This window comes from Canis lupus, chromosome 21 (assembly GCF_011100685.1).
Source record: "Canis lupus familiaris isolate Mischka breed German Shepherd chromosome 21, alternate assembly UU_Cfam_GSD_1.0, whole genome shotgun sequence".
Classification (NCBI taxonomy): domain Eukaryota; kingdom Metazoa; phylum Chordata; class Mammalia; order Carnivora; family Canidae; genus Canis; species Canis lupus.
The window spans coordinates 23,066,293-23,174,029 of record NC_049242.1 but is presented as its reverse complement, the minus strand read 5'-3'; the positions used below and the strand labels follow the sequence as shown (position 1 = coordinate 23,174,029).

At 48.6% G+C, this 107,737-nt stretch overlaps 2 protein-coding genes across 17 annotated transcripts; one reads left to right on the top strand and one right to left on the bottom strand.

Annotated features, from left to right (window-relative positions):
* Window positions 1-16,936: 16,936 nt before the first annotated feature.
* SERPINH1 (serpin family H member 1) lies at window positions 16,937-25,801 on the top strand. Its single transcript, NM_001165888.1, is given in 5 exon segments — window positions 16,937-17,053; window positions 20,760-21,424; window positions 22,046-22,144; window positions 22,250-22,482; window positions 24,806-25,801. Coding segments are annotated over 4 exon segments (1,257 nt in total). The 5' UTR covers window positions 16,937-17,053; window positions 20,760-20,802; the 3' UTR covers window positions 25,109-25,801.
* Window positions 25,802-37,533: 11,732 nt separating this feature from the next.
* Window positions 37,534-106,050, bottom strand: MAP6 (microtubule associated protein 6). Of its 16 annotated transcripts, none has more exons than XM_038568589.1 (6): window positions 83,986-84,050; window positions 82,905-82,957; window positions 82,087-82,202; window positions 58,421-58,634; window positions 56,313-56,509; window positions 37,534-38,670 (listed from the first exon to the last, which is right to left on the bottom strand). In XM_038568589.1, the coding sequence occupies exons 3-6, from the start codon at window positions 82,182-82,184 to the stop codon at window positions 37,677-37,679; spliced, it is 1,503 nt and encodes a 500-aa protein (XP_038424517.1). In that variant the 5' UTR covers window positions 82,185-82,202; window positions 82,905-82,957; window positions 83,986-84,050; the 3' UTR covers window positions 37,534-37,676. The 16 variants fall into 16 exon arrangements, with proteins under 16 accessions (XP_038424517.1, XP_038424514.1, XP_038424523.1 ...); XM_038568586.1 differs by having other exon boundaries at window positions 82,087-82,198; XM_038568595.1 differs by lacking the exon at window positions 83,986-84,050 and adding an exon at window positions 81,896-81,945 and having other exon boundaries at window positions 82,087-82,198; window positions 82,905-82,935.
* Between the last annotated feature and the right edge of the window lie 1,687 nt (window positions 106,051-107,737).

Here is a 107,737-nt window from a genome sequence, read left to right as displayed (position 1 = left end):
AGGCCCTGTGCTAGCTGGGGAGCCAGAGCCATAACCTTTCTCAGCCTGGGGAGCAGGAGCTCACATTTGCTGGCCTCTTCTGATGTATGTCAGGCACTGTACTGGGTACACGTGGTCAGCACTTCTGCTAGTTCCCCAGTGTCTACGCCCTTCTTCTTCCACAATAATAGCATTCATTCCTGATTTTTACCTGGGCTGTGGCCCCTTGGAATAAAAAGTACATTTCATAGGGATGCCTGGGTGGCTCAGCGGTTGAGTATCTGCCTTTGGCTCAGGGTGTGATCCTGGAGTCCTGGGATCAAGTCCCACATCGGGCTTCCTGCAGGGAGCCTGCTTCTCCCTCCACCTGTGTCTCTGCCTCTCTGTGTGTGTGTCTCTCATGAATAAATAGTCTTTAAAAAAAGGTACATTTTACAGATACTCTTGCTGTGGCCCTAGGACTAAAGATACAACCAATGGAATGTAAGCAGAATTGCTGCGTACAACTTCTGGGAAGGCCCCTTGAGGGGAGTGACGTGCATTTTGGTCCTTCTCTCATCTGCTGCCTGGAACATGGATGTGATGGCTGGGGCTCTAGCTGCCATCTTGGTCTTTGAAGACAAGGGTCATGCTCTAGGGTTGGAGGAGCCATGAGCTAGAAGGAGCCTGAATTTTCAAGGACTTAATGAAGCGGAGCCTCCCCACCCCGAACCATTTATTTCCAGACTTGTAGCTGAGAGAAAAACAAACTCCTGTTTAAGCTGAAACAATTCTGGGGCTCTGTTACCCACAGTTGAATCTAATCATGCAGTGATGCCTATTTTTTGCTGAGTTACCTCATTTTCTTTTTGTTTATTTATTTGACAGAGAGAGAGAGCAAAGAACAAACAAGCACAAGCGGGGGAGTGGCAGAGGGAGAGGGAGAAGCAGGCTCCCCACTGAACAGGGAGCCCAATGTGGGGCTGATCCCAGGACCTTGAGATCATGACCTGAGCCGAAGGCAGATGCTTAACTGACGAGCCACACGGGGCCCCCGAGTGACTTCATTTTCATCCTCACAAGCACCCATTCAAGTGAATGTTACCCACTTCATCATAGAGAAGAGGGAGGCTCAGGGATTTTATTTAGGCGAATGGCCTGAGGCCACCCGGCCAGTGTAAGGCTGAAGCAGATGCAAGCCCCAGCTGCTCTGATTCCCAGCTCTGCTCTCTCCACCAGCCCTTGGGCCACAGCCAGGCTGACCTACCTGTGTGCATTAACACTGCCTGGTCTTCCCAACAGCTTTCATCCAGGGCCCAGAACCATCTAATGTTGCAGGGTGACAACTGCCTCCTAGGAAGTTTTAGTACTGGAAGCCCCACATCTCTCAGTCATGGGCAAACCCGGACGGGTGCTCACACAGAACTGCAGCCTGGCCAGCACCCATCGCTGCCCTGTGGGCACCCAGACTCTGAGCCATTACAACCTGCCCATTTCCAGGGATGTGTTTTCTCCCTCCTGGGAACCCTGGAAGCTTCCTGAGCTGGTGCCTTGGCTGTCAGCCCCTTGAGATCAGTTTAAGGGCTGGAGCAGGGCATAAGGGATTAAGGAAATGAGGCTCTGCTGGAAGAAAGTGACAGCCCAAATTACATCTTGACTTGACCTTGCATTGGCCTCAGAAGTCAGCAACTCCCATACCTGCCTTGACCCTTCTGTTTCCCCTGACTCCCTGCATATCCTGTGACCTCCAAGAAAGCAGAGAGTCCTAGCTTGTGGGGTCTGAGACAACCCGGCTGACCCGAGGGTGCCCACCCATCCCTGCCCCCATCCAGGTGTGGCTGAGCCCCAACTCATAGCACAAGGGGCTCTGCACTCAGGGGGACTTGTGTCAAATCCTGGCTCCCCTGCCTTCAAGCCATGTGATCTTGGCCAGTGATTTTACCTTCTGAGCCTCAGTTTCCTCATCTGTAAAAGAGGGACAATAATACCTACCACATAAGACTCTAACAGGATTAATGTGTTAGTGCACCATGAAGCTTGGCACAGGGCCTGGCCCACAGTTAACACTCAATGAAGGTTGTCATCACGGGATGCCTGGGTGGCTCAGCGGTTGAGCATCTGCCTTTGGCCCAGGTTGTGATCCTGAAGCCCCAGGATCGAGTCCTGCATCGGGCTCCCTGCATGGAGCCTGCTTCTCCTCTGCCTGTGTCTCTGCCTCTCTCTCTCTCTCTCTCTGTATCTCTCATGAATAAATAAATTTAAAAAAAAATTTCAAAAGGAAGAAAGAAAGAAAAAGAAAGAAAGAAAGAAAGAAAGAAAGAAAGAAAGAAAGAAAGAAAGAAAGAAAGAAAGAAAAAAAGAAGATGGAAAAGAAAATGCAAGCTCCCGTTCCAAAAATTATTAAGAATTTCAAGATGGTGGCACCAGAGCATTAAACCAAGAGAAGAGTTCTTTGCTTAAGACTGACAAATTTAGGGATCCCTGGGTGGCTCAGCGGTTTAGGTTTAGGGTTTAGCGCCTGCTTTTGGCCTGGGGCATGATCCTGGAGTCCTGGAATCGAGTCCTGCGTCAGGCTCCCAGCATGGAGCCTGCTTCTCCCTCTGTGTCTCAGCCTCTCTCTTTCTGTGTGTCTTTCATGAATAAATAAATAAATAAAAATTTTTAAAAAAGACTGACAGACTTAGGAAGGGGGAAAAGGAAACCCAGTTAAAGGTGAATTTCAGATAAACAACAAATAATGTTTTAGTATCAATGTGTCTGGTGCAATAGTTGCAATGAAAATCTTTCATTGTTTATCTGAAATTCAGCTTTTACTGGGAGTCCTGTGTTTTAGCCAGTATCCCTACCAGTTGGGTCCTGCAGTCTCCTCCATTACCTGGCGCTCCTGGGAGACAGGTTGTCAAACTAGCTTGCATCAGAATCCCCTGGAGGGCTTATTAAACAGATTTCTGGGCCCCGCCCTCCGAGATTCTGATCCATAGGTCTTGGGTGGAGTCCAAGAATTGGCATTTCTTTCTTTCTTTCCTTTTTTTTTGTTTTTGTTTTTGTTTTTTTAAAGTAAGCTTTATGCCCAACGTGGGGCTTGAACTCAAGACCCTGAGATCAAGAGTCGCACACTTCACTGACTGAGCCAGCCAGGCGCCCCAGAATTTTCATTTTTAACAACTTCCAAGGTGATGCTGACGCTGTGCTCCTGGGGCCACGTTCTGAAAACCACTGTTCTAGGAGCCAGTCCATTACCATAGTGCAGCTGTGAACAGGACACCGAAAAGTGCACTGACTCAAAATGGCCACGAGAGGGCAGAAGTGCCCACTAGTCAGGCCTCAGGCCTCCCCCTGTCTCCGGGCTGAGCTTGTGACTTTGCTGAGCATTTGCTCTGTGCCTGACCATGCCCAGGGCCCTTGCTACAACAAAAACATGAGTCTGACCACTGCCTGCCTTTGAGGAGCTCAGGGTCTGGAGGAGACAGAATTGAGGTGGTAAGAAGCATGGAGTGGAGTGGGGAGGCTATGGGAGCCCTGAGGAGGCTTGGGGGAGTCAGGCAGGCCTCCTGGAGGAGCTTGTCTCTTGAACCATGAGTAGAAGTCCGGGGCGGGGGGACAGAGGAAGGACATTCTGGACTTAGGAACCCACAAATGCAAAGACACACAGGCTGGGAGGTATTTGGTGTGCTCAAGGGGTAGTGCAGGAGCAGGGGAGAGAATTGGTGGGTGAATGCCTAGTGAGATTTGCAGTAGCTTGGCTGGATCCTAAGGGTTTCAGTGAACTTCTGGACCCTTTTAACCAGATGGTATGTTAGCATCATACCCTGAAACGCTGTGGAGGAGAGGCCAGAGGCAGGGAAACTAGTGAGGAAACTGGTCTAGGGAAGAGGTGATTAGATGACAACAGTCTCTTCATTCATTCACTTATTCATTGCATACATTTATGGAACAACTTCTCTGAGCCAAGGCCTGAGCTGGGTCCTGGGCCTTGGTATGCTCAAGACAGACAGCTTTTGGCCTTCTCAGAGCTTAAATTCTAACAGGAAAGACCACCATTCGATGGCCAATGGCACAGTGAGGCAGCTGTGGTCCCTGTGGGACAGTATAAGGGATGCTAAGGAAGCCAAATGCACAAGCAGAGGTGGGGAGGTGGGAGGTCTATCCCAGGAGAGCCCCTGACCTAGAGATCACAGATGCCTCATTCAGCCAGACCCTGGCACCCTCCCCATCACAGTCCAGAGCCTGACAATATGACCATTGAAGGCTGCTGCCACGGCTGGAGTCTAGCCTTTCCTGCTCCCATCCTCCCTTAGCCACACAACCCTAGCCTTTAGGAGGAAGAAAGAGCAGGATTATGTGCAGGTACCAGGGGCTGGGCCCACTCCTTGACCAGAGTGAGTCTGGCTCCAGCTGTAGGCAACTGCCCAGGCAGGCACCTTCTTCAAACATCCAGGGCTCTCATTCTAAGCATGTGAACTGTTGGCCAGCTAGAAGATGGAGAGATGGAGATGACCTTAAGTGCCAAGGGGATGCTCTGCAGGGGCTGTCCTGGATGCTCAGGGCTCCTGGAGCACACCACATTCACCTACAGAGGTGGGATTGACCCCATGGATAGTGTTGATTAGAATCAAGCTAACTGGAACTTTACTTTCTAGAAGGGTGGCATTCTTGTTCTTCTGAGAACATGCCTGGCCTTGGGGACTTTGGATGTGTAGTTCCCTCTGTTTGGGGGGCTTGCTGTCCTCCACTCTAAGACCTTCACAGGACTGGCTTCTGTGGTAGGCAGAATGACAGCCCCCAAAAATGTCTGTGTCCTAATTGTGGATATGTTCCCTTACATGGTAGCAGTGATTAAATTATGGATTAAGATAGGTAGATTACCTTGGTGGCCCAACCGAGTCATAAGGGTCCTTGTAAGAGGGAGGTGGAGAGAGGGGTTCAGAGTCGGAGAAAGAGCTGAGATAACATGACAGGGGGCAGACGGAGGGGGAGATATGCTGCTGCTGCCCTGCAGCCTTTGCAGATGGAGGGAGGGGCCACAGGTCAAGCAATGCAGGCAGCCTCCAGGAGCTCGAAAGGGCAGGAAACAGATTTGCCCCTAGAGGCCCCAGAAGGTACACAGCCCTGCCAAGGCATTTTAGTCTTCTGATGTCTAGAAGTGCAAGGTAATAAACTGATATTGTGGTAAGCCACGAAGCTCATGGTAGCTTGTTACAGCAGCCACAGGAAACAAATGAAGCTTATCCTCCAGGTCAAGGCTGGCCCATGTAAAGCAGCTGCCCACCCCCCCCACAAGGCCCCGCCACCTGTTTCCAGTTCTTCAAAGCTCTTATCATTCATTATCTGAAGTCATCACACTTGGTTCTTGGTCTATAGCCTGACCTCCATCCCCCGGCCCCCAGCCTGCATTATGAGGCTCCCTGAGAGCAAGGGCCTTGTTTTGTTCACCTAGAACAGTACCTGGTGCATACTGGGTTCTCAATAAATATTTGTTCTATAAAAGAGAGAAGGAAGGAATAAATGAAAGCCTTAACAGGGTCTCTGACTGTGCACACTGAGGGCAAGGGAAGGGAGAGGCTTTGGTAGGTGGGGCGGTGGGGGGCGGGCAGCCTCCAGGCTGAGAGAAAACAGAATGGAGGGACAGAGGGACAGAGGGAGGAGGAGGCATGGGGGGTAGGGGAGATGGTCGTGCACATGCCTGTGGGAGCAGAGTGCACCCAGCACAGAACTTGGGCACGCCCTTTCCCATTTCCAGGGCTTTCCAGTTTCAAACTCAGCAACATTTCCCCCCCCCCTTTTGTCCCTCAGAACAACCTGGGAGACAGGCTGTTGAAAGGAACCCTTGTTCTCACTTCAGAGATAGGGCACTGCGGTTCTGGACAGTGACTGGAAGGCGGGGAGACAGCTAGGTGCCTCTCTTACAAGGACTCTGTGGGACTTGGGAGGTACCTGAAGGCTCACCTGTGCCCCTAGCTTTGCCAAAACCTCCTCAAAGGCTAGTTCTCCTAGCGATGAAGCTGGCTTCCAGGCACTGCCCTACCATTCCCCTGCCCAGACTGCCCTTCCTCTCCTTCTCCCAGGGCTGGGAGCAGCGGGAGGTGAGGCACACTCACCTGGGTGTAGATTAAAAGGGGCATCAAAAACCTTAAGAGAAATAACATTTGCAATATTTTTATTTTATTTTAAGATTTTATTTGTTTATTCATGAGAGACACAGAAAGAGTCAGAGACACAGGCAGAGGGAGAAGCAGGCTCCCTGTGGGGGAGCCCGATGCAGGACTCAGTCCCAGGACCCTGGGATCACAACCTGAGCCAAAGGCAGATGCTCAACCACTGAGCCACCCAGGCATCCCATTTGCAATATTTTTAATAACAGTTTTTTAAAAATCAAAGTTAATGCAAAAAAAGGAATCCACGATGAACAAAATACCAAAGTCTTTTTTTTTAAGATTTTATTCACGTATTCATGAGAGACACAGAAGCGGAGAAGCAGGCACCATGCAAGGAGCCCAATGTGGGACCCGATCCCGGGACTTCAGGATCACGCCCCAGGCCAAAGGCAGGCACCAAACCACTGAGCCACCCAGGGATCCCCCAAAATACCAAAGTCTTAAACATTTCTTTTCCCTTTTGGCTCAGGCTCCAATAGGGCTTGACACGGTACTGTTTTACTGATCCTGCTCAAGACTGGCTACGTGATGTGTGGGGCCCCTTCCTTCAAAATTATTCAGAATTTCAAGAAGACAACAGCAGAACACTTAACCAAGTGTGGGACCCTGGGAGACCGCACAGGTTGTACATCCATGAAGTTGGCCTGGTTCCTGACTTTATTTGAAATTGTGATATTATGTTCATCATGGGTTATTTTTCTTTTGTGTGGCTTTGATTTTTGGAAATGTTACTTATCTTGGTTACTGTGAGTTTTGGTGTGGCCCTTAATTGTGCACCTGAGGACAGCACCCCGCTTCTTTATCCTCCCCAAGGCTTCTCAGCTTGCTGTGGGTTCCTTCTCAACGCCAGGCTGTCTCCTCCAGGAAGTCTTCCCTGCCCCTCATCTCCTCATGGGGTCAGGTACTTTCGGGTTCTAATGCCCTCTCTGTGCTCCCCTTGGTCATACCTCTGAGCATCCCATGTGAGGCCCATTGCCTAGGGACAGAGACTGTCCAAGATTCGGGCAACTCTCAGTCTGGCCATCAGTGATGTCAGTGTCAGCCTCCTGATGCCCTCAGGTATGGCCTGGTCGCTGCAGCGGACAGAACCGGACTCCAAGCAGGAAAATCTGGCTTCAGATCCAGGCTCTATCATCCCTGGCTTTTTTGAGGCTCAGCTTCCCCATTTGCAAAGTGGGAATTAAAAAAATGCCGGGCAGCCTGGGTGGCTCAGTGGTTTAGCGTCGCCTTCAGCCCAGGGCATGATCCTGGGGACCCGGGATCAAGTCCCACATCAGGCTCCCTGCTTGGAGCCTGCTTCTCCCTCTGCCTGTGTCTCTGTGTTTCTTGTGAATGAATAAATAAAATCTTAAAAAAAAAATGCCTACCTCACAGCAGGGTTATGGGACTTCACGGAGAATGCACACCAGTGGGCATCATAAACGCCACTGCCCTTTCCTCTGTGCCTGGTTCGGGGGCTCAGATTGCTCAGCTGTGCCCCTGGTGACCCCCTTCTCGCTCCAGCCCCCAATCTCTGAGTTCTTTTCCGCAATTCTCTGTGCCAGCTAAAGAGACGGGGCAACAGGCTCCGGAGGGCTGAGGGATTTGCCCGAAGTCATGCACAGAGTCAGCGGCTGAGCACAGACGGCCCCCGGGGCCTGATGCCCAGCGCGGCGGTGCCCAGCCGCTCCGCCCTCCCCTCCCCTCCCCTCCCCTCCCCCGCTTCCCGTCCCGCCGCAGGAATGCAGCGGGGGGGGGGGGGGGGGCAGCTGAGCGTGCGCACCCCGGCGCCCCTCCCCCACCTCGCGCGCACACACCCACACCCACACGCACACGCACACGCACACGCACGGCGCTGAGGGCTCTAGGTGCTTCCATGAAAGGCGTGCTTCCCTCTGAGTCGGAGCAGACCCAGCCCGGGCAGCCTCGGGCCGCCTGGCCGGCTGCGGTCCCCGAGCCCCGCCCCCCCGCCCCCCCCCCCGCGGGACCCTCTGGGCCGCGGCCCGCACAGCTGCATCCTCGGCCGGGCCGGGCGGGCGGCGACCATAGGCCCACGTTGCGCCCGCGCGGCCCCTCTGCGCCGGCTCCCCGCCCGCCAGCCAATGGGGCCCGGCCGAGTGTACAGATCCCGGCCCGGACCCTCCCCTCAGGGATGGGGCGACCGAGGCCCCGTCCTCCACCGCGTCCTCCACCGCGTCGCCTGGCGTCTTCCCTCCAGCCCCGGCCTCATCCGGCCCCGCCGGCTCCACCCTGATTCTCCCCATCTGTCCGCCTGGAGTGGGCCTGTCCCTCCCGGGCTCAGTTCTTCTCATGCTCTGTATCTGCTGTCCCCACAGCCTCCATCCCACGGTGTCCCCCACTCCCCTGTGGTGTGACTCCCAAATCGTCCCCTGCAGCCTGGCCTGTCTTGAGCGCCAGACTCATGGATGCTACAGCCTCCCAAATGCCTCCGAGCTGCAGACAACAGTGCCCACCTTTCCTCCCACTGCCCATCTCAGGAAGGCCACTGTGTGCCCCCCTTCACCCAGGCTGGACACCCCAGAGTCCTCCTTCCTCCTGCTCCTGGCCCCTCCATGCTCGTCTACCACCAGGACCCCTCTAGTCCTACGGTTCCTGCCCAGGTCCAGGCATGATCATCTCGCTCTGGATTGTTGGGACATTCTCCCCTCTGGCCTCTATCACTCTCCACTCAGCAGGCAGAGAACTCCTTTAAAAATACCTCTCTCTTGCTCTCTCAAATAAATAAGTAAATAAAATCTTAAAAGGGGAAGGGGGTGCCTGGGTGGCTCAGTGGGTTAAGCATCTGACTTTTGGTTTCTGCTCAGGTCATGATCTCAGTGTCCTGGGATAGGGCTCAAGCTCAGCATGGAGTCTGTTTGTTCCTCTGCTCCTTCCCACTCCCGCTCTCTAAAATAAATTAATATAATCTTTAGAATCACCAATGTGACCCTGTCTGTTCCCTGCTAAATTGTCCTCAGGAGGAAGCGCCCAAGTTCCCTAGTCTTCAAGCTTTTAGGAGACCCCTGGTTGGCCATCTTCCTCAACTTTACCCACATATAGTCCTGCCCCCTCACAGAATGACCTTTGTTGGGACCTTCCCTGTCCGCTCTGGCAGCTTTCCATGAAATACTGTCAGGATCTAGCTCATTTTAGCCTGAGGTCTAAAGCCAGCAGGCTTGCAGTGGTAGAAAATACCAGGCCTGGCCAGAAGACCTCCAGCCCCAGCCTCCCAGCCTTCCCAGAGTTGCAGTGAGGGGCTCTGAGCCCCAGGCCCCACTGGCCTGAACTTCCCCACCCCCTACTCAGAGGTGGCCTTCAGGCTTAGCTTGACCTCACACTGGGTCTTGTCTTGTCTTTTCTTTTCTTTCTCTTTTCTTTTCTTTTTTTCTTTCTTTCTTCTTTCTTTCTTTCTTTCTTTCTCTTTCTTTCTTTCTTTCTTTCTTTCTTTCTTTCTTTCTTTCTTTCTTTCTTTCTTCTTTCTTCTTTCAGACTATTTATTCATGAGAGACACAGAGAGAGAGGCAGAGACAGAGGCAAAGGGAGAAGCAAACTCCCACTGGGAGCCTGATGTGGGACTGGATCCCAGGACTCTGGGATCACACCCTGAGCCGAAGGCAAATGGTCAATCGCTGAGCCACCTAGGCATCCCTGGATGTTTCTTTCCTATTCACTTTATTGATTTTTAAAAACTGACTATAGAAGTAATATATGCTATTGAAAAATTTCAGAGAAGTAGAGAGAAGATAATAGAAATAATGTATATTTCCATCTCCAAAGATAAACAGTATTACCATTTAAGAGTATTTCCTTCTGGTCTTTTTCTATGAATAATATACACATTTCTCTATATTTTTTATTAATACACATTCATTGAAAAAAGATAAAGCAACTTTAGGGGCACCTGGCTGGCTCAATCAGGAGAGCAAGCATGCAATTCTTGATCTCGGGGTTCTAAGTTCAAGCCCCATGTTTGGGCATAGACATTACTTTAAAAAATAAAACATTTAAAAAATTTAAAAAAGCAAATAAAACAACTTCAACACCAGAAATGTTTTAAAAATTAAGTGGAAATCATCTAATACCAAGAGTGGACTTCTTGGTGAGATGTCCACTTGTTTCCACACATCTGGTGCCTCTGCACAGAGAGTTCTCATAAACATGCTGTTTTATAAGCTGCTCTATTTTTTGTCCACCAAATCCATTGAGCTGTCCTTCTCTGCTTGAGGATTAAAACCTCCCCCTTTATGATGGATTGAGGATTAAAACCTCCCCCTTTATGATGGTTGCCAAGAGTCCATCCCATACCGACCTTGTCTCTGATTTTCGGCCCTTACAAATGAGGCTGTAATAAGCATCCTTGTTCATGTACCTAGGCTCATATTTTCAAAAATATTTTCCTTAGGCTAAATTCCAAAAAAATGATTTTTTTTCCAAAAAGAACACAAATAATTTAAAAAATTTTAAATGCATAAATAGATAATACATTCATATTCAGTTGGCCTTTGAACAACACAAGGTTTAGGGTTGCTGACCCCCTACACAGTAAAAAAAAATCCACATATAACTTTTGACTCCCTCAGAACTTAACTACTAATAGCCTACTATTGATCAGAAGCCTTACTGATACCATAGAATCAGTTAACACATATTTTGTATTTTATATGTATTATGTACTGTATTCTTACAATAAAGTAAGCTAGAGGAAAGAAAATGTTTTTAAGAAAATCATAAGGAAGAAAAATACATTTATATATTATACAGGATTTATCTAAAAATCCTGCATATAAGCAGACCCACAGTTGAAACCCAAACTGTTCTGGGTCAGCTGTAGTCTAAAAATAAGTCTCACCCCTCTCTTTCTCCCTCCCTTCCAGTCCTTTCCCAGCAGGGAGGAAGGTTACAAGCTTCTCACCCACCTGCAGGGATGCTCTGTGCGGATCTGAATAGAAGCAGTTACCCTACACATTCTCCTTCACTTCACCCTTCCATATCAGTATCAGGACATAAAGAACTTCCTACTTTTTCTTTTTTTCCCAGCTTCTCGGTTCCCATCTCCTATCAATAGAGGAGTTGTTTTCAGTTTTTGCTATTACAAATAGTGTTGCAGGGAATTATTCAGTAACTCATCTTTAAAGCTCCCAGTGCAAACTGCCTTCTGGAAAGGGGTGCCAATTTCTTCTCCTACCAGAACCCTTCTTCCTGTTTAAAATGAAATCCCTCAGATCCTTCTAGATCCTGCTCATTTCCCTATGTGACAGATGAGGAAACTGAGGCAGAGGGAGGTGCAGTGACTTTCCAAGGTCACCCAATGAGTAGGGGCACCCAGACTTCCCGACTCCCAGGCTGGGTTCTTTCCCCTTCTCCAGGCTGCCATCCTCTGCCTGTGCCTCCCCAGGGAAGTCACATGACACTCACAGCCCTTTGGGATCCTCATGTGTATATGCAAAGCCAGGTGTGAGTGGAACCGACAGGACAGCTCAGAGGACAGAGCAGGAGTGGCCAGGTAGGACTGGACCAGGTGATGAAGAAGCAAGCGGAGCATAACCTCATTTGGAGTTCTCAAAGTGCTCTCCAATTCCTTGTTTCATCTGTGCTTCTTGTTATCTTTGAGATTATAATTCCTAGTTTACAGAGGAGTGCCCTAGATCATGGGCACAAGGCTAAAATATAGCAGACCTCCAAGCCAGGGCTTCTTGTACTTGAAACACCGGGGAAGGCTGCACTGGGCGAAGCAGATTAGGGCTGGGGGTGGTGGGATGGTCAGGAGTCAGGGGTCCCTTCTCTGAGTGTCAGAGATGGTAAGACAGGGAGGGAAGCCCTGTGGCTGAGCTGGGCATCACTATTATTAGAGCTGTGAGCGTCACCTAGGGGAGAGGAAAAGAGCTGGGCGCTGGGCAAGGGGATGGGAGAGGCAGCAGGGGAACGGCCAGACGGTGTTTAACAAGCATCTACCATCCTACCAGCCCTCTTGGCCTGGTCTTGCAGGCAGCTGGAGCTTCCATGGGGCTGCCTGGAAGCCCTGGGAGGAGGAGGCTGGGAGGAGGAGGAAGCTACCAATCCACCCAAAATACAATGTGCTCCCCTACTCCCTAAAGCTGAGCTTTCTTTTCTTTTTTTAAAAGATTTTATTTATTCATTCATGAAAGACACACAGAGAGAGGCAGAGACACAGGCAGAAGGAGAAGCAGGCTCCATGCAGGGAGCCTGACACGGGACTTGATCCCAGGACCCCAGAATCATTCCCTGGGCAGAAGGCAGATGCTCAACCGCTGAGCCACCCAGGCGGCCCAAAGCTAGCTTTCTTAAGAGCATCCTCCCTTGCTCTCACCCTAAGAAGGCAGGACACTTCTGCCCAGGGGCACCAAGGACCTTCATCTGCAAACTGGCAAGCCAGACGTAAGGTGATGAGGGCAGCAGAAGCACTTGGACTTTCTCCTAGGACCACTGGGAGCCACAGAAGAGCTAGGACGATGAAGGGGGCTGTGGGCTGGGCTCAGCTGTCCTGACCCTGTGTTCTGCACCGGGCTCATTCCATTTTCCAATTGGACTTACATCCTAGCCTCGTAGGGTTTGGGGCACCTACACATGGTAGATGCTCAAGAAAGGTCTGCAGGGTTGTTTTTGTTTTGTTTTGGTGAGATTTTTATTTATTTGAGAGAAAATGAGCAAGAGAGAGAAGGAGAGGTGGGGTTGGGGAGGAGAGGGAAAAGCAGGCTCCTGCGCTGAGCAGGGATCCTGATGAGGGGCTCCATCGCCAGGACCCTATCATGCCTGAACTGAGGGCTGAGGGCTGAGGGCCAGCAGAAGGCGGATGCTTAACCACTTAACAGACTGAGCCACCCAGGCGCCCCAGGCCTGCAGGACGTGAGGTGAAGGCAGGGAGTGGGGCACAAGGAGGAGTCACACCTTCTCATTTTACAAATGGAAACTGAGAGAGGGAAGTGACTTCCCCAGTGCTTCACAGCTAATAAGGGGTGAAGAGAGGAGAGTGGAATCCCATAGACTTCCTGGCTATGCCCCTTTCCCTGTCCCCTGTCCCCTTGAGTCTGTGCCTGTACACGGGTTCCTATGAGGCAAGTGTGCTGCATGCGGCGCATTTGTGTTGCTAGAGAACACGCAGACGCGTGTGTGCGTGGATTGCACGGGCTGCAGCGGATGCATCCGCAGTGTCATGTGGCAGTGGGCGTGTGTCTCCTGGTGTTGTGTCAGGCGTGCGAGTGAAGGCACTGGATTTCCCTTGTGACCTCCCTCATCGCCCGGACTGCGGAGGGGTGGCCGTGGGGGTGGGGCGGCCGGCTCCGGGAGGAGGAGGGGAGAGATCATGCGCCCGCCCACCCCCAGCCCCACTTGGGCCTCCCATCCTCCGACGTGGCAGCTTGCAGGGCTGCCCTTTCAGTCAGAAGGCCCCACTCCACAGAGAAATCAGAGAGTGCAGAAATTGCGTTTCCCTGACTCATGCTTTGGGCTGTGAGCATATTCTTGGCTTCTGGACAGCATCTCAAAGAACTGCCTGTGGTAGCCCTGGCTCCCCGGGGAAGAGGGGCCAGCAGGGACTGGTTATCGGCACCTCTCTTGGCCTGTTTTATCCCGTGTGAAAAGGAGAAGAGGGTTCCGCTTCCTTCCAATTAGCATCCTATAATTAAGAGTGAGATACTGTTTAGGTGCCCAGCAAGGCCAGCCATTGTAAAGTGACCCGTAAATGCCATTTCTCTGTCCTCTTTCCCTGCCTTTCCTTGGACAAACCGACCTAGTTCAAAGCCCAGCACCGAAAGCAGCTCACTGTAGGCCCTTAAATACTCCACTGAGCCTCCCTGAGCTTCAGTTTCCTCAGGGTTAAAATGATGACATTCTAGGGTGCCTGGGTGGCTTCGTGGGTTAAGTGTCCAACTCTTGATCTCAGCTCAGGTCTTGGTCTCAGGATCTTGAGTTCAAACCCTGTGTTGGGCTCCATGCTGGGTGTGGAGCCCACTTAAAATAAAATGGTAACATTCTTACTTACTCTGAAAATATTCAATATGAGCATGCTGAGCACTTAAGTCACAGGTTAGTTTTTGTCCAAGGATCCTATAGGGCAAGGATTGCAAGAATCCAGCCACTGGTGCCAGGGCAAGCTCCCGAAACTGGGTCTGCCTATCTGGCTGGGTCTATGAGAAGATGGTTTGGGGCAAAGGTGGCTCCAGCTCTACTTCAGACTTGTTGTGGGACTTTGGGCAACGTTACACACCTCTCTGGACTGGGATGAGGGTGGAGGGTGGGCACAGCTCCTGCAGGGAGCCAAGGCGCTGGAGGATTCCAGCCCCGAAATGCTGTACAGTCTCTCTGCAATTTTGTCTTTCCTCCCTCTTTGAAAAGAGTGCTTTTTCCAGAATGTGCAGCCTGGGAGGGTGGGGGAAGGGCCACAGGCCGGCCTGGGCTGGGCTCAGAGCTAAGAATAATGTGGCAAAGGCTCTTGACATTTTTTTGCTGATCTCGGAAATTTAAAGGAGCCGTTGTCTCTCGTCAGGGAGGCGGAGCCCCACAGCCTCAGGCAGCCACTTCCCACCACTCACTCGCTGACCACTTACCAAGTTCCTCTTCTGGGCATGCGCTGTGCTGGGTACCAGAGAGTACTAGTGAGAAGGCCTGGGTCTCCAGTGACACTCAGTGACAATATAGGATGATGACAAGACATAATGTTACAGGGGAGGCTTCCAAAGCAGTTTGAACTACAGTAGCCATCTGGAGAGGCTGGCAGAGGGTCTTCAGACCTCGCCTTCACCTTAGGCCTCAGTTTCTCTCTCTGCAAATGAAGGGCATCAATTCTTTCTACTCTGACCTTCTAGGATTCCAGGTTTATCTGGCAGCAGGAGCCGTGGTTTACCCTTCTCACTCAGCGCAGGCAGGGAGAGTCAGCACTCAGCCTACCCCTAAAGTGTTTGTGAGGCCTCAGAGAGCTAAGAGATGAACAGCTTGGAAGAAAGGAAATCTCTGTGGGATTTTGACATCTGGACTGACTGGAAACCAAGACCTTTCTTTTATTCCACAAATTTTGATGGATTAGTTCAGGGGATGATTACCATGTGAGGACCGAGCTGGGAGTGGGGATGGGGAGTGGGTGGAGTGTGGCCTGTGACCCAGGTGGTTTCCTTGCATAGCAAGGACTTCTCTTTAACAGCAATACACAGTTGAGGCAGGAGGAAGCACATGAAAACCAGGACAGCCACTCCAAAGAGATGGACACCACTCTGAGGAGGATTTCGTTAATGATCAGACCTGTCCTAAGAGAGAATCCTGGGCTGCCTCTGTGGGATTTGAACCCACAGCATCTAAGAGATGCTGTGCACTTGCCGTTGGGATACTGCAGAGAGGGGCCTGTACACAGAAAGCCGTGCCCTCTGAGATGCCTGCTTCTTTTCTTCTACGAGTCTCTGATTCTGAGATTTAACACCCTGAGATTCTCTAGATGGATTCAAAGATGCCATAGGGATTCAAGTAAGAAATCACCTTCTCTGATGGTTGCTTTCAGATTCAAGTCCTCTCAGACTCTTCGACCCTGATTCAAAGAGCCTGAAGCTCTTGGAATCTAAGATTTCCCACAGTCCTTGTAATCAAACTCTGAAGCAGACAAACCCAGACTTCAGGGTTAGTCACCACCAGAAAGGGCCCTCCCCCAACCCCTGCTTCAAGGGACCCAGATGATTCATCCACTGGGTTCTGGGATGCATTTGCTTCCCAAGATTCAAGGATGCATCCCGAAGAAGGAAGCCACTCAGCACAGCCTATTAGTGATCCACTGAAGGAGTGAATAAAGTGTCTCTCTACCCTGTCCCTTCCTCTTCATACTGTGCCCATCTGTTATCCATCATTTCACTATTAGAAGACTTGTGGGAGGTGGGGGAAGGTTCTAAATAATCTGCCTTTTTGAGTTCCCTACTAACACGCACATTTCCTCCTTATACGGTATATCCTGAGGGCAAGGACTTTGTCCTGTTCTCAGCCCTGTCTTTAGCACTTAGAAGAGACCTGAATGTCCAGTTTAGCTCAGAGCTCAAGGGACTATCAGTCATGGGTGGGTGGGTGAGAGGGGTTGATAGTGAGCCCTGGAACCCTGGGAGGGGGCCCAGACAGGGAGGGGGCGGGGATAACCAAAGAGAGGGAGAGGGACCCATGGAAAAGAAGCAAGGAATGACAGCACCACATTCACACCCAAAGAAGGAACCGTGGCCCAGCAAAGGAAAAGTGACTTGCTTAGGATCATACAGCGTATTGCTTAGTGGACCCCCAGGGCTCTCCTTCCCGTGCACCCTTCCAGACGCAGCCGGACCACGGGGATCCCAGGACTCTCCAGAGTTAGGGGCTGGTATCGGGCTCGGTAGGATCCCTTCTCCCCTTAGGGCAGTCACTGAGGTCGAGGTGCGGATGGAGAAGCAGGCCGCCTCTCTATTTCTCACCCCCTCCCCAAGACACAGGAGACGGGCCCTGATTGAGGAGGGGGCGTGCCGGGGAACCAGTTAAGTTTCCGCCCTAACACCGGAGAGTGGATCTCCTCGGGGCAGAGCCCCCGCGGGGGCAGTGCTGCTGGCAGGCTGTGCCGTCCGGGGCCCGCAGGCTTGGGGGGGGCGCTCCTCTCCGGGGCCGCTTCCAGCGCCGCCGCCCCCCGCCCCCATCTCCAGGCCCTCGAAGGTCGGGAGCCCCGCAGTGCCAGCCGAGCCGAAGGGCCCGCGCCCCGCCCGGTGTGGGGGGCAGTAGGACCCAGGGGCCGGGTGAGGGCCCGCAGAGGGAGGGGCGGGAGCCGGGGCGGTCTGGGGGAGGTCTTTGGCTTTTTTTGGCGGAGCTGGGGCGCCCTCCGGAAGCTTTTCCAACTTTCCAGAAGTTTCTCGGGACGGGCGGGAGGAGGGGACCGCCATATATAGAGCCGGGGAGCCGCGAGCGGCGGAGAGGGGATCCGTCCGCGGTTCGCGAGGGGCTCTCGTCCGGCCCAGGTGAGGGCGGGGCGGGCCGCGGGCGGAGGGCGGAGGGCGCTCGGGGCGCCCGGGAGCGGAGCGGGGTCGGCGATGCCCGAGGGGCAGGCCGGGGCGGGCGGCCGGGGTCGGGCCCTGGAGGCCCCGCAGCAGCCGGGGCCGGGCGGTGACGGCCGGGAGGAGCCCGCGGGCTGGGAGCCCCGGGGAGGAGGTGGGCGGGGGCGGGGGCCGGGGCGGGGGCCGGGGCCGGCGGGGCTTGGGGGGAGGGCGCCCGAGCCTCCCGAGGCGGCTGGAGGGAAGGAGGTGGAGTGGCCGTGGCTTTCCCGGGGCGGGGGCGCCGCAGTTGGGACCGACCCCGGCCGTGGCCCCTCCGGCAGCGGCCTGCACGTGCCGAGGCTGGCGGCCGGGAGGAGCGCGGCCCGCGCCGTGTCCCCCGCTCCCTTCGGAAAGGCGGTGAGCGCCTCGCAGGGTCCGGCCCCCGCCGGGAGGGGAGGCGGCGCCGAGGAGGCCGCGAGTCATCCGCTCCCTACGGCCCCGGCCGCCCGCGGCCCCGAGGCGACGACTCCGCAGCCGGGCTTCCCTGCCCCCAGCGGGGACACTCCTGGGGCGGCCGCAGTGGAGGAGGAAGGAAAGCACTTCCAGCGGGGCGGCTCCTCCTCTTCCCGGTTTCCGGCAGGACCCTCCGGGCTGGAGGGCCCGGATGGAGGCTGGAGGAAAGCTAGAGGCCTTGGTTCCCTGGAAGTCTCTGGCTGGTACCACACCCTCCTGTCCTCAGATGGTTCGTCGGCCCATCCCCCCCTTCCTGAGCCCTCCGGATCCACTCCTTTTGTCTCTAGTCACCAGGATTCCCAGAAGGTGGTTTTTCTGTTTTTTTCTTAAACTCACTGTGTGATGGGCTACCACATCCAGGCTTCCTCAGGGGCTCTGTGGGTGCTCCTGGGAGGAAGGAGCCCTGCACTAGGATGCTTGACCCCTGCTGATTCTGTGGGATGTGGCACTGGCTCCCTGCCCCTCTCTGGCCTCAGTTGCTCTGACCCCACCATGAGATGAACAACTTCCAAGGCCTCTGTGGATCTGGGACTGATTATGCCTTACTTTGTGCCAGGGACAGTGTAGCTGGGGTCCCATTTGGGGATTGGGGCTTCCAGGCCCCACCTCACCAGCACCCCAGCTCTGCCCAATCCCACCCTCCTCATTCTTCTGTTTTCTTTCAGAATGAAAAAGGCAGGCATTGACCTCCCTCTGAGGCAGTTTCAAGGTACTTTAGACACCCTCAAGTGTTTGAGATCCTCTCCGGTGGCCCTCCTAGATTTGCTTCCCTTCCCTCTTACTTCCAGAAACCCAGAATCCAGTCTAAACTCAGTCTGGCTCGCTGTGGACACAGCCCTCAGTTCCCTGCGCATATATTTATTGTGTCCTTTGTGGGACTGTAAATTATCAAACCGTGGCCTCAGGGCTGGGATTTCTCTGTGGCAATGTGGGCTGGGCTGGGCTGGGCTGTGGGAGGCTGGCTTGCTTGCCGTGACTTGTCTTCCTCTGTGACTGCTGCTGGGTTAGCAGGGCAGCCCTTCTCCACAGCCACACAGCTGCCTGCACCTCCTTGCAGAGACACATGTGCAGACTCAAAGCCAAGGCCAGGGAGGCTCTAGGGCACCCTCTGGGACCTGAACCCAGGCCTTCTGCTTCCCAGGCTGGAAGCCCCCCTCTGCCGGGCGGATGGAGATAATTCAGTTTCCAGCCTGCCACGTCACCTAGAGCTGGAGTGGGAGCAGGAGCAGGAGCGCAGCTGTGTGGCTGCCTGAGGAATCCCAAACTAGTCATTTGGAGCTTGCTTGGAATGCCCCTCCCAGTCCTTTGAGGTTCTGGTTGGCTGTGGGTGGGGGCTGTCAAGATGGTGTCTGCCACGTGGCAGGGCCGTGAGCTGGGCTCCTTGACTGTCTCCTAATGGGATGCAAGTGGCCTCTGCCCGGGGTCTGTTCTCTGACATCAGCCGTATGAACTAGAGGTGGCCTTTGAATAGAGTAGCCGTATGCTTGTTATCTTGGCATAACAATTAGCAGTGCCCCTGTTTCATGTCCTCAGGTGTCCTTGGTTGTACAATAATTCTATGGTCATTCTGCCTTTGAGACTCCGGGCCTGGTGGGGAAGGAGCTAGGGCTGGGAGGAAGGCAGCCCGGGCCCTGGGATAGATCACCTCCCTGGTCTCTACTCTAGGTAGGGTACAGGTCTCTCTTGTGCCCTGCGTCCTCCCCTCACCCCTTTCCCCATGCATCCTTTGCTTCTCCTTTACACTGCACCTTCAAAGAGATGGCACCCCAGGCAGGGGGCCCTGCCCAGCTTCACAGGATGTCTGTAGCAGTGGAGTCTTCCCAGAAACCCAGTGCTCCTGCAGGCAGGCCCAAAGTCCTGAGGGTCCTGCACCAGGATTCTGAATTTTCAGTCTGTCTTGAGGACCATGAGATGGGATCCGCCAGAGCAGTAGGATCCCAGCCTCCACCAGAGTTCCTTCCATCCCTTCCCTTTGCCCTGTCACCTCCTCTTCCATTCTGCCTGAAAGTAGGGAGGAAGCACCCCATGCAGAGACACTGTCCTGACTGTCCTGACTGGCAGTGAGGGGAGTGAGTGGAGGGAGGCTTGTTTTAGGGGCCACTGCTACCCTGGTTTGGGAAGGGTCTTGAGGGCAACCCTGAAGCCATAGAGCAGAGAGCCTGGGTGGCAGCGACTGTCAGATGGGAGGGCAGAATGGACCCTGAGATGGACCCAGCTTCCTGTGAACATCCGGCCAGCCTCTGGTGAAGGGGAGAGGGTGTCATTGCTCCTTTGAGCTGCCACTTACCCTCCTGCAGTATCCTTCCTCTCAGGAAACCTACCCCCTGCTCAGCTTTTGTCCTGGGGATTTCCCCTTCACTCCAGGGACCAGGGACTGCTGGGCAGGCATGTCCCTGCTAGGACACAGGCCTTGGGCTTGGAGACCTAGGCCGAGACAGCTGGGAAAATGGGGACCGGCCCTGAGAGAGGAGTGGACACACACTCAAGGTCACCTGTGGGGCAGCAGAGTAGAGCATCTGGGCTCCCCCACTTAATGAGTGAGCTAACCAGTGACTCATTAACATTCCAGGCCAGAAGGAAAGGCGTGGGGGGAGGAGCAGGCCTTCAGCCTGTCCCAACAGGACATCCTTTGCCTAGACACCTGTGCTTCATGCAGACCCTCAGTCCCTCTGCCACTTTTTTCCCACTGGAAACCACCCCGGGGGCGGGGCGGGGGGGGAGGTATGAGATCAGAGCTAATCTTTATACAAACCAAGGACTCTTATGTCTGGCCAGGTGGCCCTGGTTTCTGTTCATTCAGGAACACCTGAGGCCTATTGTGTGCTTAGCCCTGGAGATACAGAGGGAAACCAGGCTGGCTAGATTTCCTGTCCTCTTGGAGGTCATGGACTAGTTAGGGATGGAGAGAAACGCATAATGAATGCATAAGACTAAATGTCTATTCAGTTTAAGAAATCAGTAGAGTGGAGGTGGTGACTTTCTAGAAATCCTGCTTTGGATAACGGGGTCAGGGTAGGCCTCAGAGAGAGTGAGCAGAGTGAGTCCTCTGACCTGGGCAACCTTGAGTTAGGGCCAGAACTCTCTGGCTCCGATCTGCAGGGGACTTGGTGGCTGCTAGAAGGCTAGGGATGGTCATCGGGGAGGAACACCCAGGGCTTCAGGGCCACCCTCTCTGCAGCCCTCACAGGTCCTCCGTGGTGCCTCCAATCCGTCTCCCAGCCATGCGCTTCCTCCTGCTTCTCAACACCTGCTGCCTCCTGGCCGTGGCCCTGGCGGCCGAGGTGAAGAAGCCCGCGGCTGCAGCGGCCCCCGGCTCTGCCGAGAAGCTGAGCCCCAAAGCGGCCACGCTGGCCGAGCGCAGCGCCGGCTTGGCCTTCAGCCTGTACCAGGCCATGGCCAAGGACCAGGCGGTGGAGAACATCCTGCTGTCACCCGTGGTAGTGGCCTCGTCCCTGGGGCTCGTGTCGCTGGGGGGCAAGGCCACCACGGCATCCCAGGCCAAGGCGGTGCTGAGCGCGGAGCAGCTGCGCGACGAGGAGGTGCACGCGGGCCTGGGCGAGCTGCTGCGATCGCTCAGCAACAGCACCGCGCGCAACGTGACGTGGAAGCTGGGCAGCCGCCTGTACGGGCCCAGCTCCGTCAGCTTCGCCGAGGACTTCGTGCGCAGCAGCAAGCAGCACTACAACTGCGAGCACTCCAAGATCAACTTCCGCGACAAGCGCAGCGCCCTGCAGTCCATCAATGAGTGGGCGGCGCAGACCACCGACGGCAAGCTGCCCGAGGTCACCAAGGACGTGGAGCGCACGGATGGCGCGCTGCTGGTCAATGCCATGTTCTTCAAACGTGAGTCCGGAGGCGAGGGGTGGCAGGGCACAGAGCCCTCAGCAGCCGGGGTGGGGGATGCAGCTCAGTGGGCGTTGCCCGAATGCCTGATGGGTGCCAGGGCAGAGGGCAGCCGTGGTGGTGGCTGAGCTGAGGGTCCTCCTTTTTTGTTGTTGTTGTTTTAAGATTTTATTTATTTACTAGAGAGAACGAGTGGTGGGGTGGGGCAGAGGGAGAGAAGCAACCTCCCTGCTGAGCGGAAAGTCTGATGTGGGGCTCCATCCCAGGACCTGGAGATTATGACTTGAGCTGAAGGCAGCCACTTAACTGCCTGAGCCACCCAGGTGCCCCCAAAGGGTCCTCCTTCTGAAGGCATTCCTCTGTTGTGTGGAACCAGCCAGGCCCTGAGCATAGAGAGCCGCAGCTTCAGGCAGCATGTCCGGGGGTGAGCACCCCTGCCCCCCAAAGCGGGGGAGTATGTACTCTGTGGGCTGGATGCTCAGAGGGGTGGTGGGCTGCAGCTGAGTCCCAAAGACTGGAACAAAGGCTTGTGGCAGAGAGAAATCCAGGGGGGGTACAGTTGGAGGTCTGTGTCCCAAGTGTCCCCCCTGTTTCTGACCTGGTGTTCTGCTTCCACTACAGCACACTGGGACGAGAAGTTCCACCACAAGATGGTGGATAACCGAGGCTTCATGGTAACCCGTTCCTATACCGTGGGTGTCACGATGATGCACCGCACAGGTGGGCACCCTGGGAGCTGTGGGCCGAGGTGGGGGTATGCGGGTGCTTGCAGCCTGGCCTGCCCCTAGAGCAGCATGCCCAGTGCCCTCTCTGCTGCCCTCCTAGGCCTCTACAACTACTACGATGATGAGAAAGAGAAGCTGCAGATTGTGGAGATGCCCCTGGCCCACAAGCTCTCCAGCCTCATCATCCTCATGCCGCACCACGTGGAGCCCCTTGAGCGCCTTGAGAAGCTGCTGACCAAGGAGCAGCTGAAGATCTGGATGGGGAAGATGCAGAAAAAGGCTGTTGCCATCTCCCTGCCCAAGGGTGTGGTGGAGGTGACCCACGACCTACAGGTGAGGGGTGGCCCACCTTGGAGTCTGCAGGGCCTAGAGGAGATGGATGTTTGGGGCACCCATTCGTCAGCTCAGCAGGTCTGCCCTGGGCCTCTGTGGGTGTCCAGGCAGTACTGGGCACTGCTGGGGGAGGAGGGATGGGACCTGCCCTTTGGGAACATGAGGATGACCTCAGTAGCTAAATACACCTGGATGCCTGCCATATGCCAGACCCTCTTCTGAGCACTTCATATATATTCAACTTTTAATCCTCAAATTAGCTTCGTTAGGTAGGACCATCAAGCTTCTTAGAGATGAGGAAACTGAGTCTTAGGAAGGCTGAAGAGCTTATCCAGAGTCACACACAGATGGTAGCTCTGGTGTCTGGCACCAGGCCACGTCCTGAATCTGTGCCATGTTGCCTCTGAGAATCTGAGGTGGCCCCAGTGACACACTGGTCGAGCTGGACGGTTGTCCCCCACACGTCAGGAAGACTAACAGTGGCTGTCAGCAATGGGGCACTAGGGATGGCTGGAGACTGACTCCATGCACTCAACAGTGTTTTCCCCTCCTGACCATCCTGGGGCCGGGGGGTGGCCTGTGACTTGGAGAGAAGTTATGACTTGCCAAGGTACCCTTGGTTAGTAAGCAGTGGAGCTGTAGTGAGTCCTCAGGGTGAAAACTCAGGGTGGCCTTTTTGTCAGCCAGGAGAGACTTTTACCTGCTCAAAAGAGGAGGCTTTTATCTCATTCCTGCTTTCGGTGCCAGAAATGGTTCCTTGGCAAGCCTCTCCCTCACAGAATTAAGACCCGCTGCTGACACTGTGGACAGAAAGCTTGAGATGAAATGGGGCATAGGCTGCACACCACAGGCTAATGGCACTTGCGCAGTCTGTACTGTGGATCGTGCTGAGCTTTCCAGACAGGGGCCATGGCCATGTCCTTCCTGGGCTCGCCCCAGGCCCTCCCCAGCTCCTCCTGCTGTGATGAGACTCCATTGCCCGCCCCCCCCCTTTTTTTTTCCTTGCATCTTCCTGTAATCCTGGATGGACACACCAGTCACAGGGATACATTTAAGTTGAGAGACGTGAAGTGTGTGACTTGTAGAGGGTCATTGGAACTGGAATAGCCAGCTGGGCCTGGAACACAGGTCTCCGGACCCCCTGACCCTCAGGCCCACAGGTCAAGTGTGTGTTTGGCCCTGCCAGGGAGGTGGGCTGTTCTGCAGAAGCCAGACTGCAGCTGCTGGTGACTCAGGCTGCAGTCCTGCACTGCTGTGTTTTCCTCACCGAGAGTCAGGGAGGAGGTGGGACCTGGGCCCTGCCCTGGGAGAGCTCTGAGCCAGGGGCAAGAGACAGACAGGCCTAGACATTGAAACAGAGAGAGGCTGGGGTGCTGAGCCCCAGGGAGGCAAGGCTTCCTGGAAGGTGGGGTGGTGAAAGCATCCTATAGGGATGCAGGTAGGCCATCGACACACCGTTGCACTTGCCAGTTGTTCAATAGACTCTTGGATAGAGAGCCAGGGGGCATGCTAAGGGGTGAGGCCATGGTGCAAGCACAGTTCACGTGTGAAAGAGCTGGCTCCTGGGGGCTCTGCAGGGCCATGAAAAATGTGTGTTGCGGGGAATGCGTGTTTGCGGGGGTAGGTTTTAATTTTTCACTATGGAAATACATAAAAGTATATTTAAAATAGGTCAGCATAGTGAGCCCTCCCCCATGTATCCATCCCCAGCTGCAACCATCAGTAACTCATGACCAATAAGGCTTCATCTATACACACCCGTTGCTCCCCCATCAGATTATTTTGAAGCAAATCCCAGGCATCTGCCACTCTGAACAGGTTTAAGCCCCAGGGTTATATAGTCATAGCTATCCTTAGATTAGTCTTTCTTAAATTTGAGTGTGCCAAGAATTACCCAGAGATTTTGTTAAGGAAGGTTCTTGGGGCCACCCTCCGAAATTGTGATTTAGTGGCTCTGGGAGGTGTGGGTCAAGAAATGTGTTTCCTGGAAGCTCCCAGGTGGTGCCCCTACTAGCTGCCCACGATCCATACTCTGAGAAGGACTGATCAGGATTACTCGGCAGGACCAGAGATGAATGCTGCCTTTCCTGCAAGCCTCAGTTTTCTCATTTGTGAAGTGGCTTTTAGAAGCTCTTGCAGTGTTGTCATGAGACCTACGAAGCAGTGGTTCGAAGTGCCCACATCATGTCTAGCACACAGAAGGTGACTGGGAGGGGGACAGACAGAGTAGGAGATGATGGGTGGTGTGGGTAGAGGGTGAGGGTCTAGAAGCCTTGCCCATCGTGGCCTCACCTGGCACCTCTCCCACCTCCCGGTCCTGCAGAAACACCTGGCTGGGCTGGGTCTGACGGAGGCCATTGACAAGAACAAGGCAGACCTGTCACGCATGTCAGGCAAGAAGGACCTGTACCTGGCCAGTGTGTTCCACGCCACCGCCTTCGAGTGGGACACGGAGGGCAACCCCTTCGACCAGGATATCTACGGGCGCGAGGAGCTGCGCAGCCCCAAGCTCTTCTATGCTGACCACCCCTTCATCTTCCTGGTTCGAGACACCCAGAGTGGCTCCCTGCTATTCATTGGGCGCCTGGTCCGGCCCAAGGGTGACAAGATGCGAGATGAGCTGTAGGGCCCCAGGGTCACGGGATGGCAGGAAGCAGCCGAAGGCTCCTGAGACACATGGGTGCTATGGGGGGGGCGGGGGGGGGGGGGGAGCTGAGGTACTGGCCTTGGATGTTCCATGGGGTGGGGTGGGGAAACAGAGCAGGCTTCCTGTGTGTCTGAGCAGACCTTCCCAGCCAGAATTCACTCTGCTTGGACATGGGCTCCCAGATACCACGATGCTGAGCCCAGACACCCCGCATTCTGTGGGACCTGCTAAATAGTCCTGTCCTGCCCTCAGAGTCCTGGGATTAAGCCTGCCTCAGTGTTCATATTTATAGCCAAATGCTTTCTCACCTGTGAGATGGAATCAAACTAGGGGGGGTTCAGCCCAGCCCTGTGGAATGGGGGCCCTCTCTCCCTGACTCTACCATCACCTCAGCCCTCTCTCCAGCTCTATTCCAATCCTCTCCCAACTCCCCTCAACTATAAAATGAGGTGCTGCAGCCCCTGGGACAGGCACCCCCATGATGGCCCTGGCCCCAGTGAGAGGGATCAGGAAATAGCTTGTGGGCAGACTCTGGTCAGGCATCATGGGGCTGAACTTTTGTTTTTCCTTTTGTAGATTTTCAAAGGTGGGGAGGGCAGGGGAAAAATGAGCCTTTGTTGCTGTCAAACCAAGAACTTATTTGTACAATTTTTTTTTCAATAAAACTTTTCCAGTGAAGTTTTGTTGGAGCATGGAGGGTGATTGGCTCAGAGATTCCCATGTCATTCTTCCCAGGGGACAAGGGCTCCTTCTGTTGAGCTGGGGCCCATGTCAGGCCCTGAAATGCTGGCAAATAACTGCACGCCCAGTTATCCCAGCCAACTTGAATTGTTTTGGCCCTGGCTGCTCTGGAAAGACAGTGGCTGCAGGGCTGGAATGACCATGCTGGACCTGGAGCCCAGGGCATTCCAGACTTGAGCTTTGGCCGTCTAGTCTTCAGCCTCCTAGCTTTTTGCTTGAAGCTGACCTCGTCCATACCCAGGGCCAGGTGTGCCTGACTGGGCAGGGCTTTGGCAGGGAGGAGCTTATGGGATCCTGGTTCTATTGGGGCTAGTAGCAGGAGAGGAGGAGGGACCTGACAGTCCTCATACTGGTTCCCTCTCATGGTCCTTGGGGCTCCTGATACCATAGCTAGGGAGGGTGAGGGTGAGTGGTATGCACAGGACAGAGACCTGTGGCAGAGGAGCAGAGGAGACTGGATTAAGCCCCATCTGCTGCTCGTTGGCTACGTGGTCTTGGGCAGGTCCCTCTCTCTGGCTTCTAACAACTTTGCTCTGGGATTGTTGGTCCAGGGAAGGAGCCCCTACCTGGCTGGGCAACACAGAGAGGTAGCTGTGAAGGGCCAGCTGACTCACTCCTATTAGTACCACAACAGAATTTTAACACAGCTGTCAGAACTCCAGGTCTGTCCCGAGCTGTGGGCCCAATAAATTAGCTCTGCTCTCAAGGGGCTTATTTGGAGGTGGAGACTTACAGTGACAAGTGTGCTCATCATCCACTGTTCTGGTCCCCTGGGTCATTCTGTTCCAGACTTATCACACTTATTCTCCTGCCTCAGGGCCTTCGCACTTGCTCTTTCTGTTTGGCAAGCGGTTCTTTGTCAAGGGTGCCTTTTCTGTCATCCAGAACTCAGCCCGGATGTCATTTGCTCAACAAGGCCTTCCCTGATAACCCAATAGAAGCAGCTCCTCCACTGCTGCAATTTCTGTACTGTTTTCTTATTATTCTGACTCCTTGATGCTGTGAAATTTTCCACGTTTGGACTCATCACTGTCTCCCCTATTAGAATGGAAGCCTCACAAGAGTAGGGACCACGTCTTGTTCACCACTGTGTGTCCTGCACCTGGACTCGGTATCATACACACATAAGAAACTAAAAACATATTCGCTGGGTAAGTGAAGCAGCTTAGAAGGGTACGGAGGCTGTGGGAGTACAGAGGAGGGAACCATGACTGCCTTGGGGAGATAAGGAAGGCTCCCAGGAGGAGGTGAGATGGGTTGCCTTGAAGAGTGAGTTGGTATTTTCTTTTTTTTTTTTTTAAATCAGAATAATGATTTAAATATCAGCTGGTACTACCTTTGCATTTTGCTTCTAACACCATGTTTGTGCCAAACACCGTGTCAGTCACTTGATATATATAATTTTATTCCAGTCTTTTAGCAGCTTGCCTAGGTAGGGATTATCCCTGTGTTAGTGGTGGGATGCCCGAGGCCCCAGAGCGCAGCCAGGGTGCTAAGCGGGTATTGCTTCTAGGAAGGGCAGGAGAGGAACTGGCCGGATTCTAATAAGGTGTGTAGCCTACTTAGAGTCTACCTATGTGTGCTGTCCCGCTGTCCCACTTATTCCCCACAGTAACCCAATTAGGTGGGAAGTCATCCTGATCACACAAGCATGGCTCCGAGGCAGAGGAACACTAGACAAGCACCCGGGACTCCGGGGCCAGGAGTTCAGCCTGTGACAGCTCCCTCAGCAGGAGGGAGTGCCCTGCCAGTTGGGAGCTCAGAGCAAAATACACCAGGCCTGGGTGTGGGGGCCACCCAGATGACACAGAAGGGCCCTGAGGTCATCTGGGCACATGCAGGGGTGGTGGTGAGAGGTCTGTGCTCCCACTTCACAGTGAAGGGTGGAGTTGCTGGTATAGGAGGTGGCAGGGCAGGTGGCAGAGGCAGATGGGTCAAGGTTGGACCGGAGCTGGACACCAGGCCAAGTGCCTCCAGTGGCCCATCCAGATCCCGTGTGGAGCTTCCCAATGGGGCTGTTGGAAGGAGGTCCTGTTATTCCCACCATGCTGCTCGTTAAAGTTGCAGAGATAGGACTGCTGAATCGTGAGGGTCCTGGATGTGGCTCAAATATGGGGACATGGGGTTTAACTTTCTACTGAGGGTTGATCATGTGCCTGGCCCTTGCTGTGTATGATCTCATTTAATCTGCAGAGCTTCCCTAAGGGGTAGCTACTACTGTCCCATGTTACAGATGAGAAAGAGGCTCAGAGAAGTGAAGTAGCCGGCCCAAGGCCACCCAGCAGGTCAATGGCAGGACCTGGCCTATATGGAAACCCAAGTCTCCTGGCTGTGGAGGAGAGAAGTCGTGGACAGGGATGAGTGCCACATTCCACAGTCACCGATGGGATTCTATGTAACCTTAACCCCAGTCCCTGCAGCATGGAGCTCATTATCCTGCACCTATGGGAGAGGAAACGGAGCCCAGCTGAGACCTCCTTGAGAGCAGGCCCTGGTCTGCCCATGTCCTGCTGCAGCCTATACCTAGCACAATACCTGGTACAGAGGAGGTGCCTAATAGATGCTCACTCCAAGGAAGTGGTCCAGTGGGTGCTCCAGTGCTTAGCTGCAGAGGCACTGGAGCCTGACAGCCCTGGCCTATGGTCCAGAATTCTCAGGATTCTGAGAGGATGAGGCAGGAGCTAAGGCCCTGGGGCCTGGGCTCTGCAACTTGCATCGTCACCTCCACACTCTGTCGGTCACAGTCGTGAGGGACACCCAGATCCTAGGGGTGAGGAATAGACTCTACTTCTCAATGGCAGGAGCAGCAAAATAGCATGGACATGTTTTCAATTTACCAGTCAGGGGCAGGCAGTTCTCAGGTCCCACTCCCATTGTCTCCAGTCCCAGAACTGGAGTTTAATGGGTGCCTGCCAGAGGGGACTAGTTCCAGAGTCAAATCTGGAAGGAGGAAGCATACACATCAAAAGAACCACAAGACTTTGCTAATTTACATCAGCACAAAATCTGGAAAACATAGGTAGGAACATTTTCTATGGGTGCTAGTCTATGGAGGGAGAAACGATTTCATTGGCTTGAATTTGTTTATAATACAGGATACATTTACCTGAGATCTAGATTCAGCGTGCTCATCAGTGTGAGCAGCAAAGGGTGCTTTTCATTGTTGGCTTAGCAGTTGATTGAACTCTAGATTCAATCAGGAGCTGTGCTTTATTGCTGTTGAAATCCCAGGAATTTCTTGCTTTAAAATAGAGGAAGAGGGGCACCTGGGTGGCTCAGTGGTTGAGCATCTGCCATTAGCTCAGGTCGTGATCCCGGGGTCTTGGGACTGAGTCCCGTATCAGGCTCCCCATTGGGAACCAGCTTCTCCCTCTGCCTGTGTCTCTGCCTCTCTGTGTCTCTCATGAATAAATAAATAAATAATCTTAAAAAAAATAAAATAGAGGAAGGAGCCCAAAGCCTAAGAGAGGGAGGAATGTTAAGGTGGGTTTACCCTGTGTGATCCGCTCCCATACCCCCTAGCCAAGTTCCACACTCCTGGCTTTCTCTTACAGAGCCTGTAGCAAACTCCCTTTACCAAGACATAGGGACCTCCATTAGTGAGGGCAGTGTCTTTGAAACGTGATGCACTACTTGCTCCCTGCAGGCTAGGGATGCTGGCGGAAGATGCTGCCATAGAAATGGGCTCCATAATTTCAGTGGAAATGCTGGGGTCCCGGGGGAGTGGAGCACATAGAGCAGCACTTGGCCTTCTGGAATATCAGACATCAGGCGGTACTCAGAATGGTCTAACTTACAGATATCTTCAGCAGAGGCTAATTGCTCAAAGGTCAGATAGAACCAAAGGAACCAAACAGGCAGCCTCTAAGTCCTCCTTCATCTGTATAACAGAAGCAACAGAACAATAAACAGACCCTTCCAGGTTGGGCTGTAGAAGCCCAGCTTGAGCCACTATGAAAGAGAGCCTCAGTTCTCTCCCCCAAAGCCCCTTGAATGGAAGAGGGGCCGGTACACTTCAGAGCAAACCCTTCAATGGCACCCAGACACGTACTGTAAATCTTTCCTGGGCCCTTTGCCCAAGAACTGTGCTCTGTCAAGGGAAAATACACAGATTTTTCAGGGATTAGCAGACCTTGAGTCTATTTAATGCTCATTTCTGAAGACACAGAGAACCACTGTGTAGGGGCTCAAATGGGTCAGGTGGTAATTGGAGTTCAGACCCAAGTCCAGGCATGCTGCACCCAGTGAGACTCTGGACTTGTCCTGAAATAATTTTCTTAGTTTCAGGATGTAAAATTGAAATTTACAGGTGGAATTCACACATGACTCTCCAGGCCTATGGAATAAGGGGCATTATAGTAGAAAGGGGCAAGTAGAAGCCCCTGGAACTTCCCCTTCTTACCAATCAATACACTGAAATAATGATTCAACTCCAGGAAAATCATAGAAACTCATGCCATCATCAAAGTCTTGAAAGTGGCAGGGGTGGTGTCTGTCATGTGCTCCTTAACTCACTGGTTTGGCCTCTGCAGAAGGCACAGGTTTCAGAATGACAGGGAGCTATCGCAGGCTTACTCAGATGATGATTCCAGTTGCAGTTGCTATTCTAGGGGTAGGTTTTGTTTTTTAAAAGATTTTTTTTATTTATTTGAGAGAGAGCACAAGCAGGGGGAGCAGCAGAGGGAGAGGGAGAAGCAGTCTTCCAGCTGAGCAGGGAGCCCAATACAGAGCTTGATCCCAGGCCCCCAGGATCATGACCTGAGCCGAAGGCAGATGCTTAACAGACAGACACCCAGGTACCCCTAGATGTGTGAGTGTGTGTGTTTTTCTGGGACTAAATGTACATATTTTTTGTCACTTGATGTGAAACTTATCTGAAAATTTTTCTCTCTTCCTCTATATAGAACACCAGAAGCAGTTTTCTTTCTCTTGGCAGAGACCGCAGTATAGCTTTCTCATCTTGTCTCGAAACTTGTCAAGTTGCTGGTTCTCTGCTATGATTTAATCTTCGGGAATTTTGATTATCCTCCCAAATTGTAGGACATCTTATTTGTCTACTGTATTGATTACAGCATGTTCCAGGATTTGGGGAATGGAAAGTAGCAGGTACTTTAGATGCATTGATAAGGTACAAATGTACTGAGAATGGGGGATAAATCCCATTAGAACACAGAGGCCTGTCACCAGACTGAAGTTTCTGGGTGCTCAGTGGTTTGGATTCTCCATAGAAACAGAATCAACAGAAGATATAGACATACATGATATGGATATAGATATAAATGTATGTAGATACATATGGATATAAAGAGATTTATTATAAGGAGTTGGCTCACACAATTATGGAGGCTGAGAAACCTCAAGTCTGTAGTTGGCAAGCCAGAGATCCAGGAGAGTTAATGATACAATTCCAGTCCAAGTTTGAAGGCCTAAGAAGCAAGTGAGATGATGGCGTAAGTTCTAGTCTGAAGGCAAGAGAAGACTAATGTCCTAGCTTGAAGATAGGCAGAGAGCAAATTCTCCCTTGCTCAGCCTTTTGTTTAATTCAGATCTTCAACAGATTAGACAAGGCCCACCCACACTGGGAAGGCCGTCTGCTTTGCTCAGTCCATGGATTCAGTTGTTAATCTTATCCCTCACAGACACACCCAGAATAATGTGTGACCAAGTGTCCTGGCATCGTGCTTTCATCCCTAGGAGTATTAAGAAAGTACACGTGGGCTTCTGTATGTGTGGGAGGCAATCTGTATGACATTTTGGTGTGCTGCCCTGATGCATTTACTGAGTAGCCTGTAAGCTGCCTCTTAGAGAGGAGCCCAGAGCAGGAGAAGGCTTCTGGGTGGTCTAGGCTGAAGGGCAGGCAGCTCTTCCAATAGCTCCGATGACCCCGAAGGGATTCAGGTGTCTGCAGTGGATGAGGGTGCTGTTCAAGCCCACAGCCAACCTTGTTGGAAGCAGCACAGTGGAGCCTCTTAGATTTAGGAGCAAATACTCCTTGGTGAGCAATTTTCTTCCTTTTGAGGAAGAGTGCTTGGCTTATTGCTGGGCCTCGCTGAGCATGGTCCCTGTGTGGGAGGCACCAGCAACTATAAAGTAATTAATGACTGTCACCCACAATCCTCTTTTTTTCTCAGAATACTTGAGGTGTATGTGCTCAGTGATTACTGACTGGGGTGTCAGGGAGTCATGCATCACGTGTGAAAACGCACTCTGTTTCTCTCCTTTTTCCTCCCTCATGTCCCAGAATCGGGTTCCTGTCTCCTCCAGTCCAAAGATTCTGCAATTGTCAGGTTCACCAGGGATCTCTTTATTGCTAGTGCTATGGGGACTTTAAAAAATTATGTTGGAGGGGCACCTGGGTGGCTCAGTGGTTGAGCATCCGCCTTTGGCTCAAATTGTGATCCCGGGTCCTGGGATCCACTCCCTGTGGGGAGCCTGTTTCTCCCCCGGCCTATGTCTCTTCCTCTCTCTCTGTGTCTCATGAATAAAGAAATAAAATCTTCAAAAAAATATGTTGGAAATATGAAAAATTTCAAGCATATGTGAAAGTTGAGAAAATAGTATAATGAACTTCCATCACAAAACTCCAACATGTATTGACACTTTACCCATTTTGTTCAGTGGACGCTTCTTAATCCATATGGTAGGGAAGCCCTGGTGGTCTGTGATTCGGTCGGCCCCTTCCTCCTTGACGCTCCCAAGGCAACATTCTTTTCTAGTTCTCCTCCGACCTCTCTGCTGCTCCATGGCAGGCTCCTCTCAGGGTCTCCTTCCTCTCCTGTCCCTTAAATGCTGCTGTTTGGAAACCTCCACCTCGCACTTCCCACACTCTGCCTGGGTAAACACACCCTCTCTTGTGGCCTCACATACCTTCCCAGGGCTGGTGAGACCCAAATTCCAATGAGGTCCCCATCTCTGGTTTCATTCCAGACCCCTGTCCAAGGCTGAGACCACTATATCCAGAAGTCTCCTAGACACCCCTCCCTGACTGTCCCATAGGGTGTCTCCCACTCAACAGGTACCAAATGGAGTCCATCCTCCTGCCCCAACCTGCTGTTCCCTGGATTCCTATACATCCACTCAATATATAGTCATTACATATCTATTGGGGGTGTAAGAAAAAAATGGAAGATTTGGAATAAACAAAGAAATCAGTGCTATAATTTTGAAAAATGGAAATAGCAAGTATTGACAAGAATGTGTGGAGAAACTGGAACCCTCATAAATTGCTGGTGGGAATGTGAGATGCCCCCCAAGAACCAGGCCTAAGCCCATTGAGGACGTGACTTGTGGAATAGGGTGGGTGTATGCAGAAAGGACAGGGAACGGGGAGCTAGACTGGGGCCTCTGAGGATGTGCTACAAGGGTGCCTGGAGAAATGGCATGAACATCACTCAATCCGGGCAGGCTTGGGGAGCTCCCAGCCAAGCATGGTGTAGGGGCCCGGGGCCACCAGCACCCGCCTGGCTTGGGCTGGGGGCAGCTATAGTGGCAACCTGTGTGTCTTCTTCTCAGGATGGCCTGAGCCTCCTGGGACTGTGACTAGCTTCAGTCACAGGGGGAGGGTCCTGGTCAATGATTAATATTAAGAGTTCCTGCCAACCCTGGCAATGAGAGGAGGAGATTCCAACAAGACTTAATTTATCAGAATAAAGAAATGCACATTTCTCATGCCCTGAGTGCCATGATGTGATTCACACATAGAATTGCAAATTGTGGTATATGTGAGGTAAAGAGGGGATGGCTGTAGAGAAAGAGTGCAGATTCCCTATATATTTAGCAGGTAGAGTGGACATGTCTTAGTGATAGATTGGAAGTGGAAATTGGTGCCCCCCAAAAAGAAAAGCCAAAGATTTCCATGTTTTTGACTGAGAACTGGGTAACCCAGAGTCTGTTCCCCATCCCTTTCCTCTGGATGACCTGTTCTGGCCAGGACAAAGACTACGCGAGGTGCCGCCCAGTGCAACCTGGCCCCTGTCGCCTACTGTGGTTTCGTATGCACCGTGTTCTGGTCCCCACCATGTCCTGGTCCCCATTGTGGCGGTGCTGACGCGGGGCAGGTGTTAAGGGATGGGATCACTTGGTGGCAGAAGTAAAATCTCGGCTCGTCCTGGGATCAGCCACTAGGCACTCCGAGGAGGCCCCGGCTCACGCTCCTAGAGGGTCTCCAAGGCCCAGGATGGGGTCTACGCCTGTGGGTCCCAGGTTTCCTTCTCCCACCTGCGCCCCAGCATGTCCTGCCTGATGGCCTGAGGGCCCCACGGCTCGGTGCAGGGGACATGTAGGGGACGGCCATGGGCTCAGGCCATGGGCTTAGCTATTCCAGCCAGTTTCGGGGGCCCTTGGGTGTCTACAGACCGGAGTCCCGGATCTGGGCTCAGACGCAGGCAGACCTAGGTTTGGTCCTGGGCTGGAACTGGAGCCACCCCTTGCAGAGAGCTCCCCAACCTGCCCCACCCCTCCTGACCTCCTCAGCGGGTGCCCCAGGCCCTATCGAGGGAACAGTGTGGGTGTCGGCAGAGTGGCGGTGTGGCAGGCAGTGGGGCCCTTCTTCTGGATTCTCCAGAAGGAGAAGGAAAAGGGATGCCTGGGTGGCTCAGCGGGTTTAGTGCCAGCCTTCAGAAGGAGAAGGAAAGATGGAGGGGCTGGGTGCTGGTTGCCGCTGGGGAGGACCAGGCCGGGAATGAAGTTTGCTTCTGAGCAGGGCCAGAGTCCAGTTCGTTTCCTGCCTTTCCCGGCCCCGGCCCTGGACTGGAGGCCTGGGCCCTCCCCTGCCTCACGGGGCCCCTTCCCTGCAGTGGAGAGCAGGCCGTGCGGCTGGCGGGGCTGGCGGGGCCCTGGCTGGCGGCTCAGCCCTGGGCTGGAGGCTTGTCACCTCACCGTCTCTAGTCCTCGGGAGGCCTTTACAAGTGGGGACGTTGAGGTGGTTGGCTGCTCCCCAGCCGAAGCTGCCCAACCCAGCAGCCACGGCCAGTCCTCATCTGCCCTCTCTCAGCCTTTGACCCTGGCACCACAGGCCTGGCCACAAAGTCCCTGGTGTCTTCTTACGGCTTTGCGTCAGCCTCCTCAGCTTCCTTTGTGCGTTTCTCATCGTACCTTTTAAAGGCCTCCGGAGCATCAAACTGGGCCCACTTCTCTTTTCATTGTGACGCTGTCACTGGGAGAGCGTAACCTCCCCCATGTGGAGCTGAGCCCCAAGCAGCGCCTCCTTCAGGGGAGGAGCCCTGCTGGCCAGTGGCCTCTTGGACCTCGGCCGCGGTGTTCTGCGTCTCAGAGATGGCACCGTCATTGGCCTGGCCCCTGGGGTGTGTGGGGCAGAGGGAAAACTGAAAAAGGAAGCTTTCCACACACAATACTCCCTAACCTCAGTGTGGCCTTTCTCATCGGCAGGGCCCTGACTCTCAGAACTTGTATGGCTGCAAGCTCTGTGTTGTGTGCCAGGAAGAAGCCTCGCAGTGTATGTGTGTGTGTGTGTGTGTGTGTGTGTGTGTGTGAGAGAGAGAGAGAGAGAGAGAGAGAGAATAAAGGCTTCTGGGAGCAGAAAGCCCTGGTGCCATCAGGAGTGGGCTGAGGAGGCAGGCTTGGCGCCAGTTGCTCAAAAAACTATTTGGAAGTCATCAGTACTTCCTGTCATGGTTTCTCTGTAACAACCCAGCTGAGCTATTTTAAAATGAGCCCTATATAAAAAAAGAGACCTTTAAAAGGGGTTAGTGTCCATAATGGGTCTTACAGGCCCTAAAGGGGTAGGAGTGCTCCTTGGGAACCAGCTTTAGTTGGAAGCCCCAAGTGGAGTTCCCCCAACACCCTAGGCCCCTGAGGGCTCTGAGATTATGGTGGCCCACAGCATGGTGTCTTCCCAGGACTCATCTCTGACCAAGGTGGAGCTCTGGCCCTGCTGGCAGTCCTCCAGTGTTCTTCCCCAACCCACCTCCCTCCCTCAGGTCCCCATATCAGAGAACTTGTCACCTTTGCCTGGTCCCAGTTTTTTGCCACAGCAACCTGCCACACCCCTCGGCCAAGCTCTCATGCAAATCTGGTTCCTTTCACTCAAGGACTTCCAGAAAGGGCTTACCTCGGCTCTTGTACCCACCACCCATGAGACCCCTTCATAGCCCCTGCCTGGCTGTCTGTACTCCACAGCCACTTTGTCTGAGAAGACTTCCTGGCTGCCCCCATCAAGTATTCGCTCTTCACTGTCCTCTCGGTTGTCTTAGGGCCTCATCCCACCCACCTTTGATTCTCATGAGATGGAGACTTCTTTACTGCTCTAACTCAATGCCCAACACTTACCAAGACAAAGTGGGTGGTAAGGAAAAGCCTATTGCATGTGTAAATGAATGAGGGACCTTGGGGATTGATTTAGAGGCCTTGGTGGGCTGTTTCGGATATTGAATGGGCATTAGCAGCGTCTCAGTGTCCTGGGACTCTTCTGATCAGAAGCCTGGTTTTCTCAAGAAGCATAACCTCTGGATGAGCTTTAGGACTGAGCCCTTGGCTAACAACTGTCACCCAGAATTACCCTGGAGCAACTGGATTCCTGTTCCTCTTACCTCTTTGGGTTTCAATTCTGACTAATCCAGGGCCCAGCCTGCTGTGATTTGGTTCTTGTTCCTAGGCTTTCATGGGACCTGACCTGTGAAATGATAGAAAATATAAGTATTTCTCTCTGTCCCTGGTTCCGGGCACAGAGTTCCTTAAACTCTCGGAATTTCCTAGGTGATAGGATTGTCTTGTTTCAGTGAGGCAACTGTTGGTAGTCTCTGGGATAGCTTCAGAATGGGTGCTGGACACCAGAAAGACCAAGCCATGATTAGAAGCTTGGAACTTTCAGCCCTACCCCTATCTTCTGGGAAGGGGAGAGGGGCTGGACATTGAGTTAATAATGGATCATGCCTACACGATAAAGCCTCCATAAACCCCCCCAAAGTACAGGGTTTGAAAAGCTGCTGGGTCACTCAAGGTACTGAGAGGGTGGCATGCCTGGTGATGGTGTGGAAGTTTCCTGCCCCTTCCCCCATACTTTACCCCACACATCTCTTCCATCTGGATGTTCATCAATATCCTTTATCCTTTTATGATAAACCAGGAAACCTAAGTGTTACCCTGAGTTCTATGAGACATTCTAGCAAATTACTGAACCCAGATACGGGATTGTGGAAATCCCAAATTATAGGCCACAGTCAGAAGTATAAATAACAACCTGGGACTAGCAATTAGCAACTGAAATGTGGGCTTGGGGGCAGTGTTGTGGGACTGAGCCCTAAAAACCTATGGGCCCAGTGCTATCTCTGGGTAGATAGTGTCAGAAGTGAGTCAAATTGCAGGACACCCAGGTGGTGTCAGATAATTGTTTTATGTGGAGTGTCAGACGTGAAGTGCTGTGGAGTGTGAGAGTGAAGGAGAAACACAGGTTGGTCCTGCCTCACAGTGTTGTGATGGGGTCCCATCCTCAATCTCCTAGCATCTCCCACCCCCTCCCATCTTATGCTGTCTACTCGTAGGAGCCAGGGATTTCGACTTGTCTGGCCCAGACGGAAGAATGCAGGGTCCTGCTTGCCCAATTTTAAGCGTGCCTGGTGTACACAAGTGCATATGCGCACGCACATGCGTGCGTGCACACACACACGTACACACACACACTCAGTAGAGCCAGAGAGAAACACCGCTGAGCCAGAGGGACCAGTTTTATTAGATTCCAGCAAGACTATACAGTACGTGTTTCATGCAGATTAAATATGTGTCTTTTCCGCCCCTGGGAGGGAGCACTGCCACTTGCCAGCTCCTTACTTGGCATGTCAAGGGGTGAGTGTCAGGGGGAACTCTCAATATATTCCGCATGGGGGACAGTTGGGATCATGACAGGGGGTGGAGGTGAGACAGTGGGCAGCTGAGGGCCCTTGGGACCTTGAGTCTTCAGAGGTTCGGGAACCACAGGACCTTGGTCCTTTGCTGGTGGTGACACCAGAAGGTCTTGATCTTTCAGAGGCACTGGAGTTATAGGAACTTGATTCTTCACAGGCTCAGGGACCACGGAATCTTGATTCTTTGGAGGCTCTGGGACTACAGGTCCTTGATCCTTGGCTAGTACTGGGACCACAGGACCTTGATTCTTTACATGCGCCACAGCCACCGACTCGTGATCCTTCAGAATCTCTGGGACCGCTCCACCTTGATCCTTGACTGGCTCCGGAATCACTAAATCTTGATTCTTTACAGGCTCAGAGAGCACAAGACCTTCATTTTTTACAGCTGCGGTGACTGCAGCATTTTGATCCTTCAGATGCTCTGAAACCATAGGACCTTGATCCTTGACAGGTGCTGAGATCATGGGACCTTGATCCTTGACAGGCGCTGAGACCATGGGACCTTGATCCTTGACAGGTGCTGAGACCATGGGACCTTGATCTTTTGAAGGCTCTGGTACCATGGGACCTTTATCCTTAACTGCTGCTGGAACCATAGGACTTTGGTTTCTTGGAGGCACTGGGACCAAGGAAGCTTGGTCCTTTACTGGGCCTGAGGCCACAGAACCTTCATTTTTTAAAGGCTCTGGGGCCCCGTGATCTTGATCCTTAACTGGTGTGGGGACCATGGGACCTAGATCCTTTGGAGGCCCCGAGACCACAGGAGCTTGACCCTTCAGAGGCTCTGGAGCCATGGGGCCTTGATCTTTTGGACGCTCTTGGATCACAGGACCTTGATCTTTCAGAGGCCCTGGGCCCACGGGACTTTGATCCTTGTCTGGCTCTGTGGCTATAGGACCACGATTCTTACTTGATTCACTGGTGGGCTCAATCTGGCTCCTGCAGAGGAGAGAGAGGTAGTCACTGTGAGGGCCAGAGGGCGGGCCAAGGATTGGGCAGAGCACAGATTGCCTGAGAAGTCTTGGCCTAGTGGAGCCTGGGCAGGGTAGCTCTTGCCGGAGAGCCAAGAGGAGAATCTACTTTGCATGTTCTTAGTACAGAACGTGGGGTGGGGTGAGGGGCAGGTTCTGGAATCAGTCATTCGATGTGCTTGCCAATTGATTATAACCTGCGCGTGGCACAGCGGGTGGCACCCAGGTGACGAGGGCAGTATTGTAGCAGGACTCAGAGTCCTCCTGTGGCCGTCCCAGCAGCCCGTCCACCCCATACTCCACCGAATCTGCTCTCCTTCCTCCGTGATAACTGGGCCCTCCTGCAAGCCCATCTTAGCTATCCACTCAGACGGCCCTACAGGCCGGGGCACTTGCCTCCTTCTCAGGGCCTCCTGAGGCTCCTACCCCTCCCCACATCCCTTGTAAGGGCCGGCTGTGGAGAGGGACGAGAGAAGGCAGGGGAATGTCCCTCTGACCCCTGTCCCTGCAAAGGGAAAAGTATTTTAACATTAACACTGTTTAGAATAGCCTACACAAGGTGATAATAAAAAGCAGACTGGCTTTTCATTGGTTTTATTACTGCATTTAAATTCTCTGTCTACAACGCACCACACTGTTGCCTGCGCCGCTGCCATTGGCCTCACCTTTGGCAGGTGATGGCTGGGACTCCGCCATTCAGGCAGCGAAGAGGCCCTGCTCCCCTCGCTCTGTCCCCACTTCTAGCTCCCTCTACTGTCCCTGGGCTGTTGCCTTCACTTACTCCAAGGCTCTGGGGCTCATTTCCCTGTGGCCGAGCCCAAGCCTGTCACCAGGATTCACTGCAGATGCTTGCCTCAGCCCTTGGCCGCTCTGCTTGGTGGAGAGCAGGGGACATCATTGACACCAAGGGTAAACCTTGCCACGCTCAGGGCCCCCAGTCTAGTTTAGAATGCACACTCCTTCCTTGCAGGCCAGGCTGAAATTTGCTACTCAAGAGCAGCCACTCAGCCAGTGTCACAGACCCTTACGCAGCTCTAGCACATTCCACTTTCCAAATCACTTCTTTTACTGGTTCATTTCAGCACCCCAGCAACCCCATGAAGCATGCGAGAGGATTTGATTACCCTTACTAGTCAGATAAAAAAACTGAGGTCCTGAGAGAGCAAGTGATATGGAAAGGGAGGGACCTGAACAGATTCTAGAGTTTGGGTCTTTCCACTCCCGGAGCTTGCGCTCTGTCCCGTGTCATGCCTGGCACACAGTAGCTGCTCAGTACAGGGGAGCTATTATTACACTTTTACACTTTGTGGCCAGTTGAGTCTCTAAGCTGAAAACCACTTCAGCATTTTAACAGTTCCTATTAGCTTTTAGGACTGTGTCTTACCTGCTTATCAAAGCTGGTCAGTAAGACCCCTACTTGCTAAGACTTTCATAGTTCATTATGGCTTCCTCTGTCTTGGCCTCAAGTTTGTCATCTATCTCATTGGATGATATTTACTCAGAAATTTATGTAAGAGGGCAGTGGTTTAGCACCTGCCTTCGGTCCGGGGTGTGATCCTGGAGACCTGGGATCGAGTCCCACGTCGGGCTCCCTGCATGGAGCCTGCTTCTCCCTCTGCCTATGTCTCTGCCTCTCTCTCTGTGTGTCTCTCATTAATAAATAAATAAATAAAATATTTTTTTAAAGAAATTTATGTAAGAGATCATGTACGTAAGCACCTGGTACTATGACATTCCTATACAATATTACAATTATTTTTCTATTGACTTAGAAGTAAAGTTACACATATTTGGACTATTTTTATTCTGACATGTCATCTCGATCCAGAAGCTTTTTACTGTGTTTGGCATCTTGAGCGATCTCGGGAGCCTACATCTCTCAGCAGAGTACACAGTGGCATGGGCAGGCTTTGCCAATCCCTCTGGGTGTCTCTGAGCCTCACAGTGGACACACAGGGACCAAGGTGGCTCCCTGGCTCACATGACACAGAGCACAGTTGCTCTGGCCAGATGCACACAGCTGGCTGCCATCAGTGGGACCTTATTGTTTGCAGAGAGAGCCAGGCAACGCCGTGAGACGTATGCAGAATCCAAGGATGGCATCGTCATACACCTAATACTGGGAGGCGGGCCAGAGAGGAAACACAAAACACCCAATTCAGAATAGAATCAGGTAGAAAATTGATTAGATGAATCCCATCAGGTAGTGAACCTGGGGGTGACAGAGCTGAGATAGGAGGCACAAAAGGTGGCAGAGCTTAACTTGATCTTGGGGCCTTGCCCTGCAAAACCTACCTCACTGGCAGGACACGGACTCAGCGTCCTGGCTGGCATGGGGATGGGACAGGGTGCTGGCCCCATAGCGTGGGCAAAATGCATTTCCCTGGGTATTTGAGCGTTGGCTCCCAGCCATTCCTCACGTTCTGCCAAATGAGCCTCTCGGCCCCCTGTGAGTTAACCCTAAATTTGCTCAAATACAGGATCCTAGATTACTTTGGCTAGTGAACCTGTTTCGTTAGTCAGTGTCCTTACTCATGGGGAGGTTTAGAATGAAGATTAGAAAGGATAAATAAAATCAAAGCTACCATATGGCCCTTTTTTGGTATTAAGAAAAAATATATGTAGATTTATTTTGAAAATATTTGTGATGTTAAAAAAGTATCTGATCAGGGCAGCCCTGGTGGCTCAGTGGATTAGCACTGCCTTTAGCCCAGGGCCTGATCCCAGAGACCTGGGATCTAGTCCCACGTCAGGCTTCCTGCATGGAGCCTGCTTCTCCCTCTGCCTGTGTCTCTGCCTCTCTCTCTTTCTCTCATGAATAAATAAATAAAATATTTTTTAAAAAAAGTATCTGATTGATTCCAGTATAAAATATGTAATGGAATAATTAATTTAGATTTGTGGTTTTAAGTTGAAAGATACAGGACAATTTTATAAATTTTGAAAACAACAATGGAACTTTTATGATAACCCAATAGTTCTATTTTGAAGCTTAGTTTATTTTAAATTATTTGCAATTTAATTTAAATTATTTAGTGGAGCTGAATTAATTAGGTTACGCAATCCCCCTCAAAAGAGATTGTTGAATTTTACTAGGTTTTTAAAGTGTTACTTTTATAAATTAAGCATTAATTTTTAAAACCAAAGTGGCCTTGGGGAACCTGGCTGGCTCAGTCAGTGGAGTGTGCAACTCTTGATCTTGGGCTTGTGAGTTCGACACCCCACATTGGGTGTAGAGATTACCCAAAAATAAAAATCTTAAAAAATAATAATAATTAAAAATAAAACCAAAGCGGCCTCAGCTGATTTTCCTACGAACAGAACCACCCTCAAGGGTGACATAAAACTCACACTGACACCGATTGGTCATCACTTGGTTCCACAGTGTCCTGCAAGTCTCCCCATCTGTAAAAACGCCCCACCATTCCCAGTTAAGACTGGCGGAAGCCACACACACTGTGCCTTGTGAGGTGAAGCTGAGCCCTCCGGGTGGAAGCCAGTTGTTGAGTCGAGATGGGCTGCATTCAGCCCTGCTCAGCCCATGTGCCAGCTGTCCTAGGGCATGGCCTAACCCCCACAACCCAATCTGGAGCCCTGAGCCAGCTGCAGACCTTCTCAGGACAGCACATGCCACGGGCCCCCTCTTCCCCACAGCCTGCATACCCTCTCATCAACTAGAACAGCCTGTTGGGTTTATCTTGGCCTCTGTGCTGCTCATTACCTGCAAGATCTTGGGTAATTACTCAACTACTATAGACCTCAGTTTCCCCACCTGTAAAATGGGGAGAACGATACAAACATCAGGAACCACTATGACAGAGGATCAGTTGATCCCGTTGGGCAGGGCTATGAAATCACAACTCTTGACATTTGTAGAGTGCTTTGGTGCATCACATGGTTAAGTCCATTCCCATCAAGTGCAGTAACAACAGCTTCCTAGATGCTCACGTACTCCTTACTGTAGCTCACCCAACTCTCACAGCAGCCGTGGATGAAGGCAGGGAGTAGGGGGCCCAGCCCTGCACACTCACCCCCCTTGCACTGCCCTCTGGCCAGTCCATGCTGTTTTACACACTCCCAGTGCTTTGTTGGTTTGTCTCTGCCTCCTGGACTGCCCCCTGTCACCATTTTGCCTATCTGTCCTGGCAGCTAGGCTCAGACCCTCCTCGCAAGGTCCTGGTGGCATCTCCCCAATGGAGACTTCCCTCATGTACCACCTTACAGTCTCTCCCAGGTTCACACATTCCCCCCCTCCCATCAACGTCAGTCCTCCCTGCAGTTGACTGTGAGCTCATCCCCCACCAGCCACAGCCCCAGTGCCCAGCATAACACCGGCAACAAAGAAAATCAAATGCAAGGATTTACAAATTAGTGCTGAGACCTGCTTCATCATCTCTCCCACGGCCTGAGCCAGAACCCCAGAGTCATCTTTGATGTCTCCCTTTTTCTTAAAACCATCACCCAATCTACCAGGAGCCATCTGTTCCAGCTCTTAACATTTACCTCTCAATAATCCTCCTTTCCCTCCTTCCCTTCCTCCCCCACCCCGCCGTGCAAGCTGTGCCGTCATCTCCGTGGACTGCTGTCACAGCTCCCTAGCTGGTAGCTTCTCTTGCTCCTCCAGTCCATTCTTCATGCAGAATGGCCTTTCCAAAAAGCAACCCCCTTCCCTGCTTACAATGCTTCATGGCTCTCCTTGCACTCAGAATAAAGAGTGAAACCTGTTACACGGCCCCACCTCGCTGACCAACCTGCTCCCACTGTCTTCCTGGCTCTGTGTGCCCTGCTCCTTTCCATTCTGGCTTTGCATGTGCTGCTGTCTCCTCCCAGAACATTCTCTTGCTCCCCCTTGCCCTGGTTAATGTGTACTCATCTTCCATCTCTCAGCTCACTGGAGCACTTTGCCAGGAAAGCCTTCCCTGACCCCACCGATGTGACCAGGTCACCTGCTATAGGCTCGCGTAGTCCCCAGTACTCCCCTACCCCTTAACACAGCTCATAACTTGCATTCTTCTGGATTAATGTTTTCCCTGCTGGATTGAAGCATTCAGAGGGCAGGACCATGCTGACTTTGCATATCACTGTATTGTTGGTACCTAAAACCACAGGGAAGGCCCCAACTGAATACTTGTCGAATGAATGAATAAATGAGAGCCTTTCTGTGCCAGGCTCCGTCTTCTTTGCAAAATTTAATGTTCCAAGGTTACATGAGACATTCTAAGTCTTGGGAACTTAATTTTCTGCCCTTTCTCCTGTTACCATGGAGACAGGCAATGCCTCCTGGATACACACACACACTGGCCTTTATCAGAGTCTGGAAACAGGATTATCGAGCCCTGCTGGAGATTATCTGGAAAAAGGGCTTCTTTCCCTCCTGCTGGTTCCGCCCTTGCACATAATTCTAATTCCATCATCCACCCATGTGGCTCTTTTCTCTTTTTCCCCTCACTAGACTGTCTCCTGATGCACCATCAAAGCAGTCCAGAGCTAGGACAGTGCTCCTATAGGAGGACCCTGTTCAGAAATCAGGGACCTGTGGACCCTGTCCATGAATCCTCTGCCTCCACAGCTTGGGAAAACCCTGGGGAAGAAAGAAACTCCTGTTTCCTGAGCAGTAACCAGTGCCAGGTGCTTTCACATAGATCATGTCTTCTAATGTAAAGAGCAGCCTGATGGAGGAGAAAGTGTCGTAGCTGGGCTGGAGCCAGAACTGGGTTTGAATGCTGATCCAACACATTCCTAGCCCAAGGGATGTCATGGGCCTGCCAGTCTCTATACCTCAGCACCCATAAATCTATAAAATGGGGATTACAATGTTCATCCTTTTAGGAGGATTAGTATATGTGAATACTCATGACGTGATCTCTGGAATATGGGTGATGTTTAGTAGATGTTAACTCCAAAGAGGGACTGAGTTAGTCTAGTTGTGTTACCCTGCAGATGGGGAACTGGCTCAGAGTGGGCAAGTGCCTCTCCTCAAGCCACACAGCCAATGCATAGCAGATCCAAGACTAAAACACAAGCCTCTCAACATCTTAGTGGATGGGTAGAGGGGATGGAGCCAACTCACTTGAAGTAAAGTGGGGAGGAGGGGCTGAGGCACGGCCCAGGCCGACTGCACCTCAGGGGCTCTGGCGAAGGCTGGGGAGACAGTGGACAAGGCAATCTGATGGCTTTGCTCTCCTCTGTCTGCCCCCATGGGTCTCATGCAGGAGCCCACATTTCCCAGACATAAACAAAGCTTCCAAGACGGTATACGAAATGCAGCTACCAGAGGGGAGGTGCCTAGGAAACCTTCTCTAAAGAATCTGCAGGAGACAAGGCATTCTCAAGACAAGAACTCCCACTCCTGCCTCTCTCCCCCACAGATTCCACGGTGGCCTCTGTTTTAGCAATTACTATGGTGTTTGGTAATGACCTGCCTCTTCTGCTGGTGCGCTCCATGCGCTGCTTTGTTCATCTTTTATCGCCAGTATCTGGGGTCTGGCTTATAGTGGCACCCACAGATTTGTGTGAGGAACAAACCGCTGGTGTGTAGCTTTTCCTCCTCATTCTGTTTTATTTTGTTCTCTTTTATCCATTCATTGGACAAAGTTGGCTAGGCCCTGTGTGGGGGCACAGGAGTGAATGACAGTGGGGCCCTTAAGGAGCCCCCTGTGAGCAGCACGGGACAGACCTGTACGCACACATCACACCCACTGTAGAGCTACCAGTGTGTTGGCACCCTCATCAGCCCTAGCCCAAAGCCTTCATCAGTATGTCTCTTCAACCAGAGAGGCCCAAGGTCCCTTCTGGGACAGAGATGTCACTTTGCTAGAGAAGTCCTCTCTCTCCGCCCTATGAAAGCACAACACCTACGGAGCCAGATGAAAGGCGTCCAGAGCTGGAAGGACAGACCAGATCATCAGGTCCCCTGAACTTCTGCTCCTATGTCCCTGCCATGCAGCCCCATCACCTGGTGATGCAGCCCACTATTTGGTTTGGTGGCCTAGTGTTTAGACCCGGAGCAGAAACCTGCTTCTGTGCTCTGCCCCGGGCCCGGTCCTGTACTCTGGTGCCACCCTTTCGGAGGATGCCACACTGCCTATCCCCGGACAGCCTCACGGATATCTGAAGGGAGAAGCAGTTGTGTCCTTCTTCCTGGGTTTTCTGGGCAGCACACTCCTTACAACAGTTCAGATATTTGCTTTCCAGAGTCCTCCCCATTTGCACTGCTCTCCTTATGACATGTCTAGGTGGGCTCCCTCTCCCTTGGGAAGTGTGACCCCTAAAATCGGAAGGGACGTTGCAGGTGTGGTCTCTAAGCAAGACACACGGCCTGGGCCCTGGAGTCTGTAACTCCATCCACTTAGCTCTTGGCTGCTTTGTTTCTCTCAGCCACATCAGGGCTGCTGCCCGCACCATGCCTGCCACCACCCCCCCAAGCTGCCTGCAACCCCCTCTCCTCTCCAGCGGGTAGGGATTCAGATACAGAGCCACTTCCGCAGTGAAACCCTCCACCACCAAGGGGTCAGTCCTCCTTCTCCGTGTTCCCACGGAGCCCTCCCCACTCGCCGCAGCCCCAGCAGATATGTTGCCCCACTGTTCTTAGCTGCCCCTCCAGATTGGGGTGAGACCATGGTGATCGTCACCTCTTTCCTTCCCTCTCCTCCCCTTCTCCCCTCCCCGTCTTCCTTCTCACCTTCCTTCCATCAACATTTAATAAATGCCCACTATGCACCAAGCCACCCAATAGAGTGGAGAAGTAGAGCTCAGGCAAGGGGCAGGCACCTGGTAGGAGTGAGACATTGTAAAGGTAACTCACGCAAGATCAAATTCTAACAGCCACGTTTCCCTGACACAAATCATGTCCTATTTTTAACCACGTTCACACCTTTCTGTCTTTCCAAACGGTAACTTTTCTTTATGGTTTTCGAGCAGGGCTTGCCATACAAGGTGGCACATTGTATTCTCACAGCAGCCCTGTGGGCCAGGCAGGTGGGAGGTGTGTGTGTGGGTGGCCCCGGCATCCCTCATTTTCCAGCTGTGGGTGGAAACAAGGTTCAGAAAGGGGAAGGGGTTGCCTAAGGTCACAGAGTGAGTCTGTGGCGACGTTGAGACTTTTACCCAGGAGGACAGACTTGAATCAAGCTCTTTCCTCTCTACAACAATATCCCTGAGGGATGGGACACCAACTAGAGAGATTCCACACTCCTCCACAGAGGTCTGAACAGGCCTGGTGCAGGAGGCTGGAGCCACTGACCTCTGCAGGTCCCCAGGCCTAAGCTCCCAACTGCACCTCCTGAGAGAGTTGCTTCTCTGGGGGCTAGGCCCCCAGGCCCCCTTCACCTCAAGCCCCTCCAGCATCCACTAACAAGGACTCCCCCAGGCTTACCACCTGGTATTCAGCAGACCCTGTAAAGAAGATAGTCCCAGGGGATACCTGGGTGCCTCAGCGGTTGACCTTCTGCCTTTGGTTCAGGTCATGATCCTGGAGTCTCAGGATCCAGTCCCATATTAGGCTCCTGCAGGGAGCCTATTTCTTCTCCCTCTGCCTGTGTCTCTGCCTCTCTTTCTGTGTCTCTCATGAATAAATAAATAAAATCTTAAGAAAAAAAAAAAGGAGGAGATAGTCCCAGAAAGCAGCAGCACCTTGGCCTAAGAGTACCCATCTACATCCATACCTGTAGGCCCTACCTGTACGGCTGTCAATCCGCCTACCAGCTTAGAGCCCCACAGAGTCCACCCAGATGTGGCACATCAGCACAGAGGGAACAGCTAGGACCACAGGTAGGAATAATGCTGCCACCACAAGGCTTAATTAGGGATGGGGATGGGGGCTTACCATGCAGAGAGTGGGTAGGGGTAGTGACTGTGCTGATCAAACAGCATCTGTGACCTTCCTTCATCTGACTCATTTTCTATGGATGATGAGAGCACCCAGAGTCCTTGAAGGATTTGGAGCAGGGACAGGACAGGACAAAGAAGCCGATGACACACATCTTCACAACTGAAATCCTAGAGATAGTCCCAAGAGCTGGACAAAGAGTGGGTTTTAGTAACCCAAACTTGGCTTCCAATCCTGGCCCACCACTTACAAGTTGTGTGACTCTGTCATTTAATCACTAAGTCTTGATTTCTTTATCTGTAAAGACTTCCAAACTCTCTAGCCTTTATGTGAGGGTTCAGTGAGGGCAAGGGTGTGAAGGCCAAATAAATGTTCTTTTCCTTCCTGGAGGCTGTGCCAACTCTGCATCTTACCAGCGTGGAACCGCGACCCCGCAGATTCCTAGCTCAGAGTTCTCGCCATCACTCTAGGTTCCCTGCAGGCAGATGCGATGTTGTGAAGCCCAGGGAGATGGTCGCATGGGGCATGCTAGATGACTAGGTTTTCTGCCCTGTGTTGTTGCGCTGTTAAACCATCTTTTCTAAATATAACCTAAGAAAAACTAAACAGATTCCCAGTTGTATAATAAGAATTTCAAAACGTATCCTCAGTTGGTTTAACGCCAAGAAGGCAAAGTCAAAGGCAGAGCTGCCTGTCTCAATGGGCTGCCAAGAATCTGATAATCCTGCTAATGACCCTTTTCAAAATGTAAAGTGCTGAACTAAGGCAACCAGGCAGTAGAGGCTCAGTTCTTCTAGCTCTGTGCTCCCAGGAACTTGCAAATCAATTTTTGTCCTTTCTTCCCACTCCATCTAATGCAAAGGATGAGATCTTGAGCAATTAATCAAAATTGGTTTCATGTGTCCAGAGGGGCTCAATTAAAATGAATGTGTAATTGCAGAAATGGAATCTGAACCGGGTGATTACAGGGTGTGCACGGAGAGGGCAGGCCGGGAAAGGGCTGGGGGTAGGAGGGTAGCAAGGACCAACCCCTAGGTGGGCTCTATCTCAGGCTGTTGTGTGACAGGGTTAGTGGATTTACCACATGTAAATCCACATGCCACCATGCTGTTGGGACCCGGAGTCAGCAAAACCATCCAGGAAAGGATATTCCACTTTGTAGTTGACAGTGGGCTTTTGCCCTCACTGGGCCCTCATAACAGACAGTCCTGCGGATCAGCTAGCTGTTAGAACTCTTCCTACCTGCTAAAGTCTGGAATCAAAAGCTTCAAATAATACTATGTCCCTTGCTGACCTAACTCCTACTTTTTGGGTTTGGGAACCAAACGGATTTGGACAGTGATAGATACTTGTATTACTGCTATCTCTTTGGAGCTCAAAGAGATTAAGAGACTCAGCCAAGGTCACACAGCTAGTAAATAGTAGAGCTTGGATTTAAAACCAGGCCTGTTGGCTCAAATTCCCAGGCCTCCTTTCTAAGAGACCTCCCCAGGGAGATGCCTCTCTGCCATCATGAAGTTAGGAGATCTACACTGGGCAGGGGGTGGGATTAACCAACCTTTTAAGATTACCTTGTAACCAAGAGTCTTTGCTTTTTTTGAAGTCAGGACTGGTTAGAAAAAGTGGCTGCATAAAGAACAGAGGCAGGCTGGCCATTGTAAAACCAGACATTGACTGCTCTGTGATCTGTGCCGTGACCTCTCTTGAAGTGTGAAGCAGAGGCAGTTATTAGGTAGAACAAAGCCGTGTGGAGGCGCCGTGATGAATATGGAGGCAGATGGTGCATCTCATCATTCACTCACTCACTCATTATTCATTCAACAAACAATTTAGAAGACATTCTCTGAGGTAGGCATCGGGCCAGCAGCTAGGGCTACAAAGGTGAGCAGAAGGAGCTGGTCCTGGCCCTGGGGGAGCACAGTCTAGTTGGAGGGAGGGTGGGGAACACACATACACACATACACACACACGAGCAGGTGGAAGTTTATGTGGTGAGTTCTGTGATGAAGACACACACAGGGAGCATCTTACCCAGCCTGGGAGGTGCGGGAAAGGCTTCCTGGAGCGGTCTCCTGAGCGGAGTCTCGAAGGATGAGTTAGCCAGGTGGAGAAGCAGGAGGAGGGCAATCGGAGCAGGCGGGGCGGCGTGGGGGAAGGCATGGAGGTGAGAAGCAGCATGGTGCACTGAGGGGACAGTAAACTTCTGCGGGCCGCAAGGAGCCCATGGGTGGTTGAAGGCAGAGTGTGACATGGTCAGATTTGCATGTTCTAAAGATCCCTCTGGCAGCTTAAACCAGCAGCAGCGGCAGGAATTTATTTACCCCAGCATCTGAAGCTCCCTTGGCCCCGGATAAGATGTCTGAGTTGAGATTGTCATAGACCATGTCAAGTCAACAAGCAATTGAGGACCATTTGTATGAGGACAAAGGACAAAGAGTTAAGCTCGGTTCTGCTGTTTGAAGGAAGCAGCACAGAATGGTGGTCTCTGATCCAATGCCTCAGGAAATGGATGTCAGTTTTCTCTCGGTATCTCCAGTACCAAATAGATTTCTTATGAATGAAAAATTTGTTAGATCATTCTGTGTCCAGTAACCATGTGTTCTAGTTACCTGACCAGTTAATTTAGTAGCCAAAGGAGAAAACCTATATATCTGGCTGAGACAGTTGGTCGGCTCAGGCAGGATGTTTGAGTCAGTTGTGTGTAGAGACCTGATGGAATTCTTAACTCTCCCCACTTGCATCGGGGTCCCAAGATTTAAAGAAGATCTTAGGTAAGCCTACTGGAGGGCTTGCAGTGTCCTGACTAGACCAAGGCCCTGTGGGGTGTGGGTGCAGCTTTAGTTAAGAATCCAACTTGTCTGAAGGCTGATGATTCTGATGTCTGAAGGCTGGGACTTCAGGCCAGCCCCAGCCTCCCTCAGGTGAGGGAGGGAAGCAGTGCAGGCCTAGGAGCAGAAGACTCAGGCTCCACGCAGATGCCCCTCCTCTCTGAGCTTCCCCTCCTTGTCCACACTAGGAGGGGTTACTAGAATGGCACAGAGAGAAATGCTTTGTGGGCAGTCAATAAATAAATGTAAATTGTTAAGATGTAATTGATAGGTCCATGGACACAAGGTGATTCAGTAGCTAGAATTCTTTGAAAGCCTTCTTCTCCAGTGGAGTGTTTGCCTCAGTCAGCCTCCGGGATTATCTGAGATTACCTAAAGCTAACTCTCCGTCAGAGACAGTGAACTCGGACCTGTTGAGGACTGTAAAAAGAAGGAAGAGGGCCTGAAATGATCTTCATCTAGTGTCCGTCGTGGGTTCCCTATAGACATCATGTCTTTCTACCCGCAGTCCTCACCTCTGAGGTGGGGGTCAGTGTCCCCATTTTCAGAGGAGAACACCAGGGCTGACAGTACTTAGGGAAGGACACAGGGTTACACAGCTGGCAATGATGCCATCCGAGAACCTTGTTAATGCCTAAATGCACTGCCCATGTGAACCTGTTCACATAATAAGGTGTGTAATGATGCTGGTTCTACTATTATAGGTATTCTGGGATGGTCTAGGTGTTCTGAGGATCTGGGCATCAAATGGCAGTGGGATGGAGGAGGTTTGGGCTATGTGCCTGCCTCTGTAAAAGTGGAGCCTAAGAAAGGTTCCATCCCTTTGAGACAGTGGTCTCTCCTCTGGGGCCTCAGGTGGAGCTGGGGTAGGGTCCTGCTGTAACCGTGGATAGTCCACAGGCTATAAGCTGAAAGAAACTTGTATCTGTGGTCCTGAAAATGCCAACTGCTTTGAGACATTTTAGCAGGAAAAGGATCTTGAAACCACGTTGACACTTTAAGGGAGTTGCTAACCTTTGTGAAGTGGGCCTTGATGCTCCCCAGATCTAGGAGAAGCAGGTTATAAAGTTTTAAACCCTAGTGCAAAAAACCAAACCAAAACAAACAAAAACTGAGGGAAGGATTTCCTAAGAACACACAAACTGTAAGGAAGAATTACGATATACTTATAACTAACTTAGTAATAATGACCTATTTTAAAACTAGAGGGCTGGTTTTAATTTGGTTAGCTGTTTGGAGAGGTGACACCAGTAATGGGTTATAGATTTGCCTCCCGGGCTTGGGGCAGCTCGGAGAGGCTGAGGCTCTGGGTGAGGCCTTGATCCCGGGGCACACAGATGAAGCCTCTCCAGCTTCCTGCCTCCTCTGCTGCTGGGTCCATGCCCCCTCCCTGATTCTGAGTACATCTCACCTTCTCTCAGCTTATTATCAGTGTCCTCAGATGTGTGTCTTTCTGTGGGTCTTTCCCCCTCTCTGTCTCTATTTCTACCCGTTGTTTTTCTCCTGTCTTTCTACCTCTCTCGATCCCTGGTTTTGACCAAAGCAACTCTTAACTGATCACAAAAGAGCTGAATAATGTACCTTTATGTATGTTTTATTTATTAAATACAATTTTGTGTTCTCTGCCTTGTACAGAAGCAGGTGGGTGGAATGCTTCCTGTTCATCTGGAAAACAAATATATTGTGGGTTTTCAAATATACGACCCTTGATTGATTCCCACCATGGCTTCTCCCCAAAACCCAGAAATTGGGGGCCGGTAATAGAATAAAAGTCCCAGCCCAGAGCTCCTAGCCTAAAGCAAGAGAGGACCCGTGGTTGTTGTCCGCTCTGTGGGTAAGGGCAGGAAGCATGATGGCGGAGAGCATGCAAAGGTGGGGGGGTGCGGTCTGCATGTATGGAATGGAGATCCCCGTTAGTAAACGCCCATTCACGTGCCACTCTCCCTGACGGTCTCTGCACTTTACGGCCCTTGCCTCGACCCTCCCTGAGTGAGCTGCTCCCCCAGCACCTGAGCTCACCTGGTGTTGGGCCCCTCCACACATTTGCTCTTGCAGCTCCTTTTGTCTGGCACGCCTTGGCCACCCCAGACTCTGTTCACCTGGTCACCACCTGCTCATCCACTGAAGTTGTCCCTGATCCATGGAACCAGCTAGAACAGGCTCCTCCTTCATGCCCCACAGTGACCAGAGGTGGGGTCTCAATCATCCTGGTTCCCTGGTGCCCCAGCACACATTAGGTATTCAATCAACATATGTTAGTAAGAGGAAGAGGGGTCCCATACCGCAAGTATATAACCTGTTGTCTCCCACTTTAGTAGAAGGATATCCAAGCGGTCAAACCTGGCCCTAGCTCTGAGGCCCCCTCCCACATCTGTAGGGCTGCCCCATGTGCCCTGCACACCCACAAACCACCCATCCTCCAAGGTTCCCTCCCCAGTGAAGCCTTCTGATTCCCCATGCCTGGTAGGAAGAAACCTGTCCCTCCTGTGAGCAACCAGCTACCTGGTCTGCTGTTACCTACTTGAACTTTCCTTCTGGCTATTTCCACTCCCCGGTGTTAGCCACACACAAGACGGTTGCCCCCATAACCCACACAGTGAGCCAGTCCCTAGAGGGTGGAAACTTCACAGTTATCAGAGGAAACCCGCAGGTTGACGGGGAAGGGGGTGGAGAATGAGGGCCCGGCCTCCCAGCGTGGCGACGCAGTGCTGGGTGCAGGCAGTCACTCATCCCCAGCAACATGGGATCAAAACGTTACACTACCTTGTTGGCCAGTGGGTCTCTCGGTCCATCTTCGCCTTTCCCAACACTTAGCTCTGACTGCTTGCAATTAGTATCTGAGAGGCAATCTAAAAGAGTCAAGCTGCATTATGGAGAACCCCAGAAAAACTGTAGGGTACAGCTCATCTCGTGGAGAGTGGCTCAAATGGCAAAGGTTGATTCCTTCACCTACTCAGCTCTCAGCTGGGCCTTACCAAGGAAATAAGATCAAGAAAGTGGTGTTCGTCTTTAGCATTTATTTGTAATTGGAAAAAAAAAACTGTTTGTTTGTTTGTTTGTTTGTTTGTTTCTGAGCAAGCACAGACCACAAGCACGTCACAATCAATTGGCTATACATGAATATTTGTCGTCATTTTCTTACTAACAGCAGGAATGAATTAGCACCAAGAGAGGTGTGCGCTACACATTACATAGACAATCTGTGGTATGCAACAAAATCCAGGCCACAAAATCGTAATTAGACACTTCCTGTCTGCCTTGGAGAGGCAAAGGTAGAACGGACCTGTTGGAAGCACCAGCAGATAACGAAACACTTGGGGGAGCCAACACACAGCCTTAGGGATTATTTTTGCAGGCAAGCGAAGCAGACAATAGGAAAGCTTCAGGCCTCGCTCTCTTGCCAGGGGAGCTCAGGAATCGGTAGGGAGATTACGGAAAGGGAGAGACAGGCATTGGAAGCTTGGTCATCTTCAGAAAGGCAAAACCGAAACACTGTTTTGTGAAACCAGAATCAGTTTCGATCAGTATGTTTGGGATACAGAATGAGACTGGCTGAGTTTTATTTGTAAACAGTAGAAATCAAAGAAGTTTCTAGCCATGAAGTGACACATTCAAGAGTCAAAGTGGACTACAAATCAGAGTTTTCTCAGTTGTGGGAGTTAAAAAGACGGGGAGCCTGAAGGGTTGGAAAGACATTAGGTCACATCTGAAGCTGCAAGGGGACCGGGGTTGGAAATTCAGTGCCTGGGGCTGCAAGGAGGGTGGGAAGCTACAATTTGGGCAAACAAACTTGACTCAGACACAGAGATCAAGTCCTAAGTATTCTTCTGGTTGTGCTGCTGTGGGGACGGATTTATGTATGGTACCCAGCACGTCTAGCATGGCGTCTGGCACACAGGCAATCAGTACTCAAAGGTGGAACCACTATTCCTCTGGGCATCGGAAGTTTTGATTTACTTGATCTGCAAAGCATATATGACTGTTCTATGGAGAAATCCAGATTGTGGCTAACATGAACATGCCTGACTAATGCCACACCTTGAGGGAATGAACATACATTGGCAAATTATCTGGGTAAAGTTAAGATCATGTTGACAGAGCTCTCTGGTTAATGTTAAGGTTAGCTAGCAAATAGCTAGGATCAGTACTCAGATCTGCTCTGGTCATTTCCAGACAGGCTTCAAAATTCATGATGCACAAACACTGAAACTCCCTAATATTTTCCAACTGCTGTGAAGCTTCATCTCAGTTCCACACCCTGAGATAGAAAGGAAGATGACAGTGGGCCTGGCTGAGCACCTCATTTCCAGGAGTCTTGTTCTCTTAACAGATGTGGCCCACAAAGCACACACTCAATGAATCTGCAAAAGACTTCTCAATCAGCCCCAAGGTGACCAACAGAATGGTGTAAACAGAGACTTTGCTGCTTGAATGGTCAGAACAGGAGAGGCCTGGTGGAGGCCCTGCGTCCTCCACACCACGAGGACTGAAAGGGATTGCGGCGGTGAGGAGCTCCGGGACCCTGCTCACCACCAATGTCCTTCCACAGCAGAGGCGTGGCACCAGACGACAGCCCAGCCACGTCACGGTGTTGGCAACGGTAAGGACTTAAAGCACAGGAGTAACAAAGCATACCGAGCAATGGACATGTCACAAGGTTTGCAAATGCAATTTTTCTGGTAGGTATTTTGGGTTCCCTTGTGAGCACTAGGGGTCTTTTTACAACTCTCTGACTAATGCCTACAACACAACGCTAGCACAACTAAGGTGCCACTTGCCACCCCAGGGGGCGCTGGCCACACAGACACGCGAAACACGATACAGCGAGAGCTGCTTCATATTCATCAGTGAGGTCAAAAATTCTTGCTAATCACTTAGTAGGGAACTCTCCTAATCTTTAGCTAAGCCACAGACTCCTCCACTAACCTGAAGCCCAGAATCCTCTGTCCTCTCCAAGGAACAGAGCAAACACAGCTCAGGGAGGGAGAGTGAACATCGCCACACTTGTTACTACATCCTACTTCCCACCTTGTGTTTCTCAGAAGCAAGGAAGCCACATTCTAAATACACTACCCCTACCCCCTGAACTTTCTCTGCCTCAGTCATTTGTAACCAGTTGCTCTGCAAAATTGGTAGCACTGGATGGGCTGAGGGTAAACAGAGAACAATCTCCTCGTTGTTTTCATCTTCCCATTATATCTAAAATGCACTTCAAACACCTAACCTTCTCACCCTGGCCTGCCTTTAGTCACCAGGGGCATATCTAGGACTTAGAGTACAACGCAAAGCCCACTGATAGGAAACTAAACGCAGTCCCACGTTTCTAACAGAAAAGCCTAGAAAAAAAAATCACTTAAACTTAACAGACACAATTCACTTTATGGACATTAAGGCCAAGGTTTTTTGCTTTCTTGATATTTCCAGAAATGTTGTCAATCACCGAAGCCCCGAAGGCGAGCTTCTCTAGCTCGTGATAACCGTTTGAATTTTGGAAAAGAACGCATTTACCTAAGGTTCAGAATGGATCACTGACACAGACCTGGGGTGGGGGGAGAAGAGGAGGGCACCCTACGGGCATGCCCAGGTGCCACTGGGACTCTTCCGGCCGTGAGGAAGCGCCTCTGCACTAAGGCCCACCTGCCTCCCTCACCAGCCAGCGAGCAGTCCCACCTGCTGTGGGAGGCACAACCAGTGAACAACGCTTCCCGGGGTTCCTGGTGTTCCGGGGGGCCCCCGCGGCATGGACGCCCGAGCCGCACTTAGCCCGGCCAGTCTAGATTTGGAGGACGAGGCATGCGCTCCGTCTATGAAACCAAACCCAAGAGCTCCTGGAACACTCAGGACCAAGGCAGAGGAGAAGCCTCTAAGCAATTTTGTGGCCTTTTTTGTTGGTTGGTTGGTTTAAAAAAAAAGGGGGGGGGGAGAAGAATAAAAGGAAAGTGCAGTGAAATTTACTCTTTAGCCTCAGCCAGTTTATTGTTCATCTCTTTACTTTGCTCCTTGTCGTCGGGTTGGGTGGCGCTGGGGCCCTCTGCGCTCTTTTTCTTGGAGGCCCGGCCCGACACCACCTGCTTGTCTTTGGCCTTCCTCGGGGGCTTATGGGTCGCTGAGGTCTTTTTTGGTTTGGAACTCTGAACGCTAGGTTTTTCCACCTGCTCGGAGAGACGGACAGACAGACCGCAAGTACGGAAACACAAAAAGAGGGAGGGAATGGGAGAGAGAAGTTAGAGAGAAGACACGATTAGCTAAATGGGAACTGTAACGATGCCACTTGACATTGAGGGAGCGCTGCGTGGAAAGTACGTTCAGGGACACGGCTCATCTGGCCGCTCCCGCCTGGACCGGCTGCTGAGTTATTTTGGCCACACGCTCCCGGCCACGTTGGCTCCCCGGCCTGGGGCTGTCACCACTGTGGCGGATGAGGTTACTCTTTTGCTCTAGCTGCTGCCCCTCCCTGTGGGAAGAGTATATACCGCATCAGTCTGTTCCACTCGGGCAGGCCTGGGATTTGCTTTAGTCAATGAAATGTGAGCAGAAGGGATAGGGGTCACCTCCAGTGGAAACTGTTCTGCTCTCCTCAGCCATGAGAGGCCCAGACCGCAGAGGCGGTGAGGCGTGGGGCTGTGGCCACCCATGACGGACAGGTATTAATAAGAAATACACCTGTGTGGATAGAAGATGCTAAGATTTGAAGGGGGAAGCCGTCACCACCATATAAGCTGGTCTTTCCTCCTTTTCTGTCTCCCGGAAGGTGAGCTCGTGTGGAGAAATGGGCCAGGCCGACTCATCTCAGCGAGGCCTTCCGCACTGCCCGCCACTCCCAGGAGATGGCCTGGCCCTCTCTTTCCCGAGAACTCTGGGGCCACTGGGTATGGTCCCCTCCACATACCCTCTATCTCTGGGTTCACTTTCTCCAAACTTCCCTCCTTCCTCCCCTTCGGTCTTCATTTGTGTGAAGACTATGTCCTGGGCCCCATCTTATTTGTGGAGGATGGACAGAGATGATGTTGGCCCTCACAGGCTAGGCACTCACTCAGTGAGATCCAGGGCTTTTCGGTCACCTCTGACCTGTATGTAACATGACCAGTCATCCTGGTTTGCCCCGGGGACCAAGGGCTTCCATGGAACAGAGCTACAAGTGGAAGAGTCCAGGCAAATTGGGTTGGTGACCTATTTTACCTGTGAATCAGTCCTGGGACAAATAGCAAACTACTCCAGTGCAAGACTTTCCAACAAGAGCAGAGGAAAGGATCTCACACTTCCCCTGCTCTTATAGATAAAAAGTAGCTATTTGCACAATTCCATGTGGCTGGGCTTCACAGAAGCAGCTGTGGCATTTATGATTCCTGCTTCCAGCTGAGTCTCCAACTGGATTCTCCCCCTCAGGAGTGTGGACTGGGATGTGAATAAGGCAAAGTAGTGTTATTATGTGGAAATCCCTGAATCCCTTGGAAGTTACTTAGAAATGTAAATCACTTACAAACTGTTTATTATCGTAACAAATTACCCGGAAGGCATCTTGCAGCTGATGTGACAGGTGTGCTGCTACAGACTGGGAACCGATGGTGCACAGTATTTATGGAGGAAAAGGAAGAAAAGGGAGCAAGGATGCATCCATGGATTGGAGCTGAGAATGTGGCAGGGGCAGGGTGGGAAGGAAGCCAGCGAGATGCCTCCAGGGCCAGCCCTATAGGGGCAAAAGCAATTACTTTAAGAAGAGGAACTGAGAGCTCAGGCGAGGTTCTCTGCCACTTGTTGGGGCGGGGCGGGGGGTGGGGGGTGTTCTCAAAACCAGAAGCTAGTTCTCTGAACACCTGCCAGTCTTGGAGCTGTTTTATTTTAGGCACTGTTCCTTTTTAACATTCCCTGTGAATTTAGCAAAGGTTCCTGCTAAGAAGCCCCTTGGTCATCTTGCACTTCCAAGAAGAGGAGGGATTTTCTGGGGAGCCATGGGGGGCTGGCCAGGCAGGCCGGACGGACCCCTGAGTGGCCCTCACACTTTGCTGCAGTTAACCCCTTGGTTCTAGGTTGGGCTGAAAGGTTCTTCACAAGATCTGTCTCACCTTTGGGGGTTCCTTGAAAGGTTCGCTGTAGAGGCTGCGTATTCTTCTGCGATCGATGACCTTATTGTCGGCTGGTGTCGGCTTATTGGCTTCCCCTTTGAACTGGGCACTGTAGCTGGTCTCATGAGCCATCTTATCATCTGGGGGCTTGTACTGGGGCCTGGCTTTTATCGGTTTCACAGGCTTGATGTCCGTCCATGCTCTGAATTCATTCCTGTGAATCAAAGAAAGCATAAGTGACGTGAAACATTACGTGCAAGGATGCAGTGCTCCTGGTCCAGGGCTGCAAACAGAGCAAGCTCTCAGTTAGTGCTTGTGGTGCTGACGCAAGGGTGGCCAAACTGTGAACTTCATGTCTCCTCACCAGGAAGCACATGGTTTCCCTCCTGCCAGGTGGATGCAGGTTGTGGCAATAGCCCTTGTAGGGAGGAGGAGCTCAGGCTGCCAGCTACCACCGTGTGATCATGGGTAGACAATTCTAATCTTTGGGCCTCGTTTTTGTGATATCTAAAATGAGGCTGAAAACACTCAGTCCATTCCGTCATGCATGAGTTCAACCTCTGTGATTGAATGCCTGCTGGGTGTGGGGTGGCGAGTGTGAAAATGAGATGTGTTAGACTGTGTGCCTGGTCTGCCGTGGCCAACCATAAATGCCAGTCCGCTTCCCTGCCTTGTTATGATGGAGACCCTTTGTTAGCCAGAATCCTTAAGGATAATTCCTCCTCTTGATAGCAGATGGCTTACTTCTTACAGTGCCAGAGATTTAACAATCTTAATCACTGTCAGTGAAAATACTCATGAGATGTCTAAATGCTTGCAGGTCACCAATAAGCAAAATGTACCGGAACGTGATGTGGATGTCACTGGCAGGACTCGTGTTGTGTGTGTGTGTGTGTGTGTGTGTGTGTGTGTGCAGGAGAGTCTTCGCCCACTCTGGTGTGAATGGTTATTGGTCCTGACCCTATAATCACACCATCACACCATTTGCTGCTTTTTCCTGAGTCGGTGTGTCCATGTTCTTATTTTTCCTGTTAGGATCTCATAGATTCTAATCAGCTGCTCCTGATCTGTTCTAGGGCTGGAGACTAGATGGGGACAAAGTACAAAACAGGGTAAAAACATGTGGCTGCTGATGGGGGCCATAGGGCCCGTCCTGTTTGCTGAGTGCATGACATTCAATGGATCTGTTCTCATTTGGGTCCATGAGAGGCTGTGTTGTAGGAAAGGAAGAGTTAGGCTGTGCATAGTTGTGCTTAGGTTCTTTCAGGGCCTTCTTCACCCTCATTGATAACGCCCTCCTGGGGGGGTCAGAGATGAGTGGCACCAACAGGAGGCCACAGGGGAGGGCAGAAGGAGTTGAAGCTGTGAGAGTCACGAGGATCCTAGCACTGCCTCTAACAAGCTGTCGAGCTGACCTCTCCTCTCTCTGAGCCTTAGTTTCCACACCTATCAAAAAAAAAAAAAAAAAAAAAAGACTCAGACCAGACCATGTCCTTATCATGTCCTTCTAGCTCGGAGGCTCTCTGGGTTGATGAAGCTGGTTTGGTAACACTGAGCCGCTTGCTGGTCATTTGACCTCCTGAGGGGAACTGGCTCATTCGTGAGCAGAGAGCCTAGAGTTTCTTAAGAGACCCTACCCAAGCTTCAGGCTTGCCTTTCCAGTGCAGCTTGAACCCCCATCTAGGGGCTTTACCAACTCAAACTCAACATCCCTAGAACCAGAGCATCATGTCTCCCCTGCCAAATTGTCTTCATTCCTTCATCATTCAATTTCTTTCTCTCATTCATTCATTCATTCATTCACAGCAATAAGAAGGGGGGGTGGGGAACACAGCCGAGGCCAGCCCAGGAGGGAGTCCAGAATATGGGTTCTGGAGTGGAGTCAGAGATAGGACAGAGAGCCAGCCAGGGTTCTAGGTGGAATGAAGGGTATGCCAAGAGGCTGCCAATACATGGCCTTCCGCAGGCAATTAGGGTGGTTGAGTTGAAGCTTGTGAGGAAGGGCACAGAGGCCGGACAGATCATGAGGTCCTGCCAGCCATGCTGAGGGGATGGTCTGGACTATAACAAGGAGTTGCCAAATGGTTCCAAGCCAAAGGTGAATGTGGCCAGATTAGTTTGGGGAGAGAGAACTTTGGCAGCAGGTGAATGGTGGACAGACGGGGAGATGCGAGTCGGGAGACTGGACAGGAGACTGAGCAGTGAGTTGGGAGGAAAACAGAAATATGAACCAGGACAGTGGCAGTGCGGACAGAGTGGCTTGGAGTCAAGAGGGAAGCAGGCAGGACTTGAAAGCGGCTGAGCTGTGGGAGGCCAGGGTCAAGGGGAATCTGGAGAGACTCCAGGATTTTGGTTTATAAGTGGCTGTGCTACCCACTGAGACGAGAACCTGAGGGGAGAAGGGATCTTGGAGGGCTGAGGCCCTCCTGATTCTGTTAATGGCACCCATCTCTTCTGGTATCAAGGCCACATTATATCCTTTCCTGTCCTTTCCTCCACCCTTTTACACTTCCATGGGTTCCACCAGTTACTGTGACCTGACTTCTGAGCCATTCTGGCTCTCCACACAGACCTAGGGCTGGCCTGGGTCACACTGGGGGCTGTGGCTACCACAGTCTGCTGAGGGCTCCAGGCCCTCCCACCTCCCTCCTACCCTTCAGGACTAGAGTACTGCTGAAGCCCCTTATAAGTGGCTTACTAGTTAACAGTCTGGTTCCTGAATATATAATGGCAGAGCCCTGAGTTCTTTGCTCCTACCCCTGCCTGCTTTCAGAATTAGGATTGACATAGGTCTACACTGGCCCTAGGAACTTTTTCTGGATTGTCCCTCCCAGGCTAGCTTCTACAGCTTTCTGCATCTGTGCCCTGGCTGCCGTGGGCTGGCAGGTGTTTCACTGTGAGCATCAGTGTGAGCAGCATCCATGGGATGTGTCCTTGTGGGAGCAGTTTGGTAGCCCCTGCTCTTAAACAACTGCTCTTCATGTGAGGCCATGTTAGTGAGTCCCATGATAAGTTCACTGTAATTCTGACAGATATTAAGTTGAAAAAACCAAATTCTGCTACTTAGAACTTTCTTTGAACTCTCCACAAAACCTTCCCCAGCCACAAACAATAAGTAATCATATTCCACAAAAAAAGAATTAGTTACCACTCAACAGACACCTTTTATAAGCTTGCCAGTTTTTTTTTTTTTTTTAGTATATTCTCTATAATCCTTACAACAACTTTGAAAGGAGGTAGTATTATACCTCCTTTACGAGGGAAGATAACCAAGAGAAGGTAACCAAGGCTCAGAGAGGTTAGGTGGCTTGCATAAGGCCAAACAGCTGGCAAAGAAGCAGAGTTGAAATGTGAGCTCCTCCCAGAGCAATATGGACCCCACTTTCAGGTCAATCATGTCCAGAGCCTCTTGCCATGAGTTCATGGTCCCCTGCCACCATGGATTCCCCTGTCCATGCAGCCAGATTTCAGCTTGGCCATTCATTCATTTATTCATTTGGCATTTACCAAACACCAGCCATGGGTGTAGCATGTGTCCCACAGGGGAGGGTAAGCCATGACTGAGGCAGCTATGGTTTAGTAGGTCAGGATCTGTTCATGTGTGACCCCAAGTAAATAGGACAAAGGGACAGAGGGAAAAAGGATTCTGAAGGGCGCACTAAAGGATAGAGACAGAGAAGTGGACAAAGGGAATTCAGGCAGCCCTCTAAGTCTGGGGCAGGTTCAGAGAGCAGGTGAGCTGCTCAGGGTGTGGAGGGTGGTCATTAGCAGAAACAAAGAAACATAGGCCCTCAGGAGAAAATGATATACAGGGCTCAGGGAGGTGCAGACAGAGGTTAATAAGGTGTGGAGAAGCATAGAGCCTGGGACAGGACAAAGAAGGTGCTTCACTGGCAAGAGCGCAGGCTTTGGAGTGAGATAAACCCGGGCTCAATCCCAGATCTAACCCTTAGGCCAGGACCTCACCTGCTCTGACCTGCAGGGAGCTCATTTGGAAAGGACTGACACAAGCCCTACCTCACAGGGTTGATGAGACTGTATTGATTGAGGAGGACCTGCCCAATTGTGTCAGTACTACAAAGCCCATGGTGGATAACTGTAACAAATGTATTTAGTTTTCATTAGAGAGTCGTTTGTTCAAGAAAAATTATTGAATATCTTCTACATTCCAGGCCCAGAGCTGGCAATACAGCATGAACAGGCAGATGCAACGACAGGCTCCACTGACCTGGTAGTCAGGTGGGGAGATATAAACAACCACATAATCAAATGTCTGTCCCCATTGTTGCATTTCTGACCACTGCAGTCAACATGCCAATGCTAGGAGAGGGCAAAATTTGGGCAGCAGCTTCTAATGCCAGGTTTATTTCTGAATGCATTTCACATCAGACTTGAACAAAGTAGTATTCAGTGAATGCCTGAGTAATTGAATCTCCAATACTGAATGTCCGCCATGCACAGATGTTCGCTTCTTAAGGACTTGTCCCACTTACACACATTTTCTTGCGGTGATTCAAGGGGAGATACTGAAAGAGCAATTATAGCGGGGGGTACTGAAGACAGGCAGGGAGCTGGGTGATTGATGAAGCCAGGTCCCAGGAGACGGAGGAGGGCAGGCGTCAGCAGAATGGTGAGAGGGTTTGGCCTTGGAAAGAAAGTGTTGCCAAAGAAGAGAATAGGGGCAGTCCTTTCATTTCTAACTTGAAAAAGCCTTGCATTTACCAGAAATGATGAAATGGAATTATACAGGGAATAATTCTACTGCTGGGAAGAACATCTACATGTGTTAATTGGTACAATTCACTTCTTGACAAAAGTAGAGACTCAGAATAATGGATTACTGCCAACTATGCTCAAATATAAATTTCATATCTCTGCCCATAAGGCCCAGATTTATTATGTATCTAAGTTCTTGGGAAATAAAATTCTTTCCCCATCCTCTTGACAACAAATTTTTTAACAACAGTCTTCAACTGCTTTATGAAGGAAGAAAAACGTGCTTTTAAGTCCTAATGGTCTAAAATCTTCCTACAGATTCTCATAGGTAATTTACATTGTCATGGAAACATATCAAGTCTATGTTCAAAAATTGGCCTACACTTTTTATATTAAAATGTTTTTGCAGAAGGGAAGCAGTCTCTTCCATGAAATCTGATGGAGACAGTTCATGAACACTGTCAGTTGCCAAGCTATTGTCAGGAGCTGGTTCAAGGAAGTAGGATCTGGAGATTAAAAAAAAAAAAAAAAAGAACACCTGACCCTAGAGGCTTGCAGGAGGGTTAGAGCGGCTTCTTTCTCTTTTTAGAGGGGAATAGAAGGCTGTTTCATCCTGGCAGAAATGACTGGGTCAAGGGAGGAGCTTTATGACCTATGCCTGTGTATATGCTTGCATGTGTCTTTTAGCTTCTTTTGTGTGAAAGGGAGAGAAAGGGGTCTTACAGAGAATGCTGATGTTGTAATTATTTAAGAAACACTTCTTATCCATTAATATACAGTAAACATGTGCACACCATAATAATAGTTTTCTAAAATGAGGAAGGCATGCACTTAAGCAAATAAATGTCTGTATGTAAAGAAAAGTTTGAAGCTAATCTAATGTGAACAGAGAATGAGTGGAAAAGAATCCGTCCTTTCCCTTATATGGAAAAACCCAACATGGGTAGCAGTTAGCTATGACATGTGTTAGGGCTTGGGTTTCCTCATTAGGTAAATGGAGATTCTGCAGGTGACTGCTAAGTGCTGTCTCAGGCTGCATGCAGCTCACAAGCCCCAGTGCACCTGGGAAATAGTGTTTCACACAAAGAAAGCACATGTACACAACATGTACAAAATTATGAGGACAGATAGTTAAAAATAAAACTGCTCAATTAGGAGTAAAAGTGATTTTACACAAATTAATTTAGGTTGCCGTATTTACCAGGCACTATGCTAGGAACTGTATGGAAGTAGAAGGGAGCAAAATAAGAAAACTATAGTTGGCAGGTGGAGGATAAGAGTGAGGGAGTGTAATAGTTAAAACATGTACACATACAAATACACCTCCGGTAGAAAAAAGAAGAGCTAGATGAAAACTTATAGGAAAATCACCATGACTGCCTCCTCACTCTGCCCTGCTCCCCACTTTCCCATTATCAGCTGGGCTTTTTGATCATAGGAGTTCTAGCGTGGTTTTTGCCCCTAGACCACATAGTTATCTGGCTGAGGTTAAAAAGGGAAGGCTGCACTCTTCTGATTAGTTGGGTCCCCAAAGATCTGTGTCCATTAATTGCAGAAAGATGGTTCTTTAAGCAGGAAATGGAAACCATGAGAGAATGCCCTGAAAGGTGGGAGACAGTGCTACCTCCCTCTGTGGGGTAGACCTAGAATTCTGGGAGTACACTCCTATGAGATAAGCTCCACATAATGCCAAGGATGTTGCATGATACATCTAGTGTAGTGTTCAATAAACTTACGTTTCCTCATTCTTTGTTGGTGCCTATGAAGTGCTTAGTAAATATCTTTTTCGCATATCTAGCTGGTGCTGAAGAAAACATTTCATGACTTTTTGAAACTCATGCTAATTTATTCTTTAAAATGTAACTCAATTATATGGTAATACTAGGAACAACTTCAATGTCAATAAATTTGACAACATAGATGAAACAAATTTTTAGAAAGATGAAAATTACAAAACTGACTAAAAAAGAAATAGAAAAACTGAATAAATACATATCAAGTAAAGAAATTGAATTAGTAATTTAAATTCTTTCCACAAGAAAATCCAGCCCCAGGTGGTTTCACTGGTGAATTACATCAAACCTTAAGGAAATAATAAATACCAATCCTATCAAACTCTTTTAGAAAAGAGAACATTTCCCAACTCATTTTAAGATGGGTAATATCAAGTGTTTTCCTGATACCAAGCCAGTCAAAGACATTACAAGAAAATGAAAGGCCAATATTCCTCATGAATATAAATATTAAAACCCTTAACAAAAACCCATTAAATCAAATCCAGCAATATGCGCAAAGGTTTAAATGCCATGAACCAGTGAGATTCATCCCAGGATTCAAGGTTGGTTTAACACTCCAAAATCAGTTAATATAGTATATCATTTTCATTGAATAAAGGACAGAAACCACAGATCATATTAATAATATAGAAAAACATTTGCAAAAGTCTAACACCTTCTAACATCATACTCAATGAATGAATATTCATTCAGTGAAAGACTGAATGATTTCTTCCAAGATAGGAACAAGGCAAGGATGTCCACTCTGATCACTTCTTCTTTTTTTTTTTTTTTAAAAATTTTATTTATTTATTCATGATAGACAGAGAGACAGAGAGAGAGAGAGACAGAGGCAAAGACACAGGCAGAGGGAGAAGCTGGCTCCATGCCAGGAGCCCGATGCGGGACTTGATCCCTGGACTCCAGGATCGCGCCCTGGACCAAAGGCAGGCGCCAAACCGCTGAGCCACCAAGGGATCCCCCACTCTGATCACTTCTGTTCAACATTGCCCCGTAGGTCATAGCCAGTATAATAAAGCAAGAAAAAGAAATTAAAGGCAACAGATTAGAAAAGAAGAAGTAAGACAGTCATTATTTATATATAATATGATCTTGCATTTAGAAAATCTTCAGGAATCTACAGAAAGTACTAGAACAAATGAATGAGTTTAGCAAGGTTGCTGGATAATCAATATACAAAAAAAAAAAAAGAATTTGCTTCTTTTTTAATATTTATTTATTTATTTATTTACGAGAGACAGAGATAGAGAGGCAGAGACAAAGGCAGAGGGAGAAGCAGGCTCCATGCAGGGAGCCTGATGTGGGGCTCGATCCCAGGTCTCCAGGAGCACGCCGTGGGCTGAAGGCGGCGCTAAACTGCTGAGTCACCCAGGCCACCCTGAATTTTCTTTCTATAGACTAGTAACAGATACTGGCAAAAGAAAAAAAAATTAAAATCTATTCATGATAGCATCAGAAAGAATAAGATACTTAACAACAAGTTCAACAAAAGAAGTGCAATGCCTATAACTGAAACCTACACAGCATCACTAAGAGATGCTTAAATTGGAAGAGTCGATATTGTTAAGATAGCAATTCTAGAAATTGATCTATAAATTCAAAGCAATCCTAATCAAAATTCCAGGAGGACTTTTGTAGATAACGACAAGCTGATCTTAAAACTTATATGGAAATTTAAAAGATCTAGAATTGCCAACACAATTTTGAGAAAAAGAAACAAAGTCTAAGGATTTATACTACCTGATTTCAAAAGTTATTATAAAGCTACAGTAATCAAATATGTTACTGCATAAAGATAGACACATAGATCTAAGAACAAAACAGATAATTCAGAAATAGATTTCTACATACAGTGGTGTGCTGAAGCTGGCTTATACTGGTGCACAAAGCTGATTAAATTTGTTAAATTTTCAGTAATTTGGTGAGCTGAATGTTCAACTACTGGTAGCTTGAAATCAGCTATGTGAAAATATCAGGAGATTGGCCAAAACTACAAATCAGGCCCCTCCTTTTTTCCAGAGAGCTAGTTAGTTAAACATTTACCATCATACCACTGCTCACAAATGTGGTTTATTTATTTTTGAAAAATGTTCTAAGGTAATTCAATGGAGAAAATGATAGTGTTTCCAACAAATGTGCTAGAAAAAGTGGATATCTATGTGAAAAGAAAATGAATCTCAACCATTATCTTACACAATACACAAAAAATTTATTAGAAATGGACTATAGACCTAAGTGTAAACCCTAACACCATGCAACTTTTTTTTAAAGATTATTTTATTTATTTATTCAGAGAGAGAGAGGCAGAGACACAGGCAGAGGGAGAAGTAGGCTCCATGCAGTGAGCCTGACGTGGGACTCGATCCCCGGTCTCCAGGCGCTAAACCGCTGTGCCACTGGGGCTGCCCACACCATGCAACTTCTAAGAAAGACATAGAGGAAAATCTTTGTGACCTTGGAGTAGGCAAAGACTTCTTAGATATGACACAAAACCCCAAAACAATAAAAGAAAAGAAAAAGTTCATCAAAATTAAACTGCTTACTCTTCAAAAGATATCATTAAGACAAGGTAAAGACAACCATAGTCTGAAAGAAAATATTTGCAAGGATTTGTATTCAGAATATATAAAGATCTCTTAAAACTCAATGAGAAGATATTCCAATTTAAAAATGAGAAAAATAAAAAAATGGGAAAAATATTAATAGACACTTTACGAAAGAAGATATATAATGGCAAATGAGCACATGAAAAGATTGTAAACACCACTAGTCATTAGGGAAATACAAATTAAAACTACAGTAAGATACTACCACATACTCACAAAAATGGTTAAAATAAAGCACACTGACAATGCTAAATGTTGTCAAAAATGTGGAGCAATCGAACTCACCTACATTGCTGATGGGAATGTAAAACAGTACAGCTCCTTTGGGAAAAAAATTATTTTTAAGTTAACCGTACACTACAATTTGATCCAGCAATTCTACTCCTAAGTATCAAAGAGAAATGAAAATATGCATCTACAAACAACTTATACATGAATGTTAGTAACAGCATTATTCATGGGAGCCCAAAAGCTGGAAATAACCCAAATGTTCACGAACTAATGGAATAAACAAAATGGATAATGATTCTATTTTCCATAGAATGGATAATACTCAGCAGTAAAAGGGAATGAACCAATATGGATGAATCTCAAAAACGTCAGGCTAAATCAAAGAAACCAGACAGAGAACACTACATATTATATGATTCCATTTACAAAAGATTTCTAGAAAAGGGAAACTGCAGAAACAGCAAGAACAGTGGCTGCTTAGGCCTACAGCAAGAGGATGGATTGATTGTAAATGAACACGAGGAAATGGCAGCCCTCTAAAACTGTTGGTCAGAGATGGTCGTACCACTGTATTCATTGATCAAATCTCACCAAACTGTGCGCCTAAAAGGAGTGAATTTTATCTTATGTAAATTATATCTCAACAAAGCTGTTAAAATCTAGCTGGAACATCTTCTTCCCTGACATCTCTGCTCTTGCAGGGAGGTGATCCCTGCCTGCTCCGATGCCCTGAGACTTCATTGTACCAGCCTCTTTGCCTGATCCTCGAATTGTGTTCCTGGATATTTTGTTTCCAAGCCCATCTGTGAGGCCTGGGAAGGCAGAGGTGGCTTTGAAGCCATCTCTATGCTCCTGGCGCCTGGTTTGGAGGCTGGAACAGCTTAGCATGCACTCAATCAGTGTTGCTGAACAAGCAGACACTGCTGAGTTTGCTTTTTAATTGTAAAAGTAACGCATAGCCATTGCAGTTGGTTTTTGTACCCCCCCCCCCCACTAATTTGTAAGAGTTCTCTAGAACTCATAGATAAAAAGATAGTAATTCTTTGCAACTATGTTTTCCAGTTTGTTTTATTTCACATATATATGGGTATATAAGGCTATGGAATCATATATGTACATATATATCAGAGAGAGAGAGAGAGAGAGAGATGGAGATATATGTCCACAGAGATATCCATATCTATGTGTATAGGAATCCATGTATAAGCTTTACCTTTGCACATGGCCTATTCTATCAATCTTTTCCTTTACCCTGTTTACTCCTGGGGTTAAGCTTTAAAAGTTTAAAAGCCCCGATGGCCCAGCGGTTTAGCACTGTCTTAAGCCCGGGGTATGATCCTGGAGATCTGGGACGGAGTCCCATGTCGGGCTCCCTACACGGAACCTGCTTCTCCATTGGCCTGTCTCTCTCTCTCTCCGTCATGAATAAATAAATAATAAACATCTTTAAAAAATAAAATAAAAGTTTCTTTATGATACAGTTCTATGAATAATTATCTGTAATTCTATTCCACATGTTTATTTCTTACATTTAAATCTTAAGCCAGTGGGAATACACTACCATTTTCCTGTAGGCTGCTCACAGGGGAAAGGCGAAACTGTAGCCACTGCTGGCAAGGATGTGGGAAAGGTATAGCCTGACTCAACCCAGCAGGACACACTGTGCCTCCAGGGCCCTGCAGAGTATCTGGTACATCACAAGTCCTTGGAGCCTATTTATTGAATATGAGAAGTAAGGAGTGAAGCTTTTAAACCTGCTATCCTTTGATCTAGCAATTCCATTTCTAGAAACTTGTCATAGGAAATAACTGGAAAAGAAAATATTTTTCCTTATATTACAAACTCTTGGTAATTATCATGGGGTGAAGGCTGCAAATTATTCCTTTGTTTTGAAATATGAATGCATTCTGAGCCTGACAGTGCTGGGGCATAACAAAATCTCAGAAATTACTAAGTGATGGTGAGCATGAAACTATGAAGCCGGTGATCCCCTTGATGCCATTTTTGGTGCAGTTAATGTCATGTCTGTTTCTTGTTGCTGATGATTCATGGGAAGTGATACCATTAAATTCTGCTTTTGGCTGCCTATGCTTCATCTCTCCTGGGGTAACGGGAGCTCTGGGGGTGTAGCAGGGGGAGTGCAGCCAGGCAGTGACAGGGTGGACAGTCTGGTGAGTGGAATTACAGACTTCATTTACCCAGACACAACTAAACTCTCTTGGCTCCAGTGCCTCTTTTTGCAAAGCAATCTTCTTTCCAGCAAGTCCTTCAGCAACCTGTGAGCTCTAAAGAAGTGATGGACATACCCAGAGGCACCAGAGTTGGAGAAAATGGAAGATTTTTTTTTCAGGCCATGAAGTCTGGAGGGGTTTTGTCAAAAATGGGACCTAGAATTTCTTCATGAAGGTTCAGTGTGTAACTCAGTCCTGTTACTCACTTGCCTGGGCCAGCAACCAGGGCAACAGTGATCTCTCATGTGGCCCCAGGGCGACAGGAAGGCCGGGGCTGCAGGATGTCCTCTGCTCTCTACGCCAGGGGTGGGAGGCACTCGCACACATCTGCTCTCTAACCTTGGGGCGGCCCCGTTAAACTGCAATCTCCTGAGTCCCAGATTGGTGCAAGAGCTTACTTGGGTGTGTCTCAGTCAAGGCCAGATTTGAACCTGGGTCTGTTCAACTGCACATTTTGACCCCCATAAGCTGCCCTGTGAAAGCTTGAAACACTGTCATTCGTCTGCCTTTGCCTGGGCCAGTCCTTACTTCGAATTTGATGTTTCCCCTTTCTACTGGGGAATCTGTGCTTCAAATTGCAACACAAATATGGGCAAGGCGGTAGAGAAAAAAGGTTAAAGACACAAACTAGCAGAATTAACAGGGCTGTCAGGAGAAGGTGTGCGTTGGTGAGAAAGGTGAGTGTCACACGGTACATCGGGTACCTGAGCCTCCTGGCTTGTGCCCACTGGCCAGCAAACATGCTGAACACAGCACCTTTTACGCAGCAGGTGCTCAACCAGGATTTTAAACATGGTCTCATCTCTCTGAGTCTCTGCCAGGTATTCTGTTGCATAAGCATTTTGGAAGGGACCCCAATCTCATTGCCTTTAAGGAACTTCCAGGTGAGTGCTGAGAGGTGCTCTGGGAGTTCAAGCTTCCCGTGAGAATCTGAGGGGGTTTTAAAAGATACATAGGAGTTTTCAAAGAAGGGGAGGCACTGAAATTCCTGCGAGTTTCCTGGCTCTGAGCTTTCCAGGGCTATGCCTGGGAAGAGGATCACACCCACAAACTCATGAACGCAGCCTCTGCCCTTGGACTTGTTATTGTGGACTTCCTTTCCCGGACAGCCTGGAATGGTGGGGAGGTCACGGGCTTTCAGCTGGGGGAACAAAGCCCTTCAAAACACCTAGTCTTTGGTGGAAGCAGTTAATATTTCATAGGAACACTCTTTCGCATCAGTGCCTCGGCATGCTTTGTCACTGTGCAGGTCATTGGACTGGCATCCGGGTGCCCAGAAACCCAGTGACTAGAGAGGAGAGAAGAGAAGGGATGTGTCACAACTCCAGTGTGCCAAATGCCCCACAAAAACATGCTCTCATCTTCAATCCGCATAGCAGTGCTGTAAAGTGGGCACCTTTCCCCCATTTTCACAGATGAGAAAACCAAGACCCAGAGAGGCAAGTGATTTACTCAAGGGCACACAGCTAGAAAATGGAAGGGCCAGAAATCAAATTCAAGAGTGAATGACTAACTACAGATCTGACATTTTCCTAGTGTCCTATATTAATCCGTTTTTGAATACAAAACAAAACAAAAAGTTAAAAAAAGGACTTTTTTCTCTTGTGTAAATATTAGAATAAAACGTGGAGCCCAATATAATGTGCAGATTAGGCAACCAAAGGGAGGCACACTTTTGGCTATGGTTGAGGAGTGATTAAAAGACCTCTGCTGCTTCTGCATCTGAAGGGTTAAGACCAGACTCCGCAACTAGACATCGGCTCTGGCCCCCCCACGGCCCACCTCTTCAGGCCTGCTGCCTCCCACTCTCGTCTCCCCAGTGGCTCATCCACACACCTGCAGTAGTCTGCACTAGTCTGTGCTTATACTCTTCCCCCTTTCCAGAATGCTCTCCTACGCTCTTTTCTTGACCCCCCACCCCCGCCCTCAAATGCCACCTCTGTGAAGCCATTGCTGCGGACTTCTGCCTCAGCTCCCACAGTGCATCCTTCCCATCTCAACCACTCTAGAAGATGCTTATATTCTCCTCCCGGCTGGAGGCCCCAAGGGCATGACCTGTATCCCAGGGCCCCGCCCAGGGACCAGCACAAAGCAGGCACTCAGAAAAGGTGATTGAGTGAAAAGGATTGTGTGAGAATCACAGAGCAGCAAAACTGGACTGGCACCCCAAGCTGTTCTCATTTTACTTTATGGTCAAGGATTATGTAAAGGGCAGTGGAGGCAAGTCAGGTGGACGGGTGGGATGGGGTCACGTACGGGAATTCCGACTTGACTCTGAAGGCAGCGGGAGCCACTCAAGATCTCAGAGTGGTGGAGTGATGAGATGATGTGGCCTGGGAGGCACTTTGGTTGGGTGATTCAGGCCCCCTGGGGACAATGAGAGCCTGGGGATACGGAAAGATTGGAGGCTGCAGATTCACGTATGTTTTATTTAATGATGACAAATTAGAACTTACTGTCAACTCTGCTAAGAAATTATTTAATTCATTTGCTGAGTGTCTGCAGCAGTTATAAGATGATTACCTCTTACTGAGGGCCTACAGCATGCAAGGTGCTTTGCCCTGCTGATTTGATTTAATCCTCAGCACTGCCCTTTGAGATAGGCACTGCTATTTTGCTGTTTATGGGTGAGGAAACTGAGCTCAGAAAGGTAAAGTCACTACCTGAGGCCTCAGAGAAACTGTGAGCAGCGTTCTGTTTTAGCACCTGGGATAAAGAAGAAGGAGCTCACATTCTAGTGAGGAACAGAAGAGAAAAAGAAACAGACTTGACTTTGTATGGTATGAGCAGTGCTATAGCCGAGAGAAGGGCCCTAGCCCCTCTTAGGGGCGACGGATGGGGTGTTATTGTGACAGGTGACAGAAAAAATGGCACAGTTGGAAATAGGCCCACTGTCCTATTATTTATCTTTTCTCTTTTTGAAGCTACACCAGACTGTGCAAAACCTGGGAATAAATGATTGAAAGCAGAAGGATGAATATGCAGAGCATGACTCCATGAAAATAAAAAATCATCCTCATGCTTGTAAGTCATCGAACACAGAGGCTTCTGCATATGATTTCCCAACAATGGGCATCAGCCCTGTCCTTCTGCCTCAGGAAACTCTGGGGCCATTAGAGAGTCCCAGGGATCCTGAGAGAGATAGGGATGACAATCCAGCAGCAGATGGCTCCCACACAGGCCCACCACTTAATTAGGTTGCTGTGAGGGACAGTATAAAGAGATAAATGAATTTGGGGGGGTAAGGAAGGGGGAAATAGGGCACCAAGGGTGCTGGTTGTAGGAGAGCCAGCATCAAAGGGGGTTAGGGACTGAGACACCTCCAAAGAGCCACTACTCTGTCCGGGCAGCTGTGCCTGTGTGCGTGTCCCATGTGTGCATGCACACGCTCTGGCCAGGCAATAAGGGGGCAAGGGTGGCTAACAAAAGGACACGTAATTCTGCTTTATAATTAACCATGATAATGGTGATGGCAGTGAAGACAGCTGACATTACGGAGAACCTTGCCAGTGCCAGGAACTGAAGGAAGTAGCATAGGCACTATCTCAGGTAATCCCCACAGAGGCCTGGCGAGGCGTGCGGTCATTACTATGCTCACTTTACAGATGAGGAAATCGGAGCTGAGGGTAGTTAAGTGTTGTGACCTTGGACAGCAGTGAGTGGAGATGCTGAGGTTAGACAAGAATAGTACGGTTAGCAGCCGCATCCCAGGACCCAGGTGGGGAGCTCAGCTGAGGCAGGAGACAATACCGCATGCCAAACTAAGGCACTGCTGTCACTGGGCAGAGTCACCAGCTCAGAGGCTGAGAGCAGAGCAGGGACAGGACACTGGTGAGAACTCTGTGCCCTGAGGGGCCGCTTTCCCTCCAGCTGAAGTCAGGAGAGAGACTCAAGGACATCTGGACCTTGGGGCATGCAGGGGTGACCCTCTTGAGAAATCTGAAGGTCAGAGATGGCTGGTCAGTCTGTCTAGGAGCAGAGGGAGGGATGGAGGGCTGCGGTGAGGGTGCCTTGAGCTGTGTGCGGGTTAGGGAAAGACACACCATGCGGTTTCCTGGGGCCAGATGGGCTCCAGAGGGGTATCTTAAGGGGCAAACGTGTCTCAGCGGAAAGAAGCTGGAGGGATTGGGGGATGCCCAGGGTGGAGGAAGGAGTGTGGGGCCAGCCAGAGGAACTCTCTTTTATCTCTTTTATCTTCTCCTGTCAGGAGATGTTCACGGTGATGAGTAGGGGCCTTTAGAGAAGCCAGCAAAGCACCCACAAGAGACGGTCCATCTGGAAACCTGCTTGTCCAGACAGCACCAATCACCATGATCATACCAGTCCCAGAAGAACCCTCTGTCTCCTTTGCTTCCTGCTTTTGACACCTGAACCCTAACACTGAACAGGTTGAACGGGGGGTGGGGGGGGGGCAAGGGATAGGACAAATGAAGTGGAAGCCCCACCGTGGGTTATTCCTCCAGAGCAGGCCAGAGCTGCAGGAGGAGAAACAGTACTAACTTAAACAGACTGACATCTGGACTAGAATATGGGATGGACATTTTAATGACAGAGGACTTTTATTTCCTGCAATTTGCTATACAAGTTATAGAACTCGCCCAAATTTTCAAGCAAGGGTAGCAGAAGAACTTGTTCCATAGAATAAATTTAAAAGGAGAGTGGGAATCAGAAATAAAGTCACCTTATAATTATGTCGTAAGAGTTGTATTTGTTTAAGATTAAAAAGTTACATTTTAATGAATACAAACTTACTGTATACCAAAAGCGTTAATAATTGATTTATATACTTGATCTAATTTAATCCTAAACCAACCTACCCCTTAAGATAGAAGTTATTATTCCTGTTTTAGATATTAGAACATGGAGGCCCAGAGAGGTAGTGACCTGCCTAAAGTCATAGAGCTGGCAAGTGGCAGTGCAGGATCCAAACTCACAAGGACTCCAAGTCTGGATCTTTCCACTGTGTCTTTGCTTGGGACTCTAGCTGGTCAGCCTGTGCTGAAGAAAATGGTTCCCTGAACGGGACTTTTTCTGGCATCTTCAAATCACAAGTACATCTCTTCTGAATCAATTCTGTTCTCAGGCATGCAGTAAAGATTCCACTACAAAAAATAAAAAGCTTTGCTCTAAATACTGACACAATTTTTTTTTTTTGAGACCAAAGAGATTAGAAAGGAGTTTATTTCATAGTTGCTATAACATGACTACCAAAGGATTAACAGAAACCGCAGTGGTCATAATTAAATACAACAATGAAAGGGGCTAGATCTAGATGTGAATTCAAGTGTGTAAAACACAGTGAGAGATACAGTGGCAGGGACAATGGTGGTGGTGTATAGAGACAGGACAGTGGGACAATAGTGGGAGGGAAGTTCAGGTGGAGAGCAGAAGGATGAGGAAAGGAGAAAATCAGCCAGTGAGAGTAAATCTTGTTGACACCAGAGCAAAAGTCCCAATTCTTGTTCCTAAGATCTATACTTGTTTTATCATCTGTTAATACATTTTGTTTTATTAAGTAGGCTCCCCACCCAGCAAGCAGCCCAACCCAGAGCTTGAACTCACGACCCTGAGATCAAGATTGAGCTGAGATCAAGAGCAGGACAAAACCAACTGAGCTGCCCAGGTACCCTATTAATACATTTTAAATAGCCACAGCAATGAGATATCTAGAGCAAGGAAAAGACCAAGACCTACCCTAGAGAAGAATGTTTGACAAAAGCACAGTTGGATTTTATTTATTTATTTATTTATTTATTTATTTATTTATTTATTTATTTACTTACTTACTTATTTACTTATTTATTCATTCATGAGAGACACACACAGAGAGAGAGAGAGAGAGAGAGGCAGAGACACAGGCAGAGGGAGAAGCAGGCTCCATGCACCAGGAGCCCGACGTGGGACTCAGTCCTGGGTCTCCAGGATCAGGCCTTGGGCTAAAGGTGGTGCTAAGCTGCTGGGCCACCCAGGCTGCCTGCATAGTTGGATTTTAAACTTGTCTGTGTGTGTGCATGTGCTGTGTAATTATAGCCACCACCACCATCGCCGTTATCACTGTTTTCATTGTGCTGTGTCTCAGCCCTCTCTCTGAAATCCACCTGCCGGAGTCAAAGAACTGGCAGGTGACAAAGGCTTAAACACAGCCTACCTTTGCTGGTGATCACATCTCATGTCTTTGGTTTTGGGATCACGAAAATACTGGCCTTCCATAATGAACTGTGAATTACTCTCTCCTCTCCTATCTTTTGGAAAAGTTTGTGACGGCTTGGTATTAATTCTTCTTTGAATGTTTGGTGGAATTCACCAGCTTATTTGTATTTGTCATGCATTGTACCTAGTGCACAGTCACACTAGGATGTTGAGTTGGAATGAATCTGTTTCCATAGTTTTGTATCTTGCCTATTTTATTATGAACATTTTACTTAAATATTTCAAAGAAGCTACTTGATATATATAGTAGAGCATTACAAAAGCCCAGCCTAGAGGCCAAATTTCAGACTATATATATATCAGGACTTTAATTTTATAGTTGTGACCTACTAGTCAGTCCTAAAAATAAGTTCTTTCAAATTCCTCTGGGTACCAAGTAAAATTCACTCAAATGAGTTCCAGCTTTCTACTCGTATCCTTCTTAAATTCATTGTTCAGTAAGAGTCCATAACTATACTTCAAATACAAAATGCTTAACTTAGAAAGCCTTCAAAAAAGGCAGTGAGTGATTTTAAGTGATTCATTAATGACAAGAATCTATTACTTTTTAAGAACAACTGTTCTCAAACAGAGCATTTCTCCCGCCCCTGAAGCGAAGCCCCGGGATGGGTATTTGAACAGGCTCCCAGGGTTGATTCTAATATGGTTGGTCAAAGGCACACACTCGGAGAAACACCACCTGGAAGTTCTGGCTGAAAGGTAAGAAAGGAGCTGGAGTCTGCAAAGGGCCTGGGACAGCACCTGGCTCGGGGCAGTGGGCCCCTGGCTTGGGAATGACGAGTAGAATCTGAAGTACCTTGAAGAGGGCAATGCCTGGTGTGACTGTCATTGTCGACAGGGCTGTAGGTGATCCCTAGCTACTTCTGGTCACTCTTCCACAACCTCCACTACTCCCAGCATTAACAAAGCAGGGCCTATCATCAAGAACGTGGATTTGGAGTCCCAAATATGCCGGTTACCAGCTGTGTGACCCTAAGGAAGTCCTCTGCCCTTTCTAAGCCTCCGCTTCCTCATCTGTAAACCAGGGATGACATCCCCTATCTTGGTAGGGTACTGTGAGCATTTAATGAAATATGGTAGAAGAGTTTTTCTTTTTTAAAAGATTTTTTTTTTACTTGAGGTAGGTGACACAGCAGGCTACCTCATTTCAGATGCACAACACAGTGACTCAACTTCTTTATACGTGATGCTGTGCACACCACAGGGGTAGCTACCATCTGCCACCATACGACACTCTCACAAGACCGTTCGCTGTACTTCCTGTCCTGTGCCTTTCATTCCTCTGACTTCTTCTTTTTCTTTTTTTAAGATTTTATTTATTTATTCATGAGGGACACAGAGAGACAGCAGAGGAGAACCTGATGTGGATTCAATCCCAAGACACCGGGATCGCGACTTGAGCCAAAGGCAGGCGCTCAGCCACTGAGCCACCCAGGTGCCCCCATTCTCGGGACTTCTTCATCCCCTAACTGGAAGTCTGTACCTCCCACCTCCTTCATCCCTGTTGCCCATTCCCCTTCCCTAGAAGTATTTTTTAAAAGATATTTTATTTATTTATTCATGAGAGACACACACACACAGAGAGAGGCAGAGACACAGACAGAAGGAGAAGCAGGCTCCATGCCAGGAGCCCGACACGGGACTCGATCCTGGGTCTCCAGGACCACACCCTGGGCTGAAACCAGTGCTAAACCGCTGAGCCACCCGGGCTGCCCAGAAGTATTTTTCTTAATTGACTTCTGCTCTTTGCCTAACCCTCTGCCTACGTCCCTCCTTTGCATGGGCTCATTTAACACAGGGCCAGCAGGACACAGCACAGCACACATGGCTTTCACAGCTATGGTGATGGATGGCTGCTGGGTGCTCTGAGCTAACAAAACGCAAACATGAAAAGGGAAGAAAGGGCACACTCAAAGGCTGGTGGCTAGAAGATTCTGTGGATTGGAAGATCAGATCCAGATCCAGCCTCTGTCATTGCTTTCTTTGGAGCACAGACATCAACATGAGATCAGTAAAATTCAGTTGAAGGGGAACATGCTCATATCCTCAGGTGCTTTGATATATTTAGAGGGAGCCACGAAGGAATCTCAAGGTCAGATCTAAAAGGAGATCAATGAAAAGTGATCATTCCTGCTGTCGCAGGAGATAGGCTTTAGGTATCTGGTTGCGCTACTCAGCTGGCATAGTAGAATTCCATCTCACAGATACCACGAGCAAAGGCATTTCTCGTATACTTTGCTGCAATGGACACCAAAGTACGTGGGTGAGCAAATCTCTCGCAATGGTGAAATTACCTATGTGGGCACCATGACATTTCTTACTTCAGGTCCACTAGTTAGATTAACAGTCCAAAATCATGAGACAGTCTCCATTGATTCTTTTTATACCTATTTCCTACTAGGGCTCTGGGGTTCAAATGATTAGTTCTGTCACCCTGGGAGCAAGTTACTTTACCTCACTGAGCTAATTCTCACAACAACCCCATTCTATCTCCAGAAAAATGAGGTATAGGAGGTGCCTTACCCAAGGTCACCTGGCTTGTGAGTGGTAGACCTGAACCCAGGTAGGCTTTCTCTGTGTTCTCATCCATTCCAACTCTGGGGACTTGTCCAAAGACACCAAGTTAAGTGGGCAAGATCTCTCATTCACATGTTCTTCTGGGTCTTTCCTTGACCAAGCATCTGTGATTATAAACTGCTAGAGGTAGGATTCAATGTGTAATAGCCTGTAGTTCTTGTGCAAATGTGTATAAAGAAATGCCTCTCAAAAACAGTCACAAGTGAAACAAGCTCATAAATTTTATAAGATCCCCTGATTCTTGGATGTAAGTCAACATATCTATCCCTCTTCTTCCTTCCTATTTACAGAATAAATAAATATCCTCCTGTTACCATTATTTCTGTTTCTTGTGACTTTATAGTCTGCTGTTTTCTGTCTACTACTCATAGGAGATATAAAGACCTTAGGGGTGTACCTAAAAAATTTTCAGAGAAAAAGTAGGGCTCCTCTGAGCTAGGAAAGAGTGGGAAGAGAGTGGGAAGAAGAACCTAGAGCCAACCAAAATTGTTGAGACTGGGGCAATGTCATGGAAGTGAGAGTCTCCAGTCCATTGCTTCAGCCAGCCAGCCAACCAACAATCCCTAGGGCCTAGAATTTTAGAGCTGGTAGACATTTCAGAAATAATGTAATCCAGTATGTTAATTTTATAGACTGGAAGATAAAGTGGAGAGAAGGCAAATAACTCCATTATATCACCTAGCAAATTAGTGCCAGAGCTGGAACCAGCACTCTCAGGCCTCTCATTTCCTAGTCCCATTTTTATTTTGTTTTGTTTTGTTTTGCAGCAGGATAGTCTGATTATTTTTAAGCTGCTAATATATATTGTCATTAAAAACAACAATAGATAATATCTGCACAAAATCTGGTAGGTTGGAATATACCTTTACATAAGCATTTCATTTGAGTTACCATTTACATGGCATTAGAAATTATTCCATTGTGTTCTTCGGGTTTCTTGATGCATGCTCATAAATCCCAATCCCATGGGATGCATGAAGGCAAACGATCTTTCCAACAAGTCCATCTGTCTATTTGCTCTTTATGTTAATCCTCATAAAACGTGAAATTAAACTTTCCTGCTTTGGCACGTACTCTGAGCATATTTACGATTTTCCTTCAATAAGTATTTATTGGGGGCTCACTGGATGATGCTCAGTAACTCACTGCTTCATTTATTCAACATATGTTAACCTCGATGTCATCGATAGGGGATTGGGATACAATGGAGGACAGAAAAGACAAAAATCTCTGCTGTCTTGGATAGCAGTGACTTACACTCCAGTGAAGGGGGATGGACAAAAAACCGGTAAGTAGCTCTATAATATGCCAGGTGGCAGGAAGACAGAGAATCATATGTGCTTGTAAGTATTTATATGTGTGCTGTTACTGGGGTCAAGGGCAGCCTCTCTGATGAAATGACTTTTGAGCAGGGAGCTGAAGGGAAGTGAGCCTTGTGGATAGATGGGGAAGGAGTACTCCAAGCAGAATGCTAAGACTGAGTAAGAGGTGTGTGTGTGAAGACAAAGTGGGGAGGAGGAGTGGGAGATACTTATGATCAGGGAAGCAAAGGTGGGTGGGGCAGGGCACCTCAGGGAAGCAAAGGTGGGTGGGGCAGGGCACCGCACATCAGAGTGGAGATTTCATTTCATTTTATGTGAGATGTGGAGCCCCTGGAGGATTTGGGCACTCATCTAGTGCTGAGGGGCATGGTTTGCCTTTGTTTAAGGAGGTTAAGAACAAGGAGGAAGCAGGGAGGCCAGCCAGGGGGCTACCTGAATGATCCAGATGAAGAACGACAGTGGAACGGGCTACAGTAGCTGTGTCCCTGTCACCAGGCCAGGCAGAAGAGACTCAGAATAAAGATACTTGCTGAATGCTCCAACAGTACCATACAGGAAGTATGTACAAAGTGCTAAGGGCAAATAAATGAGAAGATTTATTCTACCGATGGAGAAAGGGCAGGAATGTAGAAGAGGACATGGGTTGAGTCTTGATGATTAAGAATTCACCAAAGATGACATCCATAGCTTTTCATGGCCAAATGGGTGAAAGTGAATTCCACAAAGACCCCAAGGGGTAGTTGTGGTCAGAGTGCTGGAGGGTAGGAAATGTGGGGGTATACAGTGGCCAATGAAGCCAGACGGTGGGTGGCCAGACTCGCTACACTGAGGCACTCTGGACTTACCTCCAGAGTCAGGTCAGGCCAGAGTCAGGCCAGGTTGGCCCAAGCAGGACAAAGGCTCTGCCCCCAAGAGCTTCTGAGCTGATTGCAGTAGAAGGGACTGTGAGGTGCTGGTGCTGGGGACCAATGACCAGGATATTAATCCTTTTGTCAGGACACGTGTCTTCTTGTTTTTATGACCCTCCCCTGCCCCCGTTTCTATCCTCTCCCCTGGTCAGGGTAGTAGTGGGGCATGCAAGGCTGGTGGTCATGGTCATTACTACTGTTCTTTTTTTAATAAATATTTCTAAGATTTTATTTATTTATTCATGAGAGACCCAGAGAGAGAGGCAGAGACACAGGCAGAGGGAGAAGCAGGCCCCCGCGGGAGCCCAATGCGGGACTCGATCCTGGGACTCCAGGACCATGCCCTGGGCCGAAGGCAGACGCCCAACCACTGAGCCACCCAGGCATCCCATCTACTGTTCTTCTTTTCTAGAACTTTCAGAGTTCCTTCACTCACTTAGGAATGGGCTTGCAGACCACGGGGAAATTTGGGCTCTTTAGAGGAACACAGATTGATTAAGAGATATGCTGACACTTTCCAAAATGTTGTGCAGGAAAAGTTCTCTCTTTTCTTTTAATGAGGGTTTAAGGGCTATTAAAACCGCATTTGTCATTTGTAATCTTGTAGCTGTAAAGAGATGCCCTTTTATTATTCTTTCACTGAGCTTGCTCCCATCAAATTACTAATGGGGTAATTACCCACATCATAATTACTGCGTAATTACCAGGGGAGTGGGAAGGAAAATGTGGAGCAAAATAAGCAGCCGTGATTTGGGTTGTTGTGTCAGAGATCTGATAAGAATGATCTCTGTGAAAGTCAGTACAGTGGAAGTTTTTTAGTTCATAAAATGAGAGATACATCACCAGGGTTTTATGAAAGTAATTAGTGAGAAGCATGCCTTTCAGCCCCACCCTGGGGATCCAGCATCTTCTTGGAGGCCGTCTGTGTCTGTGGGGGAAGCAAGGGGACTCTGTAATCAAGCGGAGCCCGCTGAAAGCCCGTCCACACCCTCCTTCCCGTGAAGCCCTGGGCAAGTGCCTGAACATGCCTGAGCCTCACGTTATGAAAGTGAGACGGGGAAAGAGATACCTGTCAGGTCTTCTGTGAGGGCTGAAAACGTCACCCTCAAGGTCCAACAGGCGGTGCTCCCTCAGTGGCACTCCTCTCTGACCACTTGCCACCACCATCAGCTTGTACGCATCTATCTGCCAAAAACCCAATTAGGCGAGGCTGGAGGGCTTAGCAATTATTCAATAATTCTTACCCATATATTTTCCCTTGAAAGTGCCAAAATCACTTTTGGTTAGTCTGTCGGTTCGTATTTTTAGAAATGTGAGGTAAAAATAGAGACCCATGTGGATAAACATGGAATTTGAAATCGCACAGCTGCATCGGAGGCCAAGCTGTGAGCGGAGCCTGCTCGCAGCCTGAGGACTGGTTGCGCGGCTGCGCTCACTCTGAGGCCTGCGGGAACGTCTGTAACCTTAGCCTCCCGCGCAGGCCTCAGACATCTGGAGCGGCGGGAGGCAGGGCTTTGGGTGCTATCTCCTTGTCTGCGCCGCGGACACCTAGCTCAGCAGATGCTCTGTGAGGCAGGCAACCCAAACACCGTTTTTGACTAAGGAGTTGACCTGGATGAGAGATCAAGTGAGTGAAAGCTATAGCTGTAGTAAGTACATAGAAACCTTGGGATGCCCGAGTGGCTCAGTGGTTGCGCGGCTGCCTTTGGCCCAGGGTGTGATCCCGGGATCTGGGATCGAGTCCCACAGCAGGCTCCTTACAGGGAGCCTGCTTCTCTCTCTCTATCATGAATAAACAAATAAAATCTTAAAAAAAAAAAAAAGAAAGAAAGAAAGAAACCTCTTTACATGTGTAGAGTACTTTCTCCTCTAGATTCTAGAATGTACCTTGCATTGTGTTCTCTAGGCTGGTCTCCAGCTTCAGTGTTCCTAAGAATCACCTAGGGTTGGAGCAAAGGGCCTGTTAAGATGCAGCCTCTGGGCCTCACTTCACAGCCTGATTCTGGGTCCCAGGAAACTGCGTTTTCCATGCACAGTCCGTGGACTGTGCACAGTGAGAGAAACACAGAGGCATTTACTTGCCTAACAACTTTGGGATATAAACAGAATAGACATTATTCAGAGGGTTTAAGTAATTGGCCCAAGGTGGGCAACTTGCCAGTGAGTGGTAGGAGCTTGAACCACCCCCTCTCTACCCTGTCCTGATGAAAAGCCATTTCTTTCATTAAGCCCTTGTCAGGATAAGTATTCTTGAAATAATCTCTTCCTCTTAACACCCAAAGTGTGCTTCTTCTTGTTACTTACAGCCTTCCACCTAACACAATGCTACAATTAAGCACCTGCCTTTCTCTATATTAAGCATTCTTTTTATTCTGGTGTTTTGTATCTGGGGAAGCAGCTCCCCACCCCCACCCCAGGGTTAGCCTTTCATATGCAAACCCAACCCATCCGTAGCCCAGACCCCAAACATTGCCTTTATTGGGCTGTCACATTTGGGCCACTTTTGTCCTGCCCTAATCATCCCAGGGCTAGGCACCAGACAACTATGGACAGCCCCTGCGCCCCAGAGGCCACTGAAATTATTCAAGAAAGCCAATCCTACACTTACTTAGCCTGCTTACCCTGCTGATCCACTTCTTCCTGGGAAGACCACCGAGAAGGCTCTTGCCCACGTTTCCCCTTCCTCCTTCTGCCTCCTGACCAACGCTGGTGCTTCACCATGTGGCCTGGCAAGGCATGGTGTAGGCTGCCCTCTCTCCTTGAGAATAAGCAGTCTTTTCAATGGCACTCATCTCTTGATCTGGTGGTTTACCATGCCCGAATAAAAATAAAGCCTGCATTTTTAAAGCTGTCTCCCCTACTCAACTATAAGTGACTTGAGGACAAATGCTTTCTCTCTGAACAACCATTAGATTAACTCACTGAAGTGTTCACTGTGGATGTCCAAAAAATATTAGTGGAAAGGCACCTGGGTAGCTCAGTTGGTTAGGCATCTGCCTTCAGCTCAGGTCATCATCTGGTGGTCCTGGGATCAGCTCTTCATCTGATCCTAGCAGGGAGCCTGCTTCTCCCTCTCCCTCTGCCTGCAGCAACCCTTGCTTGTGCTCTCTGTCAAATAAATAAATAAAATCTTTTTTAAAATTAAAAAAAAATTTGTTGAATTTTTAAAAGGCAAGAGGCTTAAACGAAGTCCTCTATCAGTGATTTTGTTCACTTTGGGGGATTAGAATTTTAAGTCAATTTTTAAGCTGCTCCCAAACCTCTGTTGTTTTTCTCAAGCCAAGGGTAAAAGCGAATTGCAGACCCTGTGGAATGTTGGGTTATCACAGGTTCCCTTCAATCATGCAAGAAAAGCATTTACTGACATCGAGAGGAAGAAGAGGCAGTTCCAGCTTTCCAGTCTGCCATGAAAACAGACAGTACGGACTCACAGATAAACACTTAAAAGGACAGAAACATTTAAAAGGGCAGTTTGTGGTTTGCCCACTGGAGCCTTCAGAGCAGGAAATGGAAGAATGGAAATCTTTTTGGACTCCTGGTCCAGTGCTCTCTTCCATCTCACCATCTCTTCCATCAAGTGACCTGCAGGCTCCATCATTCTGTTTTGTTTGCCCATGTATTTCACATCCTATCACACAAAATACTGGCTCATAGACAAAAATTTAAAAGGACAGAAATATTTAAAAGGGTGGAAACCCACTGAATAAAGTAAACTCAACTACTTACAGTGTCTTGAGTGGGCCAACTTTGGAGAATTTCTGAGCAACACTGATTGAAGTGGCAACGTGGTGTCACCAGCAGGTGTGCACATTTCAGCTGCTGAGATTCACTTTTCCCTCAAATGTGACTGGTCACAGGACAATGCAGCACTTGCCCTGGGGGCACAGGCGCTCTTGGGGTGACCCCAATGACAGGCTTCTGGTTGTACCAGTAAATGGAGAAATGAACCAGCTATACATTTCCTACCCCATTATATCACATTCTGGGGTCAACACAGTACTTTACATCCTATTTCTCTTTTCAGAATTAACTAAGCAAAACAACTCCATATTCTTTTCTCCCTGTTGGGAATACTTATTTTTTCTTTATGCACAGGCTTTATTAAAGTGGCTTCAATACCCAAGAAACACTTGATTCAAAAACTAAAACGGCACCGCTAGCTAAGACGGTACAACAGCATCCACTTAGGAATATCCGTTTTGGATCAATTTGTCATTTTGGCCTCAGCCACCAATTTTTAACCAGGCAGATCTGGGATGTGAATGCGGGCAGCATCTCACTCCAGATCCCATGCTTTTTCCTCAAAGTTAAATGCCTGATTCAAAAGAACTTTTTGGAAAGCAGAGTACAGAACTGGAAATGCATGATTTCAACCTTATAAAAATATGAAGAGGAAAAAAGTTGAACTAACACCAAAATGACAGCGTCTGCTTAAGAGGGGTAGGATTTGAGGTGACTGCCATTGTCATTTTTACTTGTCTACTGATTGTACTTTTAAAAAAAATTAAATTTCCTATTAAGGGAGGAAGGAGGGAGGGAAGGAAGAAAAGGGAAGGGAGGGAGAGGGAGGGAGGGAGAGCGGAGGACAGAGAAATACTCTCTTCAGACTGCCTCAAGTGACCCTCCAGGCACAGCTGTGCGAGTCAGTGCCGGCTGCAGGTTCCCTCTGGGCACCAGGCCTGCCGGCTTGCTGTCCGCAGGCCCCACCCTTGCTCTCATAGCTGACCACCTCCCACTCCACTGAATACACACAAGTCTGTCACTTTCGTTCCACTTGATTTCCACTCTCCCCTCTGGCTGGTGGCCATGGAGTCCTCTTGGCAATCTCCATACTGGTTCCCATGGATACCCCCGATTCCCAGACAGGCGGCTGCTCAGAGCAGATGGTCGTTGGCACTGGGCGGGAAGCAGGCTGAGAGGACATCTGAGTTATCCAGCACCTTGCATCCTTCTGCCTACCTTCCCCCAACATACTGTGCATGCACACACACACACACACACACACACACACACACACAAGTACACACATACACCTTTCCCTAGATCCTGCTTGCTTCTGGCCTTGACAAGGAACTCATGACATTTCAGACATAACAAATACTACAATACCAATTGCTAACACTTGATGAGCACTTACTATCACAGACAATGACCTACAAAGTGTTTTGCATAGGAAGGGGAGGAAATAATTTACCAGGACAGTTTAAAGAGTTCAGTTTTTCTGACCCAATTCAAACACGACTATTTGGGCCAAGTCTTTTTGCGATTAGTGTTGATCCGCATAAGGATGATCTTAGAAACATAACTGAAATTTCAGGATCTGGGACCAACCTTAGAAATTCAGATTCAGAAGGTCTGGGCAGAGCCCAGGAATCTGGGATGGGGCTGAGGAATCTGCTCCATAAAGAAGCACTCCATGTGATTTCAATGCAGGTGGTCTGGGCCACTTGAGAGAAGGCCTGCCCTAGCTCAGAGATTCTCTGACTTTAAAATGCCATGAAGTCTTGTTAAAATGCAGTCTGACTCAGTATGTCCAGGATAGCATCTGAGATTCACTCCCAAGCGAGGCTCATGGTGCGGGTCCACGGACCACACTCTGAATAACAAGAACCTAGATAGTCAGCCTCCCAGAATCAAATTCATATGACACTTAGCTGCCAAAAACCCAATTAGGTAAGCCAAAAGACATAGTGATAATAGTTTGGTTCAGAGAGTGAAGTACACTGACCCCACTTCCTGCCTGTGCACTCCATAAACAGGAGTTTTTCCAACACTTCCACTGGCACAAGAGTCCTTGACACTGTGTCAATAGTGCCCAGATTTCCAGTCACATCCCTGCCATTCCCTGGCGGGAAGTCCATACCCAGGCCTCCTATACTATTCCTGTTTCCTGCACTTGGTTTCATTTCTCACATCTCAAGCCTTTCCACATGCTATTTTGGGTGTCTGGAGTGCACTGCCCTTACCACTTGACCTCCGTTACCTGGCACCAAGCAGCAGATTTCTACTCAACCCTCAGAATCCTGCTCAAACATCAGTCCTTGAGAAGATTTCTGCAGATTTCCGTATCAGTTTCAGATGTCAGTAACATGCTGGAGTCAGTTCACACTGTTTTGAGAAAGCCATATATTAAAATTTTCTGAGCCAGTTTTTAAGCACAGCCATTATAAAAAATTTAATTATGTAAATATAAATTAAACAAGTTATGTCAAAAATAAAGGTAACAGGGCACCTGGGTGGCTCAGTGGTTAAGTGTTTGCCTTTGGCTCAGTTCATGACCCCGGGGTCCTGGGAATGAGTCCCACATCAGGCTCCCCGAGGGGAGCCTGCTTCTCCCTCTGCCTATGTCTCTCTGCCTCTCTCTCTGTGTCTCTTATGTTTTTTTTTTTTTTTAATTTTTATTTATTTATGACAGTCACACAGAGAGAGGGAGAGAGAGGCAGAGACACAGGCAGAGGGAGAAGCAGGCTCCATGCACCGGGAGCCCGACGTGGGATTCGATCCCGGGTCTCCAGGATCGTGCCCCGGGCCAAAGGCAGGCGCCAAACCGCTGCGCCACCCAGGGATCCCTCTGTGTCTCTTATGAATAAATAAATTAAAATCTTTAAAAGAAAAAAATTTAAAAAAATTAAAAAATTAAAAAAATTAAAAAATTAAAAAGAAATAAAGGTAACAAATGCTCAAAATATCACTTTCAAATTATTTTTACCACATGTTACTATTATCTATGCTTTTGAGATGACTTGGGTCTATTGTACCCACTAGATGGGAACACCACATACTGGTGGCTTCTGCACAGCTTTTCCTAACTCCGTGGTAGGAGCGGCATGTGGGCAGCTTGGAATCAGCCACAGTGGGAGTACTGACACCATGAAAGTCAGCAAATGCTGCAAACCAACACTAGGTTGTTTTCTTGGGGGTTTAGACTTTAGAAAGTGATGGAGTACAATGTTAATGATGCCGATTAAACCTAAGAGGGTGTCATATCCGTAACCGGTACATTGTGGCCCACACAAAAAAAATTGAGGAAATATTTTTCCAGTACTTGAAATGATTATCTGATTGAGCAAAGAAGCTCACAACATTCACTAATGAGTGAAGTTGTGACAGGTTTTCAGGCACCCTCACTGCTTCCCTTTCACCTTCTTCTCAATACAAACAAAAAGAGCAGCCAATATTTATGTCAGAATTACATTAATTTGCCAGTAATTTGAGTGACTTCTTTGTTGAATCAAAGAATGGATGGATGGATGATGTCAAAAGCAGCTCCTGTCCTAGGTAGCTTCTGATTCTATAGTTACAGTTTATATTTTCAACGCCCTGGAAAACAAGAATTCTTAACTATAAGAATGACTACATGACTATTAACTTATTTTCTGTTTTTTGAAGTCCCTACAAGGATCCTATGTTGCCCTGAGATTCTCTCCTAGCTTGTTCTGGAAGCGCAGAGCATCAGTACCCAGACCCTTGTCCCCTGGTTTTCCACCAGTGGCCTTGGCAAATAATCCTCCTAGGCTCTGGTTTCCAACAGTGGCCAAATCATTACTATAATAGGGGCAGTATGATGTAGGGAGAAGGAGAGACAAGCTTTAGGTGGCTTCTCCAGGGGTGTAAATTATGCTTTTGGTTATTAGCTGTGTAACATTGGAAAAGGTATCCACCCTCCCTGAGCTTCAGATAACAATACCTACAGAACAGAGCTGGGAAGACTACATAGAATCTACAGAAAGCTGATTCTATTATTTCTACTGGCACAATAGCTACGGCTACCAATAATACCTATGATACTTTTTATTATGTGGTGGGTAATAATCCCAGCAGTTCACAGGATAGTAGACTCTTCATAGGCAACAACGGGGCCAGAATATAGTGGAGTGATGTTTTTAAAGTGCTAAGAGAAAACCAATGTCTACCTAGAATTCTTCCCTCAACTAGCTATTGCTAAAGGATGAGGGCGGGATAAAGATATTCCAGACGAAGGGCATGCTTCCAGAAAGCAAGAGTGAGATTCAGAAAGCAGTGGTGAGCAAAATATTACTGAATATTGAGGCAAATCTAAATAAGCCTTGGACATAAAAATTTTATTACCGATTATTTCTGAATTAGAGGGCTTATAAAGCAAAGATGAGCTAAAAAATTTAAGAGGAAATTTAGGCGGGAATGAGAGCAGTATCAAATGGATGAAACCAAATCCTTGGCCATGAGCTAACTCTTCAAGGTCATCAGGGTCTCCCATCACACTGTGCACTCTCTCTGCCCTGTGCTCTCTACTGCAACCCTTGAGACAGGGCACTTTGGCATTATGCACTTGGGTGTTTAAGGGGATCTTGAAATGTGGTGCCTTAGTGCCAAGAAGGGCTCCAGAGGGGACTAGGCCAACCCATTAGTGACAGGCCAGGGGATGAACCCAGAAGGAGGGGCTCAAGCCGGTCACACAGGAGGCGGGGCAGGCGTCAAGGCTCACCTTCACCCCCTCAGGGCTCAGCTCCAACACCACTTCCTCAGAGAACAGCTCTCATTCCTGGGCTAGGTTAGGTCAGTCAGCTCCCATTAAACACTCTCCTAGCACTTTGTACTTTCCCTGCCTAAAGTTCATCACAATTGTATTCAATAATTGGAATGCATGCTTAACACCATATCTATCATTATCTATCATTATACTGCTCACTCCATGATGAACTGTATCTATCTCGCTCATAGCCATAATCCAACTTAGTTCGGAGCCTGTCCCCTGAGTGATTAATCTGTCTGAACTCATGTGCAGGCAGATCCCATGCTTATTTTTGAGTATTAATATTTAAAATTTCGACAGCAAGGACCTAATGATTTATAAAACATGTACACATCCATGTAACCTACAATATGTATAATAGTGCCCCATTTTCTTGGGAGGAAATTCAGGCTCAGAGACTTGAAATTATTCAAGTCTTTACCAGGGTTACATAAGCACTAAATAGAAAGGCTGGGATTTGACCTGATGTCTTTTTGATGCTAGGTCTTTTGGTTGATGCACTGCTCCGTGGCTATCAGATCAGTGGCTGAGATTACTAATTTCCCTTATGTTCTTCACTTTTTCTTCAGTACTCTTGTCTCTTCTATCAGCCCTAGCCCTGAAGACCTTGCTAGTTAAAAGCATCCATGTTTCTGTCACTGCATCATCTGGTCCTGCCTCCTCCTCCCTTTTCCATCATCATCATCATCATCATCATTATCATCATCATCATCTTCATCTTCATCATATCCTTCTCCCTACTATTGAAGTAGGAACAGTCAACAGAGTAAATCAGGACATGCCAAACTGTGAACCTCACAGTCATCTCCCCAGAGCTTAGCCAAGTGTCTCATTCATAGGAAGTACTCAACAAATATGAATTGAATTGAATTGATGGAATTCATTTATTGACAGAGTAATACTCTCTACCCAAATTTGTCTATTTAGATAGAGATTAAGGTAGCATTTATAAAGTATCGCCTTCTGACAAATGTAGTTTGGGTTGGGACTATTATGATGTATTAAAAGGCTCCCAGAGAATGGTGTGAAAAGATTAGATTCTCAGCAGCTGGAATCACCAGACTCTCTTTAGTTCACAGACAGCTCTTGGAGGACTCTGGAGAAGTGCTAGAACAGAGCTTCTGTGAGTTATCACCACAGTCCTCTAGAGGGTAGAGGTCTCTTCTGTGCTTTTCTTAGGTGCTTAATCCAAGGCAAGGGAATTTGTCCTCATGTACCTTTTAATAGTACTTATTCCTTATTTTTTTTTAAAGTCTTGTTCCAGCTCCTAGGAGAACCCCAATTGAAATGGTCATAGCAGCCAGAGACTGATATTATTTCACAATGGTGACTCCTGTACCTTGTATCCTTGGTTGCCATGAGAGATGGGCTGGTTACCCATTATATATGAAGACAAAGAGACTTTCTCACACATACATCAGTGCCCTGTTGCTTTCAGTTGTAAGAAAACAAGAGAGTGACTATGTCACTTGGGAAGAATAAATGATGTGCTTAATAAGGAACAGTCAAATCAAGTATTCTCAGGCACTCTGGGTAGAGGTTATTTGCCACTTAAATACAGTCTGAAACTTCGTAGCACAGAGTTCTGCCCTCAATAATACAGACCAGAGGGGTGCCTTGGTGGCTCAGTCAGTTAAGGGGCCAACTCTTGATTTCAGCTCAGGTCATGATCTCAGGGTCCTGGGATCAAGCCCTAGGTCATGTTGGGCTCTGCACTCAGCAGGGAATCAGCTTGAGGATTCTCTCCCTCTGTCTGTGCTTCCCCCTGCTTGCATGCTCTCTCTCTCAAATAAATAAATAAATCTTAAAAAAAAAAAAAAACAATACAGATCAGAGATTGGCAAATTATAGTCCATGAGCCAATTACGGCAGCCCTCTACCTGATTCTGTTCAGCCATGAACTAAGAATGGTTTGTAGATAAATATTTGTAATCAATAGGATGAATGGGAATACTAATTTTGAACATCACCTCAGCAAATGTTATTCCCCTAAAAAAACCCATTCTTCTCATTAGACCTATATTACAAAATATTATATTCAATTTTTATTATTATATTTTGAATTTCAACATGAAAACTTTTGGGAGGGCTGCCTGGGTGGCTTAGTGGTTTAGTGCTGCCTTCAGCCCAGGTTGTGATCCTGGAGACCCAGGATTGAGTCCCATGTCGGGTTCCCTGCGTGGAGCCTGCTTCTCCCTCTACCTGTGTCTCTCTCTGCCTTTCTCTGTGTGTGTCTTTCATGAATAAATAAATAAAGTCTTTAAAAAAAAAACTTTTGGGAAATTTGTTCTCTCTTGTTTTTATATAACATGTAAGGGCTGGCCAAGCCTAAAATATAGATTATCTACCTCTTTACAGAAAGTTTGCCAGTCACTGATCTAGACCTTTCCAGACTCATCTGCTATATCACTCCTCATAGTCAGAACACTGGTCATATCTGAATATCTATGATTCGCCAAATGCATATCTAGCTCTCCATGCTCCAGCTGTCCCTTCTGCCTGGAATGTGCCACCTCCCTGCCTGCCTGATTGTTTTGCCTACTGAAATCTTCCCTGATCCTTTAAGTCAGACTCGAAAATAGTTATAGAAAATCTTTTATTTAAGCATTTCATGGTTCTCTTCTCAGAAATTCAGAATGTGTGCACACTAGAAGGGCAAAATTACCTCTTTATATTAGCTGAGTAGTACTCAAACCACTTGGGATAATGATGATGAGAATAGCTGCAACTTATTGAGTGCTTACTATGGGCTAGGTACTATGCTAAGTAGTGTACACACATCATTCATTCATTTGTTCAATTAATATCTATTAAGCATCTCCTAAATACCATGCATTAAGCTTGGTACTGGGAGTACAATGGTAAATAAGACAGGTCAGAGAGTCACAAGTCACAAACTCAATGGAATATTTAGTCTTTCAACATCTTTGCAACATAGGTATTATTGATCCTATTTTACCGTTGAGGAAACAAAATCAGAGAAGAGAGGTTAAGTAACTTGCCCAAAGTCATATAGTTAACAAATGGTGAGCAGAATTTGGATGCAAGTCCCAAGATAAAGCTAGATATCTGAGAGGAGCTGAAGTTACTACGAAATTACTAGTAAGTATTATACTCTTAAGTGGCTTCATTTGTTCTCATCTCATTGTTAAACACCTTCAGGAAGGAATATATATTCCTGACCTCTTGCCCTCCCAGTGGAACTAACTCCACACTTTTGGCACACTACACAGGTACACCTCCTTCAGAGGTAGTCCATGATTCAGATTGAAGCAGAACCCCCCTTCCTCTATGTCTCCTCAATATCTTGTCCATACTTCTACCAATGCACATACTACTAATACTATAATTTTCTTAATGTTTCTCTCACTAGAGCTCTTTTAGGATAGGTACTATGTATAATTCATTTCTATATCCCTGGGTCCTAGCATAGTGCCTGATACAAGATGTGACAGATGTTTGCTGAGTGAATAAATAAAAGATTTTCATTGGTTCTCTCAATGAAAATGATAAACATGGCCAGCACTTACTGTGATGGGTGTGCACTGGGTGAAAGTGATATCTGCCCCCATCTTCATCATGACTCTGAAGTTGCTACTATGCAATTATGTCCATTTTACTGATGAGAAAGCTAAAGACTTTCTCAAGGTCACATAGATTTGTAAGTTACACAGAAATGATTCAAACCCAGTTTCAATGGTCAGCAAATCTGTCACAGGACACCAGCACACCTCCCAGGACTCATCCCATTATCCCATCCATGAATCTTTCAACAGAATTCGCCAGCCCTTGTTGTGGTCCTAGAGGACTCTGGTCTGATTTTAGCCCTCAGCAGGCCCTGCTTTAGACCCTTGCATTCATGTTACCTGCCTCACAAGATGGCAAACTCCTAGGAGTGGGGATTATGTACTCCACACCTTAAATCCTCAGAGTCCATAGCTCCAGTCTTTGCATGCTCTGAAGACACTGCGTTGAACTTGGAATAAAAATAATATTAAGCCCACTGCATTATTATTATGACATTATGATCAAATAAATCCAATCTAATTCCCTGCTTTTATAGCATAAGCCTCTTTCACAATGAACTAAAAGCTCTGAAGGATAGGAGGGATTTAGAAGGAAGATGGGAGGAGGGCAGGAGGGAAAATTGAGAGCAAAATCAAGCCATTGTTACATGTAGGGCTTGTCAAGGCCTAGCTCAGACTATGATTTGGCTAGATCATTTGCTGGGGCCTCTGTGGTTTTAATGTACAACCAGAACTGAGAACCCCCAGGAAAAACCATCAGGTGTGTGAGGGGAGCACTGAGCAAAATGCTGGAAATGCCAGATAGGTCAGTTCCTGGAAAGTCTTGACTGCAGCCTGAGGTGCTGGGCCTTGTTCTGGAGTAGAAGGGAATCCATGGAGAATTCAGGATAAGGGGTATAGTGAGACCAGTGACCCTCTCCCACTGTAGAAACAAGCTAGTGAATGAGGATGGCATGGACTTAGGAGAGTGGGAGGCAAAAAGACAACAGGAAGGACCTGGGGCCCATAGCAGCCCCCTAGGAATGGCAGCAAACTGGGGGTATGTGGCAGGCATCCGCTTGAGTTATGCAAGTAAGGCATAGTGGTGGGCTGGGAAGAAGAGAAACAGGTTCCTGAACCACCTCCGCCATTGACTGGTTGTGTGATATCAGTTCCCAGACCTTCCTGACCCTAGTTTTCATCTTTAAAGAGAAAGATGTTCACTTTAAAAGGTCATTATGAAGTCTAAATAAAAAGATATGCTAAAGCAATTGGCAAGAGTCAACACTTGGTAAATGAGGTTGAAACTCAATTATGTCTCTGTTCTAACATTCTGCTCCTTTGCATTCTTCCATTGCCTATCTTCTGCCTCTCATAATGGTCTAATAGAGAATGGTTCCTAAGGGCCAAGAAGAATATAAAAATGCACTTTAGGATATGCCATGACATGGGCCAACTTTTTGAAGTCATTGCATGAAACAGACGGTGGCCACAGAGAGCAGCACAGTGAAGGAGGCAGTGTTTCAAGGAGGCACTTATGGCAGGTGTTGTGGCTTGGGGCCTGGGCCCAATTTTCCCACCAAAAGAGGTTACACCAGGCTTGGTCCTGCAAAAGCCTCCTCCTCATTCAATCTGGAAACAAGTACAACTTGGCAATGGGCTATGCTAGGACAACGAGGAGAGGAAAGAGTACTCTGCTATTTTATATACACGTGGGGTAGCTCCTGCAGGGAACCAGAGACCAGTGGCAGGGGAGGTGGGAAGCCAGTACAGTGTGGGGGCCTCTGCTCTCACTCCACATAGATACCAAAGGTCTGACTCTTCTTCCGCCTATCCCTGATGTGTCAGTGGGGGTTGGGCTTCGGCCCCAACATTCTCTTCTTTTCACCCTCTTTATTCCCCACCTACCCTGATGCCTGTGGGTTTGATCCCCACTGACACCTCCATGTACAGACCTTTTCTGTTCTGTCTTTTCTCCTGAGCATCAAACCTAGGTCTCCATTTATTTGGTTTGTACTTTTTTTTTTAACTTTTGGTTGAGATATAACATACATAGAATAAAAACTATAAACCTTTAATTGCTAGCATGTGTAGATCCATGAAACCATCACTCAGATCAAGATATAGAACAATTCCACTCCTTTGGTCTGTTTTTGAAATCCATATAAATGGAATCATTCAATAAGTTCACTTGCATCTGTTCCTTTCATTCATCATTATGTCTGTGGAACATATCCATATTATAGAGTACTGCAGTAATTTTACTTTTCATACAACAGTGGTTCTCACTAGGAACAATTTTTCCCCCCGCAGAGATCTTTTTGTAACGTCTAGAAACATTTTTGGTTATCAAAACTTAGCAAGGGCGAGGGTGTAGTGGGGAATTATGGCATGGAGTAGATAGAGGCCAGGGATGCTCCTCCCAACAAGGAATTATCCAGTCCAAAATGTCAGTAGTGCCAAGATTGAGAAACTCTATGTATTAGTTTCGTATAGCTGCTGAAATGAATTACCACAAGCTGAATGGCTTAAAACCATGCAAATGTGTTATCTTATAGTTCTAAGCTAAAAAGACTATAATGGGTCTCACTAGAAAAAAATCAAGGAGTCAGCAGAAGCAAAGTGTTCTTTCTGAAGACTCCAGGAGAGAAGCCATTTCCTTGCCTTTTCCAGTTACTTAGCAGCTGTCTGCATCCCTTGGCTCATGTCACCCTTTCTGTCTTTGAAGTCAGCAATGTCTGTCCAAGTCTTTATCACAGTGCATCACTGTGACATTGACTCTTTTACTTATAAAGATCTCTGTGATTACAATGGGCCCATAATCCAGGATACTCACCCACCTCAAGATGCTTAACTTAATGACATCTGCAAAGTCCATTTTGCTCTGTAACATAGTATATTCCCATGTTCCAGGAATTAGGATGTGGACATCCTTGGGTAAGGGGTTGAGTGGAGCATCATTCTGCCTATGGCTCCTTCCGTAGGATATTCCACTCTATGAATATGCCACAATTTATCTACCCCATTGTTGATGGACATTTGGGTTATTTTTTCTTTTTAGCTATTTCTAATAAAACTGCCACACATATTCTTGTACAATTCTTCTGTTCTCATTTATGTTGGGTATGTATTCAAGGGGACAGTTGCTGGGTCTTAAGTAAAATCTATGTTTAACCTGAGTGGATAATGCTAAAGAGTTTTATAAAAGTTATTCTATCAGGTTACACCCTAAATCATCAAGGTGATTTCATTTTCTACTGAACAATTCCATGTCAATCTTGTAAAAAACACCTCAAATTCAACTTGTCCAAAACTGTGCTATCTAGCTCAGTAATGACTGTTTCCCCAGACATCCAAAGCATGAAATGTCCTAGACTGAGAAATGTCCTAGACTCTTCCCTTTGCCTTTCAGCCTACTTTCAATTAGCCACAACATTAGTGTATCCTTTACCATCAGTGCTTGGTGACATTCTTTCCTTGCTGGAGCTTTTTTTTTTTTTTTAAGATTTTATTTATTCATGAGAGACACACACAGAGAGAGGGAGAGAGAGAGAGAGAGAGAGCGGCGTAGAGACACAGGCAGAGGGAGAAGCAGCCTCCATGCAGGGAGCCTAACATGGGACTCGATCCCAGGTCTCCAGGATCAGGCCCTGGGCTGGAGGCAGCCCTAAACCACCAAGCCACCTGGGCTGCCCCCTTGCTGGAGGTTTCATCATCTCTCACCCAAACAACAGCTTCTTCCTCGACTCCATGCTTCCAGCCTAATCCCCTCCAATCCATCCTTCCCACCACTGTCAAAGTCACCTTTTCCAAAATCCAAAACCTAATCCTGCTAATCTTGCATCTTCTCTTTGCTTATAGGACAAAAGAGCTGGCCCAGCCTACCCACCTGGTCAACCCTTCACCATTCTATCATCATTCTATGAGACCTCTAAATTCTCCCTGCGCAGAACGGCTTACAATGTCTCTTCTCATACATTTACTCAAATTGATCCCTTCCCCACAATGCACACCCATCTTTGACGATTCAGCCTGTCAGTTCCCTCTCTCCTGAACTCTTATGCTGACAGCCCTCAAATCAAGTAGACTTAACCATTCTCTCCTCTGTGCTCCACTATACCCTGCATAGACTTTTTATTAGGGTGCTTTTCAGCACATTTGTCTCTGCCTAATACACATAAGCCTTTTAAGAGCGAGGACTGCTGCTTTGTCATCCTAGGAATGAGCCTGACATAGAGTAGGCACTAATCAATGTTCACTGGATTGAAACTGAGTTGAGACAATACATGTTAATATGCTATGGATGATGTGGCAAGTGTCGAGAAAGATTAGCATTAGACAAAGCCTGTGTCTTCAGCAGTTTAAAAGCCAAAAGGCAGACAAGAGGCACTGTAGGTCCTAAGCTCTAACAGGGAAGTAATAGTACCATTTTTGCAGAGTTATATAAAGAGTGTAGGAGAAAATGCATCTAAGATTCCTAGTAGCCTGCCAGGCATATAGTAAGCACCCAATTAGCTACTATTCTTATTTCCAATGGTGAAAAGCAGCATCTTTAGTGAGCATCAAGAGAATTTTTAGTTTGTTGGCTGAGGCCCATCATGTAGTTTTCTTCATTTAGTAAAGAATTAGAAGCTCACCTGTCTACATTTATACAACTGATATAATTTGTAAAGCCAAAGCTGCATTGATTATAGAGATAAGTCATTAATCTTAGTGGACATTTCCTGGAATATTGTAGTTTTGTGTCTGGGAAATCAAGTAATTCTCAGTGATTGCAGATTTAGAACTATGACTGGCTTGACTCGTTTTTTTTTTTTTTAATTTAAAAATTTTTTTTTCAATTTTTATTTATTTATGATAGAGAGAGAGAGAGAGAGAGGCAGAGACATAGGCAGAGGGGGAAGCAGGCTCCATGCACCGGGAGCCCGACGTGGGATTGGATTCCAGGTCTCCAGGATCACGCCCTGGGCCAAAGGCAGGCGCTAAACCGCTGCGCCACCCAGGGATCCCCTTGACTCGTTTTTTAAAGCCATTTTTTCCTCCTGAGAGAGCAACCAAGAATTACCTGTGTCTTATCTCCTCTCCTTTTTGTGGGTTAGTCTCAGTCAACATTATATCTCTGAGAGTTAACTGCACAAGGTCAACCAATCCTCTAGCAAAATGCTTTGCACATAGTAAATCCTCACTAAAAATTTCCAAAGAGGCATAAGGCATTGCTAAGTTAGGTACTCCATGTGGTTTCCATATCTCTGTTCTGATTTCCCCTTCTGATTACTCCTTTTTTTTGTCTTTTTCATGGCTATTCCTTCTGCTGTCAGTACCCCCCAAATACTTATATTCCTCAGGGCTCTGTTCTCTGATGTCTCATTTTCTCTACTCCCTCTTTGGAGTTGATATAAATATGCATGCAAACATTTCAAACAAAAAATAGCAAACCAAATTCAGCATCATAAGATATATTTTTACACAAGCAAGGTTTATCTCAGGAATGCAAAGATGGTTCAATATCAGAATACTCTATTAACAGATTCAAAAAGAAAAACCATATGATCATCTCAATTGATGCAGAAAAAGCATTCAACAAAACTCAATACCCATCCACATTTTTAGAAACTGTTAGTAAATTAGGAAAAAGAGAAGTTTCTTAACCTAATATGAAGCTGTCTCATAAAACACAGAGCAAACCTCATACTTAATGATAAAACTTTAGAAGCATTTCCACATCCCAAGACAAAGATGTCTGTTATCAGCTACTACACCCTATGTCCTCACCAATGCAGCAGTATATATATATACACACACATACACACACACACACAGGATATATAAATATTGGGAAAGAAGACAATAAATTGGTATTTGCTAAAGACATACATTATATCCACAGACAGTCCAAGTGAGTCTGCAGACAAAACTAATTAGAGAGCATGATAAGGTTGCTGAATACAAGATCAACATCCCCAAATTAATACATATAAGCAACAAAACATTAGAAAATGTAATAAAATGTACTCTTCACAATAAGAAAAAATAATTGAAAATATCTTAGACAAAAAGACAAGATGATAGTTTGCTATTAGGTCAGAATAAGAGCATAGAACAGAGATCCTAGAAATATGTTCAAGCATATGTGACCCTTATATGATAGAGGAGATTCATGGAGACATTAGTGAGAAAAAGCTGCACTTTTAGAAAGGGTGTGAGGATAAATGAGTTTCCATAAGACAGAAAAGAAAATTAGATCCCTACTGCATTTCATATATAAAGTTAAAATCCAGTTAGATTACTAAAGACTTAAATATGGAACAATGAAACTTAAAAAACGTGTGTGTGTGTGTGAGAGGGAGAGACCCTTGTGCAGAAAATTACAAAATGCAAGTAAAGGATATAAAAGGCTTAATTAAATAGCCACCAACACTGTGTATATGAGAAAACTCAATGCCTTAAGGACAGCCAATTTTTCCAAGCAGTATGTTTCCAAGTAAAGCTTGAGCTTCACCTGCATCAAAATTACCAAGACTGTGTATTAAAATATAGTTTCTTAACCCTTACTTGAAACCTACTGAATCAGTATGCCTGAAGATGAGGCTCAGGAATCTGCATTTTAGAAAACTTGGGTGTACTAAATTTTGAGAACCTTTGCCTTAGAGAAGTAGGTCATAACCTGAATTGCACCTGAGAATCGCCTTGGACTATTTTTAAAATATTCATATGCCCAGGCCATACCCCAGACCAATAAAATCAGAATTTCTGGGCAAAGCACCTATGCATCAGTGTTTTTATTTTATTTTTTCAAAGATTTTATTTATTTATTCATGAGAAACACAGAGAGAGAGGCAGAGACACAGGCAGAGGGAGAAGCAGGCTCCAAGCAGGGAGCCCGATGCGGGACTTGATCCTGGGACTCCAGGATCATGCCCTGAGCCAAAGGTAGATGCTCAACCGCTGAGCCACCCAGGTGTCCCAAGCATCAGTGTTTTTAAAGTTCTCCAGTAATTCCAATGTGCAGTCAAGGCTGAGGACCATTGCCTGGATGAAGGTGCCCATCTTCATTTGAACATTTACTTCTAGGGCTCATCTAGTAGAGACTGGACTTTATCTTGATTAAGGCAGGAATAGCTTCCTTACATAAAGGTTATAACTTATTCATTTGGTATCCCCACGTCCTATCTGATTCATACAGGGCCTTGGCCCTTCATTTTCTGAAATAAATCCAACTAAATAAAATTGTATGAAATGAATCAATGTGAATGAATCAATGTGCAGGTGAATAAAATTTTCACCAAACTCTAAAAATTCTATTGGATTCGGCAAACTTCTATGGCACCCAGGCTCAATGTTACACTATGAGAGGTATACAGATGAGCAAACGCTTCTCTTCCAGTGTTTGTGATCTGCTGGAGGAGGCAGGTATGAACAAAAGCAGGCAATGGGAGTGCATAGAATATAAAAAGGGAAAATAAGAAAAATTAGCTCTGAACGACAGAACCTGGAAGGTATCCTTAAAGATTCTGTATCTGAGATTGGCCTTGAAATATTGCTGAGACTTGCCCAGGAAGAAATTAGGGAAATGGGCAGTTGCCCTAAAAGCACAGGGCAGTTCTGACAGCGGAAGCTAGGTCAGACAGGCCTTTCTCTATAGGGCATGGAAGATTGTAGGGCAGATATGAAAGGCTCCTTTTCTTTCCAATTTCCTTGTTACTACTCTCATTTGTCAAATATTTTGCCTCTGGTTTATTAATTCTACCTCCTGGTGCCTCAGTTGATTTCTTCCAGGAGAAATTTCTCATTAGCATTTCTATGGGGAGCACCTGCCACCCCATCTAGCCCTATTAACTGATGTCTAGGGCAATGGCACTGACTGAGAGGGGAATTTTAATCCCTTCCTCATGACTCATCTCTTTTCTAATTGAGAATTCGAGGTCTAAAGTCACAAGTGGCTGCCCAGCGAAATCCATCCTTAACATTAAAAGTGATAACAGAGACATGCTTCTCAACTTTATTACATCATCTATGTAATATGAGTGTACTAAAAATTAATCAACTTCATGATCGTGAATAACCAAAGAGATTGAGATAGCACTTAATGCAAAATCCTAGGCTAATGTGGATACGTTATGAATTAGACAAATTGGGAAGGTTTCTCAAAATCATAGCGTCAAAGGACATTTGAGATTATCTACTGACTATATTGTAGGAGAAAAACCAATTAGTATGTATATGACTCTGCATGCTGAATGTGTATTTTACATTATATACCAATATGTTAAGCTGATGGATTATGTGCCCTTTATTTAAGCAAACTGCTCCCATTGATGTCATGTGACAGATGTCACTTGGAAAGCCCATGAGATGAACCAATCACCATGGTGTAAGCCACCATGATTTATGTAGAGTGGCAGAAGAAAAGGGTTTGTAAATCAAATTATCTTTGAAATGGAACCCAACCTGGCTTCTAATAAGGGAATGTAAGACTCATCTCTGCCAGCCATGGGGTATACTTAGAATTTAGGAGATATTCCGAATCACAGCAAGGGAAAGAATATGAGATAACAGGGAAGGAAAATCAATGTTCCAGATAAGCCTACAATTTCCAGGCATTTTTTTTTCTTTATGGGATATTTGATTATCTAATTTCTTCATGTCTACCTTCACCCAAAGTGCATTTCCCTATTATTGGTTAATTTTTCTTCCGAAACAAAAAACAATGTTAAATTTCACATAAACTTTGTCATGCACTTAAATTGTCCATTAAGGAAATTGATGTCTCTTAGCAACTCATTCTCTTAATGCTTCCAAACCTTTCTGATTATACAGCAAAATGGAACTGCTGGCCCCAAAGTCACATGCATAATTAAATTTTACAGAAGACACAAATGGGAAAGAAAATTCTTTTAAGGCGCTCAGAGAATTTTTTCTTTGACAGGTTGGTGGAGTTCTGATAGCCACTAAAAATAATCATTCTCACCAGCTGCAACAGCAGAGCCTTCCCCCAATCAATCCCATCACTTGCAGTATGAGTATAATTCTAACTGTAAAACCTGACTTCGTACTGTACAGTTAAGGTGGTGTTTTCGGGGAAGAGGCCATACGGAACAAAGATGTAAGCCAATATATTTGGAGTGGGTTGTATCCGAAGGGTAGGTCATCCCTTGACTGTCTAGCCAATTTCTCACGGACAAAGCAAGTCCTGCTGACTTGGAAACATAAACTGCGTAGGACGACCAAAGGAGATTTGAGAATTTGGGATCTCTCTTGATTGGCATGGATTCTGTGGTGGTGAGGAAGGGTAGTACCCTTCATTGTTGAATGTTAAGGTTCCACCTGCCACAGGGTAGTAGAATGGGAGCAGGAAGACGAGGAAGCCAGATTAGAAATCTGCAATGTTGGGCCATCTTAGGGTTCTCTGGGAATGAAGTAGGGCCTGCCTTGTAAACAAGAAGGTCATGGTGGAATCACAAAACTACATCTTGGCTTTGTTTTTTATGCCCCTTCCTTGTTTCCTTCTTTTCTTTTTGATCTTCCTTTGGTAGTCGCATAAAGATACCATGAAAATTCCACTCCTGATGGCTGTGAACCAAGGAAAAGGATCTTGCCTGACCCAAAGCCAAAAAAAAAAAAAAAAAAAAAAGAAAAGAAAAGAAAAGAAAAGAAAAGAAAAGAAAAGAAAAGAAAAGAAAAAAGGAGTGCACTCCTAGGGGGGACCACTGTGGTCATGATAACAATAAACCAAGAGAGAAATGCCAGGTGGAGGTAGAATTCAGGAAGATGGAGTAGGAGCCAAATATTTGCTGCTCCTTCTCATTGGGAAATTCTTTCTAGAGTCAAAACCTGGGAGACAGATGAATTTTTGCCTTAAAAAGAGAGGATATCTATCTCTGCTATGCTTCCCTCAGCATATGAGGGAGTGGTTGTTATGTTCACTGGAGAAAGACATCAGTCTGATAGGAGGCTACATATAGGGTTTTGGCAAAAGACACTAACTCTGCAGTCCTCCCAACCACAGTCTCCTGCAGGAAGGAGACAACTGGCTCTGGCATTGATGAAGGACCCCATTTTGAACACCTCTGGCTCAATTATTCATCATGCACATCCTTTTCCCCAGAGACCCTAAAACCCAATGTTACACGTTCTGAGTCAAATGTGATCTCTCAGCTGCTTGATCTGGGTTGAAACATAAGGAGAGGATGGAGAGCTAAGCATTCAAAAATGATACTGGATGTACAAAGGGTGAGAAAGCAATTTGGAAGGGCTGAGGCTGCAGCACAGGGAGAATTCTAGAAGGATGGAGAGAGGGAGACGTAAAGGAAGAGGGAGGGAGGGAGAGAGATAGGGAGGGAGGGAGGGAGGGAGGGAGAGAGCAAGAGAAAATGGTATGTGCTTTCTTGAAGGCATTCATTTACAGGGAATTTAAATGCTAAAGAGGGGGTTCTTGGCGGTAACAGAATGAGCAACACAACTGAAGAACATAAAGGGAAAGGAGAAAGGAAATGCATCAATGGGGAGAAGGCTGGAGGTATCTAGGAAGTGGAAATCAGAACAATGAGGCATCAGACACAAGACCGTAATGGCGCTAAGGCATTCTAATCACCTACTATGTGCCAGGCACAATTCTCCTGGGCCATCTCATGTAACCTCACAATGTCTAGTGCAGCGCCTGGCATATAGTAGGTGTTCAAAAATATGTCAAAGTTTAATATTTGATTAATAAATGAATAAGCAATTCTAGGAGAACAATCTATTATCAATCACATTTTACACATAAGAATCTGAGGCCCGGAAAAGTTAAGAAACGTGCTCAGTGTGTCACAGCTACCAGGAGGAGGAATAAATCTGACTTCAAAGCCTGATGGTAGGTGGAGGAGGGTGATCTATAAGAGCCCTGTGGGGAATCGAGAAAAGGGTGTGGTGCTTGGATGTTTCCCAGGGACCAAGAGAGGGAGGGAAGGATGAAAGGCCAAGTGAAGCTGGCTGGGGAGGAGGGGGCGGGCCACTTCTTCTAGGAGGATGGGGCCCTTCGGAAAGGCCCATGCAGGGTGGGCAAGAGCTGAGCCAGCGAGTGGCGGCATCCAGGCCAATGCAGCTAGTGAGGTGGGTGGGGCGTAATGGCACAGCCTGCAAGAAACTGCAAAGGGTCTCTGTTGAGCAGGTGGGGGTGTGGGGTGGGACGGGGGTCGGGGGTCGGGGGAGAGGAGCTAAGGTGGTAAAGGGAAAGCCCTGGGCCGGCCGGGATGCCTAGTACCGACAGCTTTCACTTAAGAGCGAGCAGAAAGAAGTCAGCCCTGGGGGGTATCGGGGCGCGGCGGGGGCGAGGGTGTGGCCTGGAGGGAGGGGCCCCGGGGCGCCTGCGGCGCGCAGAACCGGCGCGGGGCGGCCTCAGCGAAGGGGAAGCGTGGCCGGCCGGGTGGCCCGAGCTGCGGCCCGAGTCTCACCTGTAGGAGCTGCCCGCCGCACTCGCCACCTCCTCGCGGATTTGCCTGTTGAGGGCGTCGGCCGCTGCACGCCCCTTGCCCGCCTCGGGGGCCGCGGCCTGGGCCTGGGCCTGGGCCTGGGCCTGGGCTGCCGGCGGCGGCGTCGGCTCCGGCCCCTGCCCCTCGGCGCGGCGCAGCATCCAGGCGGGCCCGGGCTTCCTGCGTGTGTCGCGCTCGTCCCCACCCGAGGGCTTTCCCGCCGCGGGGCCCCCGGCGCCGCCAGGGGTCGCCTCCTGCTCCGGGGCCTCGGCGGCGGCCTGCGCGGGCCAGCGCTCCTGGCTCTGCGGCCGGCGCTTGGACGCCCCGAGGATGGGCCCCGACGCCTGGGAGGACGCGGGGATCTGCACGGGCTTGGGGATCCACGGGTGGTCCCCGCGGCGCGGCAGCGGCCAGGCGCGGAAGTCCTTCTGGTACTGGGTCTCGCGCTCGAAGGGCGCGTCGGAGGGCTGGTACTCGCTGCGCGGCCGGCAGCTCGGCTCGGGCCGCTGCACCTTCCAGGCGCGGTAGTCCTGACGCATCACCGAGTCCGCGGGGCCCGCGCTCGAGGTGGAGCCGGAGCCCGGGCCGGGGCCGGCGCCGGGCGCGCCGCGGCCGGGGGGCGCCGCCGCCTCGCGATCGCCGCTAGGCCCGGGCGCCGGCCCCGTTGCCCGGGCAACTGCATCCAACTCGCCCTGGGCCGGCTGCGTCTCTATGGCGACCGCCCGCGCCGAGGGGGGCGCGTGCGCCGGCTGCGGCGGCTGCGGCGGGGCGCTGGGGGCCTCGGTGGCCTCCGAGTACTTGGTGAAAACCAGCGGCACGGCGATGTCCGCCTTGTCCAGCTGGTTCCAGAAGCGGGCGATGCAGCAGGCCCGCGTGATGCACGGCCACGCCATGATGCGGGCTGCAAAGCTGGCCCTCCCTCTTTCTTTTTTGTGGTTCTAAAGCAAGTCTCTAACCTCACTTCAGTCCCTCGGCACTCGACCAGCCAGTCCGGCTCCCACAGCCTTTCCCTCGGCGGCCCGAGCTACCTCCTCTTCTCCCTCAGAGAGCACCCAGGAAGGTCAAGCTATCACCGGGACAAAAGTCCGTAAAGTCCCCCGATTGATTACCGGCTGCAGACGCCTCCGGAAGCCGCCCGCAAAGGTCTTGGGAGCGCAGTCTGCTGCGGCAGCGCTGGGCGAGACACACAGCGTCCCGGGGTCCCCGGGCGAGGGCGTCTGGGTCGCGCCCCTCCCTGCGGCGGCGGCGGCGGCGGACCCCGGCCAAGCGAGGCGACGCGAGGCGAGGTGGCTGCGGGCTTAAGCCATGGCGTGGAGGAAGGGCCGAGCAGGGTGGCCTCAGGGGCCACGGACGAGGCTCTGCTCCCCCTCTCCGAGGCGTCCCGTCGCAGCCAGCCACCTAGAAAGGGCTCGGAGGCGATCACCTCCAGCGGAGACCGAGCATTGCTGCGGCCGCTTCTCCCGATGGTGCCGCAGCCACTGCCGCTCCGTGTCTGCTGCAGGGAAGCGGCCCCACCCTTATCTACTGCTCGGCAGGGAAAAAAAAAAAAAAAAAAAAAAAAAAAATCCAGGGAAGACGCCGGGAGAGAAAGCGCGCTGCAGAAAAAAATCACCTGCTGTCGTCAGCGCGCGCTGCCGGGAGCTCGCTCTCGCTCTTTCCCTCCCCCCTGCGCTCTGGGAGCTCCTCCCTCCTCGGCTCCTAGGCAACAGCAGAATCTGGGGCCTAGGTGGGTTCAAGTCCCAGGCTGGGGACGACTTGCCGTCCTTACCCTGGTCGCTTCCCCTCCAGGAGCCTCAGGCTCTTTTGTAAAATAGGGCCAGTCATGGAGGAGGGGAGATTCAATTTTTAAAATATGAAAGATATCCCTAGTGAAATGTCTGTCCCGGAATAGATGCTTTTTAAAAAGAAAGCTGGTGTTATTGGCCAGTTCCTGGGGCGGGATTTGAACTCCAGTTTGGCTGGCTCCTGATCCAAGCACTTGTCGGTCATTCACAAACCTTGCTCAGATGTGTAGGGATGTGAATCCCCAGGCTGGGGGTGCCCTAGCTGTTCCTTTACGAGAGGACCTTTCCGGGAAGGGTGTCTTAGTGCCTCCCAAGAACTACCCAGTCCCTAGTCAGCTCAGGGGCCATACGTGGGAGAGACAGGGGAAAGAAAATTCTTGAAAGGGGCCTAAGTGTAAAAGTTGAGGGTGGAAAGGAAGTAAGGGGACAATGTCCTAGGACAGGGTAGGGCCTAATGCAGAGACCTACTGCCCGTTCCTGATCCCTGGCTTTTGTTCTTCCTCTACCTAGGAGGCACAGTAGACTTTGGAGTCAGGCAAGCTTGATTTGGCTCTGACACTTACTTCTGTGTCACTTGGGCAAGTTAGGTCATCCCTGGGCCTCAGTAGCCTCATTTGTAGAATGGAAGAAATAAGAGCAATCTCAAAATGGTTTTGTGAAGATAGTTAAGGACTCAGAGTGGAATCTTTGAGTCAAACTGAATCCACAGTGATTCAAATTCTGACTTTTACATTCCTTAGCTGTATGGCCACAGACCTATCACTGCACCTTTCTGATCTTTACTTTTAGCTGTGAACAGGGGTACCAATTCTGAACTTGCAAGGTTTTTTTGAGAATTAAAATGAGATAATGCACTAAAAATACTTACTACCACATCTGGCATATAGCAACGGTTCGATGAATGGTAGCTATTAGTATTCAAAGGACCCACCCAGGAAAGCCTACGTGGAGCTTCCCAAGCAAGAGAGCCACTTGGACACCTTCTCTAAGAAGACCTCTTATTTTTCCAAGTGCCTTTTGGCCTTGTCTTGATTGCCCTCCATTTATATTTCCTGCACTGTCTTCTACTCTCCATCCCTAGCAACATTCACTGACCTTCAGGTCTGTTTCTCTCCAAGAGAGTCAGAGTTTTCAGCATCAAGTAAGCTGGAGGCATTGGTGTTTCTGGGGAAGAAAGTCATTTATGTGTTTAGATTGGGAACTGACAGCAAAACACCGCTGGGTTTTGTTGTTGTTGTTGTTTTAACCTTTGAATCAAACAGGATGAGAAGCAACTCTGATTAATACATTATATGTTGAACTTCCTCCTACTTGGGTCTTTGTTTTTTTATGATTTGATTTGAGTTCCACAAATAAAATGATGCCTGGCACTGTTTTCCCGTCACTAGGAGATACAGTTCTAAAAACAACATAATCTGGTCTGACCCTCAATTCTGCAGAACTCCATGGGATTTGGCTGACAGCTTTC

Excerpts from the sequence above, each read along its gene's own strand:
- MAP6 (XM_038568584.1), bottom strand. The coding sequence starts at position 105,378 with ATGGCGTGGCCGTGCATCACGCGGGCCTGCTGCATCGCCCGCTTCTGG. Across the intron at positions 58,635-104,467 it reads GCGGCGGGCAGCTCCTACAG|GAATGAATTCAGAGCATGGA; the intron begins GTGAGACTCGGG and ends TTTGATTCACAG. Across the intron at positions 56,510-58,420 it reads CTTTCAAGGAACCCCCAAAG|GTGGAAAAACCTAGCGTTCA; the intron begins GTGAGACAGATC and ends CTCTCCGAGCAG.